Source organism: Apteryx mantelli, chromosome 27, assembly GCF_036417845.1.
Source record: "Apteryx mantelli isolate bAptMan1 chromosome 27, bAptMan1.hap1, whole genome shotgun sequence".
In the NCBI taxonomy this organism is placed as follows: Eukaryota; Metazoa; Chordata; class Aves; order Apterygiformes; family Apterygidae; genus Apteryx; species Apteryx mantelli.
In genome coordinates this window covers 2,758,274-2,902,452 of record NC_090004.1, presented here as the reverse complement: position 1 = coordinate 2,902,452, position 144,179 = coordinate 2,758,274, and the positions used below count along the sequence as shown (strand labels likewise).

The 144,179-nt window shown below is 43.7% G+C and overlaps 2 protein-coding genes across 4 annotated transcripts; both read right to left on the bottom strand.

Annotated features, from left to right (window-relative positions):
* Positions 1–49,953: 49,953 nt before the first annotated feature.
* MATN1 (matrilin 1) lies at positions 49,954–71,928 on the bottom strand. Its single transcript, XM_013955133.2, has 8 exons — positions 71,841–71,928; positions 68,363–68,709; positions 60,058–60,280; positions 57,345–57,470; positions 56,633–57,046; positions 53,910–54,062; positions 51,161–51,241; positions 49,954–50,003 (listed from the first exon to the last, which is right to left on the bottom strand). The coding sequence occupies exons 1-8, from the start codon at positions 71,926–71,928 to the stop codon at positions 49,954–49,956; spliced, it is 1,482 nt and encodes a 493-aa protein (XP_013810587.1).
* Positions 71,929–82,259: 10,331 nt separating this feature from the next.
* LAPTM5 (lysosomal protein transmembrane 5) lies at positions 82,260–107,759 on the bottom strand. Of its 3 annotated transcripts, none has more exons than XM_013955131.2 (8): positions 107,614–107,759; positions 97,760–97,853; positions 89,619–89,695; positions 88,839–88,967; positions 88,171–88,296; positions 87,523–87,618; positions 84,041–84,133; positions 82,260–83,079 (listed from the first exon to the last, which is right to left on the bottom strand). In XM_013955131.2, the coding sequence occupies exons 1-8, from the start codon at positions 107,698–107,700 to the stop codon at positions 83,005–83,007; spliced, it is 777 nt and encodes a 258-aa protein (XP_013810585.1). In that variant the 5' UTR covers positions 107,701–107,759; the 3' UTR covers positions 82,260–83,004. The 3 variants fall into 3 exon arrangements, with proteins under 3 accessions (XP_013810585.1, XP_067167532.1, XP_013810586.1); XM_067311431.1 differs by having other exon boundaries at positions 88,171–88,293; XM_013955132.2 differs by lacking the exon at positions 97,760–97,853.
* Between the last annotated feature and the right edge of the window lie 36,420 nt (positions 107,760–144,179).

Here is a 144,179-nt window from a genome sequence, read left to right as displayed (position 1 = left end):
GTCTGCCGATGTCCTCATCAGCAAAATCCTTATCTCCGTCTCCCTAGGAGGGGAGCCAGACTATCAAATATGGCCTGGGAAGGCTGGAGAAGGCACTGCCCAGAGAGACCGTCTCCATCCCAGCACAAAATAGAGTATATTGGCTTAACCACACTGCCATGATCATGCAGCTGTGACTTATCTGGAGAGCACAGGTCTGTATCTCTTCAATACGAGTATCTTGGTTTGGCTTCTGCACCTCCTCATGTAGACATACCTGGAATGACCATCTCCTAAATTAAATAAAATTTATAAGGATGAGAGTAGAGGTGGAACCGAGATGGATTTCTATTTTTCCAGTCATCAAGAATGGAAATTTTCAACTATAGTTCTTTTTGTTTTAAGTACCTGGCATTTATTATCTGCTAAAAAAAAAAAAAGTAGACTTTTTCATACATTTCTGCTTCTTTCTGATTATCAGTGTGTTGTCAATTCCTTGCTGCAGGCACTGTTTTATCATAATCCTTCCAGAATAAGAAAACTAAAAAAAAAAAAAGAGAGAGAATAACACAATATGAATTCCAATGATCTCTTCTTTTCAATTAATGGCTCAAATAAGCATTTGATTTACATTCATAGAGACACTTGCTGCAGGCTAATTAAAAATAACGTATTGCTGGCAGATCATTTATTGAGGGAAAACAAATTGACAAAAGATAAATTAAGTTGCTACATAATTAACTAAAAAAATACACAACTGAAATAGTAAATTAATACATACATTTATCAATATCTCAACCAGGAGTGAATAACAAAGTTTAAATATCCTTGGAAAAAAGAGCTGCAGAAAGGTAACTAGAAGATGTGTCTGAAAACATTTCAAGTATTCTGTGACTTATATTTGCATGTACTTTGGTGCAAATAAGCCACAGCACTGCAAGATTTCATGTATTTAGTTAGACCTTGAACTTGTCAGTCCAAGGTCTTGTCTGCTGGCCAGTACCAGATGTTTCCAGAAAGGATAGATGAAACAGTGCAAGAGACAGTCTGCGAACAACCTTCCTCCTAGAAATTTGCCTCCTGAATCCTAAGAGTTTTGATTATATAGATCTGAAGAATGAAGGCCTATAGCTATTCCAGAATTTCTTTTAAAAAGTATTTTAAATCCAATCTGTAGTAATTCTAAGTATGGATAAATGGATAAATGTCTGGATAAATGCCCAGACATTTCATTCCATATGCATTTTCATCCTGCTCTCATCACTTTAATATCTGTGGACAATGCTGGTTTGTATCAAGCCATGTGATAAAAATTTGCCATGAGTTCTTTTCGTCTGTTTGATAGCAGTTCTTTAAAATTACCAGAGATTCCAGGAAAATTGGCCAAGAAAAGTCTCAAAGTGCTCAAAATTATGATAAATTTGGCATAACAGACATCGGGTGGAACAATTCTGCTATCTGGAATGTTAATACAAAAAGGTATGGATTACTCAGGCAGGGGGGAGGAGGAGCTGCTGTATGGTGTATCTATGGTGCTTGAAATACATGGGGCTAGAGTTACTGGAATTTTCTGGATAATGAACAGAACAGCGACGGCAACCCCAGGACACAGGTTGGGGAAGATTAGCAAAATATAGGCAGACTCAAACTGCCCAGAAATATATTATAATGTGTTGGCAACAGGGCCTCTATATATTGGTTATACAGGTGGCTCTCCGAGCCCTGATTTTAACCAAGAGGGAGGAACTGGTTGAGAATAGGGAGGTGGAAGGCAATTTGGGTGAGAGTGACCAAGGACTGTTGGAGTTCATGACTCTTCGACGGGATAGCAGAGTATACACACAATGGATTTCAAGACCACAGACATCAATATACCTTGCTAATTGGAAGGTAGGAGCTCACAGGACCCCAGCCTAAGCGAATAAAGTCCAGAAAGGCAGCAGTTCCTTAAAGACATTCTGTTGCAGGTACAAGTGCAAATTATTCTAAAATGAAGAAATGAAGTTAAAAGACACCAGCCTGGCTAAATCAGAAACTATTCAGTGTCCTCAAAGAAAAGAAATACAGAGAGTGAAGACTAAGACAGATTGATAAGGATAATTATAGAAGAAGAGCGCAACCAAATAGGTACAGAAGGTCAAGTCTCTCAGTGAGATACAAGCACCAAGGGGCAGAAAAGGTTGCAAGAAAGTAGCCTGCAGTTACATACCTGAAAAGAGGAAAAGCAAAGAAAGAGTTGATCTGCCTTTCAGTGGGGGAGGAAAGCTACTGACAGATGTTGCCAAAAGGACAAAATTGTTCATCTTCCTTTTTTTTTTTTCCTGCTAGGCTTCACTGAAAAGGTCAAATACAAGCCTGTATCTAATACATTAATACCAGTGACAAGGTCTGGTACTAGTCAATATTTTTGTTATCAATTGGTGACGGAACAGAAATGTCAGGGAACAGCAAGGGTTGGCTGCTAACTATGGGATGGGGAACCCAGCACGACAGCACAGCCGGCAGGGCAAGGGCCTCACCCCTCATTTCCCCAGTGAGGGGAGCAGCACAGGCCTGGGGTGGCAGCTGGGGTCAGCCCAGAGTCCATGGCAACGAGGCAGGTTTGAGGTCAAGCCAGGAAGTCAGTCCGCAGGTTGGGATTCAGATCAATGGAGTCCATGGCTAGGCAAGGCTGTAGCTGAGTTGGAGAACAGTATTCCTATGACACAGCTCAAACAGGGGTTAAAGGCCCACGCCTGAGCTTAAATGGGTCTTATGGGCCAATGGGCAGGGTGTGGGTGGAGGCCCAAGGCTGGTCAGGGCCATTGAGGCCTGTTAGTGCCCTCAAGACCCTGACAAGAAAGAATGGTGATTAAAGTTATTGATGTCACCAAAACCGAAGAGGCTGCAAGCATATGAGAGGACAGGAGTGGAATTAGAAATTATCTTGACAAACTGGAGAAGTCAGCTGAAAAATAGGGTTCAATTTAATAAGGACAAATGAAAAGCTCCAAACTGAGGGTGGGATTCTTCTGCTCTGACCTTGGGGGCTAATGGAGATGCCTTGGTCTCAACTAGTCACCTCCGACTCTTCACATAGTCAATATAGAGAGACAGGTACCCCCAGATGGCTATTCCTCTTATCCTAACATTGACATCAGCAGCAGGTGAGATGAATCAGGCTCCAGAGGTTCTTATTTCTCTTCACCAGCAGCACAAAGACAGGACTGGAAAAGATAGGCTTGAGAGTAATTCTCCAGTAAAGATCAGGAAGTTATAGTTCATCACAAGCTCATATTGAGTCAATAATGTCACACTTGCAAAAAGGCAAACACCACACTGAGATGCATAAGCAGGAGTACAAGCTGTCAGACACACACAGCATCATCCTTTTCACTCTGCTCAGCTCTGATGCAGCCTCAGCTACCATATGTTGCTTGATTTTGAGATCCCAGTTCGAGAACTACGTGGACTGATAGCACAAACTTTAGAGAAAAGCAATGAGATTAATCAGAGGTATAGAAAATGTGACAATGAAGAAAGATGGAAGGAACTGGGTCATTTAGATTAAAAGAGGGAAGCTATGAAACCTCTTGTAGTTAATACTTTTAGGAACATCCGCCAAGAAAAGTTTGGAAAGGGCTGATTCTAGGGCATGAGGATTGCTTAGATGACCTCAAAGGTCTCTTCCTGCCCTACTGTTTGCTTGTTAAATGATAACTATCCACCTAGTTAATTACTTTTATAGCTAATATCACCTTTCTCTGCTACCATTTTATTAGTTTTTTTCTTGTGTCCCCCTGTGATATAACGATATGATTGGTGAAGATGATCTATCCCAGCTGTGTGTACAGCAATCTGATACATGGAGAATTTATTGGCACTGATGTTATGGAGAGGGTTTTGGCTCAGATCTTCAGAATCACAATCCCGAAGGAGTTCAGCACACTGGACGTGTTTAGAGGAGCTGATCGGCACCAGGAGCGCTGAAGACTGTCATTCACAAAAACTAGCTTCAGCCTAATGCTGGGCTTCTTTTATAGTCAGTGGGGAAGAGAGCTGGTGACTTTGAGAGAGTAATTCCAATCAGGAACTCCATTTTGATTACTCTAAATCACTTTGAGAAGAAATCTCTCTTTTCTTTGGCTCTGGGCAGGGGCTCAGATGAGCCTGACTGGATTAATTTCAGTCTGTGGGAGCTCCCACCTCAGTCTCCTATGACCATGCTGAGTGTGATATAGTAGCACCAGGGCCATTGAATCCCAGCACACATCTCTCTGCTCTCCACCAAACAACCCTGTGTAGTCCCTGTGGTTAATATTTGATGAAAGAAGACACTGGTGTTTAATACACAATCTAACTTTTCATGGCTCAGGAAGAAGAAAATAATTTTTAGGAATTAGATTTCTAGATCTGCATGAGGTGGGTATATTAGCATTGATATTTGGATAGGATAGTCTCCCACCTCCTCCCCCAAACAGAACGTGAGCTTTGAATATCATATCAAACCTTCTCTGCTTCATTGAGCTTCTCTTTTATGCTCTGTTGCTTTTCTTTGGCTTTTCAAGGTATGACCATTACTGAAACAGAATAATAACTAGTAGCAGGGATCCCACTTCAATTGCACATTTGTACAAAAGCCATTGCTTAGCTTTTGGCAATTGTGTATAATTTGGAAAAAAGAAAGAGGACGAGAAAAATAATTTGTTCTACTTCAGCAGGCAAATGAGAGGATCCAAATGAGAGTGGCTTTATAACAGCATAAACGCTTACTTGGTAACTACTCACGAAGCTGATTGGGAATGGACTGTCTCAGCAAGGTAGTGCTGTATGCTGACCTCAGTCATTCAGATGGCAAAGCTTTATCGCTGAACGCAGTGGGAATATAAATGATGCTGGATGTAAATACTGCCAGTAGAGCCCCTCTGGGTTAGGAGATCAGCCCTAGAATAATTTGGGTGGGAATTTGAAGAGTTCCATGGGAGTACGAAACAGATTTCAGCTTTCAACTGTAAATGAAAAGAAAATGCAGCGAGTTAGTAAAAATATTGCATACATGAGCACTAGGAGAGAGAGTATGAAAGAGGATAGAGTTCTCTGAGATCCTCTCTAGCATTAAAAAATCATGACAGTAGATAACTTGTCAGCAAAGTGTGGGTCTGAGTTGAGCCTTCCATAGCATCTGTACTGCAAAGGGCAGTTTTGCTGCTTTTTTGTCCCACCCAGGTGTCTGTAATGCCAGTCAACTCCATCACTGCCACCACATGTAATCTGCACCAGGAGACCTTGGCGGTTTCTCTGTTTTAGTTTCTGAGTTTTCTCATGCATTTTTTGCCTGAAAGTGAAACTCACTTTTTAAGTTTACTTCTGCTTTTATCCTTGGAGGTCTTTAGTTCAGATTCAGCTCTTTATCCAAGCCATAAGGATTAACTCAAGTCTAGGTTATTGTAAGGATCTGGAGGGAGATAAGCATTTGAATTTTGCAAAAACCACCCTAAGCTTTACTGAGGTGTTTTAACTAGAAAAGACCTGATTCTGCTACAAGCTTACACCATTTTCTCATCAGAGCAACACCACTATCTTCAGTGGAATTGTCTCTGATGTATATTTGCACATAAGAAGATTAAGCTCCAGTGTGTCTGAGAGATGGAAGCTAGAGCCTGTAGGTGTGTTGTTGCAGAAGCATTTTTTTTTCCCCTCTGTTCCTTCAGTCCCAGCCCTGCCTCTGGTTTTCTGAAATTGGAAACAATATGTTTGTGGGGAAAAAAGGTTTTGATATGTTGGAGAGGAAAAAAGGATTTTCCCATTTTTCAAACTACTTTTTCTACTAAAAATGAAAAAGAAGTTTGGCATAATGAAAGAAAAAATATTATCTTCTTTTTCCAGGACTAAAAATGTTTCAGGAAAATGTCTGTTTTGCTTGAAAAGGTGATTTCTGCCAAAATAGAGAGATTCAATAGAGAATTCAAAATAGAGATTCAACAGAGTCCACTTGCCCCAGATACTGGCTGTAAAACGTTGACTGCCTGTGGCTATCCTTTGGGTCAGCTTCCATCTGTTACCCACGTGCTTGAATTTCTGCCTGGCACTTCCTGCTGGCTACACAAGTCTGAGGGCTTAGAGACAGCAGAAATTAGCTCTGACCTGGCTGAATTTCAGCTCACATCCCTTTTTATATGAATTCCAAACAACTTGAAGGAATCCAGGCTGACTTGGAGGAAAAGAGCAGCGCACATTTGTCTTGACTGATTCTCCTTTTGACCCTGTTTGTGAAGAACCAGGCTGCGGGGCAGTCAGCTCCTTGGGCTTTCTCCTGGGCAGCAGATCAGCTTCCTATTAAAATGTGTATTACTCCCATATTCAACAGAGAGGAAGGTCCAAACTAAGGCCTGCATCAGGAACATGTAGATCACTGGGAAGTCCAAACTAGGTCTGGACATTGCAGCTTTGGTCCATGTCTACTGGCGCCAAATATCACTGGGAATTGATATAATCTTTTTTTCTGTTCTCTGACTGATTATCTGACTGATTCATCGTCCTGGTTGGGCCTTTTTCTCCTGTGGAAAATACAGCTTGTTTTTATCCAGAGCCGTAATTTCTATTTTATTTAGGGTCAGCTCTTTTTTTACTGGATCAAGAACACACAGCATCCAGTTTTGCAGCTGTCCTTATTCCGACACAGCTGTGAAGTTACCCTCGCACTGTCATAGCCATAAGGAAATGTCAATTCTCCTCACTGCTGATGCCTTCAGGTCCTTTCTATTTCCTTGCTGTCTAGCATCCTAGTGCCCTGCCAACATTCAGTCAATCCACTGTCACTCAAAGCCCATATCTATTGTCCAGAGGGACCCATTTCTCAGGTAGAAATGAGTGAATCCAGCCATACCTGCACGACAGGCTGCAACAGTCCCCAGAGGGGACATCAGAGGGCTCCGGCAGCTCTTCCGCCTGCGCTGCTGGGAGGTGACTGGCCCAGCACCCGAGACAAAGGTATCCCGACGAGAACAATGTTGTTGTGCTGGGATGAAGACCTGGCTGTTAATCAGAGGAGCCATTCTGGGACCCAGGTGGACTCTGGGGATGTCAGAAACATGAAAGGAGCAGCCACTGTTCGGTCTTTTTAATATGAGGTGATAAACAGGGGAATCCAGCTCTGGTGTGGGTTGCACAACTGCACGGTCACAACCCTGTCTCAGAACGCACTCATGGTGCTAACGGGAAGTTGCAGCCCTCATAGATGCATCCAATAAATACACACACATTACAGTACCACAAAGCAGAGACTGCTGATGTCTCTCACAGCACAGAAGATGAGGATGGAGTGCAACAAATAGAAAGAGGATATATAATTAATGTGTCTAGACACATACGGAGACTCCACGTTCTCTCTAGGTCCTACATTAGTGCCACCCACTGCCACTGGAAATATGTCTATTATTTGATGAAAAAAAAGAACAGAAATTAACACACTGAGCCCTAAAATCTGACTGTTCTGCTCTTTGGAGCTTGAGTGTGGCACGACTCTACCTCGTACAGGTGAGCAAGCTTGGGGCTATAGTCAAGCATCAAACTTGGAGGGAGCAAGTCTCCACCATGATCTCTTAGCATGGACTTCAGAGGTTAAATGTGATTGACAGTGTACCAGTGAGCAGGGAAGTATTTCCATTGACCCGGCAGTGATGAAAGGATCCACTGGGCCTGGTAGTGGTGACATTTCTTCCCTGCATCTGGAAAATTGTTCTTACAAACTTCATTTGGGAGAAAATAAATAGTGAATATGAACAAAGCATGCATTGTACAGTCAAGATAGCATTTCATTAGCATGATGATTAGATTTGGTCTGAAATCCTGATGAAAGCAGATCTTGATAACAACTAGAAATGAAATCCCTGAAGCACTTTTGTAATGCAAGTATTTGAGGAGACCAGGTAGTTCCAGGCAGTAGAGGCATGACTACGATGAATTTAATAAGCAGTGGGAACTTTGTTTATATCAGATATAGAAGGAACAGCCCAAAGCCAGGCATATTGTGATAGTACATATTTTATTTATTATTGAGTGCTATATCAGAAAGAATTTTCCTCATATCCTCCCTTTGCTCCTCATTTTTAGTTTTTCTCTCATCTGTTCAACTCTCCTTGATGTTTGAGACATTTTTCATCCTTTGTCTTCACTGGACTTTGCCTTTTCACCTCTTTTCCAAAAATTTCTTATGTGGGCATGGTCTCAAGAAATTGAAGGTCTCACAAAGGCTTTGATGCAAGGTTGTTTTAATCTCTTACTCAGCCTCTGTGAAATCCACCCCATAGCAAACCTTTGGGTCTCCAGCAGTACATGAGCCTTGCACTAGATTTCTGTGAGAGACTGAGTTCATCTGTCCCGAAGCTCCATGGAGGTTTCAAAGACTCGTTACATGAGTAAGAATAAGATGATAAGAGTAAAGAGGGCGCTTGGTATAGGAGTGTTCAAGAGTTTCAGATGAACTCAAGGTTCAGCCAGTTCTCCTCAAAATTCCCAGGAGAGAAGATAAAACATTTTGGCTTTCAGGACTGGTGTCTAATTAGAGTCAATTATGAGAGTAAATCAGCTTAGATGCAGCCCTATTAAGAGGCCCACAGAAACGGTGACTACTTCTCTTAGTTTTAGGCATTTCCTTTAGGGAACACAGTCTGATAAGCACATTCCCCAGAGGCAGTGTTTTCAGCCCTGCATGCTGGTCTAAGCATATTTTATCCTGAGACTATGGAAGCCTTTTGAAACTTTGATTTGGAAAAGACATCTCAAATTAATAGCCAGTTTGGTCAGTATCTGGCAACAAGTCACTGAAAATTGAGCACTCTGGAGGGCTGATCTTCTATCTAACTTGGCCAAAGACATTGAGCTGTTATAAATATTTCCACAGTGACTCAGGGGAAAGAAAGGCACCTTGATGAAGCAACCAAAAGTTATACCCAAATCACCCAAGAATCTGTGAGAAAGACTCTATAAAGTTTTTGCATCACAGTAAAATTATCTCCGGATAGGAATCTGCTGTAAAGGTTAACTCAAGGACCATTCTCTTTACTTGTGTACCGAAGAGCTACTGTTCCTAGAAACTACTGTTCATGTCAAGAAATCACTTCTCTAAATTGCATCTGGAAGTGACGTTTGGCTCATTAATAGACAGAGAGTTAAAGCTGACTATGATCGTTCTTGTACTACGTTCTCTGGTTTCTAATATCTTTTAGCACTCTGCTTTGACCATAACTGTTCTGTTCCAGGGGGCAGTAACATAACCCAGCTATTACATCTTGGCATCAGCAAGAAAGGAGCAGAAGACAACAGCTGCATGAAAATGTGCTTTTTGCAATACAGGGGAGGAAAGCTGGCATGACGCTTACTCTGAGTCTTCTCTAAGATTAAAAGTGGGCTTGAATCCAGGTTTAATTTTGTCTAGCTACATGAACATTATGCCTTCTGTCCCTGTTTCTAGCTGCTAGTCTGGCTGTCTGAAATCATCCACATAGATCTTTGGAAGAGTCAAACTTAGAGCATCTGCTGATGGACTGGGCTGCTGCACCACTTGTGCCCAGTCCTGTACAAGCTGGCTATACAAGCAAGACCTTTGGCTTTGCTCAGCACTGATGTTGCCTGAGCTCTTTCCCCGATGACTTTTCCAAAACTCAGGCTAAGACAATCTCTCAGAGCAGGCTTGTGGACTTGCAACATGGGCAATAGGTGAGTGAATTTGTTTTCGAGTGGGTTGGGTTTATACTCAAATGACTGTTAATGAGTCTGATCATCTGCTGGTCTTCATTCAGCCCACTGGCTTTTCACTGCAGGACTGCCAAGTGGCTGCAAGAGCACAGCACCTTTTGCAAACACTTAACTCTGGTTCCCATGCATGAGCCATTCAGGCAAAAGGGGCACTGGGCCTGAAGGCCTTTCCTGTTCCATAAGCTTGACCACAATCCAAGAGGTACTGCATCTGTGTGGGGGGAAAAAAAGGAGGTCCTGGCACTGAGCTGTGGCAATAGAGGGTGGATCATTGCTGTAGGTATGTCCTCAGTGATTAATTTACACAGGTGTAACAAGGCCAGCTCCAAAAGTAGAAGCACTCAGGACTCATGACCTGGAACTTTCCCTACAGGGCAGGTCCCCCTGCCATTGCCTAAAGAGAAGAAGAAGAAAAGCTGAGATTTATTCTTCTTTTGAAAGAGATTATTTTAAATCCACCTCCAACACACAGAGCCTTTTATACTAAAGGCTATAAATAGCAATAATAGCCCAAAGATGTAGGAGACCCAGGTTTGATTCTCTCTCCTTTCTGAAAGGATTAAAACTCACTGTCTCTTAGTGTTAAGAAAACAGCCTGGCTGTTGGATGGATGTGGCAGAGATGGAGGGGCTCTGTCTCTTTTTCCTCCATCGCAAACTGTGATCCTGTCCTGTCGGTTCAGATCCAGCGTGCTCTGAGTACCTTGCCAGACTGATCTCTGATGTATGCCCACTTTCTGGGTGTCAGTGGATGTAGAAGTAACGTAGGTCCCCTCACCTGCTTTGCTCTGCAGAGGCTCAGGACACTGCTAGGCGTGAGCTGAGCCAGAAGTTCAATGGGCTGGAGGAGCCAGAGGGCCAAGGATAAAGGTGCCAGTAGGCTTTAAGGGTCACTGGAGTTAGGCAGCACGAAATCCAGGTTTTCAGCATTGTAGTTCTGCATTTAGGCATCAACACTTCATCTAAGTAAGTCCCATTTAAGCTGCTTAGGTTTTGGGTTTTGATCTGGTGCATGTTCTACATCCTTTCTGCTTGAAGAGCTACCATGGTCCATTAAAGAGTCCCTCTGTTTGTATCTTGTCAGCTTTACTCCACCCCAGGCTTACATCTCATTTCCTGCTTCGATGTGTCAACGCAACGGTGAGGAAATGAAGGTCATTTGTGTATCGCAGTCCTATTCCCAACAGCAGTTGGGCGTAATTGCAAAACATTTGGGAGAGTGTGGTAGAATTAGTAGAAAATATGCTTCAAAAGCTCTGAGCACCCTATCTGAAAAGCCTTGTTTCCATTAGTAAAATATAGATTTGTTATGACATTTTAAGTCTTAGCTGTGATATGTGTAATATTTCCTTGGAACATTTGGCAGCTGGATCACTACTTAATATATCTATTAAATACTATATCTAGATGCAAAAAAACAACCAGTAAAGCTTATTTATTCACCTTTGAAACCTTTGGCAGAGTAAAGTGTACCACTATATATTTTTTTCCCCATTCAAATCTACCAGATATTTGAAATGACAGCAATAAAAGAAAATACTACAGATTTTCTTTCCAGGTCTGCATTTACTGTGGACAAAACAAACACTGTCAAGGTGCATTTATTTATTTATTTATTGATGCTATCTTTCAAATGGACTAAAAGTAAAAATCCAAGTGTTGCCCTGATGTGCTTGTACAATTGCATAAAATATCCAAGAGGGACCAATAATCACTGTCTTCACAGAGGTCTTCTCTGTAATCAGTCTTTGGAAAGAAATGAGCATTTTGCTTTTATTGGCATTTATGGTCATATTTATTGTCCCTCTGCTGGGACAACTGAGGGCTTTCTCGGCTGGAGCACGTGTGTACACACACACATACGTTCCAGCATTGCTCAACTATCAATTCAGGAAAATTGCTTTCAATTCTGAAACTATAACATTTCAAACAAGAGTGGGTGAAATAAAATAGAACATTAAAAGAGCTTTGTGGGTTCAGACAAGTGCACAGCAACCAGGACAGCCAGGAATAAGAATCTTTTTGCTTTCCCCCTTGATGAAGGTTGCAGTCTCCTGGTGACTTGTTTTCTTAACTTTAATATCTTTTGATATTTCTCCAGTTCTGTTATAGCCAGAGCTTAGACACATGAAATAGCTTGTGTATCAGGAGGAGCAAAGGGCAGCTCGACCTTGTCTCTTGTCACTTTTCCATTTGCTCGGCGGGAGACAACACACTGTGTTAAATCACTAAAGTTTATAACGAGATGAATCAAGGTGGAGGCTGGGGAAAGGGTGAGCGATAAAAAGCAAGTATGTACTTTTTGTGATTCCCCTGAATCTCTCCAAATAATAACTGAAGAAATGCATGAACAAGGGAATATTTTGTCAATTTTTTCCACAGCAAAAGTAGAGGAGATTGTGATCTTCTGCAGGTAATGCTGTTAATACAGTACTAGATGAACTAGGCTTACCTCTGATCTGCAGAGCTGAAGAAGCCTGGTTATATTATGATCTGAAATTGCTTCTTACTTATTTTCTCTCCTCCTCTTGTTTGCTTGTGTAATTTCACAAGGTGACTTTGCTGAAAGAAAGTCGGCAGTGCAGGCTCAAGCAGGGCGAAGGAAGGAGAGCGATGGGGCAGTGGGCAGGGAAGGTGCTCCACATGCAGAGCAGTTCGTAGGAATACCTTCCAGTGTGTTCCTCCAAGGAATCAGACAGGCATTAATAACCACTTCAGGGTTGCTATATGCTCAACTCTTTGAGCATCCTGTAAGCACCAAATGGGAGCATGTGATAAACAGAAATTACCATGTATATGGTAATTTTATAAAAAAGGGTACTGGAGAGTGTTTAGGGATGGTGTGATTTGTGAGAGAGGAAAATATTGTTCCCATATTTTTTCCTGTAATGAGCAGTATATAGTTCCATGCAGATCATATCATTATATAATCACTACCTGGGAATTACTTAGTAAAGTACTCTTATAGTTTCTAGTTTGGAAGTCAGTTTAATAACAAGAATGAAGACAAAGTCAATTTTATAATAGGATTGAATGAAGACCAGGACAAACATGCTAAATCTGTGTTATAAAGACTCATTAACAATAAATCCAGAACTACCACTATGATCAGTCAGTCTAACCTTCTGGATAAGATAGACCAGAAGAATTGCCTGAACCAACTCCATTTTTAAACATTGCTTAATAAAAATAAAACTCATCTTCTAAAATTTTTAAGTGATGGAGAATCTCCTGTCAACCTGTCTAAGTTATTCTAGTGGTTAATTAGCATCGCTGCTGAAACTGTCCAGGCTATTGCTAATGTCATTGGATCTCTTATACCTCCATCAGCTAGACCAAAAGCCCCAAGAGCAAATGACTGACTTTTTTGTGACTCTCCAGTCCAGGAGCTGCATGTTATGGTCTCTTCCCTGCAACAGCAGCTCCTGGCTCTGTGCTGAACCCAGAATCACTTTGTTGTGGCTTCTGTATCATGAGTGGGTCACTTATGTCTATTTAGGAATTCCTGCACTAAAGACAAGCTTCAAAAATGTCATGTCCAAAAGGCCCTGCCTTTGCACCCATGAAATCTCTTCTGTGGACAAGTTGGGTCCAAATAATGTTAACTTTGGAATGAGTTCAGAATTTAGACCCATGCTCTGGAAATGGTGGCCAGCTTCACTGCCTAGGTCTTGAAAGTTCTGTGTTTTGGAGGACTTAGAATACACAACCAGATTCTGATTTAATACCCTTTTTAACCAGAAGGGATAAGGGAACTTTTAAAAATCAATTTACTCACTGAATTCCAATCCCATGGGATTCGGATGTAAAAAAAAAAAAAAAACACTTGTGTTTTATTTTATTTTTCACAGGTATCATATTTCATATACTTCTTTGCTCTCCATGAACCAAGCCGACAGACAAATGGCAGTTAAGATTGGAACAGGACTGAACATGCTTCATGTGCAATTCAGCGAGGCACATCAGCTATACAGATTTAATTATGTCTAATCCTTTGCATGCCGGGAGAATAAAAGCCTTGCGCAGACAGAAATTTCTTTTTGTCTCTTTTGTAAATGGTGAATCAAATTGACAAATTCAGCAAGTCACTTTGCTTTCTGTTGTTCACCCACTGAAACCCCTTCCAGTGGGGTATCTTTCCGAAAGGACTGCAGATTTACTTATATTACTAGAGAGACGGTTATAACTCAGGACAGGATGCTGTCACTGCCCCTGCCCAAAGGAAGGTATCTTGTTCCTCACGGGGAGCCTCATCTAAGGCTTTTGCCGCAGGCTGACCCTCAGCAGATGTGAATGTATTTTAAGCAGTAGCTCAAGTACAGGTCACCCAAAGCCATGCTGAGGTGCTACTCTGCTTGCTGACATGGCAAATGTCAGTTTGTTGTCCACAGCGAGGTGGTGAGGCCTGTCAGAGAGAGCGATCGCTGAATCTGAGTCTTTCCATACCTCCAGCAGCCTGGATCTGGATTGGAAAATGGGAGCAAATGCTGAGGAGAGAAGATCCAATTTTCCAGGCTCCTTTTCACCTTCCCATGGAAGAATAGTTCAAATGGACATGGCCTAGCTCAAATGTCAGTGGGTGAATGTGGAAACAGCTGCTCATACACCAACACAGACCTTGACGTGTCAAAGCATGAAGGGAAGGAGCTCCATGCTGTCTTCATGCTCATCATTAAATTGTCTTTGCTTTCCTGAGTGTCCCTCATGCAAATAACTTTTTAAAGGGGTAGAGTTGGGGAGAGCCAGGAATGCTCACTACAAAAACCGTGCGCCTCAGTTACAAGCTCCATTGCCTTTCGCTCCATTTGCAGTCAATGGAGAAAGAGATTTCTGAAAGTCATTCTGAGTTTCAAATGGTGTCTGTTTTTCTCCACTGAGGAACTCTACGGGGAACGTGCAGCCACTGAGCTCCTGACTCAGACGGTAGGTGCTAGTTAGGTGATGTGAATTCCCCACTGTCACAGCCACCACTTTGGTGCTTCAGTCTTGCATCCTGTTAAACCCACAGACAGGGCTTGCTCTCAGGAGTGTTGCTAGAGCACATTCATTATTGTCTGCAAATCACTCGAGGAGGAGACATTAGAGAACTGTAAAGCACTATCGCTGAACACCCACTTACTTACATTTTAAAAGAGGAAAACAGATGCACTTGCAGTCTAAAATTCCATGTATTTTAAACGAAAGAAAATAAAGAGCAAAAGGAAAGTATGCAGGAGAGAGCACGGTATGGGCCAGTCTTTTGAAAAAAGTTGCAGAACTGTGTGAATAAGCTGGCTGCTAAATGCCTAGAAATATGAAGGTTGAGTACACAAATGACAAAAGTTGTAACAGCTTCATGTGTTACATCCCTAAATTATGTGGTGTTTCAGGGCTAGTGAGCACCTTTTCATATGGGAAGAAGCTATTCTTGACAATAATTTGCTTTAGCAGCTTTCCTAGAATCTCATGAATTTGTAAAGCACAAAACAAAAAAAAGCTCTCAAATAGTTTTTTTTTCACTGCAGACACAAAAATGAGGCGACACAAAAATGTATCTATCTCTCTATATTTTTTTCCACATGAGGCCCCTGATTTAATTAGTCGAGTCACCAGAGACTTTGAAAGAAGCTTTCTTCAAAAAGTCTTTTCCAGGCTCCCAGGGATGGAAGTAAAAATAGATTTTAAATTGGTCTTGGGGAACCACTGTTTACTTTAGAGATAGATTGAAAAAAAAAAAACCTACTAATGAACTCTAACAAGGGCCTTGTTCCAAGTCTTTGTCAACACAGGCAATCCCAATTACTCAACTTGCAATCTAACAACACGGGGCAGCACAATCCTAGGGTCGTTCCACCAGTGCCCGTAGAGGGACTCCGCATTCACACCGGTGCAATTAGCACCATGTGGCCTACCACACTAGGACATAATCCAAAGTCTTTTCCCACTGCCTGCAGCGCTAGGAAAAAGGGAGAGCACAGCGTCTTCTCTGGCCTTCCACAGGAGGGAAGGGCTGGGCAGACCTGCAGGCACTGGGCCACGTGGGCGGCTACTGGGGAGGTAAAGCAACTCGCTTTGCCGGTGACAGCTCTGTCCTTGGGGGCAATGGTTTTCCAGATGACGGTGAGCATGTTGCTTTTCTTAGCCTGTTCTGCAGCATATCGCTGCCTTGTGGGGTATATGGATAGACACAGAATCAGAGATATTTTAAATGACGTATTTGGTTTCTTCTCACCTATTCTCAAGGTGGCACCTCTTCCCTGGCTGTGTCAACAGATCCGCTTTAGGGATCATCTCCCCCTGAATCAGGTGGTCGCTGTCTCTGGTGACGCACACAAAGCCTCATGTGAGCACTTTTGCCTGTGCAAGCCTGGTGTGCAGTCAAGGCACTGGCACCCCCGATGAAGGGCTGGAGAGGTGGCAGCAAGGGAGCGGAGAGGCTGAGCGGCCGGGCTCCTCGGGCTTGCAGAGCAGCCCAGGCACAGCCTCCTCGATCGAATTCCCCAGGTGGCTGTTCCCGAGCACAAGCTGGGGCTCAGTTCCACCACGCAGTCACAGATGAGGAATTGCTGCCTCCTCCTGCAAGTCCTCAGCAATTCTGTAGGGAAAAGCTTGCCCGCGCTGAAACCATCAACGAATGGGACCAGTTTGTTGTGCTGCAACTGAGCCCCCGAGCTGCGATGGAGAAGCTTTGCATTTAGCCAGAACCACAAATAAATAAAGACAGTAAAAGAAGACAGAATTTTAAATAAATAAACAGATGCTGAAAACATCTGTAAGACACATGCAGGATTTGAACACTATTGGTAAAAATATTTGTGGGAAAGGAGAAAATAAGTCAATTCTGTCGAAAGAGAGCAGTTAATCTGGGCAGATATGCAGGACTGTCCTAGGCTAGGTGTTCATGTAACGGCAGCTCCCCAGGGACCTGAGTAGGGAATATCCCAGTCACTTCATCCTCTGTTCCCTAGCACAAAGATGATGCCTTGCTTAGGTATCCTGGTACCAAGGTATTTTAGCATCCAGAGAAGTTTAGGGAATATTCTTCTCTTCTGCTCCTAGTGATGAAAAATACCTTCCCATCTATTGCAAAAATGTTCCCATAAAGTAACAGCAGAACTGGAAAGTTCTTGATAAAACCATTAGCTTTATGCTATAGACTGCAGTTGCTCTTTGGGGGCCAGATACAGATCTCAATTATAAGCTGGAATAATTTCCTGGCACCGAGAGGGCTTACACTGGTGTACCACTAACACAAGGCAGAACTTTATCATAAAGCATCATGGCCACATTAACTTTCATAATTTACACTAGTCAAGGGGTCGACTCTCAGTGTTTTAGAGTTGGCCAAGAGAGAAAGAAATGCAATTGAGTAGGGGCTCTGTTTTTGAAACCAATTTCTAGCTAATAAAATTTTTCCCTTCACTTTAAAACACAGTCCTCTCTGGTGCCTGTATCTGATTGAATGAAATATTACTGCGCTGTGTAATATCATTGTCTAGCCCCCTGGGTCATGTAGAATTCATATTACTGCATTTATCACAATATGGGTACAACCTACCTCACTGCACAGCCTGGAGAGCGAATCCCAGAAGCCAGGACGGTGACTGGGAGATGGACTACTCTTTAAAGCTTGTCTTTTAATAAGACATGGGAATTTTGAATTCAGCCCTGGGAAAGCAGTAAGAGTCAAGTGAGATTCATAGCAGTGAAGCTATCTGGCACCACAGAGGAGGCACACTGAAGGTGCTGCACTGCCGCTAGAAAAGGGAAGCAGCTCCCCATGTGACACCCTATTCCTCTGGCGTTGACACCGGATTCTCCGGAGTGTTGTGACGGTGGATTCAGGGAGGCTGGGCAGCATTTACACCAGTGACTTCTGATTCACTCCATACGCAGGGACAAAGTGGGGTGCTGCAGGAGACCTCATCACTGGAGCTGGGTGAAGGGAAAGCAACAGCACGGGGGCTGGCTTGCAATTCTGAATGAACTGGGGCTACAGCAGAGGGTACTTGTGTGGGGAGCATGGTAGCAACCGGACAACACTTTCTGGGAAGCAGAGTTCTGAGAAAGAGGAAACTTGGGCTCTAGGAAGGATGTGAAGGTTACTTTTGAAGGCATGAAAGCCTCCAGTTATGGTGACCACTAACAATTTACTTTCCGTCTGGGGAAAGAGGGATATGGGGCTGAAACTGTGCTGAGGTCCTTTCCCTCCCAGCCCAATTCTCCCAGTAAAGATACCAGACCTAAGTTAAAACTTTAGCCCAGCCTGAATGAAACAACTCATTTCCTGGTGAAATTCGATCCGAGTCAGGATTTCTGATCCTGAAAATGAAAATTTATGAGTAAGGTCAATTTTGACCTTAAAAAATACAGCTACGAAACAAAAAGTCATTTCAAACTGCATAATCCAAATGTTCTATTAAAATAAATGCAGCCTTAGAAAGGGATATGTCAGTATTTTCAGAATTTTCTTCTAAAATGAAATACTGGTGGTATCAACACAATTCTGCATAATATTCCATCTTGATGGAACAGCGTATTTGGACAGAGTTTGGTTGTGTGAGGTTTTGCCTGCTGCCTCTGCTTAGCAGCCATCGTATCTTCATTGAGCCTGTTGAAAATCCAGCCATTCATTTTGAAGCAAAAATGGTAGCTATGGGGTCCTGAAATGCTGATGCCTGGAGGAGAAGGATGTTCTTGGCACCTGTGCTTGACATGGGCTCCTGTGGGTTTGTATAGGGGCCATGCTAACAGGAAACCTGATCTAGGAAAGACTTCCTTCTACACGATTCCCCCAGTCAAACTGTGCTCTCTTTTACGTTGTTTAGAGTGCATCTGAGTTTTGTGGTTCTTTTTAATGTGAAACACCTTTAATGCATTAAATAGTGTTGACATGCAAGTCTTGTCACTTTATGAGGTGGAAAACAGTCACTGTCACCAACAAGTGAATAATAATAGAGATGAAAAATTAGCCATGAAGAGCAAGGCCTATACATTACTGTGCTAATTATAAACATTGGCACATTCATACATCAGAATTAATTTCTAATAGAAAGTAGGCAATGCTCTGTTTCATTCATCACTGCAGTGAGGGATGCGCAAGGCGGGGAAATCATCACGTACCTCTTTTTTTAAAACAGGGAAATAAATAAATAGATAAGTAGGAATCTTCTGCCTTGACTCAAACATCACTCATCATTTAGGGTATTATTTATTAGGATTAAGCTGTGTCTAGGTCTACAAATCCCTGCAGAGGGTAAACTGAGAATAAAAACCTTTTAGCCAGCTTTTATCTATACAACTTTAGTTTCCAAGCACAGAAGTCTGTGCACCTGAAAATCCTTCCTTTGAACAGGCTGGAATGCTGTAGGTGGGGAAATAAGCCTGCTCCGCTCTGCCCAATTGGTGGCCAGGCTAAAAATAATTATTTATCAATAATTATTTATCAGCTTGTACCAGCTTTGACAATTGTTTTCAAGTAAAAGAGAGACAAAGAGAGAAAATAATACATAGAACTTTTAAAAGTCAGTTTCTACACTGCCAACATGAACACTTTGCCTTGGTGTTTTGAAATGATGTTTTACTTTGATATTGGCCTAAATTTAAGTTTTCAAAACATTTAAAGGGATATAGAAACACTCAACCTGAACTGTTTCATTTCAGCTTAAATCCAGTGTATTGTCTGTTCTATAAGGATTGTTCCTGATGCTTTTCTCATTCCATCTAGAAAGTAAGCAATAAAACTGAAATTTCAGATGTGCTCAGGATGGCAATGGTGAGGGGTTTCTCTGGGCTGAGCAGGGGACCGAACACTCAGTTATGCTCGCCGTTCTGATAGATGAAGCTGGGATTCATTGCACCTAATTTTAGCCTTTTAAAAGTCAGGCGCCTAGTTTAAAATGCTTAAGCTACGCCAATAGTGGATGGACGGAAAAAGGCATTTGCAGAGGGTGACTGGTCCATCTTTAGACTTGGTGGAAAGAGGAGTCACCTGTGGAAGTGCCCATTTCTCCCCACGGACTATGCCATGCCTGCCCAAGCGCAGACTCCCGACTCTTAGCTGGTCGCGTCATGGAGTGAGCAACTTGCACGTTCTGCCTCTCTTCCTGGCTGACACCTTAGGTAAGAATTTAGTCATTTATTTCTTTCACAGGTTTCTTCTTTCTTAGTAGTCTGAGAAATGACTGGAGAAGCACTGGCTAAGAGCAAAAGATGGCTGAAGGCCAGGATCTACCTTCCAGTGGAATACTGGGTCTATGTGGAATTACCAGGTTTACAGAGTCTACGGGGCAAAAGGCTGAGTGCAGGTCCCAGCTATCTCAACTCAATCCCCTGGATCAGAAGAATGCTACAATAATAAAAATCAGAAAATCCTCTTAACCCTGAATTTGACATCATTAGCAACTTTTCCAGTGAGTGATAAAGCAAAACAAAAGAAGAGAGAAAGAAGGTTTCTTAATGTGAACCAGTGCAGGCTTCCCTTTAGCTACAGGTAATCAAATAAACAAGCCCCTTAAAGGCAATTATTAGAGCCAACTGGAAATGTTTACTTGCAGATGCTTTTTTGACTAAAACTCAAGTTTCTTATTGTATTTTTTGTTTGAAAGGTGGCTGAGTAGTATGGGAGGAAAAAAAAAAAAAGTCTAAGCTTCAATCAGTCTTTGCCAGAGCTGCAGATCTCTAGGGCAGACGGAAAGACAAAAAAAGAGGTTTGATTTGAAACGGCAATGGTTCTGACTAAAAGCTGTGGAAAACCTGCCTGATCCCTGGCACAGACAAGGCTGAAGTGGTGAAGATATGCTCGGGTGGTAGGAAGAACTGGCTGCAATGGGAGTTCCTGGGGAGCCCAAAGTGAAAGCAATTCCTTGGATGTGTGTGGCAACGATTCATCTCCTAGCTCTAGCAGAAAGGAACCCCCTACAGGAAGATGATACGTCTGCTGTCAGATAAATGCTCTTTCACCTCTGCATATGATTTAAATTAATCACTTTCTCATATATCCTCAGGCAAACCTGTTCCCAACATAGGAATGATGTCCTAGATCGGGGAGGTGGAATAACTGACACCCTTCACTCAAACAGGGATTCAGACCTTGTAAGCAAGCAGTGAAGAAAATGGAAAAGGTAATTACAGGTGAGAACAGACACATTTCCAAAGACAACGTCCCTTGAATGTCTCTGAAGAAAAACCTGGCAAAACTGCTGGTAGAGGGCCACCAGCCTATATTAATCACTTTTTACTGACAGGAGTAAAGTTCTGGCACAGAACAAGCAATAACTCTTTTTTTTCACCTGTAAGTACTAACTCAAGGTATCATTGTGATTTTCAGAGGCACTACAGAACCTGTGGGGTGGGTTTCCACCTCTTCTGGCGCTAATGAAAACAATTTTATTGCCCATAGATGCCAATTAATATGTGGAGGGATATGGTGCATCTGATGATATATTTATAATAACTGGAAAAATATGACAGCTTGGATTCAGAAGAGGAGACATCTAATTGTCTCTTGATGTAATTCTTGCATTCCCCACACTTGCACCCCTTCCCCGACACTATGGGGAGGCTAGTGGAAAACAAATGTCTTTTTTGTTCCTGGGAACAGAAACATGATGGCAGACAACAAAGGAGATTTGTTAAAATCATATAGCTGAATGTAATTTTGCAGTTGGGCTGACTCAGAGCAGAGGGTTGGACCAGGGACCTCCAGGGATCTCTTTCAACCTAAATAATTCAATGATTCTAAACAAAAATGTGCTGCAGGATTTTACTTAAACTCAGCTGTAACCAAAATGGCTCCATCATGGGCTTGGGGCCTTCCTCTCTAAAACAGTTGATTACCTCATATTCAGCAGCCCTTCTCTTTTATCCTTTTTTTTTTTAAATTGTACTTGTTATTTCAAATACTTTGGTATTCCAAAAAATCTATTGTGTAAGGATGAAAAAGAGGCTTTAATGCTCCCCACATGAGGAAAAGCAGCCCTAATTCTGGGGTAATCTGTCCAGTTAGAAAAGATAGAAAACCTCAGACTAAAATCAGCAGATGGACTGCTCACAGGCAGTGAGGTCCAAGCATCCAGAAGGCCCAAGAAGCCCATCACTGGGGAGCTGTGAGATAGTCATGGAAGGCACCAGACCAGCTGAGCAGCAAATTTCTAATGCAAAAAATTGGCAGGCCCTTTCAGACATTTCCTGAGGCAGTATTTTGGACTAGCTCCGGTACTGAAGCCCAGACACAATATTAATCATGGAGTGCCTCTGCTATTATTTAGCAATTTGTCCAAATCTCTTGCTGGGTCAGGGCTTTACAGTGAAGAAGAGGAGGAGTTTGGTCCTCTACCCATGGTAGTAATTATGGTGTGTTGACATGACTAACCACATTGCAGCAAGTGAATCTGAGAAAATATTCCTTTGTGTTGCTCTTTCAGCAAGGACCTTGATATTGTAAATATCTAGGTGAGAACTATCTCATCAATTTAATGTACTGCATGTCTGATCCATCTGCCCTATACAAAGTCTCTGATCCTTGACCCTGATTTCCTTTCATCGGTGCCTGTGCTTACAAGATAGCAGCTATCTCTTTTCAGCATTGGTCTGTTACGCTCCCCGTAAAAGCTTTGCCTGCTTCAAATGCTGAAAGGAGACTGGGAGAAACACTGAAGACTTGCGAACGCTCTCTGTATTCCGCAAGAGCGAGGCAGTCCTTTCCCCAAGCAGCAAGAGGAATGCAGTTCTGGAAACGTCACGTCAGACAGGAGGTTCTCATGATATGAAAAGCCTGAACTTCCACAAAAAAATGCTCATCATTACACGCTTGAGCAGGTCTGGGAAAAAGAGAAAATTCTGCATGAATATTCTGGCAAGTACCAGAAGGGCAAGATTGATGCTGCCTTCACCCTTCCTGGCTTCTCATCACCCGTGTAATTAACACTCACCACCCCCTGATAGATGGGAAATTCAGTGCAAATTTTGAATACTAAACAGGGACGGTGGGTTGGTGCCCCCCCAACTCCAAATTGACCTACTTAAAAGTGTTGCTTGATGGAATATTCTCTGATGACCTGAATAAACAGGAGCTTCTTGACTCTGAGACAGGATAATGAGGTGTGTATCAACACGCTTTATTGATCTGTACTGCCTGGATAACCACAAAGGCCTTGGTAAAAGCCTCAAATCCCCTCTCCCAGCATGCAGTACAATCAAGGTAAAACTCAAAAGGGATTGTCTGCAGACAATATCTTCTTTGTTTGTTCAAAGCCCTAATCGGGAATTTGCAAGAGTGTTTCAAATGAAAGAAAACAGAGTTGTTCAAACTCTCCCATGAGCTCTGCATCTGGAATGGAGCAAGGGGTGCAGAAAGGGCTGTTGATCTTTGTGCAGAACTCTTGTCTTTAGTGCAGGGGTAGAAACTTCAGGAAGAAGAAAGTTCACCAGGTGGAACAGGCTTACTAAATGTGCAGCGGCCCAGCTGGCAGCACAGAGCTGTTGTGCAGGTTCTGGATCTGTGCCACAAAACAGAGGGCTTCAGTGTCCAGCTGCAGCCGATAACACTAGCAGAGAACTTTGGCCAGTTTTCATTTTTTGTTTTTTTTTCCAGCTGGTGTTGCCTGCAAACATTTCAGACCAAAGCTAAGGTCTAAACAGAGATTAAAGTTCAGAAACCCAGAGGTGAGCTGATCTTAGACTATTTCACAGTCAAGGAAATAACTGGGCATCAAAATGATTTGTAGGAAAGAACAACAAATACAATATTTGGAAACTAAGACAAAAGACGACCAGATGAGAAAAAAGCTGTAACACATTAGTAGTGTGGTTGATTAGCCCCTAAAACAAGCAGTAGAGGATTCTCCATCTTTGGCATTTCAAATGAAAATGCAACCATTATCTGGAAGATGTTGGTGAAGCATCTGTCAGGTGTCTCTCATTGGGCCCCAAATGAAGCTATATAAGACATCAGGCTGCTATCAAAGCCTATATAGCCATCACTACTTTGTTTCAATCTGTCTAGGAATTTACAAGGCCTGTGAGCAAGAATATCTGAGCCATTCTGGAGACACAAGAACATATGAATCAACTCACAGCTCTCTGGGCCCAGTTCCTCCTTACGGGATGCTTGTGTGGGGCCCAAACACTTTCTGCAAGCTGTGTCCTAGCGCCATCATGGCTGAAAATGACAAAGCATCAAGATTAAATCAAGCTGTTATTGCTCCTCCAAGACATATTTTTACCCTTGTGTTAGAATTTTTGTGTAGCCACAGCAAACCAAATGAAATGGCTGGCAGATGTGATCTTATCAGGGTTCCAGCATCCTTCATGGAATATGTCCCTTTGTACAAATTACAAAATGCTCCATCTGTGCTAAGTGGATTGAAATGTCAGCCCCACGGTTGGGGTAAGCCTAGCAGAATTTGTGTTTAACAATTTTGCTAGTGTATTCGATTAGTAATTATCCTGTTCTGTTTTTAAATTGTAATTTCACCTTTTTTCTTACTGCTTCAGGATGCAATATTCATGTACTGTTAAATCAAATATTCCATTAACAGCACCAGAGATAAATATTGAATTAATGGAATAATGCAGGTTAATAGTAGATTCATAGAATAATGTTGGAGAATACTGTGTATAAATTAAGCTAACAGCTGAATCACTGACCCTTCCTGTGCTCTGACTGCAGGTGCAGTAAAAATAATAAAAAATGCTAAGCCATCTGAGATTTAAATATTTACTGAGAGTATCTGATAGGTCATGGATGTGGACAGATGCTTAGATCAAGCTAGGACAAGCAGCAAGTACTGAATTTTTCAGACTCTCCTTTCACGTTGAGAAGTAACACAATCCACTGGTTGCTGCCGCTGAATAAATGCTCATTTTCCATCCCAGAATCCTCTGTCTCCTTTGGCCTCTTCCAGCACTGAGACGTTCAGTGTGTAGCTCCTCAGAAAGGCATGTCATTAAGGCTGCATGAACTTCTGCAAACAAGCAGCCAAACAAAAATACAGGCTTTTTAATAAAAAACAAAACAAACAAACAAAAACACACAAGTCCCCTTCAGAAACGACTTGAAGCAGAGACCTGGTAATGCCCAGCACAGCCCTACAATTGCCGACAAGAGCAGAGCTTGTCCTCATTGACTTCAGTGCAGCTGATTCCAATCCACACTAACAGGGCCAGAGCAGATGCAGGTCTGTGGGCTCTGAGCATGACTGACATGCCAGACTGATTTAATTTCCTGCTTGGACCAGCCAGGCCTCTCCAGCCCATGTGCTTTCCGGGGTTAAGTGGCTGGAAAACCATAGCACAGCTTTGACTTGCTGCTTTACTAACTCAACAGCATCAAGAGCACTACAAGGGACCTTCCCCTCTCCCCATGACAAACCAGAGGGCAGGCAGAGTCCGTGACCAAACAAGTAGGTAGGCTAAATGGTCTACCACGAGGAGCTTTTAAACTGTCTCTATAGCTGTGCTCTTCATTTTCTTCTCTAACAAGTCTGCCTAGCCAGTTACTATATTCTTGTGCCTGACTTCATGAATATTTCAAGCATGAATATGTTTCCTGAATATGTTTCTTTTTTGCCTTTTCTTCCAGGAAACGTATGTGTGCAAACTCCCCCTAATTTATGTAAATATGGAGGCAGAAGAGTTTCACTTCATTGTTACAAATTAAAAGTTCTCTGACATTTCTAATTAGCTGGAGAGAAAAGCAACACAACTATAAATACATCACAAAGCCAGCAAGTCTGCTCTAGCATAAACAGCACGCTCCCGTCGCGACACCGTACGGTGAGGCTCTGAGGCGTGCTTATTACAGGAGAGATTAATGGCACGGTGGCCCATTGCTCTGGGAAGCTAATAGAGTATTTGTGGCAGGGAAGGGCTGAAAATTTGGGTGCAAGGGCAAGGAAATTACCAACAGTGCTGAACCCACGCTGGTGTTGCTCAGCTTGTGTGCCCCTGGTCGGCTGCTCTGAGGCTTAAGCTGAAGAAAGGAGCATCTTTAATATATCAGCACGGCAGTGTTCGACAAGGTCCTGACTTCTGCAAGAGAAAGCCAGTGAAATGGCCTTTCCTATGACCTGCAAAGCTGCTGCTGTCAGGGTGAAGCTCACGGTAAGTATCTCTGCCTGAAACACGGATGAGTGAGACAGGGACTGCATGGCAGTGAAGAAGTAAAGGCTACTGGGTAATATCTTTAAATGAGATGAGGATGAGGACTATTGCCTTCCATTCCTGGCTCTGTTCCCATGGGAGCCCATCACCCCTGGTTCATCCCCTCCGTGAAATCCCATGTGGTTTGGCCTTGGGGTGGGCCCTGCAGTGCGCCAGAAAAGGGTAGCAGAATGTAAAGGGCTCCTTTGCCCTATCGAGGGCCATCCCTATTATAGGAACCTGTCCTGAGCATGGAGGAAAGGCACTATGTGTGGTAGCCAGCCCAAAGGATGGCACAGTCTGTGACAACCAAAATCTGAAGAAATTTAGGACCCCCTTGGAATAAAAAGGGTTCAGGAGTCATATTGCTTCTGCGGGGTAGTAGACACTGCAGTTTTCCCCTTGCTGTCTTCTCTGAGTTTCTTCTATGCAGCAACAAGGATGATGGGGAGTCATGAGATTTTGCCATGTCATCTGACTCTGAGAGGCAACAGCTATGGCTGGGGGGCATGGAATAAAGTGGGGCAACAAGGACAGGCCTTCAGGCGAGTGGTCCTGGTGGTAAATCTCATTCTGCGTGATGGTTTTGGCTGCATTCAGACTTTTTGAGGGGGTCATGTGAAAGACCTCTGGTCTGGCTATCCAGCTTGGAGCTCTCTCTGACTTCCTCTAGGCATTGCAATGCTTAGCATGTTCCTTTCCCAGTGTTCCTTCAAATGCGATACCACCCTGCTAATGTTCAAAGTGTCAAGTGCCAGCCTGTGCTGCCTCCCAGGTTGTTTCACAGCAAAGGGCACCCTGGCTTCTGGTGGTGGATGTGTAAAATTCCAGTGACATTATTTCCCATTTTACAAATCCATCAGGCTGCAGACACTGTCGGGTACAATGTGTTCAGACATCCACTGCAAGAAAAACTAATAATAATACGGGTGCTTTTATTGGCTTCACACACCATAGCTTGTACATCTCCTCCCCAGGGCCAGATAAAAGTTTTGTGTTGTTGTTTAAGAAAAAGCCCATTTTGGCACCATAGCTGGCAGAAATATTGAGCGCTTCATTTCCTCCCTTTTTCCTTCCCCCCCCTCCCTCCTCTTGTAATCTTTGATAAAGAAAAAAGTGTTCTCCAAAAAAGGTATGCTAATTAACAATTAATTCTTTTATCTTATAGTGCTGAGACTGTAAGACCTGAAGAAGATGTAGAATAAAATTAGTGGTAATTAGCTTTTTAGAACATTAAATAGACAGTGACATGAACAATGGAGAATTAATGTTATGCATTTATTTTTAACAATATTTATACAGGCATTTTTTGAACAAGGCCCTGTGGCATTAGCTTTTACTAATACAGGCAAAACAGCAATGAGAAATAATTACATTTAGTCTGCATTAAGACAGCACTATGCAAATCAAAGGAATAATGAAGAGAAGCCTGTTAATGGGTTTTTTGTAGACTCTATACTTGAATATAATATTTGGGCCTTATATTTCTCTGAGGAATTTGGAAATTACCACCCTCCATCATTTCAAGCCACAGGCATGTGGCTCTATAGTAAATATCACCGCTATGAATCAGCAGCGTAGGCCAAGGCAAAGATTTCCAAAGCGACTGGTGGGTTTGGCCGCGTTGTTTGTCGCAAAGGAAACTTGCTATCAGGAAATGCAGAACAGCAAAAGGGGGCTCAGCCGTGCGTGCCATTGCGCCCGCCACGACCCAAACCCAGCCGGGCAACAGGAGCGTAACCCAACCTTTGTCTCAAACCGATGCTGAAACACCGGAACGAGATGGCCTGATCTCCAGGAGGGTTAATGCTGTCCCCCTTACGTGAAACATCTGCAGGGAGACCTAAGATCTTCTATTTCAGCACTGACAAAACCATTTTGTCTTACTGAACTTATTTGTTATTGCCACGTAGGTCATGCGGGGCACATGCGGGAGTCTGTCTCGTGGCAGCGCGCTGCCTTCATGTTAACACGCTCGGCGTGTGTTAACGTCCCTCCGAACCATTTCATTAGCAAGCCCTCCGCGCTCGCTCTTCGCTTTCCAGGGTCGTTCGTGCAGATGAAATCTCCCTCGTCCAGGCATTCGTGACTTACAAGCGGGAAGGGACAGAGAAAACCAAAATTTGGTTCCTAATCAGGTAAAACAGCCACAAATAATCCATCTTCCGTTATCGCTCCAATAAACGTAAGGAAAGAAAATGGGAAGAAACGTAAAACCTTGTTTGCGCTACACAATTTTTCTGCTAACAGGGTGTGCTAATTAACAAAGGAGCCTCGGTAGATACGAGCCCTTGAAACACTTTTTAATTAACACTCTCTCCGAAGTACGAACCAGAGGGGAATTATTTAAGCAGCGGGGGAAAGGTCTCGCGCGCGCTCCCTCCGTCCAGCGCGGGCAGCAGGAGGCCTGAGCTCGTTACCGCCGCTGTGCCCTGCCGAGCGCCCATGCGGCGGCTTCCCGGCCCTACCTCAAAGGCGCCCGTTTCAGTTAAAAGAGAAGAGACATCAGTGACAGTCTTTAATCAGGTGTTTAATGCATGGCTGACAGCTACGGTGCTTAATGCAATCAGTCCATCATTATTTCGATGAAGTGACAGCAGGACGTGTATTAATACGGTAACCTTGCTTTCGGAGATCCTCAGGGGAATGTTAAAACCTCCCGTGGAGATTTCGCAGCGCTCTGCTCTGCGCCGGGCTTAAACCGTGGGGTTTCAGTCACTGCGGCTGCAGCGCGGCCGACAGGTGTGTGAGGAGGCCACGAGGCCCCGGGCGGTCAGAGCCGGTTCCGGCCGGCTCTGAAACCGGTGCGAACCGCCCAGGGGGCGCCAAAGGCACAGTGTGTGTGGGGGGGGGGAAGGGCTGCGGCCATGAGGGAGGCGCCTGTGGAGACCCGCCGTGAGGGGAGGGCTGGGGCGCGCTGCCTGCCCTGAGGGAGCGCGGCCGGGGCTCTTCACATCATCAAGAAGTGGCTTTCTCTGCACAGCCAGTACGTGCTCACCAGTGAAAACACCTTGAGGTCCTTCCTCATCCTGGTGAGCAAAATTTTCATGGCAGAGGTGGAAGATTGCCGCTGAATTAAAGGCAGTGGGTGAGTGCTGGAAGGTGCACTGCCTTTCTGTGGCCGAGCATGTGCAGTACTAGTAGCAGCTGACAGGGACGTTCCTGTCACCCGACCTCGGGTCGAGTTACGAAGGAAGCCCCCTTTTTCAGGCATGGGAAGTGGCGGCAAGAAGCACATGAAACCACCTGAGTACAGTAGATAAGGGAAAAATGACAGATGAAACCCAGGCTCCAGGGTCCCCCTCTATGTCCTAGCATTAATAGGCTGCACGTGAGCCCTCCCTCTCTCATTTATTACCACTGTTCTGTGTTCCTGCATAAGACTCATATTTTGGAAGAATCCTCTATCTAAAGATCATCACCTCTTTGGAGACCTCCCAGGCCCCCCCATCCATTCTATATTCTGGCAGGATTAAGGCGATGCCTTCCATGGACTTGTCTAAAGCCAAAGGACACGAGTGCTGGCGTGAGTGAGGGTGGCTAGCGAGTGATATTTCTGCCTTCTGCCACCCTGTGCTCGCAGCAGCCATCCCAGCCGCACTGCTTGCCCTCCTGTCATGGTAGGAACAGCTACCTGCATGTGTCCACACAAGTGCTAGAAACCTGGGGGTTATTTAGGAAGCCTGTGCCTTGTGCCATCACATCTCGGAGGAAGGTGATGTTCAAATTAGTATGGTCAAACTTGCCTTATTTGCAATTTTCACCTTCCGTACCACTTCACATCTAGCCACTCTTACAGAGTGGGATGAAAACAGTGACCTTGTCAAGGCAGTTTTTTGCCCTCTTATATCAAAAGCTGGAGTATTTTCAACAGACAAATTTTTGTACAGACAGGCCTTAATGAGATGCCCGCCACAGCGATTTTGAACGTCTTTCCTAAGTGCTTCATAAGCAGAGCAAAATTGTTGACCCTCTTACAAAGAGGAAGGCATCTGGGGAGAACTGGGAATAAGCTCTGTTCTTGATGTTTGGATGTCATGTGTAGCACAAAGCCTCACTGCTTGTCCACCTCCACCCAGTGATTTTTGCCAAACTGCATTTTGTGCTCCTCAGAGAACCTGTTTTGTACACCTATCTCAAAGAATGACAGGGGACCCATGGGGGAAGAGCAGGTACCCAGGCTGTAGATACTCACCAGGAGACAGCAGGACATAGAGTGCAAATTAGATAACTCCAAGGTTGATATAACCTGTAACAGTGATGGGGCAAATTCCCAAATGCTCCAAAGCACACAGCTCAAATCTGAGAGGATTGACCCCTGAGGCTTTGATCTCTCCCCAGGTACAGAGCATCACCCCTACTGTAGAACTGGCTGCAAGACATGGATCCAAGCACAGCATGTGATAATTCACAACTAACAAGGCTTCCTGGTCTGGGCAGAGGTGCAGTGTGCTTGGCTTGCCACATAATGCAGAGATGCATGATTGCAGCTTCTGGCCAGCGTCTCCTGTTCACACAGAAGAGCAGAAATAAACAGAATATTGTTGAAAACAAAGCCTCAAGTGATGTTGGGAAACATCAGTTGCCTCTTACATAATGTAAACTAGGTCGGCATCCCCAGGATGCTTGCCTGTATGTTTAGGAGCTTTCACAGTATTTGAGAGATTGCAGACAGTATGCTAGGAGGTGTAGCAGTTGCTATGGCTCCCTAATTACCTTCTGTGAGGTTACCATAGAGAAAGGCCCAGAGCTGTCTTTAGAAACAATAGCACTTCTACTTTGTTTACATGGACGCTTCGGTTTTTAAATAAAACTTTTATGTGAGCTAGAAATTGAGCCTTTGGCCCACTGCAGAGCAGGGAGGATTTTCTCACTGCAGAAGAAAAACAAACAAATATTATTTCAACATTTGCTTCTCTAATTCATATTGCACTGAAACCAAGGCATTTCAGGGGGGTTTCGTTGGTTGGCTAGCTAGGGGGTTATTTGTTTTATGCCCCCCGCCCCCCTTGAAATACCAGACAAATTCAAAGGCCTGTGTGGGAAGAGAAAATAACATAACAGTTTGGGTATTCAGCAGGATAAGGAAGACAGTCTTTGCTTCCAGGCTCAATTATAGATATGGAAAAGTTCCACCAGAAGTGTTTGAACAAGTTCACATCCAGAGTAGGTGATAGTTAACAGCAAAGGCATTTTCCTGGACCACAGAAGATACAGTTTCCAGTTTATACATTGAGGAAGTCCTAAGGAGCCCTTAGCCTTTTGACCTCAGTAATAGTTACCAGAAAACAGTCTAGCCCTTGATTATGGGGCAGTCAGGTCCCAGACGCTATTTCTGGCCGAAATGAAAGAGGTATTATAGGTATAAGAAATTTTTGCTGACAGAAAAGATGCATTCCCTCAAAAAGTTCAGGTTTCATCAAACCCACATTTCCAAACAAGAACCCTCTTTGGCAGAACCTTCACAAGAGTTTCCCGATGACTTTGTCCTGCACTGTCCCACTGCTATAGAGCTCTCTGTGAGGGCACTAGAGCTACAGATCTGAGGCAATATAAAAATCTCTTGCAATCATGATGCTGCAGAGGGGTTTTTTTGGTGGAAATAACTTGCATTTACTGACCTAAAAAACCCCTTTGCATTGCACGAGGGATATGAAGAGCTGTAGAAAGTGAAAAAGAGCCAGCTCCCATTAGAGGTTCCTTGGTCAATGGTGGGTTCATTGTGCACGTCATTACAAAGCAGTGGGAAGGGAATTGAACATGTCACTTGGGTCCAGATGGCTGTGCTAGTTTACAAGAGTCATCTCAGGATCACTAAGCACCTCATCTCCATAGCCAGAAGGTGCCTCCCCATATCACTGTACCCTTCCAATCATCAGCATACCTTGGTTCTGAGACTTACCTACCCAAAACCTGTCTATCTAAAAGGGAATCACCAGGTTAAGCTAGCTATCCATTCTCCCTTTACATACAGTGATGGGAGAGCAATTGACACCTCTGTAGGGTCAACTTGCCCACCCCAAGACACCTTCTGAGCACAGTGGGATGAATGACCTTCTGCAAGTATTTAGAAGAAGCCTAAAGGACCATGTAAATGTAGATATTTGCAATGCAGACCTCTCTGATGCAGATCTGGCTGGTAGAGTCAATGCTGTCTGGGGTGTGTTTTATCTCATCCTGAAATAGATGTCTACACTGGTCAGAAGAATTGCTCCTCACAGTGCCTATTTCTTTTCATTGACTTTGAAAGGAGTCTATAGGGTGTACTTCAGCTATAGAGCATTATTTCTCTGACATCTGGAGTAAAGTGAGATGAATCCTGCTTGAACTTAAGTGGTATCTTTAAATTTTTGAATGTCTAAAGTGTCTGTGCATCTTAGTGTTGAGGCAAACACAGAAAATTCACCATTAATCCTCATTAATTGACCTCCGTGATTCCACTGACTGTGAAAACTTTGAGGGATGTAGATGGGTTTCAGCATTTTGAGAAAAGCAAGATCAGGATGACCACAGTGTTAGTAATGAGCGAGAACTGAGAACTGATTCCCACAGGGTATCACCTCCCACAGCTTGATACAAAAGGAAGTTCACAAAACTCTTTGTTGCTGCAATCATATACATTGCTTTTCCCAACACTGTCAGAAAGACAGAAAATGCCATATCCACTTGTTGGCATCAATAATATAGTAGTTTATTAATTCTGCAGCAGAAGAAGTTAATTGGCTGGAGATAAATTATGAATGGAGCAGGAGGCAAGGGAGGTCTGTATTATTCTCACTCACAATAAATGAAGTAGAATGTTATTAATACATAGCAAGATTAAAGCAATTTCCATCTGATTCATGGTTCCTCTTTCTTTAAAGACAAGTGAGGGGGGCAGAACCGCCATTTCTGTCTTCAAGTCCCAAGTTTTTCCTTGAAGTTTGCACTTGCTTTTTGTCCTAACAAAGAGAGGGAAAATGGTCTCTACTATCACCTAAAACTAGCCATAGGTTGTCAGAAAAGAAAGAAATCCACTCCACAATTGTGGCATTGTTTTTCTGAAAGCTTGCAGTAAGTTTTCATCTTAATTGATACGTTTTTCATCAAAGGATAAATAATAACAAGTTAAAATTTCTTGTGTTAGCTTTTTAGATAATCCGAAGGGAGTGGGGGGAGAGAAAAAAAAAAAGCCCTCAAAACAAATCCAGCTGTCCTAAGTACAGCTGGTGGTAAAAGAGTACTGGTGCTGTTTTACGCTGTGCGCTGGCACTGAAATGCTAAATAACCTGCAAACAAGCAACACTTTCAAGGTGCCCTACTAAGAGAGGTCATTAGTCCTTTTCAGAAATAAAAGGAGCAATTGAGTTTGCAGACAAGCTAGAAAAGATGGAAAGCAGAAGACCAGGGAGATCGCGGGGGAACTCAAGAAACAGTCCTAGAGTCCTCTCTGCACTGAAGGAATGCATCATGTGGGGAGGGCCTGGGAAATAAACCTCCCTTCAGTTGGGTCCCTCTGGAGTATAACATGGCAAAGATGCCTGTAGAAGAGACAGATTTCTTTTTTAACATTGGAAAAACGACAAGCTCTTCAGGCTTCCCGGAATAATCCATAGCTTCTGGAGCAGTGGGGCCACAGAGGGACCACCCGCATTAGTTTTCAAGCACAGATTGGTAGGGAGCAGATATGAGGATATCAGGGACTGCCTGAGATTCGGTCAGGTCACTGATCTCCTTTCACCTGAGTTTGATACTAATGCATTAATTTTGTTCTTTGTTTGATAGGTATTATGGATATAGTGCCATGAATTAGGTGGCCCTGATTTAGAAAGTGTTACCCTCTGGTAGCTGCCCCTAGCAATGAAAATCATCTCCAACATGCTGTCTGTCTTTGGATAGGGGAATTTTCCATTCCTGCATAAATAGGGAATGCTGGCTTTCACCCTGAAGACTGTGGATTTGATTTGTACTGTCTATATGTATCCTATATGACTTGCTGCAATGTGCATAATAATGCATAGTAATTTTCCTGGCCACAGAAGAAAAGGTGTACATTGTGTGCGAGTAACAAAGAACCAGCTCTGTCTGTTGTGAACTTTCTCTTATCATTTGCATAAGTAAACATGAGAACAAGGGAAATGTGAGTTATTCCACTCTGATTCAGAAGCATTTTACGCCCAGCTTGGATGAGTGGAAATGGCCTAAAAAAGCATCAGACAACAGAAGATCCAGCAACCTGCCCATCTGTTATGTGAACGTGTACATCAGATTCTCTCCCCATTTACTTTATGTAATGCTTCACCCCAATTTCCTTTTCATAGCTCTGCAATGGTTGGGTGCTCAAAAGCTAGTCATTTTTTCCCCTCAATGATACCAATTGTTCTAATAGAAGCTATTACCTCTCCCTGCAAACCTTGTCTCCATGGAATCCTTAGACCATCATGGTCAAAGCACCACTACCATTTTCCCCTCTTGCACATCCGTCTCATTAACACTCCTCCATCATTCAGATGCGTCACCCCGTTGTCCTTCAGGAGACTTCCAATAGCCCTCATCTGCAGACCTGTCTGCCCCCGCTTTCCACAGGCACATACCTTGTATCCTTTCCTCTCACATTTCTCTCTTCAGTCACCCACGAAAATAGTCAGATGTATGACCTTTTTTATAACACCGCATGAATAGTCCAGTCTCATACCCACAGTCTCTAACTTTCCCTCTAAACAACGCACTGCCTTCCCCAATGGATATCACAAGGTCCCTTGGTGGCGTCACACACGCAAAAGTAAGTGAGCAGGCTGCAGCCTCTAAACCAAGGAGGCAAGGCTGGGAAAATACTCCTCTTGCTTTGCACTTCCTTTAATCTCATACCAGTTAAGAATGTGCTTTTGGACATGAGGTCCAAGGTCCAAAGGGCAGACACAGAGTTTCTACAGTCAAATTCAAGGACTTCCACCCATACTTAGAGGCTTTCAAGAAGAGAAACAAAGCCCACTATCTTACTTTGAGATCTCACTGCATGAGTTTGCTTTATTTTCTTTTAAAACTAGGAATCAGAGCACTCTATGTTTCTCTGCAGAACTACAAATTGAAACTAAAGGGGAGATTGAAAAGGAGCAGCTTGTGCCATATAGCCAGTGACCTTCCCGAAGAACTTTAATGCCTGAAACATCCTAAAATTTGTTTTGTATCAATTCAATATCACCTCAGCACAAGGCAATCTCTTCATCTGGAAAAGGCTGCAAGGTGGAACGTGTTTGTCTAAGCCAGACTGGCAGTGTTGCAGGTAGGATTTTGATTACAGCAGTATAGATACCACTTCTCCTTAATGGGATTGATTAAAAGCTTCAAATGTATTCTCTCTTACATGGGGTCACTTTTATCTAGGGTATGCATTTTTTTTCTGCCAGGTGCAGGTTCATCACTCCTACTGATCCTAATGGAAGCCATGTGTTTTTGCTGGCAACAGGGCCATGGAAAGTTACACAAATCCTTTTACCCTCAAATCAAGCTGGAAATGGCTCCTGTCAGAATAATAGAATGTGCATATCAGAAAGTGCCCCAGTCTAAAGAGGATCTTGCTATAAGGGGGAGGGAATGCTGCGCTGAATAGCCTTGTAGTTCATTAGGATGAGAGACTTATCTCTCTGCATTGCAGTTTGTTACCTGTAGAAGAGGGACAAACCCCCTTTTTCCTGACCCTTTTTTCCTTTTCGCCATTTGTACTCTTCACAACAAGAACCGTCTCTTGCAAGCTATTTGAATCACAGCCAATGCAGATCTCGATCTTCTCAGCATCTCCACCCTTTAAGATCCTAGGACCTACCCTAGGATCTGCACTCTTTAGTTTTGCAGCATGGCATAGGGCTCAGCTACAATTTCTGAGACCTGACAACACCGTTGCAGTCTTTCCTCTGGCTCAGTGCCCTGACCGGAAGCACTGGCAGTCCTTCTGATGACTACATTAACTTTCCAGCATATGTAGGGTGCAAATGTGATTTCCATAGACCTGCATCAGGTGGGTGCAAAGCTCTTTGATGTTCATGAACAAACTAGCTTCCCAGGAGCTGGTGGGTCTCTATAGGAAAGTGCATCAGAAAGATTAACAAAAAGTTGCAGTAGCTGGGCAATGTACTCTTGCTGGTTCTCCCATCCCTGGACCATGGATATTCTGCTCCTGGTGTTAGTTTATTTGGTGCTAGCACAGCAGATCTCTACTGTGTGACCACTTTGCGGTAGAAGTGTGGCCATTATGATACTTGGATCATCTCCCAACTATATAGTTTGTAAGTGTATAAATGACATCCCTGGTAGGCCAAGGAGAAGCCAATGCTGTCCAGCTGAGCCCACTGGGTTGTCAAAGAAGTCTCAAAGAGAGAGAGAAAGAAAGAAAAAAAAAGAAGGAAACATGAAGCATGCCAGCCTGGGAGTAAGCAGCAGCTGGTGCTGGCCAGCACTGACACCAGTGAAATGAGCTGACGGCCCGAGGTCACCTGGGGTGTTGAAAGTGGACACTGCCCCATGTCCCAGACGTCATTTATCCCAATCACTGGGGACTCAGCATTGTCTGCATACTCAGATGACTGCTATAACAGTGGTCCCTGGCTGTGAAACGGCTGTGCTGAGAGGCCGAGCTGCAATCTGGAGGAAACTCACCTCCACTTCGGTGCTGACAAGATTCTGCTGTGTGCTTGTCAGCAGAGTCATTCTGCTGAAAACAGCACAGGAGCCTTGACACCCCCTCCTGCCCTTAGCTTGTGCTCAGGGCTCAGTGGGCCAGCAATGTGCAAAAGTCTGTGCTGAAATTGCTGTTGCTGGAGTCCCAGCACAACTCCCTTTCTGTTATATTGGCTGTGACAGGGATTAGAGCATTTGCAACTGGTTCATACTGGTCCCAAGTGGGCATCTGTAACGGCCATGTTGATTGTCTGCATTCCCAGGAATGACTGGTCCCTGATTTCTGTCACCAGACACCAAGGGGAGGATCATTGGAAACTCAGCTGAGACCCAGCTCCTATAATTTTCCCACACAAAGAAATCCTTAGTGTGGCTTTTATCCCCATTTTATCCATTTCTCTTGCAGTCAACCAAAGGTGGTTTTCCTCCTCTCTCAGGGGACATTAGGAGGTCTTTGATTTCTGACCTTGTCCATGCCTAGATGATTTGCTCTTCCCTTATGTTTCCTGCCAGTTTCCCTCTTTGCAAATCTACTTCTGCCCTAGGCTGCATTCTCCCCTGGAGCATCAGCAAGCAACATTTTGGTGTTGAAAAGCGACAGGTTAGGAATTTGATTAGGATGATTAAACGGATCAGTAGGAATGCTCCTTTTCTTTCCTATACCCTGATTGGTATCACTCTCATGAGCCAGGCATCTTCCATTCGCAGTCAGGTCTGAACCGTATGTGATGGATCACCCCTCCAGGCAGCTAAACAAAGTCCTCCATTAGCTGCCAGAGCCCTGGCAGTGGTGGCACTGTCAAATTGAGTATGTGGTACCTGAGGCTACTCTACCAATAGACTTCACAAACAGCTGGGCAGGCATGCCCTCATGCTTAGATGATGCTCTCCAGAACGGATGGTGGCAGGCAGCACGGATGGGAGGGGGGAATTTGATTAATAAAAGAAGCAATTCTTACTCCCCCGCTCTTCTCTCATTACTGGCATTTGAAAGCCAGGATTCACATTTCTTGTAAGCTATGGTGTTGTGTACAGATGTGAAGCTGTCTCTCGTGGGAGTGCTTCCACCAGCAGAATTCTGATGGGAGGAAATGGGCCTGTGAGACCCAGCACACATTAATTTATCAGAAAGTATCCTCTGCAGATGTGCTTCCCACTCTCCTGCTTCATCAGCACTTATTATTATCAATAGGATTCCTTCCCCTCCCACCCCACGCTAAAAGAGATTGACATTTTTTTCTTGTTTTCCCAGAAGGATGAAACAAATTAGTGAAATGGAAGAAGGAAAAAGTTTCTGTTCTGAGTGGGACTGAGCTCCCTGCAGAGAAGACGAAGGAGGCTTGTGGGTCCCACTAGTTCCACAGAAGCCTGGATACTAACTTCTCTAGGCAACATCTATAGATCACTGTGGTCCATAGGTGTTAACTGTGATGTGCCCTGTGCTGGCTTTCACCCCCAGAATAAAAGTGTAGAGCATTGTTCCCTTAAGAAACTTCTCTTGGCCCTGGTAGGCTTCAGTGCTCCCCTGAAATTTAAGTAGCCTTGTGGACCATTCATTTTTACCAGGGGAAAAGGAGCATTGCAGCCTGTGGTGGGTCTGTCACCATTTTGCTGTGTGGCATTTTTGCCACATGCTTGTGTTTTATCATTCAGGCTGTGAGTTTTTTGGGCATGGCCTCATCCTTTGTCCTGTGAGAGGGTAGCACCGGGTTCAACAACTCCTGAATTTCACTGGCTCTTGAAGAGCTGATCCCACCAATAAAGGAGTTCAGCCTGGTAGAGAGGACCTCAAACCTACAGCTGGGGGACCTTGGGTTTTATATTCAGCTCTACCCATGGATGATGCTGTTGAGCCTCATCACTGCTCGTGCCTCAGTTTTCCCAGATGTGAAAAAGGGTCGCTGCAATGGTGTACTGTGTGAAGCATTTTTGGACCTACTTCAGAGAAGTGCAAAAAGAAAGCTGGTGCCATAGGAGATGGTGCTATCTGAAGCTGCAATGTGATAAATTTAAACTATGAAAGAACTTGGAGAATTGAAGATAATCAGCATTGCGGAGGTCCTGCAGCATGAGACCTTAATTTAGTAGAAATTCATGGTGCTACTCTTTGTAAACAGCTGTCCTTTAGAAGCTGTATGAAACCTTTACCCCTACTGATTTGTGAACAGGCTGAATTGCCAGAAGGTGTAAAAGGCACAGCTCCACTGACTGTAGGGAAACTCGGACCATCACAGAGCTGGGTGGGAAACCAACATCTTCCACACAGAAAATGCCGTGGGTAAACCTTTGGTTAGAAGTGCTGCAAGTGAGGGGTTTTATTTTCTTACATTATGGTTCATTTTTTTAAGTGGGAAGAACATGAAACTTTGAAAAGAAACAAATGAAAACAGTTGGCAGTGTTTCAACACATTGCTTTAAATGATACTGTTTGTTTCTTTTCAACTTAAACTGCGATTCTTGATTCTGGAAGCAAAAATATTTTCCATGTTAATGTTTTGGAGTGTGTTCCTCCCCACCATCTTGCATTTGCTGTATTTTCTTCTGCAAAAAGTCTGTTTCCCATTCCAAAATTCCAGACAATACAAAATGTTACATTAATTTGAAGCCAGAGTTATCTTTTTTCTGGAAAGTTGAACTTCTGTCAGTAGTGTTTAAATATTTTCAAGGAAAAAAATTGCAAAACTTCATTTTCTAAGAGGAAGATCTTGTATGAAAATACTTTGTTGAAGAGACAGGTTCGGTATGTTTTTATTTCACTGCGTCTGTTTTCATGTATGAAACCTTCTGAGCACTGGCTCTCATTTAAATGACCCTTGTTCTTTATTTGATCCGGGGAGGGCTAGTGACAAAATCAGATTTTTTTTTGAGGGAACAATTGACACTGTAGGAGGTTTCTTTGTTCAGCGTGAAAATGAGAATTTGGATGCTTTCCCCCTACCCGGGAGTTCTGGAAAAGCTTTTTGAAAAACAAACAAATCTCAAGTGGTTTCTGTTTGGTTTGTTCAAAATAATACAAAGCCTCTGGTTGCCCTGACTACTGGGGCAGTCCTCATGAAGTCTCTCTCAGTATTTCCAGTTTCAGGGCTGTCTCTGACTTCTGGGAATTCCAGGAGCTTGGACAGAACTGGAGGAGGCCCAGTAGATCTGGAACCACCCAGAAAGTCCTGAGCGGAGTGAAGGGACACTCTCTGCTCCGTTTGAGAGAGTTTAGAAACTCCGGGGGTACTGGCCCCATCGCACTGCTGTGGGTACCACCTTCTCTGCTGAGGAGAGGTTGGTCTGGAAATAGCATCCTGGGGGCTCTCAGCTTCATAGCCGGAGCCTTGGGCTGGGGCCTGACTCCAGTGCAGCCAGCTGAGAGCAGCTCCCTGTGTGAACTCAGGGCAGGAGCTCATTTCACACAGACCACCAGCCAGTACCCATGCATATCTGGGACCCCACTTCAGGTGGCAGGAGTATGCAAGATAGGAAAGCTGGGTTTTCTCTTCCAGTCTGTCTTTGTCCTCATCTAAATCACTTCACTCTTCTTCTCATCCACCTCAGCCCTAGGGACTTAGGTGGCTATTTGTCCCCAAGATCCAAAGGATGATCCCTGGCAAGCGCCAGTCTCACTATGTCATCCCTGTATCTGAGTCAGACACAGCTGGGTGACCCGGAGGTGAATGAGACTGCAGCCATCCCGCAATGCCAAGGAGCTCTCTCCTAACTATAGATATTTTCCTGCTTCTCATGCTGCTTTGGACAAAATAAAACAAAACAAAGAAATGAGCCAAGCTGCTTGATTTTTCAATCTCCATAGATGTCAGAGGCAGCAACGACCACAGAATAAAGATATCCTGTTCAGAGGAAATAAATAAGATGCTGATTGGCAAGCTAAATCCTCCACAGTGTTGCTGCCCGTATGACTGGAATCCCAAATGAGCCAAACTGCAACATGTTTTGTGCTGTTTCCGAACTCCAAATGCATTTTTCAATCTATTTCCTTAAGCCTGCAGGACCTCTGTCTCAAATTCCACTTCCCATTTCCCCACTTGGACAGAAACACTAAATATAAGCTCTCCTTAGCGACAGCACCTTTCATTTCATTTCTCATATGTCTAAGCACATCGGCAGGGTTCACATGTGTTAACAGAGCCACTGTCATGAGATAATGTGCTGCTATTAGAGCATCTTTTTTTTCCTTCTGATGGCCTTAGGCCATTTTCCTGTGATGTGAGAAATGATGTCTTGCAGTTCCCGGACATATCATGGGATCAGCAGTCTCCTGCCACACTGTCACACAGCACAATCCGTTCTGCAATTCTTTTGAGAGACAAAGCAGAAAAACGTCCCTCTGGAATGTTGTGTACTACCACGGCAAACTCAGGTCATTGAAGTGGGAACGGCTGATCCCACGCTGAGCCGAAAGATTGGTGTCCCAAAGCAGGACATTCCACAGAGCAAGTGGGGAGGTCTGCCATGGAATCACCCTCCACCTTTAGATGGCAGCCTGTCTCCAGTGGAGCTGGTGCTGCTAGGTATCTGCACAGCCTGGAGAAATGGAAAACATCAGCCTAAGCAAATAAATGTTGAGGTCAAAGTCTAAGGATTTATCAACTCAGGTTACCGTCTCCACTTGCCCTCCCTTAAGGAAATAAAGCAGCTTAAATGACCTGGAAATACTAAATCTGAGATAAGCAGCCAGGTAAAACAAGACAGAAGCTGGAGAAAAGAGTGCAGACAGCAGGGAATAGTTTACAGCCACTGTAAGGACTCTGTCCACAGCCTGCTTCTGCCAGAGGAACAGCCCAGCTTCCTACATTAAGGTCCTCTGTGGGAGTCAGCCCACCCAAGGGAATAGTGTTCTGACTTCCCCATAGTGGTATGAGACCAGGTCTGGATGTGGCCGTTATGGAAGCAGGGGTCTGCCCTGCAAGACATCCACTGCCTTCTGTGAGATCTTGATCATGCACAACATTAAGGGATTTGAACCAAGAGGCTGCAGCTTTCCAAGACCTCCTGGAGAGTCTGTGAGAGGAGAGAGTCTGTGGTTTGAGACTGAATACCTCCAGGCCATTCCTTGCTGGTGACCCAGGATTTAGGTCAGACGCTGAGATTGCACAGGATGCTGTAATGCCATTAATGTTGTTGCAAGAGCTTCTGTGCAGCATTACAGAGTGATGACAGCTGGAAGAGTAACATCAGGATCTAGGCAGCAATGGCCAAACTCCGGCCTCATAGAATAGAGTCCCAGAAGGGGCCTGGAGGGGAGATGTGAGGACACAGAATCATATAGGTGGGAGGGAGCCTCTGGCTGTTTCTGGTCCAACACTTTCCTCAGAGCAGGGTCAACACAGAGAAGGTTGCTTAAAGCCTTGTCTAGTTGAGTTCTGAATAGCTTCAAGTGCCCCTTTTTGTCTCTGGCCCCCACCCTGCCTCCCACTGGTGAATCTCACAGTGCTGAAAAACTTGCGTTCATCCTTCACTCATGGCCAGTTCATGCTGTTCATTTTGGCTCCCTTCCACCTCATACAGGCTCACTCTCCCTCTGGACATCCCAGTTTCTTGTTTCTGATGTGGCTTCTTCCCTGGCCGTGGGGAATTCACATAGCCTCTGTGCCTTGCTTTCCTTTACCATCACCATCTTGGAGCCACCTGAAAGGCAATCAGACAACCCTGATTGATCTCAGGGTTAATTAATGCTTGCAGTATAAAAAGTGAGATGGAAGCAGTCATTATTGCCAGTTACATCTCAATGCAGCACCATTTCAGGAAGCAGCAAGCACCGTCTCCTTCCAGTGAGCTGTGAGCAACGTTTCCCTCTGAGACCGGGGAGGAGGCTGTGGGACAGGGAAGAGTCCCCTTGACCTGGCAGTGAATGGAGGATGCAGGATGAGAACAAGGCACATCAAGTCAAGGAGTAAACATGGCCTCAGCACAACCTACCTCTAGCTTCGCGTTATCCACATCTGCCATGGATTCCCTGTTTGGTACTGCACACTCTGTAGAGGTGCTTATTTATTTATTTTGCTTCAAAGGTTAAACAAATCAAACATTACTGATTCAGTGCAAATGACAGAAGGCTAAGTGGTGTTATCTTTAATTACTGTCAGTGTCAAGGAGAACAACTAGGAGCTTGGAGGGGGTATAGGTCTGGTTTTGTGGGGTTTTGGCAGGGTTGTCATTTGTATTCAGATGGGGACATCTAGTGACCATGGTGACATATTGCAAGGGTTGAGCATCCTCTGCACTCTCTAATGGGGAGGGAAAGCTCGGTCTGCAACCCACTGCCTGCTTGGGAAGAAACTTTTGCATTGCTAATACTGCTACTCCCCCTCACCTTCACCTGCTGCTATGGTAGGGCATCCTTGAGAGGATGTCCTCAGTGCAGCCCAGCCCTTTAGACCTAATCCCGCTTCCCCCCAAGAGACTGTGGTATCTTGTCTCAGGTCCCCTTGTATCCTCCCATGGTGCAGGGCCAAAGCCAAGTCGCCACAGTGGGTTCCCTACAGTGCTCCATCCTCGGCACACCTCTCTGGTGCTGTCTGAGGCAGGGGACATGCCCTCTTAGCAGAGTCCAGCACAAGCTTTGGGCTCCTTTTGGCACCCAGGGATATACGTGGCGAGAAGGGATGCCTCCGTATGCCAGGGTGTGTGGGAGCCCTGAATACACAGGGTCCCTGTTGTGCAAGGCTCGGCTCAGCATGCCAGCGTGGAACACAAGAAACCAGGGAGATGGTCATGATGCTCCGGGTTCACAGGATGCTGGGCAAAGACTGATCCCCACCTCCAGATCCATCACCTGGTCTGACACACTGTCAGAAAAGCCAGCCGGCTGCTGCTCTGTGTCTCTCCCTCTCCAGAGCTGTTTCTTCATTCAGTGCATGGCCAGGGCTGTGGGTGGGCACCTGGAGCCAGGTTTCCTGCGGGGCAGATGTGCAGCCAACTGCCTGGCCGCACACACGCAGCGTGGGGCCTTTGATCCTGCTTGGCAGAGGGGGCATCTCTGGCCCGCTCCGCCCTAGCTGGTGTCCCAAATGCCCTCTGCTCAGGAGAATTTATTTGAAAAGAACAAGCACAGCTTTTTTGTTTTATTCATGCTCTAAGGCAGACAGGCTCATCTGGGCCAGGAAGCTGCGTGTCTTTCAAAGCAGCTCTCCATTCCCTCTCACATCTGTCATGCTCCCTTTTACACACCCAACTGGCTATATCCTGATTTTCTGTGAATCAGGTTTTCTTTCCAGAATAGGCATGGATTTCTGGAGAAACTGGAGTTTTTAGTAAGAAATGTAGCCTAGTAAGATTCTATAGAGACCCAATATGCCCTCGAAGCCTCCAGTACCTACTGCCCATCTGGAACAGGATTCCAGGTACCCCATCCACTGAACCTGGTCACTTCTAATGGCCAGTGTGGCAAGAGGAGAAGTGTCCCACTCTCCTTTCGACACCCTGGAAAGGGCTCGGGATGGATCCTGCCTCAACCAGATACCCACCAGCCCTTGTACTCCATACCAGTGCAGGGTTGAGGGTGTGGAACATGCCACTCCAGATGTTCAAACAGTTGGAGATACTCAGCCAGGAATGTGAAGGTCCATCTTAAGCAGATGCAGTTTTGTTGTCTTAATGCCAGCCTGATCTCACACTGCACCAAATTCTGATTATGGGCCCCCCCTCCGTCCCCAAGAATCAAAAAGAAACCTGTCTGTTGCTACCTTCTCTCTGTGAGTTTTCTCACTTTGTTCAAATATTATTGGGAGGAAACGACCCCTGGGTTTCAGAAGTTTTCATCTCTGTCCTGTATGCTAAAAAGACTGGGCCTCAATTCCAAATATATTTTCACTTCTAATATTGTATTTCTCTTCCCACATTTATGTCTACTTTAAAGTTTCTTTTCCCCTTACACCTGCTGCTATCAAGATCTCCTACCTATATATATTTGAAATTAATCTTTATTTCCCAAAGTAGCCCTTGCTATGAGCTCCAGCAGTAGTGCCAATAATTACTTTCTTCCTATTAGCTGGTGTGAAACTATGACTAATTTGTGGGTATACTGTTAAAAAACAGATGCGTCGGGTGGTTACATTGAAGTTTGACGGCCTGAAAAGTCAGTAAGTGATTTCCCCTATGGAGCTGATTTATTAATTTTATGCTTGTCTAAATGGTCTAGCAACAGAGTCCTTGAGACTCCAGGGAGTCCTGACACACTATCTAAGTACAACCACTGCTGCTGCACTGGAAATGCCATTTGTGTTCCTCACTGTATGCAAAGGCACCCATACACACGCGTTCATGGTGAGCTCTAGGACAGGATATAGCCACCCCAGCTCACTGCTACTTGCTGCGACCCCTTCTATGGCAGTGAAAAAGAGCTTCGCATAGTATGAACCTGTGGTGGCCTGATCTGTGAAGTTCGGCTCCAAGCACGGGTCAGGCTTTCCACCTTTCTCTCTCCTAAACTTTGGCATTTTCAGCTGAAGAAAGTCACATCAGTCCAGGACAGAGATCTGCGCAGGGTGAAAGCAGAGGCTGGGAGTCAGTTTGTTGTGACTTCAGAAATTTTGGTGTGAGTTTTCCATTGCAGGCTGTACTGAAAGCTGCCCTCTGCCACCTGGAGGCAGGTCCTGGTCATCCAGGGTGGAGAATCTGTGAATATGCTCAATGTAGGAAGCAACGCACTTTCGTTGCTCAGCTGTAATTACCTGTGTGCCTTGACCTTCATCTTGAGGGTGGTCTGGGAGAGCAAGGCCTCTCCCTCCCTACCCATCCGTACAGCACCTTGTACAATGCCTCGAGCGCTTTATGATGCTGCCTGTTCTGTATCGCTGGGGTTCATTTTCTCCGTCCACAGAAGAGGGATAACAATTCGATCTCCACCAAAGAACTCAGCACTACCTGAGGGCAGATAACTGTTCAGCGTTTGTTGTTATCCCTAGTTTAATCTATGCAGTAGATAGATTAGATAATGCAGTAGATGATAGATGCATGATAATGGGAAGCAGGCCACAGAACAATAAAATGCCACAGCAATTGTAAAACTCACAAAAGAGTTCCTGGCATGACTGCTGCTTAAAAAATAAATAAATCCAAATGACTACCTGAAGGATAAAGCGATTTGAAATTTATCACCGGAGCTCTGATCCTTAGCAAGTTCATCATTAAAGGAATTACACGAGGTAACATACATTGGCTTGTTGAAGCCTCTTCCCAAGTTGAACATAAAATGACAAATAATAATTTGCACAACATAAATTTACTAGCACCTTAAACTATCTGTTCACCGAATTACCTCTGAGGACTAGGAGAGGGGAAGTACACTGCTTTTCACAATGAACAGTAAATTTATACCAGCCTGAGACAGGTTTCAGGGTCTGATATTGCTTGGAGAAAAATCATAATAATAACTGGTCTGCTACCTACCCATTCATTGCTGATGATACCAAACTGGGAGGAGTGGCCGATACACCAGAGGGCTGTGCTGCCATTCAGAGAGACCTGGACAGGCTGGAGAGGTGGGCAGAGAGGAACCTCATGAAATTCAACAAAGGGAAGTGCAGGGTCCTGCACCTGGGGAGGAATAACCCCATGCAGCAGTACAGGTTGGGGGTTGACCTGCTGGAAAGCAGCTCTGCTGAGAAGGACCTGGGAGTGCTGGTGGACACCAAGTTAAGTATGAGGCAGCAATGTGCCCTTGTGGCCAAGAAGGCCAATGGTATCCTGGGCTGCATCAGAAAGAGTGTTGCCAGCAGGTCGAGGGAGGTGATTCTCCCCCTCTACTCAGCCCTGGTGAGGCCCCATCTGGAGTACTGCGTCCAGTTCTGGGCTCCCCAGTACAAGAGGGATGTGGCACTACTGGAGCAAGTCCAGCGAAGGGCCACAAAGATGATTAGGGGACTGGAGCATCTCTCTTATGAGGAAAGGCTGAGAGAGCTTGGCCTGTTTAGCTTGGAGAAGAGAAGGCTGAGAGGAGATCTTATCAATGTGTACAAGTATCTGAAGGGAGGGTGTCGAGAGGATGGGGCCAGACTCTTTTCAGTGGTGCCGAGCGACAGGACGCGAGGCAATGGGCACAAACTGAAACACAGACACTTCCATCTTAACATGAGGAAAAACTTTTTCACTGTGAGGGTGACAGAGCACTGGAACAGGTTGCCCCGAGAGGTGGTGGAGTCTCCTTCTCTGGAGATATTCAAAATGCGCCTGGATGCAATCCTGTGCAATATGCTCTAGGTGACCCTGCTTGAGCAGGGGGGTTGGACTAGATGATCTCCAGAGGTCCCTTCCAACCTCAGTGATTCTGTGATTCTGTGATTCTGTGATTAGCAGCAATTATATTGTATTAGTGTTACAAATTGCTTTTGAAAGATATTACCAAACTAGAAGCCCTTAGTTTAATTGAAAGCACTTTTTTCTTTGATCACTAATGGCCCTGTTATAATATCAGTGACCTGCATGAAAAAAATCCCACCTCAGAGGGATCTTGTTGGCAAAAGAGCTCTGCTGAGAGGTGGAGCTTTCCTCCTGCCTTTGGCAGAGGTGGCAACTTTGGTCTCCTGTCCACGACATCACTCACAGCGCCAGGGGGTGGTAAGGAAAAAGTTGCTGAGGTTATTTTCCGGACACAAAAGAAAACATTTTATAAATTGTTTTGCCAAAAGATCTAAATGAACTTGGGATTTGGTGACAATGGGATGAGAGGGACTGGTGATATTTGTGATGTTCAACAGCAAAGAGAGGGAAAAGAAGTTCTATGGCCCCAGAAGTACCATTTTATGACCTCCAGCAAGGAGGATTTCAGTGTAAGCTCATCACTCCACATTTTGGGATATACAAGTGAGTTTTTTCATTGTGTGCAGCATCTTTTGTTTCCAAGATAAGCATGTAATTAACTGAAAGAAAATGCAAAGAGAGACTCATCTAGGAGGTTTCCATCTTGCTGCTATTGGCGGTCCATTAATGAAGTCTAATTACAATGTCAAAAGCCTATGTTCTATCCCAGTGACTAATTGACTTTGGAGATGCAAGAGCTCTTTTGTTGTTTTAAGCCAGAAGAAGCGAGAAGGGAGGAAAAATAATTGTTAATTAGTTTAGTTCTGCTTTATCTGTAACACAAAACAAAATATTAGTTACAGAAGCAATTCTGTGCCTGATAATATATCCTGGCCCTCCTGTCTATGCAGAACTCTGGAAAAGCACTCCTTTCTGCTTATACTTGCAAATTATTTATGGCTTGTTCCTACAATATGTTCCTTACTGTGTGAGCTAGGCCTGATGACACCAACTCACTAGAGTCAGGTTTTTTGTGTCTAAAGATCATGACAGAGAGATATAAGGATTGCTGCTGGATTGTTTGGATGGATGTATGGACAGATAAACTTTTGAAAAGATAATTAGGGAAAGATAGAGGTAGTGATATGCAGTCCATAAACACAGGACCTGCTATGTCTGCATGCAGGGGCAGTTCTCTGGAGCCTCCAGGAGTGCTACTCTGAAACAGGGAACTTGGTGATTTAAGGCATGATGTCCCTTGGTTCCTTCCCAAGGTGGCTTGCAGAGATTTGAAGGAGCAATACTTGGTATCTCAGCCCTTCATGTCCTAGACTTTTGGAGTCACTAGCCACTAGACATGGTCTTACTCTGATCACCCTCCCTAGACATGGCTGGGGATGGGTTCAGTCCCCCAAAACATGAACATCATCCTGACAGTTGTGCCCTAAGGTGTCTATTTCTATTCATTGGCTTGAGAACAAATGTGACATGAGTAGCTCAGGCTTGGAGATCTAAACTTTGTATGATGAAGAGGACATAAATCTTATCCCTAGGACTACAAGGGTTGACAGGGGTTATTCTGGGACTTGGGGTATACAAGACTGGACTGAGAGGACTTGGTTTTGCTATCAAGAACTAACTCTAGTCCTTGAGCTAATGCGTGGAAATGTGTAGACTCACTCCTGTAAGTCCAAGAGTGTAATAAAGGATTTTTGTTGTCAGCTTTTGAGGTAAGTGTCTCAGATACTCGATGGATATGTTTCTTCTCTTGCAATGAAATAAAAGGCTGTGACATGAGATGGAGGCTTTGCTACTCACTACCAAGAGTAGCAAGGGGTGCCATTGTCAGAGTACTGCATCGAAGCATACACAGAGAAATAAATTAAAATTCTCTTTTAAGGTTTTCAGCAAACTTTTATTTTTTATCCCAAAACATCTGCTATGGTGACATTTCTGAATAGGTCAAGTTATTCTGAAATGCTTTTTACATAGTCTCAAGTATAAATATTTTGATACAAAAAAAAAAAAATTAAAATACCCTTTCAAACCCAACCCCTTGTGCTCACATTCAATGGTGCACTGTCGTGCCATGCACAAACATGGCCTCCATGACTACTTCACTCCACTCCTAGCCAGACTACAGCTGTAGGAGACAGGCAGCATTAGAAGCTTCCGGTCCCCACTGCTTTTTTGTCTTGCCAGTGGTGGGGATCCAGGCTGAGAGGAAAAGAAATAGAGTCTAAAAGTGTTTCATGTTGAGATGAGCTTATCAGCTTTGAAGGTGATTAGAGGTGTGGTCTAAGGAAGGAGCTAGTTCGCCTCTGGTCACTACAGTGATGAAGGCACCACTTCCATTGGCAGCAGCTCCATCAGCAGTTCCCTGTGTTTTAGCTGCTGATGCAGTTTTTTACTTTGAGCTGTGGATATGGAGACCAGAGAGCTGAGAAGGAGCGGCACATCTCCTGGGGTTGGTATTAAAAATACTGCCTGCATTATACAGAGCCACAACCACTGGCTCATTGCACATTATCAGAACTTAACCAGGACAGGTCCAACTCAGACAGATGCTGGTTCGCTGAAACATTGTGGGGGCATTTGCTAGCTAGGAGAAATAAGTTTGTTTTCTTCCTGTATTGTACAGTAGCTATGGATAAACCCAACTAGCAGCAGCATCTTATCATATCGTATCTGCAATGCACCCTCAGAGACCATTATATTTCATCTAGTTACTGACAAATGCTTCATGCTTACAATAATAAGCTGATCAGCTGCTTTGACTTTTTACACTCGACATCTGAGTTGATTTTAAGTCACTTTGACTTTTAAATTAAATTATCTCATGCATAGAAACAAAAGATGCAGAATAACACAGCAAGGATTCACAGAACTCATAATCAAGTACATATTAACACACACACACATATATATTAAGCTTTAAATCAAAAACAAATCTTTCCAGGTTTTTGTGTATGCACTCTATATGATGCAACGAACATTAGCATGGTCTGGCTCTCAGTTACATGCAGTGCTCTGCCCATTATACAATCTGTGCTCTACTGTTATACTTCTTCTCTTTTAAACAAATGCAGGTAGACTAGACTCTTTAAAAAAATACAAGCTGGACGTAACGCTGCGGCTGAGTTGCCCTTGGTATAAATGAAGGATTTCTGGTTTTGTTACATTACATAAGGAAGGAGGGAAATAATAGAGTTTGAGGATCTTAGATGATCTTGTTTTCTAAGGCTTCGATCCTTTTTGCCACAGCTTCCAGTGAGCAAGAGTTAAGGGGAAAAAATGACAGTGCACATTAGTGATTCATTGTTTGAGTCCTCCTCTAGCTTACAGCACAGATAATGAATGGAGCTACCTTGCTGGGAGCAGGTAGAGGAGGAATGCTGTCATCATCTACTCTGGCATTTTCAGAATTGTTCAGGTTGATGAACTTTTATTCAAGGTAAAAAATGTTCACACGTACACACATACTCACACACACCTCTAAATTTACTATAAAAGGAAAAGTAAAAAAATGTAGGAATGATAGGAGTGTTTTGCATGGTTGACAGAGAATTCTTGACCTTGAGCAGTATGGGTTGTGTGAAGACTGGAGGAGAGACCTTTTCTTAGAGTTATACCTTATCACAATTTTCTGCTCTTTTCACTAATTGCTTTTCATGATGTGCCTAGGAGCTGCAACCCACTGGGTGAGAACTACTGATTTATTCTGACCTTTTGTATAATATAAGTCATAGATTTTACTCAATTTGAACTAAAGAGAAGAAAATATACTGTGTATCTGACATAGCAAATACAGCAATGCGTGGCTGAATTAGAACATTGCTTCTAAAAGGACCTTCCCTCCTTATTGCCAGTAATGAAGACTCTCCCTAAAATGGGTCAGAATCCCACCCGTGGAGCTTTAATGGCTGACTGAATCAGCTGCATACAAGAACCAGTGGTTTCTTCTGCTCGCAGTCCAATGATAGCTCCTCCTGCTCTCAGCCCCCATGTTCTGGCCTGGTTCACAGGACTGTGGAGCTTACAGAGGTAGCAGCATTATCCCATGCATGAACTGTCCACACACTTCCACACTGTTGTCACATTGACATCAGTTAAGCATCTTCCTAAAAAATGACCTAGGCCTTTCCGCATACAGCTCATTGCTGCCTGACAGTGGTTTGACATATTCTACCTTGGCTCCAATGTTTCCCACCTACTTCTTGTTCTGTGTACCAGATTGGTAGCTGTGCACTCTAGAGCAAGGATCCTTCCATTTATACATCTATTCATAATCCGAGTGTCTTGTCTCCAGCTTTCTGACCACTTATCTAGTCTGCTTCCCCCAGTGGCAGACTTGCCCCTTGCTTCCCCCCAAGAAAGTCCAACTCAACCCACACAGTTCTGAACCAAGATAGCTCCCAAAAGGATATATTTCCATTGCAATGACTTTACGAGGTCTTCTACTTTTGTCTGGAACTTCACAATAGATTTACATTCACATGGATCCTCCTCTGTGGAACAGAGTATCAAGAAAATGAGTTAAGCAGCACACAGAAGGATTAAATCAAAATCACTGTGGCAACTGAAATAAGCAATTCTCATTTTCTTTACTATAAACATGAAGGAGATCAAATTATCATTCTTCCTAACTACCTGACTGATTACTTCTGCCTTAACCTCAGATGACTAGAGAATCTCATGTTTTGTTGCTGTATAGGCCAAGTTCTGTCCAAAAAATGTATTTCCTGGGTTTCCAGTTTTCTGAAAGCCCACTGAGCTCTACTGTTAATGCTTAATGTGTGGCCCCAAAATGTGAAACTGGCCAGATAGGGTGTTTAAAACAATCTGTTTTCCAGTTCTCTTCCCAATAGTGTCATCATGGTGGGCAATACTCTTTGTTTCTCATAAGCAGACAGGTATCAGCCTTTGTGAAAAAAAAAATTTTGGAGGCACTGTTTGCCATCTGAGTGTCAAGGCTTGTTTGATCTGTGCTTCAGTACTTCATTTCTTGAGTAGGCAGAGCAATGTGCCTTCCTCAGTTTGGTAAACTATGTCAGTAATTTAGAAATGTTCTTAAAGAAAAATTGATTTATTCTGAAAAATGAGCAAAAAAGGTAACTGAAATGACTGGGAAAAGAAAGGAGATATTTATAAGACCACACTGAATCAACTCAACAGCCTGGTAAAAGGAAAAAGGAAACAGAAGAGAGAAGGATTGTTTAAAGTAGAGGACATCACTTGCACAAGAACAAAATAGGATTAAACTGGTCATGAGTAAACTGAAGTTGGATATAAAAAGATTTCTAGCCATCTGCCGATAAATGCAAGCTGGCACTGGAAATTAAACACATACAAATATTCAGCTCTCCCCCCACCCCCCCGCCCCACATTCAAATGTTAAGATATTAGGAAAAGTGATTTTTTTTGCAAACAAGTACTTTTTCAGCGTTTCCCCCCCCCCTTGCCTTTTTTTTTGAGTGCTGAAGCCTAAATATATTTGCTTTCTCCAAAGTTCTTTAATTACAATCTGTTGGGGGTATTCATATGGCTCCTATCGTCTTGTTTGTGGATTGATTCCCACTTTTTTAGTATCCGTGGCAAAGAGTCTCCACTCTGCAAGCCTGGCTACCAGACTCTGCAAGGCACAGGACTCAGGAGAGTGATATTCCCACAAAGTTTTCCAGAAGGAAGGGAAGCACCTGTCTTTAGGAATCAGACTGCAGAGAGCAGGGCCTTTGCCTGGCATGATTCAGGATATCTGTAGTGAAGCAAGCACCAAACATGATTTTCCTAAGAGACAAGCTTGGCCCCTAACTTTCCAAGTACTTTTTCTCTCTAACATATGTTCAGGAAGAAAGACAGACAAGCCAGCTACCGCTGACCCATCAATGTTTACATGGGTATCTCTTGGTTTTGGCAGAAGATAATATTAGAAATGGCAAAGAAAGGGAAAAAGGAGATTAACATTTAGGAAGTATTATTTTATCCTGTTGATGCTGTAGAGCATCTCAATACCTCCTGAGCACTCAAGCACTTATCCACCTGCCATGAGAGCAGTGGAGATCTTTGCATCTCATGGGACCATGGGGCATTCAAGAGCAGGTCTGCAGGCCCACGGGAAGTAGAGCTGAGCTTGGCAGAGCTCCCTTGGGAACTGAACCAGCCCAATTATGGCTGCAGGAAGGGTGTCTCACTGGTAACTGGAAGCAAGCATGTTTACTTAGCAGGAGAAAGGAGCCAAAGGACTCCTAAGCACCTGGACTCAACAAGAGGGTGCCAGGTTCCTGCTGCATCTGGCAGTGTAGCTCTCAGAAGTGCTGCAAGGTATGCAATGTGTTAAATGAAGCCTGAGTATTTGGGATTTATACAGTGGTCTGCTTGAGCAAGCAGATCCATTGCAAAAGGCCAGTATATTTCATAGGAGGCATATTCTTCCTTCTAAATAAATACCCCAAATAATGCTGATAGTTCCTATTTCTAATTTTGAGACCCAGTTTATTCACAGGTCAACATTATTGTTTAGCTTTTGTGTTATCTTTACCTCCTCTTATCGTGTCTATGTCCCGCTCAGTCCCCTCTTGACCTTTGCTTTATGAGGCTACCCAAATTGAGGCAACTTAGAATTCATATTGCCCAAATTTAGACACCTAAGGGTCATGTGGAAGATACTAGATGCTTATTTTAAGTTGCAGTCTGCCACCCCTGTGGTGCCTGTCTAGCTGTAGAAGCAGACAGTGGCTTACTAGCTTCAACTCAGATGCCTAATTTTGACTTGATCTTCAGGTTAAGCCAGAGATATCCACCCTTGGCTTCTCTTCTAAGAGCAGCTTTTTCATTCCCCATACACCTTTAGCCACGTTCAGTACCTGTTGTAGCTTTACTGAAGGGGAAGGAAAAAAAGAAAGTGGAGAAGAGTGGAGGGAAAAGGGAGGAGAGGGAAGTTGTGAGAGGGAGAGATGACTGAGATTTGGGGCTGTCTGTGATTTAGGCTACTGCCCAAAAGTCAAGTGTCCCATAATCCTTCCAAGTACTCTGCAAATTCAATACAGTGAGAATGAAGAGCTCTGTATGACGTCCATCTGAAGGAGCTTTTTGACCTTCTGCTTCCGGATCCCAGGCCTTGTTGCCCTCTAAATGCTGTGACTAAATTTTCTCCTCCTCCCAGCCCTCCACTCTTACCAATGCAGATTTTCATTTGCAGCTTCTTTCCGATCTTGCTGATGGTTCTAAAGTCCGCCGTGTAGAAGTAGTGCTCAGCTACGGGTTCTGAAGCTATTTCCCTGAGCTCATCCTCCACTGCGTTGCCAACTCCCACAGCAAACATCCTAAAGCCTGCAAGCAGTGAGAACCTGTCAGTCTGACAGCCATGGACCATCTTGCTGCTATGGCAGCGGACCCTGCTCAGCCCGTAGGTCCTTGCTAACCTTCTGCACCCTCAGCCTCTGCATAGCTCTGCAGATGTTAACTAGGAACCATACAATGTTTTCAGCTACCAATGTAAGAAAAAGCATTGTTTGTTTGGTCAAGATGGGATTTTGGGAACTCCTCTTCTCTTTGCAAACTTGGTTATTATGCTTGGCAGTTCCTTGGCTGCCAGGCCTTCTGGAATAGGTGCTATTAAAATTTCCAGAATACTGAACACACATCCCAAGAATAGACCATATAAGTTAGGAATGTGTTTCCATCACAGAATTCTGGGAGAAAACTGTAGTGTGATATATATGTGACTAGTTTCCAAAGTAAAATTGAGATTTCGAAGTCCCTTTGACTCTAGAAAAACAAACAGACTGAGCTCTGGCTTAACTAGGAATGTACCTGATGACATTAAATGGACTTGATATTTGTACGTTTTCCTTCTTGACTAATCTGAATATCTGGGGGAAAAAAAATCAGCTTTCAGGCTCAAAGCCCTGCTTCAGGTCCCAGATGAATCTGAAATCTTAGCCATGTCTTTAATTATATCAGTGTAGTCAAAAAAAAGAATAATTTTTCTCCTTACAAATTTTGCCACTATTACATCATGCAATGGATAAGAAAGCAAGGTAAAAACTAACCCCCTTCAACATCTACCATTATAGACTGAATTCAGGTCAACCAGTGTTCCAAAATATTTTTGCAGGCAAAGTTTTACTAGAATTGTCCATCTATCATGTCAGGAACAATGTTTTGAAGTTACAGGAAAAAACATAAAGAAAGGACAAATGATCATGACTCCGTGACAGGATCATGCATCCCACTAGTAGGGAAAGAGTTTTAAAAATACTATGAAAGGAAACAGTGGAACTTTTCAAAATACCCTGCAGTCATCGCTAATCAGCTTACCTAGTGGCAAAGTCCCTTGTGCAGTTGAGATCCATGGTTCAGCAAAATTGTAGCTGAATCTCTTTCCAAAATGTGCAAACCATATTATTTGTCAGAAGCAACACGTACTGTGAGTTAACACTTGGGCAGGTACTATGCTTCAATGCTGGGAGATTGATGGGCCATCTCTGGCTTAAACCTTGTTTTCATTGAACTGAACTGGAGCTTTTTTCATTGACTTGAATGGTGATACTAGTTAACCCCTGCTTTGGAATATTTCTCTCTACTTAGCCATGTTGCAGTCCAGCCACTGCTAATGCTTTCTCCTCTTCCCCTTTTTGCCTTGTCTTTCTTCCTCTAGATGTGTCCAATATTTGATTTTTTCTAAGTTCAACTCAACTCATTTTTGGAGTTCAGTTATAAACATTTTTTTATTTATCGTAGTGAAATCACTTATGAGCAGGTATTGGGGGTGTCTGTGTAGGGAGAGGAGGAAGAATTAGGGCCTAAAGTCTTACCATCACAGAAGAATGCATTGTATAGATGAATGTATACATGCTAAACCCTAGACACATCTAGTGGTCAAGACCAAAGATAAAAGGAGACAAAGGATTTAGCAGTTCATGAGCATAGTCCCATGAGCTACATCCTTTTAACAGAGTGATGGCAGGAGACAGGGAACTTGTTCAGCAGGAGGTCAGCAAAGTGGCAGATCTCAAGATATGTAGATTCAAGTTGTTTAAATATATCAATATATCAATATATATCCATCCAGCTGAAGAAGTTTTCTTGTTCAGCTTCTTTCTCCCGTTTTGTGTACAGAAGTGGTCTGTTATTGTAGGGTATTGTAGAGCTGTGTATATTCAGGCTACAGGCAGAGAGGCCAAGTCAGAGATATGCCAATTTGGGCCTCCTGGATGGGCATAAAGTGAATTAAAGGGGGAATAATCCTTGTGCAAGGATGAATTAGTGTGCAAGTGTGCCTGGGATTTGGGCAGGGAGTCGACAGTTATTCCCGTAATCTGTGATTTTGTTTTTTATTGTTGTTTTATTATTTCCTCTTTTTCTTTTCCAGGCCTTAAGGCTGATACAGATAAGCTGTACTTGGCCCTGTGACTCCAGGTATTCTCTGAGGGGCTCTCTGCCAATCGTTTTGCCTCACCGTTAGTCAGGCTGATGCTGGCATGACTTTCATTACCAACATCAGACAGATCCTTGGCTCTCCCTCTAAGTTTCCTGCACATTTGGGGTGAAGTGTGCATGCTAAACCATCGTGCATCCCATAACAAATGTACGAAACTCCACCTCCTCAGCAAAGAGACCCCCAGTGGACTTAGATCAGAGACAGAGGGGAGGCTGTGGGAGTGAAAACCAGCTGTTGGCAAACCAAGGTTTGTCTGAATCCCCAGCAAGAGGTGCTCCGTGTTTTGTATGAGTGTGCAGGGATACCCAGACAATGTCTGGATAAATTCACTCTGTAGCAACCTATATCTATCCTAGATAAGAGAGATCTCCTGGGAATGAGTTCATACCTAGACTGGTACTAGATGCAATGCCTGCTCCAAGGGAGAAACAAGCTACTGAGAATTGAGGAGACCTACCTAGATCTTTGGCTTTCTTAGCAGCATCAGTGATGTAATCTTGTGACCGTCCATCAGTGAAGACTATGCCCACCTTGGGAACCCCAGGCCTAGCTCCATTGATGATGGAAAAGGAACTATCAACGAGGTACTTCAGAGCCTGGCCTGTCATCGTTCCTTTCTCCATGTAGGCCATTTTCTTGACTGCTGCTTTGATGTCCTTCTTGTTCTTGTACTGCCCCAGAGGGAACTCCTGCCTGACAGAACTGGAATACTGAACCAGGCCAACTTGGGCCTGTTTCTCCGACACCTCGAGTGACTCCACAATTTGGTTGATGAACTTCTTCACCAGCTCAAAGTTCTCAGGCCGCACACTCTTGGAGCCATCGATCAGGAAAACAAGGTCCAGTGCAGATCCTGACCCACCATTGCAAGCTGAAGCAAAATATGAGAAAAGGGCAAAAGAAGATAGCAACTACCTGACTTCAGTTAATATGTGGAAGAATATAACCCTAGTGGCATTTTATTGCTAACAAAATAGGTTTTATCAATAAAAAATCAGCACCAATTCACACTCATTTTTTTTCTCACTTTGTCAAAAAAATTCTTGCTAGGTGTATGGTTTCATCTTCAGACTTTTCTGAACAGAACTTATCCACCCTGTCTCAGTGGCTCCCTATCCTACCACTGCAGAACACAGCTCAGCTCAGCACAACTGAAAATCATTACATACCACTGCAGGTCTTTCCATCACTGTTCAGTGTGAAACCCTCTTTACAAGCACATTTGTAGGACCCTGGGATGCTTGTACAGATCTGCTCACAGTCGTGATCTCCAGTGGCACACAGATCAGACACCACTGTAAGAAAAGGTGCAGATTAAAGTCAGAGACCATGCTAAGGCTTCTCAACCCAGAGCCTACAGAGCCCATGACCAAAGTGTGATATTTATGCGCTCTCATCCTATACACTAGAGATGAGTGATATCTAAATCTGCTCCACAGCCGGACAATACAGCAGGAAGTCGTTGTACTTAGGTGATGACTGAGAGGCAAGAAGCAAGGAGAAATTTTCACAAGTCTCCTGACTCAGAGGCACTTCCAGGACTCAAAGTAGTCTCTATGCTGAAGGCAAAACCCACCTTTCTGTTGGGCATATCACAATATACTTCACCCTCCAAAGCTATTGAATGAGAATTGGCTTCCAAACTACCATCTGGGGCTGGCCAGTACCCATTTTTTCCAGCTATGTAGGACAACTATGATTAGCGAGTTCAGTCCCTATGTGCAGCTGCCATTCCCAGACAGGATTCATGTCCAAGCATACTTGGAATTCACTTCAGTTACCCTTGCAAGTACATTTTTCAAATTCACTCTCTGCAAACATTTGTTCCTGCTGATCTTAACCTGTATCTGACTCCTAAGATGCTAAGCAAACAGAAGCTGAATTGCAGCAGTTTGAGCCAGCGGCATTGAGTGACTGACAATGTTGTCAGAGCTATAGCAATGATCATGGAAAACAAACTCGAAAGTAAGCAGATTTGGTTGGAGCAAATTCATTTACAAATACTGGGGAAATCTGTGCAGAAAGCTGAGCGTTTCTGGCTCTATAGAAATGATGGGAAGTGGTGATAAGTCTTCCAAAGTTAAGAGGATTCTGTTCATTATTTCAACTAGGTTGTGTTGTCCTCTTATGCATTTTTTTTACTTCCTTTGGCCTTTCCAACCCACAGCTCTGCATACAGTTGTGCCAAAACTAGAAGATCTTTCCAGCATGTATGTAGCCCATATAATTAGGAATATTACTAGAATTGCAAATGACTGTAACACTGGGCTCTCAGGTTGGGTACTCTGAAGAATACATAAATCTTATGAGTCTAAACAGAAGCTTGATTGTGAAGGCTCTCCCTTCTTCTTGTGTGTTTTTAAGCATTGTGGGAAGCAGCTTGGACAATGCTGCACAGTTCTTCCTGCTGGCGGTAGCCACAAACTGTGCTTCACGATAGCAGGTGGTGTTTGGGTATATCTCCAAGGATGGTTTTGTGCAGCTGCTTGCATAGCACGATAACAGCCCACTTGGCAGTTAATATGGTGTTGTTCTCTGTTAGCTGTAATAATCCTTAGCGCAGTGCTTCCCTTGGATGTATCTCTGAGGGCTTTTACCAAGGGGAGAACTTTGTCGTCTGTATATTACAAATTTGAAAAACAAGGCACAGAAAGGAGGAGGTAATTTTCCTTTTTTTTCTCTCTCTCTCTTTTTGGATGTCACTAATGCCAGAACTTCAAAACACACTATCAGTCCTCTCTGTTTCTGGCTGACTCCTGACTCCAGGGAAGCCAAAACAAAACTCTCACTAATATTCATGGCCTGGATTGCACCTTCTTGAATTTTGTTTCTACTCCCCTTAGTATGTAGCATTTGGTCCCCTCTTTCATGACCTTCTAGTGCAGTGATACCTAATTAAAAGACATGACTCACTTTAGAGTCAAAATTTTCCTCCTTCCTACAGAGAAGAAAATTTTCCTTGATGCAAAGCTGCTCACTCCCAGTATTTTCAGGCTGAAAGTTGAATCATGAAATTTTACACCTCTTGAAGAAATTGGTCTCAGAGAGTTTTGCAGGTCCATCTGTGTATGTGTGTGTGTGTGTGTGTGTGTTTACAATGCCTCACCATAGGCACTGTTGTATCACACCTTTTAAAAGGTGTTGCCACACGTCTGTGTTTTGGCAGGATGGCTGTGTGAACCCCCCCAGGTCTCCCTTGCTGACAATAAAATGGATATTTATAGACCATCTCCTACAATCTTGTGGGTACATTTGAAAGTAATACAGCTTTTTCACTCCATTCACTGTCTTGCGTAGGAGTGAATATATGTTTGTAGAATAGTCAAGCACTTTTTATATATTCTGCATAATGGTATTAGATACAGTACCAACCAGGAGAGTTCCCTGCCTCAAAGAGTGTGCAAAAACAACAGCACGGTCAGGCACAGAGGCTTCAGCCTCTAGCAGGGAAGTGAAACTAGCCCATGCTTAACTGGGAATTCCGAAGACAATGCTGGTGGGGGAAATTAAAAGCCAGGTTCTCAGAACTGCCCAGATGGGTTAAACCATAAGGACAATGAATCTACTTATTTAAAGATCATGTATTCCAGGTTCTTTTTCTATGCCTCAAGAAGTACATGGGTCATGTTTACAAATTCCTCTGTGCAAATGAAGTCTGGAGACTTCTTTAAATGAAAACTGAAATTCCCATGCCTCTCTTGAAAGGTACCTTCAAAGGGCATCCATCTTCTATACCGCTTTGTGCTCCTGCGGACCCAAGTCCTTGGAACAAGGGAGCAGAAGGATGAAGGCTTGTTACGTATAAAATTTCCATGTGAAAAGCTTGCTGGCAGCCACTTGTACCTCTTGGCCAGGAACTCAGCGGTTGTGGCAAGGACTTACCGCAGAAAGCTTCTTGAAACTTGTGGGTCAGCTTCTCTATAACACTATAGCTCTCCACATAGTCCACATGATCATCCAGGGGCTCGCTAGCAATTCGTCGCAGGGTGTGCATGTCCACCCGGCCAACGCCGATGGCAAAGATCTCAACGCCGGCTGCTCTGGCCCGTGCTGGCACATCCTGCACGCTGTCCTGGGGACGTCCATCGGTCACAACAATAGCCACCTACACAGAGGATGCCAGAGACAAGGTATATGCTTGAACTGGTTTTAACATAACTATTGTTTGCAGAACAGCGTGGGTTACTAAATAAGGTTTCACATTTTTGAAAGTAAAGAAAAAGGAAATGTATCCTCTCCTCACCCTCTTCCTGTTCTTCCTCAGATCTCACAAGGTGTTCTTTTTATTTGGGGTTTCTTTTGGAGTTGGAAAGATTAAACTGCCATGTACCTGACTGTTTTAATTAATGGACATTGGGTGAGTCTCGCTCCTAAGGAAACCAGTGTAAAGGTTACAATCTTCATATGCAAACTGATGCTCAAGCCAAACTCTAACCATCTTTATTCCCATGAACCCCTAGCTGACACTAAGGACAACTCTGACTAAGCAGCAGCTGAAGGATTTGGCTCAGTATGGGAATTTCATAGCATCTTTGCCCATCTAAGAATCTCACAGCAGTGTGGAAAAATCATGTGATTAAGGCTTACGCTCCATTTTATAGAAGGAGAAACTGAGGCAGAGAGCGGGGAAGTGACTTGTGCAAGGTTGTACCATGTGTCAGTGCCTGCTGTGATTTCTGATTGCCTGTTCCACAATAAATAACAGAGATGAAATCCTACCCATACTAACATCAGCATTAAAATGACAGCTGATTTCAGTGGGATCTGGATTTCTCTCTGGATTAGGTGGAGCCCTGAACCAGCAGAAATACTCCAGGAGTCCTGGTGCTGTTGCTAGGTTGTCCATTTTCCCCTTTATTCTTCTTCTGATGAGTGACATTTTCACAAAACCATCATTTTTGTTCTTGGGCAATTCATCTGCTCCTGCCACTTTTCCTCCGTTTATTGTGACACCACTATCAACTCCAAAGCAACTAATTGGAACGTAATGCACTACGGAGGAATGTAATCATCAGGAACAGGTGAGCTGCTTAAGCAGAAAAAAAATCCACATCACAGGCAAATACCCTCAGTAATACAGAAAGTAAAGAAATATCAAAAGAGAAAGGTAGAAAATAATCTGTCTAGCAGGAAGAAAAGGTCTGAGTGAGCTATCTGACCACTAAGGCAATATTCACTGCTCTCCTCTATGACATATATACTCTCCACCTCTATGAAGATAAAGACACAAAGACCCACCAGTTGCTCAGTTAGGATAGCGCGATGGCTGTTCCGTGTCCTTGGGAGGGAGAAAAGTTGCCTCCAGGAAGGTCAGGAGTGGGGTTCCCTGCCCCACACTTCCAAGGGGCTTCAGCCATGCCCGGCGAAGCAGTTTGTTCTCCCTCTGCCCACCATCGTTCAGCAGAGAGATGTTTGAATGTTACACTCGTCTGCCCTGGAGCTTTTGCAGTGCTGATGTATTCTGCTGCCTCTTTCAGAGATTTCCATCTATATAAAAGATGGGTGAATCTGGAAGAATGTAGAGCTTTCAATCTGATGAAGGTCTGTAAGTTCAGGTGTTTATCTGCACTTCCTAAGGGCCACAAAATTGAAAATTCCTGAGGGCACCAGAATCCTGTAACGGGTTGCTTCAGGGTGGAGCAGAAGTCTCTCTCTTCTGTTCCTGGCCACAATATGGAAATGAGGCAGGAAGGAGATTCATCTGTGACAGATGTCAGTGCACGCTGTAATGGGGGGGATGGACATGACATTCAGGGCCTGACCTAAAGGCCTGACTCTGGGGTTGTTGCTGGACCTGCAGCCAAGCCGAGGTGAGGAGCTAGTCATGCAATCATGCTTTTTGCCAGGAGAGAGAGCCCTTGACTCAGCTGCTCATCGGCAGCAAACCAGCTCTGCCTTCCTGCGTGCACACAGCAGCTCTGAGATGGGGGCTGCCAATTAGAGCTTATCAAAAGCCAACCTGTCACGAAACAAGATATATTATCAAGTAGCTTTTGTGAGGAACACTACCCTATGAACAGGTTCCTGTCAGTAGCTATGTATCTCTCCAGCAGTGTTTGTCACAGGAGAGAGAGGTGTTGTACGTCCTCCTGGCATTTTCTCTGTCTGAATAAATAAAGTGATGATCTCAATTTAAACGGTTCCTTTGGCTCTTTACATTAGGGATCCATCTTCATGTAGACCCAAGCCATAGCCCAGATCCAGGCCCAGGAGACCTCAGGTAGCAGTATCCACATCTGGATCTGATAGGAAAGATCTTCATAATGGGTCTGTGTGAAAATCTGCTATAGAGCACTCAGCATTTATGTTGCTTTCTGAACTGCTGCTGGAAGTCAGAGAGAACAAATTTTGGAAGCACAGAGTCTGCATTAGGTGTCAGGAGTCAGTCAGTGAGCCCATGGGTAAATTGAACATGACAGGTAGTCAGACCAAGTGTCCAGCCAGCCGGGAAACCTGTCTGTGACAGTGCCGAGGCCCAGATACTTGCAAAAAGAGTTTAAGAAATAGAACAAGTATAAAGTGATTTTTCCCTAGTATATAGATATCTTGATATTAGGAGATATCAGGAGATCCTGGTTTTCCCAGGATCCTGGGTTTCCCAGGATTCTCCCTTTAAACTTTGCCCTGCCTATCAGCCTGAAGCAGGGAGCTACAACATGAGAAAATACATCCTTTTGTTTCAAACCTACTGCCAAATTATTTGCAGTCACAGGATCTAGGTAATTCTCTGAATTATGACTTAATCTCAGTTGAAATACTGAGAGTCCTAGTGTGTGGTAGATGAAACATGGAGCCTTGTTTGGTAAAGAGCAGAAGACAAGACAGGTCGGAAGAAAGTAACAGCCACTACATCCTAGAGAGGCTGACACATGGCCCTGCATCGGAGGGCTTGCATGGGCTCGGCAGGTTGCCATCTGAGAATTAAGAAGGGTGTTCTCATTTGCTTTCTCAAAAGGACAGGTTCTCCAGCTTTGCCCTAAAGAAATTCAGCAACTCAGAAACTTCTGCTTTTCAAGATCAAAACCTTTGCTTATTTTAGCGACTACCTTTCTAACTTGCTGGATCCAGTGTCTCCTTCTTGTCTTATTTCCGTCGTATAGAAATCCCCTATGTTCTCATGACACAATTTGTTCTTGGTTAAGTAAGACACCAGAGTATTCGTGGGCACCCCTAGGTATTCATATTTCAGCAACTGCCACGTGTAGGCAATCCCACAGCTAATGAGGTAGCCATGTCTCATTATTCACTGTATAACTTGAATGTTGTAGCAGTACTGGAAGGGGAATTGAGCAGGAAGTTGAATAAGTCACTGATTTTCTCAACAATTTTGCAATCTGTTTGTTGTCCACCTAAAGAAAGATAAAAGTAGTTGGACACCCCTGCATTTTTTTAATAGACATATAAACAGACTTTGAGCTCCTGCAGAAACAAATAGTGCTTTTCCCTGTCCTGGGGTGACATTTGCTGCTTGAAGCACAGCAAGACCAAATAATCCTGTGATGCTCTGACCAGTGTGCAACATGGTTGAAAATCATAGCACAAATTTTCACAAAGTTCTTTCTGGATTTTTACTGTACAAAGGAGCAAGGACTGTGCCCAGTGTTTCTGGAAGCTTCACCTCTCTTAATTACTGGGTGAGATATTCTTCCTCCCAGGCAGATGATGGGGGTGACCATGAGCAGCATGATGATCACAGAAAGGAATAAGTTTGCTGGACTTCAAGGCATGGTGGAAAAAGTAAAAAAACATAAACAGGGAATCAAGGAATGCAAATGGTCTCTTTGACCAGATCCAAAGTGGAAGGAAAAAGGTGAAAGCCTGTAATGATTTTCTTTTTGTCTTTTTCAATGCCTAAGGTCAATAATGAAGGACATCACCACTGTTCTGCCTTTTGAGATGTCCAGGACATTAAGGTTTCAGGGAATCAAAGCAACTTAAAAGTCCTTTATGTGTCACTGTCCATAGAAACGTCAATTCTTTAGCCATGCTATTGCAGTGAGCTGCTAAATAAATCTGTTTTTTCTCTCTCTTTTTTTTTTTTTAAGTGTTCAGAAACTTAAACTGAAGTCTTGGCTAGTTTAATAACAGAACAAATAAAGTGGCACAGCAGCTCTTATGCCTATTGAGATGAAAGGAAACTGGAAGGAATGCAGGAACATGTTGGGTGAGTTGTTTGGCAGCCCAGCTGAGGAGCAGACAAGAGCAAGAAAACAGTGCACAGGGAAAGGGGTTACTTAAATGGTGTGGAAGACATTAGGTAAATAAAGATCCAGGTATTCTCATAGACAGCTCAGTGAAAATGTCTCTTCAATCTACAGCAATGGTCAACACCGCGTGTAAGATGTCAGGCTGTGTTAAGAAACACACAGATGCTAATACTGAAAATGTTATAATAGTTTTATATAAATCAGGACTGTGTCCCCATCCTGACCTAGACACAATCACCTTGTCTTAAAATAGACATTGGGGACTTAGATAAAGAAAGGAGAAGATATGTAAAAATAGTGAAATGTCTGAAGGGCATTCGGTAGCAGTCCTAGAAGAAAATGTGTCTAAAAAGCTTCCATTATTTATTCCATTGGAAAGGTAAATAGTAAGAAAAAGAGTGAAGGCAACAGAAGATGCCTTCACACAACACAGCTGGAAGTCAGACCCCTCCTTTGAGACCCTTCATAAACCAGGTACCATTCTGGGTGCAGTGACCGGCCGTAGGTTTCCTGTTCCTTGATTTCCTACATCTATTAGGTGAGGATAACACACTCATAGGTTCAAGGACTCTGTGGACTTCACCGGAGCTGTGTCAGCCTTGTCCTCAGTGTGGGAACAGTGACCTGGAGGGCACTGGAATTATTCTTCCAGCAGCGAGCTCCTCAGGCAGAAGATGGCAGATACATGAAGTAGTTTCAGCCCCCTTTGCTGTTCCTTTGCTCACATTGCAAATCTCAAAAAGAACAGAGCAGCTTCAGCCACTTCAGTGCTCCTGAATGTTTTTCTCTACAAAGAACTTCTGAGCAAGCAAGCGTAGAAGGGATGGAGCTTGGGGAAGAGCTCAGTTCCAGAGACATTTTTCTGCCTTAAGTTATTAGGTCTCAAAGGCCACTTAATAGCAAATTAGAAACTGCCTGAGATTCTTGCTACTGTGAAGCCATGCAACAAGTGCCAGCTTTGGGAAAGAAAATTTTGCACGCTGACTGGCAATCCTCATGCACCCATGTCCATCTATAAAGGTGTTCAACAGCATTGATTTGAAGTCTGATGATGTGAGTCACATCTCAGAAGCAAAGGTTATAGTCATTACCCTGGCAAGAGCTGACCATTTCCAAGGAAAGGAGCAGCATCCACCCTTCTGGATCGCTACATTTACTGTTGCACATTGGGCAGTTACTGCCAGTGGTGTAGGAGGCAAGACAAGCCCAAGCAGCTCCCCCTCCTACTTGGCACTTGTCTGACTCTGTGCACTTAAGCAAGACACCTTGACTTATAGGTACTGAGCAATAATTACCAGAGAGAGACAATAAATAATTTTTTTTTTCAAAGCTGTCCTGAGAGTATTGAGAAGCAAATCTCCTTTTTTCTATCAATATTCAACAGCTGAAACATTTCTGGGGTTTTGGCATGCAAATTCTTGGAGTTTCCTTTGTTTGGAAGGCAAAAATATTTTCTTTCTTTTTATGAAACGATTTTTGCATGTCATAGATAACATAGATAGTGTCATCCAGCTGATTTTTTTTTTTCAGTTCGTTGTCTGACTTTGTGCTAAACATTATCAGACAAAAATGAAGAATTCTCATGACTTTTTCCTTCTGGACAGAAAGCCACTGTTTGCGTGGGGCCTTGGATAGTGCTGCTCAGAGGAGACCTGTTGCTTCTGCCCTGGTCATGTTTCCTGAGCGTAGCACACTCGGGCCAAGCTGAGCTGGACTGCCAGCAGGGCAGCAGGAGGGCTCTGCTGCAGAGCTCTCACTTTCCTACTGGCTCCTCAGAACGATTTCATGAGAGGAAACATCTCCCACGCAAGATCTGAAACAGCTCTTCAGTGAAGTCATCGGCAGAGAGATTGGGCAGCCCAGAGCTCTCCTAGAAACGAGTCTCTTCCAAAGCCTGTCTGGGAGCAGGCAGAGTGTATCATTGCCACCTCTCCTGTGGCCCTGCGACATGCATACTGCTGCTGGGGAAATGGGGAAAGGTAAAACACACCTTGGCAGCAACAGGGAGTTATCTGAACCTCCAGAAAATTGCAGATTTGGGCGAAAGGCTGAATCCACACTTAGTCTCTTTGAAGTAGCTCAGTCAAATGAATCAGAACAATTAGTTTTGCCACTAAAGGATTTTAAAACTCTTTACTAAAAAATAATGATAATGACAATTAGAATAGTAATGAGGTCTTGCAATTCTGCAATGATTTCTTTCAATGAACCTCAAAGAATTTGACAAACAGAACAAGTGTTACTGTTTTAGAATAGACACTACTGCAGTTAGGCCTCCAAGTTCCCCTGTCAGAGAGGGGTTATTAGATTTTGCACCAGGCAACTCCTAAGCTTGAAGAGTGATGTGATCATGATAGTAGGTCAGATGAGTTTCTCCCTCTGGAGCATATTGCCAGTGTGATTTAGTGAAAGTTTTTTGGAGTGTAATTTTCTCAAGTTATCAGTCTTGGTTTTCCTCCTATTGACTCAAACCAGATTATGCTAAAATACAGATTTTTTTCCCCTCTGTGAACCCCACAATAAAAGACAATACAAGGATGGATTCATTCACATTTGCAAATAGCTCATAGTTCAGCATGATGAGATAACATACAAGACAGTAGATCATCTTTGTGGATGATGGCCTCAGTTTTCAGGGATATCTTGTGAACTCCCAACTTGCAGAGCCTTCAGATAGCTCATTTCTGGAGTTGGCAGACCTTTACTCGTGCCTATTTTTCACCTTTCAGTATTATTTATAACTTGACATCCCTGGGCATCTTCTTTTCCATACTCGGCTCTGCAAAACTCTGCCTTCCCTATTGCATTACTAGCAGCAGAAGGAAATGGAAAGTGACTGGTGTTCCAAAAATGTTGTAATCAGGAGAAAGATCCCAGACTTCCTCACTCCAACAACCGGGCTCTTCTCCAGCTGGTGGAAAGCCCTAATTGCCTGCATAAAGCCTTTGCTTATTTTTCTGGTCCTGTCTCATAGCAGAGAGCCAGTGGGGCTGGCACGGGGCACAAGGGCCTAGGAAGTGCATTCATGATGTTTAGCTAAAACACATATTGCCAAGAATACACAGTTTCCACATGCTCAGAAGAGAAATTTCCTGACAGCTATCACTGGGCTGAGGTCTGGTTACACTCAGGGCCAAATCCAAAGGGGGTGAATGAGTCATCTGAGAAAAAAAATTTAAACTGAGCTTCCTGGACAGGCAGTCTGGTCCAGGAGCTGTGATGCCCATTGGAATCAGGTGAAGAATCAAGTTATCTTATACCACAACCTGAAATGCCAAATAATCATCAAAGTCTGTGTAGTTGAAGACAATACCCAGAATAGAAAACATAGCCATTAGTCAGCCTCTGAAAAATTGGAAGATTCATGAAGGACACTGAAACAGCACTTTGCTTTATATCTACATGTAAAAGGGGCCATTACAAAGGAAACTTTCAGAAGTTTGCCTCATTTTTTACTGCCGTGGATTCTGAAGCATTTTTATTACAACAGGTTGGGGAAGACGAGTGCTGTTAAGGCTAGTATATTCATGCCTAGTAAACCCAGCTGAAATCAGCACTTCACCGCGGTATGTTGTCGCAGGCATACTGGAAGCGGGGCACCACATCCCAAAGGGCATACGCTGTAAGGACTCCAGATGCAGGAAAGCTGGTGAAGCTGGATTAATTTTACCCAGACGACTCCTGGCCAACTCTTTTACCTTGTGAGTTCTTTTTAAATTCCAAAGGAAAGTTGAGCTTTTGTTTTCAAAGAGAGTTGGGAGTCTATTCAGCCTTTTCACTTTTGACAATTAACCCCCATTTGTTCCCACACAATCAAAGCATTTAACATCTCACTGAGCGTGAGTCAGTATTAACTTGAGCACAGAGCGAGAATCATCTTTCTGCCTTTTCTAATTTTTCCAACCATTCCATGGTGAACCACAAAAAAGAGGGATCTTCAAGTCTTTCCCATGCAGCAAAGAAACATATAATTTTCTTACCTTATTAATATTGGGAGACCTCACCCTGGCCCCTTCTGAGTCACTAAAAGCCCTGTTAATGGCAAACTGGATAGCCAGGCCAGTCATAGTCCCAGTGGAGAGTGGCTCTATCCTCTGGACAGCTTGCAAGAGGCTAGCTTTGGTTTGGTAGGTCTTGAGGGAGAACTCGTTCTTGACTGCACTGGCATAATTGATGACACCCACCCGTGTGGAGTTGGGGCCCACGTCTAGTCCCTCGATCACCCGGGACATGAACACTTTGACTTTCTCAAATTCATGTGGGCGCACACTTCGAGAGCTGTCGATGACGAACACCAAGTCAGTGGGTTTGGTTCTGCACAGGGTGCCTGGAAAGGATAAAGATGGAGGAGAAAGATAAAGGAAAGAGAAGAGCAAAATATTCTGGAGTAAAAATGGGCTTGCAGTTAAGAGCAGGCAGCTGAGGCTAGAGGACCCGCAAGCTCTAATCCTTTCTCCCCCTGTCCCACAGAGGCCCAGCGAGACCACTTTAACCTAAGATTGCTAAATGTTCTCTTTCCTTTCATAGAAAAATGTCTGTAAGAAAAACACAGTTATTCGTGGATAACTTGTACTTATAAAGCAGTGAGCTGATGAGATACCAGCTCTGCACTTGGGGGAGCAGGTTCCCCACTTGTAACCCCAGGCTATTGCTAATGCCTACATGAAACTTAATTCACTTATGGCAGCACGGAAAGAGGAATAAAGCTGTGACCTGGAGCCTATATATGCCATTCTGTATCAAACAAAATCTGAAAAGAAGTTATCACATTTTGGACTTGGATAAGCAAACCACATGGATATTAATTAACAAGCTTGTATCTTTGTTATGCATGACCAGAAGCAGGCATGAAACTCAACAGTTCCGATTCAATCATGAATCAAGATTCACAGATTAAACTAACAGAATATGACCCAGTCTCCTGTTCTTCAGCTAGTGGCACTAATAATGAAACACTATAATACAGCAAAGACCAGCGCTGTTTTAGTTCTGTGAACTGGTGAGAGAGAATACAATAGAGAGATGCAGGACCATGCAAGTCCTAGTTAATCTCTACAACCCCATAGTTAGACATGAATATCCACTGTAAAAATAAATGGTATAAACAGAAATCATTAGCAAAATTTTTTTAGCATTTTCATGCTGTTTTCCATCCTAATTTTCAACTGTGGCAAAACATAAAAAGGACTGATATTTTTTATGATTTTTTAAATGAATTGTCCCATTTCCCCCACTAGATCTATTGCATTCTGTTCTTTTATTTTTTTCTATCATTTAGCCTGTCTCTGTGGGGGTATCAAGTGCTCTGTTAATATTTGACTTCCACATGAAGGAACAATATAGGTTATATCATAAAGGAGATTTCTGCAGACAGATTTTTAAATGTGAGCTTTTTGGCCAACAAATCTGTTCCAAATTATGACATAAATATTATCGCTGGTCCTCAGTGTGAAATCTAATGGAGCTTTCAGTCTTTCAGACACACGAAAATAAATACCCTGTGATATATCCATAAAGAATATAATCAGGTTCGTTTCCTGAGAGACACTAATGCTGAATCTGTTTCTGGCTTCCAGACAAGGTTTCTCTAAATGATACTGTGTGTAGAAGGGAAGCAGACGGTAGTTACTGTGTCAGATGCTCAAGTTTCCACTAAAATGCAGTATAACCTTTTCCCGTAGGGGTAACTTTCTCTTTGCCACCATAATTCATTGCAGGGGAAGGAAAAAACTCAGCTGACAGTCCATCGTATACAACGTTGCAAGCCCTTTTAGCAGGGGTTGGTTATACCCATTTTACAGGTGGGAAATGAAGATATAGAGAAAGGCTGAAGGTCTTGCAATCAGTTCCTCCAGAAATAAAGCACAGATTTGCCTTTGCTACTGCAGCTAATGAATCAAATTTGGTTTTAGTGACAAATCAAGGAAGAAAAGTTAGAATGTTCCCCTAGGAACAGTTGGATCCAATAGAAATTTTGAAGTGTATTTTCCTGTTTCATAGAAGCTCTGTGATTTTGCCCTAAGTAACATTTTTAATCTCTTTTTATAAGACTGCAATATATTTAAGGGAAATGAAGAGGAAAAAAAAGATATAAGATGGGAGCTTTGGGATTTGTCTGCCTAGTCACAGCCACTGCGCACGCATGAGGGTCTGCAGGATGGGCCTTCGTTATCTCTGTGAGTGACATTCAAGCACACTTGCTCTGAGTGACATCTTGACTCGGCATAGTTTAGTTTAAAGCTGAATTATACCAGGACTAAAACCCTCCTCTATTTTCAAAAGTCTCCACACCGGAAGTTATTCAGGAATAGCTGAACTTCATGCAGGCTTTAATATAAAAAAATCTCTTAGGACACTGTTGCCAAATTAATTAAAAGAACAGGAAACCTGCCTAGTGATTCAGGCTTAAAAGATGTTCTAGAAACAGTGATTGTTCACAGTAGAGCTGGGTTGGATGTCCGGGCTGTTTAGTTCCTTTATTCAGTGGTATCTCATGCTTAGCAATTCTGCTGCAAAGATAATTCTCTTCCAAACCACCAAGGAGAAACTGGCCAGTATATCAGAAAACTCTCCTTCATAAGCTGCAGCTAACGTTGTAGTCACTATCACACCTGTTTTACAACTGTCATGATCTGCTCAGATACATATATTATTTATTGTCATAAGATCTTTCAATCATTTTTAAAATCCAGGAGTAAACTTTGCCTCGGCCACCTCCTGCTGCGGTGAGTTTCCCAGGTTGGCTAGAGCCCGTAGCAGCATCCCGCCCACGGCAAAGGACAGACACTTTCTAAGTAGGAGAGCCTCAAACCCTTCTCTTTGGTATCCAGGACTTGCTGACACTAATTACAAACTGAGATTTAGAGATGCTGAAACTAAACTGCGCAACCTCAAAGAGCAGGCAGCTCATCTCCTATCTTCCTACTTTATATCCCACCTGAAAAGACAAATAGAGCTGGATTTTGCTCAAGAACGGGTTAAGTAAAGCCTAGGTAAGGCCCAGCCTCAGGAACCTGGCCCAGACTTTCCTACTCAGTGAGGTTAACCAGAGCTCGGGATGTCCGGCCAACTCCCTCCCTGAGCACCAGCAAAACCAGCCCTCTGCAGAGCTGCGAAGAGGAAGGGAAGTTTCTGAAGACATGGGAGAGGTCCTTTCCTGACTGGGCATCCTCCAGCCAAAACCTGACACTATGCTGTGGGCTAGGGCTGACCTAGTGCCACCTTTGGTTGCTGTGAGTCCATACAGAGCTCTCAGTATTGCTCTAAAGCAATGAAACAGGCAGAAGCAAACAGATCTCCGGGTTTTGCTGCCTTGAAAAAGCACTTGAGAAAACTTCCTTGCTTCCCTGGCAGATGTTGGTTACCTTTCTCACTTCTTCATCTTCTTTGCCATCCCTGCTCGGGCCGGGAGGTGCAGGGCAGCCCCCCATAGTCCCCCGTGCCGAGCTCTCCACTTACCTCGTGGCTGTGGAGGTGCCCCATGAACTCCACAGCTCTGGAGGAGGAGCAGCAAAGAGAGCAGAAAGCCAGAGAAAATCCTGTCCATGGCTGCGGAGGAGCTGGAGGCTGAAAGCGGAGTGGCAAGCGGGAGCCTTGGCCCCCAGGTATTAACCTGCCCTTCCTCGGGGAGGCGCAGGGCCGGCCCCCGACACGTGCGAAGCGCCTGGGGGGCGCCGAAGGGAGAGGGGCAGGCAACGACGCCTGGGAGAAGATGTGGCACAAAGGTGAGGAGAGAGAGGGGGGAAGATTATCGACGGGGAGGGACGTCCAGCGCCGCCGGCCCCCCGGCCCCTCCACAACGGCCTCATTGCTCGGCGAAGGGGACGGGGAGCTATAAAGAGACCAGCGACGGCCTGGTATGTGGGGAATCTGGGGCCCTAACAGTGGGACCAGTGAAGCCAGCCCTGGGGAACTGGGGTTAACCTGTCAATCACCAGCCCCCATCTGCATATCCTGGGCTTTGCCGCCGTAGGTAAACGGTCTGCGGTGCGTCAGGCTCGTGTCCTTCCTGCGGCGGCGAAAGCCGGGAAGGGGGAGGTGGCGGCAGGGGGCAGGAACAGAGTCGCACAAATCAATGTCTCGGTCCACGCGTTTGCCAAGCGCGGGGCTGGAAATCGGCCGCTGGGACCGGGGGGCTTCGCTGCTTTTGCTTAATTTGCGGGCAAATACTCTGGCACAGGAGGAGGCGAGAGGAAGACGAGAGCAAGGCTTGGGGAGACACCAGCAAACGAGTAGGATACAGAGCGAATTTCTTCCTGAGGGAAACAGTTACTTCTCTGTGAGGCTGTGCCGCCGTTGCAGGAGTGCAGGGAAAGGGAAAGAAGAGAGAGAGAGAGAAAGAACTCAGTCACCTAAACCAGATAAATAGACAAAAAACGCAGGAAAGACAGACGGATTATAATTTAGATTTATTTTTTACAGCAGAGCGGTCAGACCTGCACACATGAGGGCGAGACAGCTCCTGCCACAAAAAGCCAATAATCTAAATCAACAAATAAGACTGATGGTGCTGCAAGTGAGCAGAAAGCCAATATCTTCTATGAAGAAGAGCAGCAGGGAGATTTTGGTACTAGAGTAAGATGGACTTAATGATGGTTTCATCACAAAGCAGTGCATCTATTTTCTTTTTTTTCTTTAACTACTCTAATGCTACACTATTGTTGGTTGATTAAAGCCCTCCCGCTGTGACTGATTAGTCTTTGCTCACCTTTCTAACTGCACACCCTTGGAGCGCTCATCCATTTCATCTGCATTATGTTAGTGCAGTACCATGATAAACTACCTTTAATTCAAAGGCCAGTTCCTCTTTCCTTGTTCTGAGTCACTCTTTACTCCAAAAGGGCTTCAACAGAGACCGAGAGCTCCTGTAGAACAAGGCTCTTTGATCAGGGAGAAAAGGACCTGTCCTTAGTGAAGTTGCCGGACTATCTGTAACAATTTTAACATTAAACATGTTCATTAAGGTGTTAAAAGATGAATATGTTCTCGTGCAAAATCAGCATGGATTTGTCCCACTACTATCCTGTCTCTTCCCAGGTGTACACAAACACAACCACAGGCTTTCCCCCATCTCCAGAGCTACTTGGAAATTTTTAACCAGAAGGAGCAAATGCTTCCACTGAGCTTGTTTTGCTCCCATTTCACCTCTTTCTGTCACTGAGGCTCAGACTCACCTTCCCTTTTCCAAACTTGGTGGCATCTTATTTCGTTTACTTCTTACTTCAGAGCCCCCTGGGATTAAAAGGGCTACCATGCAGGACGTGAAAATTGCAGAATCAGTGCAGAAAACACACACAGACATTTGTAGATGCGTATGCACACAGAGAGAGCCCTATATAAAATCTCTCTCTATATGTGTGTGCCTGTGAATGTATGCATAAATATATATGCACATGAACATACATGCATATAAACATGACTGCGTATGTGTGCACATATATATACACATGTATATGTGGACATGTATGTAGACACATAACTCTCCTCCATGCATGCTTTTCATGAATGTGTTTGCATATGTGTGAATTTAAATGAGTGCAAATATGTATAAGTACTATACACAGGTATCTGTCTGCTTAAATGCACACAGGTACATAACGCCCTCCATGTATGTAGCACAGACACACACATACATTTACAATGATTAGGGAACAAAGTGAAATAAAAGTGTAAAATCCTGGAGATTTTACCTCCAGCTCTGTCTACGATGGGGTTTCTCCTGTTACTCTGCCATGCATACAAGGACCTATTGGTGCAGACAGTACTTGCTTGCCATGAATAGGGATCATTCAGAGCCCTCCATAAATGAAGTCTCTATGGCTGTTCTTGCTGAGGAAAATATAAAGTTTCTCTGTGTCATTTTGCTGCTAATTAGCAAAGAAAGATAAATACATTTCAGGTGAATATTTTCGCTAGCGGAGGTTGGGGCACACAAGCAACATTAAAGCTTTGAAAATAAGGCGAGAGGCAAAGGTGTGCTGGATACTATAGGTCTGCATTTATACCTCTGTAAAAGCAGTGTTTATTTTTAAAATATGAAACATAATTTTTCCCCAGGCCTCAGAAAATGAAAACACTGGATTCAATATTTCAAGAGGAAAATATGCATTTACAGCTCTTCCCAAGCCCACTCGCAACATAAACAGACAAACCATTAATGGCTCGTGCTGGCCCCAGAGCAGCCCTGCCATTCTGCAGAGCCACTATTGTGGGCTTCCCGTGTCCCGGAGCAAGGAAGATCTGTCTCTCCCTCCAACACATCAACACATATGTCCCTTTACTAAAGAAGCGCTTGTTTTAAATACCAGACCCATTCCTTCCTCCCACTACTGGAAGTTCAGCAGAAGATCCTGGGCCCATCTTGTTCCCACCAAAGTCAAATGCTTCAGACAGATAGTAAATTCTTGTGCAAAGCCAGAGAGCTTTTCTCCCTAACTATGGTCCTGTTGTGTTATCTGAGCGCACATGGAGAAAAAAGGCTAAGCAAGACAGCACCCAAACACTTTTTGTCATGGCAAAGAAAGTGGGAAGCAAGAGCGAAAGACAAATCTATATGGGTTTTCTAGCCTGGGTTTGCACCCTGGCCTGTGGCTCTCTGCTTCTTGTTCAGATTATGACTCTCTCTGGCCTGTTCTCAGCAGAATGGTGGCAAACATCAGTTTTTTGGAGAAATCTCCAGTGGTTCTCAGCAGAAAGTGATGTCTGCTTGCACAAAGTCCCATTCCATAAAAGCACTCAGCGCTGATGGCTGCAACCTCCCTGCTCCAACCTGCACTGGCAGTGGCAGAGAAGCTGGAGCTGCTGGCGGAGCAGGGCTGTCCTGGGGTCGCCGGTACGGGGCCGCGGTTGCTGGTGTCTGCCATCGGCCAGCGTGGAGGCGATGAGCGTGGCTGCAGTGAGCTTGGCTGCCCCGTCTGGATGTCGCAGCACGGATGAAACACTTAATGACACAGCAGCGTGTGGCTCACCATCAGAGTGCTTAAACTGCTGGGACACTTCAGCTGGAAAATCATAATATTAGAAGTGCTTTGCAGGGCTGGAAAGACTTTGTACTTCCGTAAGTACTGACACAACCTAACTGCGGCCAAGGTTTCTGCCTGAATTGAAATGAATGGCTGTTCAGAGGCAGTTGGGTTTGGCAGAAGACTCCAGCCTGGATCGCCCTCCCCAGCATGACTGATCAGGGAAGTTGGCGTCACCCTCTGCGTCCCGGCAAGGTTTTCCTTCGGTGGCAGGTGCTGCGAAGCTCTGCGTGATGCGCCAGAGTGCTGCAAACGTATTCACGGTTTGTTTGCTGTGCTGAGTTCTCCTTCCGATCCCCTCTTGTTTTCCCAATCACCTTTTCTGATTCCTGAAACCGAGACTGGTAAAGCAGGAGACATCACACCTGCCTGCAGGATGCCTTCATTACTTGCATTCCCAAATTTGCCAGCCCTGGGATGTGCAGGAAAAAGTAAGGCCCAGTTTAAGAATAAGAAATATAAGGAAGCGAGCATAGACTAAAAAGGACTGTGATCAGCTGGGAAAGGTGGTGGCTTTCTCATCTGACATTTTTCGACAACAAGCAAGTCTGATGGTGTAAACTATATAAATGCAGATTCATTCTCTATCACTGTATGCATAACATTTCGCAAGAATGTAGATTAGATGGAAAAAGCCAAAAAAAAATGACATTTTAGTTTGCTTCTATAATGCGGAAATGCTTTGTTTTTATTTGGCATTTTAGTCTTCCAATTTGTTTTGTTCAGGTTTTATTTTAAAACAGTATTTTAGTTTTATATTTACATATTTCCAATAAACATAGCACTATTACATTTAATATCTTAGTATAAATTTCACAGTGTAACAAACCAAAACGATAAAATCAAAATGAATCAGTCACTAAGTCGCTTCCACATAAATGAACCAGAACAATGGGCTGATCTGCTGTGGGAGAAAGGAAATCAGACTTCTGCTTCTCAGGACATTTCCAAACTTTCATTACAGTTTGAACAGAAGGTATTGGATTTTTCTTAAAAAGAAAAAAAAAATCCAAAACAATTAATCAGTTTGTAGTCAGTTATTGCAAATAACACTTTGCAGTCAGGCTTCCCAGTGGGCAGGGGGCAGCTCACTGGTCATATGCAAGGTGCGTTGAAGAGGTGTGTGACTGTTGGCCCAACAACTCAACAACTCCACATCATCTCCTGAGCTGCAGGATTCGCCACCCCTAATGATACGACCAGAAGCCTGGGGACCCCTGAGCCAACGCATGAAAAACCTCCCACCTCCAGCTATTGCAAGAGCAAGTATTTTCTGTCACTCATGCTCCCCACACAGACACATCTGTATAAATGATGTGCGCTTGGCTGAAATATTATTGTTGTTACCAGTGCATTTTTTTTTTTAACTCTTAAATATCAAATGGAAGATCCTCACAAACAAGATATTACTGCTAAACACTGTAGCTTTTGGATCCAAACTCCCTTAAAATTTCAGGCCCATCAGACCTAAACTGTCCACATTGCTGCATGTGTTTCTAGCCCTGGACTATAAATACTTCCTAGGAGGAATCTGGAGGTGCAGCTTGTTGGCCATGGAGACAGCAGAGAAAGGAGAGGACTTGGGAAGGGACAAGCAGCCAAATACTGAGTAGTTTATTGTTGATTTTTATTTCATTCTAAACAAACGTGGTAGTTGTAGTAAACATAGCTTTCTTGCCCTCCAGCCACCAGAAAACTCAGAGGTTTAGTAAAATAGTAATTTTTTTGCCTTTTTTCAGGCTTCCTCTGAGGTTCTCATGTAAGTGTTTCTGAGCTGGATTCACAGCCACCATTTTTCAAATATTTGGAGAAACTGTGATGGACGCTGCCATTTAGTCAAAGCTCCAATTCTCATGTTTTATCCCCGCGGCGTTTCTATTTCACTGCTTGTTACTAGGAGTGGAGGAGTCCCCCTCAGCCTGCGTCTTTATCAGAAAGGATATTTACTGCAACACCACTTTACTGCAGAAGTGATATTTACAGCAGTGGGATCAGTGTAAGGCAAAACAAATGATGTAAAGGGTGAAAGACTGTGGAGAAATGAATTGCTTTAAATACGACCCTTTCGACAACTTAAGATCAAAAGAACTACTGTTTATCCTTTAAGCTGCAAATGGCTGGCAAATATCCTTGTGCTCTTATGCTGTAAACAGTAAATGCTGTTTATGGCTAGTCAATGTTTATGTATTTTATAGGTCACATTTATTTCAGAGGGATCTTTTTTTATTTGCCACATTAACCTTGCCCACATCCCGTCCCGGGAGCTAAGAACGGAGTTGTCTCCTGGGCACTATTCCCGGCTCTCCTGCTGACCACCTGCAAAACTTTGGGTTACTCATAGTCTCCCTCCATGCCTTGACTTCTCCACCCACGCAGTGGCACCAGCAACGCTGGCCTGGCCCAGAAGTCTCTAAAGTTAGCTCTGTCCTAGTAAATTAAACAGTGTCGGAGAGGATCAGTCTTCAGCACAGCTGTGAGAAGACCCCACCAGCCCTCACAAAAACAAGGTTTACAGGGTGACAGGATGGTTATATTTACACTTGCTTTAATGAACCAGCAATATAAGGCTTATCATTTGTAAAGACTAGGGTCACTGTGGGCATCTTTTTTTCTATAAGGTGAATAACATACCAGCTGGATCAAGGCAAACCTTACAAAAGGAGCAGGATAGGAAGATGTAGTAATAAAGAGCATAGGGTCATCCAAGAAGAGGAGCAGCCTTGTAAAATAACTTTCACTAGCAGAAGTGTTACAGAGATCCTATGGGCAGACACGTGGATGGGAGAGATCCTCAGCTAGAGTCCCTGGGGGTGGCTGGACAGATGAATGAGCGCACAGAGAGAAAGCAAAAGATTTTGGCTGGTACACTACCACACTTGTCAACTTTTGTCATTCTGGGCCCAGCACTAGGGACAGCAGTTGCAGTGACTTCATTCTACTAATGTGAGTGAATTATCTTAGTTAATTGTCAGCAGGAAAGCTGAAGTAAAGCCTGTTGTTTTATGATGTTCAATTTATACAATAATAATGGTCATGTCCCAGACTCTATGGTCCGAATCCTGAAAAGTTTGTAGGTGCCATTCAAATCAGCAGGAATCAAGGCAGCAAGAATACTGAGAAGGGCAGCACAGTCCACCTTTGGTGAAGGATTATCTGCAGTGAAGGACTTCTGGAGAAACACCACATATCCATCACCCAGGATTCCCTCAGCTGCTCCAGTGAGCTAGCCAGCAAATGGGTTTACGTCAGCTTGAGGAGATGCCAGGGAATGCTGCCAAGTTGCTGTCTTTGTCCTCTTCAAGAGCTATTTATACTCTCTTTTGGACATCAGAATGCCCTTGGGATAAAAGAGACCTTTCCGTCACAGTGGACACCATGACTTGATCTGCCTGGTTTTGAGCACTACCCTTTCTATTGCATTATATGCTATTTTTGCCAAGTTGCTAGGAGCTCGATCATGTTTCTGGACACCATTTCTAAGTCTGATAGAAGCTGGCACCAGAAAAATGCTTCCATTCCTCCCCAAACTTTACAAATGCACTATTTTCTGCTAGCTTTGGCACTGTTTACCCGCCAAGATGATTTGTAGAATCAGAACTTTCACTGAGTTTCTAAACAGATGATGTTGAAGACTGTCTTGCAAAATTGTGTGGCCTGGATTGCTGGAGCAACCCGTGCTAGTTACCTTCACCAATGAACATTTCCATCCTTTGAACTGTTTTATCTAACACTGGACAAGGAGGCAGTGAGTGATGCATGGGACCACTTCCAGCATGGAGCTTGGGTATGCAGCACTGTCTCGCTGGCATCAGGCCAAGGCTGAGGGAGGGAGCCTGGAGAAGGGCTAGCCTGTGTCAGTAAAATGGACTACTGCAATGGCAGTGAGCACAGCTCCATCTCCCCCCCACCATGAGGACAATCCGCAGGCAGCCTGTAGGGATTTGCTCAGACCTTTAGAGGCCTTTCTTGCAGTCTCGGGTACTGAGCCTAGTTTTGAGAGCAGCTCAAGGTCACGCTCACCCATTCTGCAGTTTCTTTCCCAACTCATGACTGGTTCCATGATATCGCATGAGCTGTTTCTTTTTCCTTTATCCCTCATTTTCCCTTTCTATGAAATGGGGAGACCAGTGAAGTATATGTGACTTTGCTATTGCAAGTGGATTCAGCCTTGGCTCAGGGGATTTATTTATTTTTTTTCATTTTCAGAGCAGATGGAGAGGCAAATCTCCAAACAAAGGCAAAGGCACCAGAAATGCTTAGAGAAGATCAATAAATTAAACAAAGCAGAGGCACTGAAAGCAATGAGAAAGACAAAAAATAGACTCTCAAAGTAAAGCCAAAAGCCATGTTTCCACTCATAACACAATCGTATTTCCAGCCAAGTTTCCCAATTTTCACTTTGTAAAAGGGGAAGTGGGACAGAAAAAAAAAGTATTTACTCCAGATCACACTGGGGAAAAACACAGTCTGTCAGGGAACCTAACTGAGTTTTGGGGCATCTCCACCTCCATGAGATGCTGCTGCTTCTAAACTGGTCATATCCCTCTGTTGAGCTTACGTAGCTCTGTGTCCTATTAATACTGAGTTCATCATCTCAATCCACTATCTGCATCAAAGAATTCCTGCTCATTTCTCCTTTGCATTGGAAACAAAAGTGAGTGTGGAACAACGTTAAACATCTCTGTGTGAATTGGTTCTCAAACCCTAGTGGAGCAATTCAAATCAGTAAATCAGTTTAGAGAAGGAAAAAAGTATAACAGTAGCACATTAAAAGGCTCCTTTTATCAGTCTCAAAACCAGCATTGATAGCGCCACCGTCTGACTTATTAGCAAGCTTGTGACAGCTCATGTTTGGTTTGTGTTGGCCAGATCATCTAACATTTCAGAAAACCAAAACCATTTCCCGTCTAGAACTCAGCCCCTGACCTGGCTGGAAACTCACAATAAATCTATACATTTTATCAGATTTCAGGGCTTTTTGAGCCAGGCTTTCATGAGGAACTATTCTGAGCCCTGGAGAGAAAATATAGAGCGATCGTCTGGCTTGCTAAGACCTGCAAAACATCAGGTTCATTTAGAAGATCAGGTGTGCACCCAAAGGCTTGAATCCTTGTAGACATTGCAACATAAACCCATCTCTGTGAGAGATGTGTTGAACTTATTTTAACAGCTTTAGCTGTATTATCAAAGTCAATTAAACCAAGAGGCTTAGGGAATGTTTAACCCTGCTACAGTAACTAAATAGCCAAGAGCATTATTAATGGGAATTTAATTAGAGGCAGAATTTGAACTATTTAAAGACACAGAAAATGATTTTAAACCCAATTTAGTTGGATTATACAGAGGAACTCTCTTCTTCTAGCTTAGAAACCAAGTGAATTGCCAACATTTCCCTTAATGAGATCTTTGGCAGACCTGCTTACAGACTACCTGTCAATCCTGGCTGGAGGAAGGCAGTCTGGTGAAGATGTCCCAAGGCTGTGACGGTTGTCACACCCCATCTCAGCATCTACTGACTCCAGCGAGGAGTCTTAAGGGAGGGACTGTGCTTTCAACTACTTCCCTAAACTAACAAGCAGAGCAGCTCCATGCAGGTTTGTCCCTCAGAGAGAATCAACCAGGCCCCAGCTCTCCACACGTGGCTTTGAGGACTACAACCAAGGGGAGCAAGTAGCAGATAAGAGATGAGAAGCAGCCAGTCTCAGCAATGATCCTGGGCTGTAGGACTATAACCAAGAGCGCTGGCAGGTGAGGGACAGAGGGTATTGTAACCTATTGATTATTCATACTTTCAAAGGTGAGATTTTCTCTTTTCACCTAAAAAAAGCAAGAGACTGGACTATACCTTGGGGCAAGAAGCCAGGATGAATATTATGGTCCTGGGAGGTTTCCTGGTTTTGGGTTGGTGTCTCACTCACTGGTTCTGCAATTACTGGATTTAGGACCAGAAAGAGATTCTTTTCTGCTTGCTTGTTCCCTTGTTTGGAGAATTGTTGAGGGTTTTGTTCTTTTTCAAGTGATTTTAAGTGTTTTAGAACACTAGGGAGCTTTTGATATATGGTTGGGACATGAAGATGATTTTTTTGGTACATTCTTTCTGACTTCCTGCCTGTTGAGTATCCTTGTCTCCAAAGCTGGGGAGATGAAGCACAGAGTGATCAGTTATAAGATGAGGAAACTAGCTCAAAAGCACCTAGTCAAAGTCAACACCTTCATCACCATATACCTAAATACATATCCAGTGAGAACTAAATACATATCCAGTGAGAAGAGCAGGAAACAGCACTGATGTTTCTTATTTTTCCTTTAGCAAGGTCTTTCCCTGAACTTTTGTCTGTATCTGAGCAGAACAAGGAGCCTAGGATGTGGCTCACTTGTGGATGACGCTGGATTAGTTACTGTTGAGCAAATTATACTTTCATACTGAATGATTTTAACGATCAGCAAACCCTCACACCCAAAAAAGGTGAATGGACGCCAAATTCCACCTCCCTCTCATTTATCATCAGCAACATTATTCACTAGAATCTACCCAGACTGACCTGTGCAATCAGACTCAGTTTTGAATGTGTCACAGAAAGCGTGCCTGGGGCAGAATCTTTATCGCCGGTGACAATGTGCAAGAGGAAGAAACAAGCCAGATTCTCAGATGAAACTGCAGGGTTGGCTGTTAGAAATAGCATGTTTTTCTTTGCAAACAGCATGCATGATCTGATGCCTGTGAGATATCATCAGCTGAAACCTCAAAACATCATTTTTACTAATTGCTTCAAGGGAAAAAAAACAAACTATTGCTTCCTTTTGACATACTTCAGACAGCAAGGACAGCACCATTCAGAAAACAGACAGCAGAGGATTGAAGCCATTAATTTTTTTTTTATTGAAACTCATCTTTCAAGTCACACACTAAAAGCAAAAAAAAAAAATGCAAACGCTCAGGTATAAAATAGCAGAGCAATACTGTGACAATTCCAGCATGTTGTATATTCTGGAGCACACACCATTAATCATTATCGTAAGCAGACAGGTTGAGAGCTGCACTGTAGTTCATTCGGGATCTTCAGCCTTTTGCCGATTCCCTTCCCTTAGGTCTTCATTAGATGTTGGTGGTTAACATAGCATATTTCAGAGTTAGGCTATCTCAGCAAAAAGGTTTTTGCTCGTTCTCCCCCCTCCCCATTCCACTTACTAAATGCCTGATGCTCCCCTCAGCTGCTGAGTTAAAGATATAAAACAGATGAGAACCCATGTCCTGCTGGGATAAAGTGAGCCTGATGAGAGATTCAGGCCAATGCCTGTACTTTCACATTAGCCAAATGTCAGAGGCCAGTGATGGGAACTTTTGTGTTGCCTGGTGTCAAGTTTATCAAAATAGCACTGCAGCTCAGTCATTGGTACCAGCTCAGGTCTGCTAGTGCAGAACGAGGCACCAGCTCCAGCAGTTCACCATCGCTCTTTAGAGGCTCCTACAAGTGAGTTGGATTGTAATAAGCATGATACTGCTATGAAGCAAGGGCTTCTCAGTGAGGCTGAGTATCGGACACAAGGGGTAAGAGGCACCAACAGCAATACATATGTCTTCTCTTCCCTGTGAGTGGAGCCTAGATTGCTACATAGGGAGGTGGAAAGTCCTTGGAAGGCGACTCTACGGCTTCCTCGTATGATGGCAGCGCACCCTAGAAAGAGAAGACCGTTAGACCTGCTCTGGGGATCACAAAAAGGGTTTCACATGGATTTGATCTTAGGCAGGTTTCTCTTCCCAATTCAAAGCAGGGGAAGAGAACTGCATAGGTTGTAAATGGTGGAGGGCAGAAATCCAGAAGAGTTAGAGGCAAACAGCACTTTATAACCACTTTACTACTAGCCCCACCCTCTCCTCCCAAAGCATTGCTGCAACAAATGGACTAAGGCTCTTTAACGTCCAGACTTTAAGCCTTGTTGCCTAAGCAAAGAGGCTAAGCTCTGTAGGAAGTCATTCCTGAGAGCCATCATGCATGCACAGCAGGAGCACACACTGCTGGCAAGACAATGCTCATCGTATTTGCCAAGTTTCAACAAGACAAATGCCTCCACTTAGCGTTCCATATTCTTCCTCTTTACTTCTCATCTGTCTTTACTGTATCTCTTTTTTTGGACAGTCTTCAAAACCCTTGCATTGTCTCCGAGCAGCTGGGTGTTACTATTAAAGAGATCATCAGTAGTCTAGGTAAGGACATTGATATTCATGGGTTAGCAAACCGTTAAGATGAAGGGCAATGCACCAAGCCTCTCAGACATTGATCCAGCAAAAGGTGAAGACAAACTTAATTTTAAGCGTGGGTAGCACTATTAGGCACAGAAACCAAAGTTCAATTGAAATTGAAAGCACATCTCTGGATCAGAGAATAAGAGTGATATACCCTCATTTATCTGATTTGCCTGAAGTCCAAGTTTCAGGTTTCATTTCCTTTGAAAGGTTTTATACAGAAATAAAGTTAGAGAAATATGATTGGAACCTGACTATTAGAGCTTGTTGATGCAAATTTGAAGGGTTGAATTATCTCTCAGACTGCCAAAGAGACAAGAGTAAGGACCATCATGCATCTCCCTAGTGCAAAACATGCCTTTTCATGATGGAAACCTAGAGTCTTTACTCACCTTCTCAGCTGTTTGCGAGTCGACTTTCACCTCCCCTCTCTTGCTGGCTTTAATGTACTTAAAGCAACTCAGGACACATTTGAACATATAGGCCTGAAAAAGAAAGAGAAGTCTGCCATTGCATTGCAAATCAACAAGAGCATTTCCCCTTTTGCCATCAGCCTGCCACTGCTCTACTATCACACTAGAGGTGAAAGCCTTACAGAAGTCTGGGTACCACATGTCATGGCCTCAGACCAGTCTGGACCCTTCACTAGAAAGGTGACAACTCCACCTGTCCGGAGCAGTGTGATAGTGCAAGGAGTCAATAGGACTATTAATAATATTAAATACAAAGCACATGCTTAAGACCTCTGAGAGCTCAATGTCATCAGGAAGGAAAGGGAAGCATGTTTCACTTTCACGTTATTTTTCTGAGCAGGTCACAAAGTCCATGTGTCTCAGAAAAACACCTGGGGCTTAACATCCACCTCCCAGAGACACCAAGGCCTGCTGGTCAACAGGGACTGACCTGAAAGGTCATCTCATTCAAGAAAGTTTTATATTTTCATTAGTTATACTAAAGAAAAAGAAAAACAAAGAAAAAAAAAAAGTCAACCCTTCCTTGCACCTCAGAGTTACAAGATGAAATAGAGAGTTTTTTTGAGAAAAATGGATCGATTGACAGATTGTGGCACAAGAAAATAAGCAAGGTCTGTGAAACATACCATATTAAATAAATATTTTCCCTACTATGTGCAGTGAGGCGAAGTCATGTGCCTCTTATTTTTATTGGCGTAAGACTACACTTTAAAAATGGTTAGCATTTTCAAAAAAACACAGGGAGCTATATGCCCCTAAAACAAGCCATCTAGCTTAGGACTTCCTAGAACAATGAGGATTGTTTGTCTTGACACAAAGCCAAGACAAAGAACAAGAACAAGGAATGAGGTGTTTTTGTTGAAGGAATCCATCTCACATAGACTTCCAAACACAAGGAAGAAAATCCAAACTTGGACAACCTTTAGGGAATATTGTAAAAGCCTTCCCCTTCCAAAAGCCTCTTCACACAGAGAGCAAACATGCAAGACACTGAAGCCATCATTTAAACTGAACCCAAAACTACTCATCTTCTGAAGAAACCCTGGTAAATAAATAATAATAATAATAAAAAACCCCTCCTCCCCTTTCTTAAACAACTTTGATTCCAGAACAGTTTGCTTCAGTGCCAATCCAGTATCTACACTGAAATCAATGAAGGAGTTGGCTTGAATTAAGACTTTTGCAAGCAATAGCAGGTTCAGCTAGAATACATTAGTATGCACAGCTTATACAAAGGAAACCAATGACATTGGATCATGCCAACACTGGGTGACTTAAAACAGCCAGAGCTGCAGTGTAGGATACCCTTCTCCACACCAGACCAAAGGGGAAAAATTTCACTGGCATCCATAATGTCTATTATATGTTGGCAGAAAGTCTGTCCTAGAGATCAGGAGAGAACAAGCATTTGTGCCAACTATTTCAGAAACACATTACATTAGAAACCTGCTCTGACTTCATTTCCCGGAGATGTTTTATTTCTCTTGGTTTCTGCATTCTTATCCACCACGGCAGTGGAGGGGATGTTCATTTATTTATGATACTAAGGTGAGATAAAGATTACCTGTGGGTAGGTACATTGGTGAGGGAGACCTCTCTAATGGTGCTATGTAAGCATTGCATATGTAAGACTCCCTTGGCCTTTTGAACACTTTCCATCTCTAAGGTATGTAGACTTTGACAACTGAAAACATCACCACTGAGGCTCTAGAAGTGAGGCTAAAGACAACCACTGCACTGGTAAGGAACTATGAAGTTGCATGGAGTCCTCCACCTTGCAGTAGGATATGTTCCCTGCATAAGGAGGTTTATATGAGAGAAGAGAGGGAGAGGAGTGATTCAGTCCACTGAGCATTGTTGAAGAAATATTTCCTGCTCAAAGGGTAAGCAAGTCCTTGCAGGTCCCACAGGAAGTCACGGGCAGAGGCATGTAGGAAAGCAGGTGCCCAGACTTCTCCATCTGACAGACCGCCTTCTAGCCAGCTGAATTACACTGTAGAGTGGGATGCATACAACTATTTGGGGGCAGAAGCTGCAAGCTGGAAGGCAAACAGATGGCACCAGATATGCAGAAACAACATATCAATGGAAGGGTAATAAAAGCTTGTGATGGGCCATTAAGCAAGGCAATTTATGGAAAAAGATCCTGGGCTAGTCCAACATGTTTAGATGCCATCCCTGGTGAGGGGGAGACGGTGAATTGAAACTGATGGGCCCTAAATGGGCCAAATGGCCTTTTAAGCTCTAAAATGTTTCATGTTGCCATGTTCTTCATCAAAACTTAATCACTTGGAACCAAGTCTCATAAAAATGGCTTTGTTACACATAGAAAAGGAGTGAAGGGATTGTCACTGAGTTCAAAGGATGGAGTTCTTGGTGACTTGTTGGGAGCGGGGGAGGAGGGGAGTTATGAGGACTTTAGTAGACTAAGGAATACTTGTGCCTGTCCACTTGACTTTTTAGATTATTCTCCCCCCATCCAGTCTCCCCACAAACTCCAACACAAACAGCCACAGTAAGTTAAACAGTCTTGTAGCTTATCCTGTGTAAAATTCCAACTAAGCACTGTTTGCTAGGTCAGTGAGATTTCTGCTGAAGAGCCAGAGTGCTGTGCCAGTTGGGTTTCAGGGTTATCTCCAGAGCTTATTGCCTGCAGTTTATGCAAATATTAAAAGATATGCTGAAGTAATGTCTGCAGTGCAATCAAATAAGCCATTATGCTCCACACCGGCTTGTCCGGCCACTTGGGAAGAGTCTGAATAAAAAAAATGCTTTCCAGCTAATAAGTAGCATTTTTCACTGTGACAGAGTCTACTCAAGTACCTGGAGAGGTCTAGTTTTCCTAGCTGGTCTGAAACCCCTCAATGAAAAACCTGTTCTCCAATCCATTGAAGCAGGAAGAATAGAAGCCCTTTCACAGTGAAGTTTCCTAAGAGGTAAGCAGGATTTAACAGCTCACAGGTTTTAATTAAGTTTCAGGATATCAGTGTGCACAACTCCATTCACATCAGTGCAGGTACAGCAATTTACCCAAGTGGAAGATCTAACCTGCTGCTTAATGATCTAATTTATTATGCCATTGTATGCCAAAACAGTTTCCTGTATTTATTGCCAAACTTCTTATCCTTCTAGAAGTGAATGAGTAGGAATAGACTATGAATATGAAAGAGGGTTTGCTTTTATATATCTCACACCTGCAGAAACATATAAACAGGAACTTGAATATCAAACCTGCCTCAGACACTGCACTGAGACATAGCTGCTATTAAGCACAAGGGAAGACCAGCAAGGCTTTCCAAGGCCCTGGCAGGTTAGAGAGAGAACCACCAATCCTTCCTGTCCCCCAGGTATGTAAGCTGTATTTCAACCTTCATGACTCACCAGACCCTGCAGGCATTTACCTTGAGGAAGAGGACAGCAATGAATGCAATGGTGAAGGTGACCATTATTTTGGCATATTCCTCTGTTGGTAACTTCTCAAGGGTTGGCAAGAAGCCCTGTGAAAAGAGGAGGGGGTCTCAGTCATAAACACTTATTCCCTCTACCAGTGTCACACAGAGCTGTGGATATCACAGCAAGTTTCTTAGCCTGGCTCTCCGGAAGGTGGGAGAGGCCACCTTTCTTTTTCCTTCTCAGAAAAGTCAGATCTCCAGTTGCTCAGGGATATTTTTACTGTTTACACTTCTTTGGGAAAGATTTTCAGAAGAATATTCAAATGAGAATTGAAGAAGTATGACTATTTAGTAAAGATGAAACGCTGATGTGTTTTCTATGTACGCAGGGAGGCTGTATCCAAATCACTCTGCTCTGCAATTTGCATCCTTAAGATTCTTACAAGAAAAACAGGGTGTACTTTTAAGAAACACTTGCATAAGCAAACTGTCAGTCGAGAACACCGTGTTGTTGGGAACATATGGCAAAACCCTCTTTTGTCACCAAACAGAGCAATTCTGGATATACTGTGGAGAAAGCTTGTTTTGTCATAACAACCATTGAAAGACACTTCCGAGTGGTTAACAACATGACACAAATCATCTAGCCTTGCTCACCCCGTTGTCTGAAGCCTTGAGGCTGAGATAGGTTGGGACCTCCATGTACGAACTACAGAGAGTGAGGATACTCAGACAGAAGTCCAGCAGCTGCAGAGCCAAGAAAGGGATCTTCGAGAGTCCCTGCTGCACAGGGGAGAAGAGCAGAGAACAAGGTTTTGCTTAGGGTTACAGGATTGTATCACATCTGTAGAGTTTCCCTATTTACAAAGGGACTGTGTTGTATTCTCATTTACAGCCTAACCTATTTAATTCACTTATGCTAGCCAAAACACCAAGCAAACCGTCTTGTTGAGCTGATTTATATCAGCTCCTCCAAAGGACTCTCTGGGCAGTGCGGTGGCATTCATAGCTTATCTCCAACCCTTCCCAGCAGTGGCACACCCAGAACAACCTCCCCAAAGCCCTGAGAAACAACACAAAATCAACAGGAAGATTCCAAGATGTGGGAAACTAACTTATGTCGCAGCTGTCACTATTTCTCCTTGGGCATCCTATAATCCACCAAGGATTGTATCCTGTCTTCAGCAATAGACAATGTAGGAACTACATAGCCATGAAGAATTGTGACCCCAAATAATAAACCTTAATTCCTAATTATGCATCAATCTCCATCTCATATTGCCCTCCCTCAGAGACCACCACCCCAGAAGTAAGCTGTTACCTACCGTGTGACTAACGGATGACACAGAAATGATTGCTGGAACTTGTATGTAGGAGCTGAACATTGTTAGGAGACTGAGGAGAAAGTCCATGACTTGTAGAGCGAGGAATGGAATCAGGAGACGTTCTCTCTTCTGAGAAAGAGGAAAAACAGTGCCAGTCATTTCTATTCTAAGCAAGATAATGTGAGTAGGTATCAGTACTTGAAAGGACATGTATTAAGGTACTTCAAGAACAAATCCTTTCCTGAAATTTCTGCACCTAATTCCATGTACAGTGACAATTGCTTCAGAGAGTGAAGGGCATCAAAATTCATTCCCCCCCCCCATCCATGGAGTTTCTCTAAGTGACATTGACACTTAATCACAGCAGAGCCGTCATTCAGCTACCCCAGAAGTTCTGCTGCAAGTAAAGCTGGGTTCCCAGACCAAGTCATGGTCATTTTTTATGGTTTACCTCCAGAATCTGATTTGGCAAAAAGCAGGGAAATGAGGCAATGCGACAACATTTCCAAATCAGAACACTTACATTCCTTAACACAAAAAAATAGTTATGACTGAAATATCACCCAGATTTGGTAATTCTGGCAGTTAGCAGCTTTGCAAATGATCTAACAAGCCTGAGACTTCAAACCAGCCACTTTTTCCCTTTTAAAAAGAACTGAGATATTTATCTGCCATTATGATCAGTATTTTCAGTAAGCGTTCTTCTGGTGCCCTCCTCTACTACCTCCTAGCTCAGAGGGGCCCCAGCAAGCAGCTCAATGTTGTTTGTGGAGAACATACCTTCACCACACCAAGAAGGAGGTTGAAGCTGATGACAAAGAGCATGATGATCAACAGGAAACTGGTGATGACATCAGCTAAAAGTAATAGAAATAATTACCACACTACTGAAAGTTAGAGCCTAATATCTTAATTCAGGCACACCTCTAGGGGAGATTTAAAGTGCGATATTCTGATACAGAAAGAACTGTATAGGCGGGAGTGGGAAAGCCATGCAGCTAGAGGATGGGAAATTGCTCTTTTCTCTTTTTATCACCACTTTTTCATCTCTCTTTGAAGTTTGTTTCTTTAGGAGCAGATCACTAGGCTGCACAAGCTGTCAGCTCAGGCAGGTGGGAGCCAAAAACCTTTATTGCCTGGACCAAAATTCTAAATATCCTGAGCTACAGCACGAAGGTAAAATGAAATAGAAGAAAGGAAGAATGATTTTAGGTAATGATTAATAAGTCTGGATTGGAAATTATTTTGGAGACTCAAATACAGATAAGCTAACCAACAGTAAGAGCTGGGGAGAGATCTGCAAGATTCTCAGACAGCATGCGCAAGTTTTAACCACCTACCAGTAGTATGGACCACAGAGTTTCAGGGTGAAACATCTCATCTCCAGTCTCTGTAGATGTAGGATGTGACTTACTAAAAATAAATGTATGTGTGAGGAGAACAGCACGAGACACTTCTTAGGCTGCTAGATAGTTTTTGTCAACTGTTTTGGATTCTGGAAGATGATTTTTTCTATGTGCGTAGCTGCCTACTGACCAGTTCTCAGGAAGCAATTTTCTCTCTTCATATTGCAGCCTGCCCTGACAAGGTCCACTGAAGCCTTCTTTGCACTGTACAGTATACACACTTGGGCTTTATAGTGGTCTAGCTAGTGTGAGGTTTTTCATAATGTTATTTTGCTTCTTGTGGGGGGGAAGGAGATCTCTCCAAAGGCAGAACACTGCGAGGTTCTTCATCCGCCTCCACACAATGTACAGTCTTTCACAGTGTCTCCTCCAACTCACTCTCACCCTTTCATTCTTAGTGCTTTATTTGGGTTTAAATAGCAGCAGCCTGTTTGGGGTCTCTAATTTCCAAATGCCAGAATAAAGGGTTTAAGTTCAGTAGAAAAGATTTACCGGTTTTATCTTTTCTTAACTTCTTTAAAGCAACTGATCCTTCCCAGGACTACAAAATTCTTTTAACCTCAGGAAGATCCGATTATCGGCTAGCATCCTCTCCCCCGCTCCATAGCCCTATTATTCCTTTATTAAATAAATCCAGTGCCTAACTATATTTTTTCTATTACCTCTTTCAGCTCTTCCACTTGCTTTCATAAAGAAATCTAGAAATCGTGCCTTAGCAAGCCTGTTGGATTCATAAAAGATTCCAGCTGCACTGAAAGCCCTCACTGCTCCCCTTTGCCCCTTCTCCTCCACTCCTCCCATGAAGATGCCAATCCATCTTCCTCAGCTTTGCCTTTTTGCCTGACCTTGGTACCACGTAATACCTTGGGTAGGGGGAGAAGGGGGGTGTTTCAGAGTTAGAGCACACACACCAGAGAGTCCTTAATTCACTCACTAGCTTTTCTGTCATTAGAGAAAATCATTGACAAAGGTGTTCAGGCAGAGAAACCTGTCCCTCTGTTACTCAAGCAGATGATGCCAACACTGCTGTTCGCAACAACAAACGGCTTGAGCAAGAGCAGTCTCAGCTGTGCCTTAATTTGGCCAGTTACACTACTTGAGGGAGCAAGCACGAACAGTTGTCCCAAGTCTGAGGAAGAGCTATAGGGGAGAAGGGCAGAGCTACACCCAGGGCTGCCTACGGCATATGGCAGGACATCAGTGACCATTAGATGCAGCAGCTGCAACATATGCAAACTGGCAAGCACTATATCCAGTTTCCACTAAGCAATGTGGGTATGGACAGACACCAGCAAAAGAAAGGACTCTAAAACATGACCAAAAGCAATAAAGAGAAGTATAGATACTGAGAAGCTCTGGAGCCTTTCCAGGGTTGTAAAGCACCTGCCTGCCTGATGGCCGGGCTGAGCCACAGTGGGCAGCAAGGGCAGGCGGCAGCAGCAGCAAGGTGGGGAATTTTGCACCACTCCTTGCTGTGCACATCTTTACTCTGCTAGCAGAGGATGCATCCCCTTTCATTTAAGGCATTCATAAATGAGACAGAGGCATGTATTTTAACTTCACTTCCTTTCTTGTCAAAACCTAGCAATGCACTTGAGTCCCCTCTAAAGATGAGGTTTGTTGATGAGGAACCTTTGTTCTAAAGGCGAGCGCTGACGAGCGCTTCCTTCCCTGGGTCTGAGCAACGTCTTCCCTTCTGGGACTGGAGGCAGGGGGGACCTCTGAGGAGGCTGCAGCCCCCGGAGAAGCAGAAATAGCACAACTCAAACCAGAGAAGCAGCAGCACTGCACAAACTGCTACGCATGGAGGTGTCAGACAGGAAAGATCCAAGGGAGTGATATGAAATGCCCAACAAACACTTAACCTGTATCAGGAAAAGGCGTTGTTAAAGCACAAAACCAGGAAATGCCTTTTGCTTATAGTTTGATAAAAAACAAATTCAGGATTTGTTTACCCCAAAGTAACAAAAACTGAAATACAGAAAAGGAGGAAGAAATCGTGGGAAACTGCACAGAAAGAGAAAACCAAAATCCACAAGCCCCAAATCAGAAGGGAGAGGAGAAAGAGAAAAGATGTTATGGCAGAAGAGACTGCTCACAGCTTTGAAGCTCTTGACAGTCAAAGGAAAAACCTAAGCAACAAGGCAGAAAACCCAACCGACCTCTCAAAAATGGGAAAGTAGAGACAAGGCTGTAATTTGGTGCACAGAGAACCAAAGGGTCTTGAACCCTGAGGTTAGCATGAGGACAGCATAAACTTGAAATGAGGAAAAAAAAGAAGAAAAAAAAAAGCTTAAAGACAGACTCAGCCTTTGTAGAGACAGCCATAAAAAGAGACCCTTTCCTAACAGTCCTAGTCTCATTAAAACCAAAACTACATCAAGTCATTTCACCTGCTTCTACTCCCAGAACCAAAAATCAGAAGATTGCCCCAGAGAGGATTTATCTCTTGAGCACTGTGTTTTCTTAGATTTAAGACAGCTGTGTTTTTTCTGCCTCTTTCCAACTGGTTTCATGCATCAGATCTCTCGGCAGGCTCGCTAATTAATTGGGCAACTGGCCGTTGCTTCTGCAGGCTAATTGCCCACAGAGCCGAGGTGAATTTCCCAAACAGAACCTAGATCAAAAAAAAAAAAAAACAAAAAAAAACCCCAAACAAACAAAAAGTCCCCAAACCTACAGACAAAGGGATAGAAAGAAAAGGCAAAACAAGGAGAGAAAAAAAAAGTAACCTTCTACACACTGTCCGCATCCTATTTGTTCACAGCACAAATATTCGCCCTTTCTTCTGGCAGTGGATCTCTCTGTCCCGGGGAGGTTTTAATACCAATAGACTTGATGTTATTTTAACAAAATGACTTCTCCCTTCTTAAGAACACATCCCCCCCTCCAAGCACACTTTTTTTTTTTTTTTTTTTAACCATATGGGCTAAAGCAATGACCCCCTTAGAGAGCGGTAGCTGCTGGCTCTTACCCCGGTTGTGCAAACCCTCCTTGAGATGGGAATAACAGTGCGTGTCACAAAGAGACTGACTCCACCCAAAACGCTTTGCAAGTGGCAAGAGATCTTCCCAAACCAGTAGCAGAGTAACAGGATCCCTGGCATGTGAGGCACTTAAAACCACAGCAGACAAAGCCCTAGAAAGTGGATTAGCATGACTAATAGGCTCTTTCCATGCCTGTGGTTCAAAGATGTAAGAGAGTAATTCTCTGGTGTTGTTCTCTTTAGTATTTCCCTTCATGCCTACTGGGCCTTTGTGGAATGAACTCTTTTGTCCTAAAACCCCCTCAGAAAAGGACCAAGTTTAGGACTCCTGTACCAGACTTGAGCACCTGTATAATCTCTGACAGGGGTATCACTTGACAGCTTTCTCCTCTGCTCCTACATCTAGGTGCCTATCTCAGGAATATGCTGTCTTCTTCTACTACACCTTATAAAATAGCAGAGTATTCAGAGAAAAACAGGGCTTGTCCTTGTAGAAGATGCACTGGCTCTTTGATGGCTATTACTACAAAACAAGAGGCAACCATCACAAGCTGCAGTGAGATTCCAAATAGAAGGAAAAAAGAAAATCTTACAGTGAGCGATGCAGCCCTAAACAGGCTTCAGAGGGGTTGTGGAATCCCCGTTCTTGGAGATCTGCAAATCTGAACTGGACAAAGCCCTGAGAAAAGTCATCTGACTTTGAGGTCAGCCCTGCTTTGAGCAGGAGGTTGGACTGGAGACTCTGAATTTTGCTCCGGTTTTATGATTAGGCAGTCAGGCAGGAAAGAAACGTCTCTCCTCACAGAGCCTGCTTCGCTCACATATTCCTAGAACACCTGACCTACAGGAATACTTCAATTCCACGGCCACCTCTACGCTGGCGGCAGTACTTTATTGCTGGCAGAGAACATGGAGAGTTCGCACACTCTGAGATGCATCTTCTTCCAGAAGCTTATAGAAATCAATAACAACAACAAACACAGACTTTTTCTTACTCAAACTCTTATAGACTAGCCAAGTCTTCCAGTGATCCCTGGGAATTTCATGAGCAGGAATATATATATATGCTATGAAGTTAGTGTCATTTTCCTTGGAAACGGTGATATAACCAGCATCGGGGCATACAACAGAGCCTCTGCAAAGCTACACTGGACTTAAAACAGGGAGGGGAGAATCTGTGCATTGTGCCAAATGTATATTTTTAATTAACTTCACATTAGGGTTTGTGTCCTGAACGTAGCCCAAAGGGACTGTGAATGATTCCCAATATCTCCCTGAATGCAGAAAAACTTTTCTATTTTATGGCCCAATAAACTGGTTTGGGAAATACAATCAGGGCTTATAAAACTGTGGTTTTATGGTCACATTCACTGATTGTCAAGGATGGATGTTTCTGATTTGGTGTTGCTGATAAGCTGCAGAGAATTGTTTCTGGACAGTTACTTTCAAAGGATGGGCAGGACTGGCAAAAATAAGAAGCCTCACAGTCCCTTTAGGCTTTTCTGCTTTTGATCAGAGAAAGAGGGAGTATTTTCTGCCTGGAATATGGCATGTGCTGTACACCCAGGTCTTCAGGCATAACCTTGCTATTTCTATTGACTGACCAGACAGAAATTGAAACAGTGCACTTTGTCCACAATGAGAGATTTTAATATGATCATTGAGAGAGCTCTGATTCTTTATAATGAAATTGTGTATGTATTTTTTCCTACTGTATCATTTATTGCTGAAATAAAAAGCATCGTCCCATAAACCTTGCCTTGTTTGTATTCTTGGGCCATAACTACCACATTTGCATTATATATTCCGAGTGACATACTTTAGTCTGGCAAGAGCTGCAAATAGAACAGCAGATGCTGAGGGCATCTACAAAACCTCTCCCCAAATTGTTCTCCAGTTCTTCCATCTGGATTTTAGAGTCAAACTGAACTTTTCATACAGCTTAGCTATATTGCTTCCCTGCTAGTTTTTGGAAATAGAAAGGTTTCACTGTGTTTATTCCAAGTATAGTTGGAACCAGAACCAACCAGAAAACCCCAGCAATCGCCTGAGCAGTCCTTTGAAATGCTTGGGAAGAGAAGCCAAGTGGAAGTGCTGGGGATTTCATCATAAAAATATTCCTTTTTGTGTAGGAGGGAGTAAGAGAGGGGGGAGGGGGAAGACCTGTCATTTTGATTGTGTGGGAAGGGGGGTTGTTAAGAACCAGGGCCAATTTCACTCAGAATGGTTCTATTCTTAAAGAAAGCTCTCCAGATTTGCAAAATGCTCATTTTGCTTACAAAATATATAGTGCTGTTTTATGAAAACTAGCTGAAAGTTCTATCTCAATGCTTTGTTGTTTTTTCTCTTCAAAAAATATTTAGATACTTGAAAAAAGTGAGAGTATTGAATATTTTTTCCAAAATAAAGCATGAAAAAAACAATTATCATTTTTATGTAGCTGTGTCTGTGATAAAGTATTTTGATCTGAAAGTATCATGTTCAGTTTTCAGCAGCTCAGACCACTCTGTTCATCAGGATGCACATGCATATTCTAACATTGGGAAAAAATATTTCCAACTGTGCCCATGTCCAAGGTGCACCAAACAAAGCAAACAGGGGAGGGAGGGAGAGGGAAAGGAGGGAGACCTTAAGGTCATGCTTGCATCATATTCTTCAGTTTTTAATCTGTAAAATTAAAAATAGAAATCTATTTTACAAAAGTGGAAAGCAAGATTCTCTGACCTGTGCTGTGATGATACCATCAAGGAAAGCAGGGCTTTGGAGCCAGTTTGGTGTATTGTGTGTTGACCTAAAAAAGCCCTGTGAAAACTCTGCAGCCAGCGTTTTCCAAAGCAGTCACCAGGCAAGTCTATACTAGGTGTTGAACTGAGCCACAGCTGCAAAGGAGCCTGCATTCACCATGGCTCATTGAAACAGCCTCCAAACCCACCCAGATTAGACCACTTCTGAAATAGTGACCTGGGTGAAAGATGTGAACCATAACAGCAAACCCTCACTCAGTGCCCTCTTAGCAAAACTCACCCAAATTTCCATTTCTCATTCACCATTGATGCTTAATCCCTTTTGAAACAGCCGTAATGAATCACAGTGGTGCCTCCTAAAACCCAGCTGGGCTCATTTGAAAAATGTGAACACAGCTGTTAGAAATAGCTTCATCCAGACAGCAAATACCTCTGCTTTAGTGCTTTTCACTGTGTCTGACTGCTATCCTGGGGACAGTGAGTCTGGGATGTGCAGGAGCCTGCTGTACTTAGCTTCCTTTTCCTCTGTGCAGGGGGGTCCTTCTGCACACGCTAGGAGCAGCAAGGAAGGACACACTGGACAAGATGGGAACAACAGGTAAGTCCTTGCTGCTCTAGGTTGTGTTTCTCTTTGGGGACTCTTTGCAGTCACAAACCTCCATGAGGAGAGACAACTCCCAGGGTGTGGGAGTCCAGTTTCTGGTTTTCTGAGCACAGCAGAGAAAGCTTATCTTAACTTGCAATTTCGCACTGAAGAGTGACTAAGAAAATGAAAAAGTACCCTGTATTTGTTGCTTTCAAAAAGTTTCATGCAAAATTAGCCTGGCTAAGTAATGTTTGGTGTTTTTGGAATTTTGTTTTCTTTTAAATGGCTGCCCACAGGAGAAACCTGCCAGGTCTTTGAAAGATAAGCTTGATCTTTCCTAACTAGGAATTCAAGCAACAGTAATAAATGTGATGCATATGACTGTGGGATATGAAACAGCTTGGCTGCCTTTTCCAGACTACCCGATGCTCTGCAAAAAGCACCAAGAGGTGGGCATGGCTGGGGGTGGAGCTCGAAGGGATGAGGGGGGAAGCAGAGGTGGGCTGGTGCAGCTCTCTGAAGTGCCTTTCGCTGTGAGGTAGGAGACTCCTGCAAGGTGTGATGGATGATGTGAAGGGTAAAGGGCACGGCTCAATGGCACAGAGGGCAATGGGTTGGGGGCAACATCAGGTAGCCCACCCACCCGTGGGATGTAGCGCAGATCTGTGACTTTGCACCGCTCCATGACTCAGAGTTCACTGTCCAGACTAGGTCTATGAAGGAGCTCAGTATTTTCCTACAAAATATCTAACATGAGAAGAGGGTCAACAGTGTGTGTAAGTCTTAAGTGAGCTACACAGGGGGAAAAGAAAGAGAAGGGGAAAACAGGATTGTCAGGTTAATGCAAAGAATATTGCAGAGAGCATGGGAGGGCTGGAGGAGTAGTTGAGCACTGAAGAGTTCAGGCTGAGGGCCTGACCCGCACAGCTCTGAAATAAAGAAATACAGCTCCACTGGGCCCTACATCAGTTTCCAAGAAACAAACACAGCCATAGGGTTATTTCTGTAATGACCTAAACCAAAATCCAAATTTCTAGAGCCGAAACTTTTTTTCTCCAGGTCTGAGCTACAGACCTGTCTACTCTGAATATGTTTCCAGTGTTCTATGAAAGAAAAAAGGAAGAGAGACTAGTGCGGGACAGTGGGCTCCCTTTCAATCCCACGGGTCTCCGCTGCTTTCCAGCAACCCAGTGGCCTACCAATTCTGTAGTAATCCTTGTCCAGGTCTTTGCAGTAGCCTTTCCCGCTAGCCACCTCCAGGGAGTGCTCGATCAGGAGCAAAACACTCATAACCTAGGAGAAGAAAAGCAAAAGACACAATTCAGTGGGCTGCAGGACAACTTCCTATCAACAAATTTGTTTCCAGAGAGCTTGCAATGATCATAGTCCCAAGTGCATGATGGTTCTCCAAGTGAGACAGAGTCATTAAAGGTTTAAAATAACCCATCCTTTACACAAACACTGAGGCAAATGTTATGAATTTATTAGTGGTATGGGTTTAGCTGTCATCTTTTCTGCCAACTCCTGAAGGAGGATGGAGGAATTACAAAGTTAACGAGTTTTGTTTCAACATTTTTTATACAGAAAGTTCTGGTTTTACGTTTTGGAATTATATTTTGCTTCAGAATTGAGCTAAATGTAATGATAATATTTTTAAAAGGTAAAAAGTAACACAAAAAGAGTAAAGATCACTCTCTGCAAGTCTTGCTACGCTACTTTGTTGGCAAAAGTGTCATTTTCTTTCTTGTATTTACTTGAGAAAAATCTCCAAGTGTGTTAGGGAGAGGTCCCCTGGGCACCCTGGGCCTGCAGAAGACCTCCTTAAGGCTGGAGGCCTCACAATGTACCACTTCAGATCACAGGTCCAGGGAATTTCCATGCAAGTAAAACCAGGAAATGAGTAGCCACGATGCCAGATAGCCCTGCCACATCCCCCCCAAGGGCAATTCCTCCCTGCCAGCCTGTTGACTACAGACAGCACGTGCCGAGGAGATCAAATGCGTTGCAGGTCAGGACACAGGAAGTCCAAAACCAGAATGGAGCATCAATCACTGTCCACCTAGAGTCGTCAGAGCAAGTACAGCCCCTCAAAAGTAAAGGACTACTCGGATGCCATGTGATGGTCCTTCATCACCTTACTGCTACTTTCAGCACTATATGTAAGAAGGCAATTTCTAAGTCCAGCATGCTGCCCATAGTGTTCATTGCTTTCTTCCTCATTCTCCTTTCTCTGCTGTCCTTCCTCATGGCTGGTATATCTTGCCTTCTTCTGCATTTTTAGACTGTAGCAAGCTGGAGCACAGCACGGTGTGCCAGATCTATACCCACAACTGCACTTTCCAAAAGCAGCATAGACTATATTATTTTATTTTAAAAATGGGCTAGATGGAACTTAACAGCATGAGGAACTGGGGAAGAAGACTGCCACTACATTCCTTGAAGAAGCAGGAAATGTGGACTTGTCACCCCGTAGCTGTATCTCTTACTTTCTAGATGAGCTCTCTGACCACTCTGCTGCTGTGCAAAGAGCTGCCTGCTTCTCTGCCTAAGCTTTAGTCCTGTCCAGGAGGTGGGGAGGAGCAGAGGAACACCTCTCACCTCAGTGCTAAGGAGTTTGAGTCTCCAAGGCCACAGCTTGAGAGCAGAAAGCAGGAATCAAACTGGAGGTAGGGAGATGTAGGGACTGTAATGCCCTTTGCATTTTTCCTGTGAGATATGGGAACCGAGCCTGTAGGACAGGAAATCCAGGAATGTGCAGAAACTCTAGAAACCTGTGCAGACATGAACCTCCATCTTCACCACACCACTAGCAGGTTTGTATCTGCCACCAAGACCAGCGCAAGCTCTGGTACTGTCTGCATAAACCAACTTTTTCACAATATCAATAGCAGCCTTTTGTTTCAACAGTTGCTTAAAGAAGTGACGCAAGCAAGGAGGAACCGGAACTGTTGTGGTCGGTGTTCGTGTTTGCAAATTTTGTGTATGGGAAACGGCACAACAGCAGCAAGCACAAGGGAGATGAGACAAACATAACTATTAACCAAGCAGAAGAAATAATATATTTTGTCTTTTGCCCAGCACAGTGGTTGCAGGTGCCGCACAAGATCTAGACAGAGTTCAGGCTGGTGTAAGGTATAGTCAGAAATGCTTCCTGCCCTAGGGTTGATGTTGCAAAATGGAAAAAACAGAACGAAGAGGCAGGGGAAGAAAGGATTATCATTGCTACTTCAAAAATGGGGAACTGAGGCTGGTAGAGTAGTGGTCATGACGGCCTGTAACAGAGTCAGGAACTGAACTCAAACCCTCCCACTGTCTCTGCGTTAGCTGGGGAAGACCTAGGAGCAATCTTCAAAATCTGGCTTGTCTGCTTTCTGTGCCACAGGCTGCAAGTGCAGTTTCCAGAAGAGCTGGAGCACATCCCCCAGCCTCCCTGGGAGTCCTGTACTAGAGCATATTTCTAGAGTTAGTGCTCCAACAAGCAGCTCTCTTGCTGCAGCGAGGACTGTGTCCCAGCTAAAGCATTAGCCTTCTCTCTGAAGTGCAATTAAAACAATGAGTTTGATGCAGAAGAAAGAACAAGTCTCACATGTTTTCTCCTGGCCTGTCCAATGTCAGACTGTTCAATAGCTCCATGAGGCACTCTGTATGTCTCCCCCCCCACCCCGGCCCCCATTCTGTAAATGAAGTCTGCAATTTGTTTGTGAGGCAGATAGGAAAAGAAGAAATACCTAGGTCTCGTTACATGGGGACACAAGAAAGTTAACATGAGTTCAGTTTAATGTAACAGCATTTAAACTCCCATGGAAGCAATGAACCTTGTCAAGACTGGAGGATGAAATTACAGTGATCTGAAGTTTCTTTACACCTGATGGTCTCCCCAGGGGTGTAAAAGACCTCTTAACTAATTGCAGATGGAGATCACACACTGACTTCATCTGCTTTAACTTGCCAGAGAGGTTTCATATACGTGTTCCTGAAGAGATTTCCCTTCTCTTATTGCTATTGTTGGTCAACCCCCTCATATTTCAGCATGGGAAATATAGGGAGAAATGGCTTTTTCAGGTTGCTGTTAAATGGGAGCCCGAGTGAAACAGATGATCTAATCCCAAAACAATCAATCAGTTTCATTCCTGAACAAGTGAGTGAAAGGAGGGCATCAAGTCCCAAATGCTCCCATCCCCAGATAGGTTTAGAGCCAGAGCAGATCCAGGGTCAGAACTTCGGAATGAAGAAGTCCATCAAATGTCCATCAAATAGGAGAGCAAAAGAGGTCCTGTCTTCCTTGCACTCTCCCTGGCAACTGTTGAAATAAACCACTCAACCTTACAAACTGCAGTGAAATAAGTGCATATCAGATGGAGAACCCAAGCCCAAGTTGGAAGATTAAGGAGATGACTTTTTAAGTGATAGGCACTTTAAACCTTCCATTTAAAAGGGTTTTTTGTGTAGAAAGAATGAGGCACTGAGCTGCAATGAGATAAAATAGACAGTGCTCTCTGGGCTTCACCTTGGCCTTCTAGTACAAGAGCACCAGGAGTCCTCTCCCTCACCTGACTCTGCATTTGACTCCCTGCTGCCCAGCATGTGACAATGTCATTCACCCCTGCAGAGAACAGACATGCAAAGTGATCAGATGACCACAGCTGGCTGCTTGCTTCAAGCTGAGAAGAAAGTGGAGGAAGACTGATGTGGGATCTTCCCAGCACTCCTCACCTCATAAGGCCAGATATTCTCGCTTGAGATTTACCCTTCAGCTCTGGAAGAAACCAAAAGGTTCCCATTTCAGGCAGACTGGAGTACTCAGAGAAGCATCCGGTTCCCTAAGTGCTGTGGCATTAAACAAGAGAGACAAGCTTAAAACAGGAAATTCTACCTCCTGACACTCAGTTCACAGCTCTCTCGGCATGAAGCAATCTCTCAGCCCCCCTGCAGGCCTGGCCCTTCCTATTTTGTCTCCTATACCAGCTCTGTCTTATCTGTTGTCTATTTAGTCCCTTTCCCTCATTTTCTCAAGGTATTGGGGTCACATCTCACCTTGTTGCTGCCTCCTTTTAAAAAGAGTGCTTCAAACTTGGTGGTTAAAATCAGACCCACTGCTGTGGGAACGTAAGATCTGTAGCACCAGGAAATGAAGTGATTTAGCCAGGGTAGCTGTGTAGCACTGAGGCAGAGCCAGAGTCATTAACCCAAGGCAGCTAAATTCAGCAAGAAAGGGGGTGTCTTTCAAGGCAGAAACTTAATAGCATGACTCATGTGGCCTCAGTTCCCTGGGGAATAATTTGGCTGCAGCTGCAGTAGGGTTAAATTGCTGACAGAGGTTGAGTCATGTGCCTTTTTTCTGAAGTCAGTGCAGGTTGACTAGTCTGCGAATAATTTATTTTTATGTGCATGGCCTTGGTGCGATGTCTGCTCCTTTTTTTTCACACCCACCATTTCCGGAGAGAGGAGCTTGAAGCCATAATGGACTGGGGTCAATGGGGACAGAGACATGCTGGTCCAACAGCGCAGTGGAGTGCTGCAAAGGTTTTTAACCGTGGTGTGTGCAGGCAGGTGACACCCAGCAGTTTGAAGGCAAATAGCAATACGTATGAATGCCACACTTCCAGTGCTGCTTTTCTTACTCCAATTGATAAGTGGCTATTGCGGCAGGATAGGGTGAAGTGAGAAGAGAGTATTTTTATCTTCCATTTGGCTTCCTTTTAGAACATTTCATTTTTCCTTCTTGCTGCCTCCTTTTGTCCCTCTTGTTCGTGCTCGCCGCACTGACAGATATGCCGTCCAGAGCTCTCTCCGGGAGGACAAGGAAGCAGCACAGGGTTTGCTGAACATCTTGGCTCAGCCTTGTGCAAGCGCAATGAATCGCAGCTCCAAACAACATGAATCGTGGCCACAGCTGAGGACTGAACCTGAGGAATGTCCCACAGAGGTTAGACTCTGCTCCTTGAGTTAAAGAACTACTGAAGCACAGAAGGGACGGTGGAGGGTTTCCAGAAGGGGAGACAATGGGTGGAGACTGTTAGTGGTTGTTTCGCTGAAGGATTTTGTGGCGCTCATCTCATGCCATGAGAGCAGCTTCCCACAGCTGGGCTGCCAACTGGGCAAATGGACTTGGCCACCATGGGAAGAGCTCAGCTGTGACAGAGGTTAGTCCAAGCTACAAGGATGTTACCTTCCAAGACCTCCTTTGGCTCTAATCAAGGACTAGTAGCAAGTGAATCACAACTTTTCTGCCCATGCTGTGTGCAAAGAAGCAACTCACAGGCCTTGTTCTTGAAGCTAATGCCAAATAACTTGAGCTCTCTTCATGCCTGGGAGGAGAGGACAAACAGAAGGACAAACTCCTCCATGCTTTCTTTACAAGTTATCTGCAAGTCTCTGCCAAGCCTCACAACACCCAGTCAGGCTTTGCTAATCACAGGACTCTGTCTCTCCCTTGTTCCCCTCCCTCTCCTTCCCATTTGCTTGAGCATGCCCAAGATTTATTTCAACAGTCTATGGAGAGATCAGCACGAGACAAATCTAATTTATAGGAGGACAAGACATTGCTACAAAGCCTGAGAGCTTGTGTTTGATAGCATTACTATCACCTAGCATCACTATGATTCATCACTAGGGCCCACAGCAATAATTTATACTGATACAAACCAACAGTATTGATGTAGCAAATCATTCAAGCTGCTGCCAAGTTATAAATTCTTTTCCCTTTCCTCCCCTCTTCCCTGCTGTAGCAACATGATCAAAAGGGTAGAGAAGAGGTAGGGGGGAAAAGTTTACTATACTTTTGTTTTATCTCCTAAAGCAGTGAGACAAGAAAATACTCTTCAAAATTAAACTGCTTTCCATGGGGTTTTGTATAAAAGACACCCACTGTGATGATACAGTAGGTACAGACAGACTGTGGGACCCCCAGGAAATCGCAGAGTTACAGGCTCCGGTACTGCAGTGATGGTCACTGTCAGTAGCTGGCAGCAGCAGGATGGAAGGGCATATCTGGAGCAGGAGAGGGGAGAGAAAGAAAGGGATTGTAGTGTTTTTTTTTGTTGTTGTTGTTTTTTAATAACTACAGAGAAAATACTAATGGAAACATAATGACCTCAGTGTGGATTTGCTGGAGATTAGGAGCTGATCACATCTGCTCATGCAGCCTGCTGTGGGTTGTTCTGGCTTTGGTGAGGGCTCAGACTATCCCTGCCCATTCCCTATATCCTTTACTGGGCCAGCCCAGGGCTTCAGGAGCATCTCTGGCTCCTTAATCTAAACCCAAACTACATGTTAATTCTTAAGACTGCTATGCTATGTGCTTTGCGCACCATGCTTGTGCATGTCTTATGATAATCACTCTTCTGGCTTTGCAAAGTTGCACCACAAATTGTCAGAGGCTGACCCCAAACCTTCCTGACCACTAGCCACATCCAGCAGGACATGGTGATGACTGATTGAACTATGCAAACAAAGCAAGAACTGCTGTTTAGAAACATGGGTCTGCTTCCAAACCAGGCAGTTCAGGCACTGGGGATGACTACCAATGTACACTGAGGGAGGGCAGAGCAAGGACCCAGCTGTGGCTCTATGGTATCTACCCTAAAAGCAGGTTAAAGCTTGGTGAGTCAAAGCACTTCTGGATCACATTGCTAGTGATCAGTCTGGCTGCAGGTAGGACTGAAACTGTGCCCCTGAGGAGCAGAGAGGGTAAAAAAAGCTGGTGGCCTTGGTCACAGCATGAAAGTTTGGTCCTCCTTAAAATATCAGGCAGGGTTAGTATGGCTAAATCCATTCCTGTGAACGTGCTTAAGGCACACGCTGTCAGTGATGGGCAACTGTTTTAAAAATGGGCTTAGAGTCACATTTAGCTGCACAGCATAGACTCATCCTCCATTAAAGAAGATCAATTCATAGTTCCAGCGCTAGACCCCTGATTGCCCACACTGCTTAATAGTTGTCTTGTTCCCTAACTCTAGTTTTAACCACTCCAACTATTTTTCTTCAAGTCCAGTCTGCTCTAGAGGGGGCTGACCCCAAGCAAGGCAGCATGCCTGGTTTCAGGGCCAAGGATCAGTCTTTTGCCTTCTTTTATTTAGCAACAAGGAGAATCTAAGTGTTTTTGCATGCATTTCTATTCTTTTATTTTTACAGGCTAAGCAATAAACTGCAACTAAATATATTACCCATAATTTCTGGTTTGAACTTCTGGTTTGAACCTCCACTGCGAAGAGTCAGGAAAGAGATAACACTCGCAGCAATATGAAAGATCTGGTATGGAACAGTCTCTGTTCATAGAAAGCCCTGTTATGCAGAATTTTTCAACTTGGAAAAGAGATTATTGAAGAGGAAATATAAGCAGAACAGAGCTTGAGATTATTAAACACGATAGCTGTAAACATGGTAATTTACATGTAACCTCAAATGTAGAAAGTCTCTGACATACTGCCTGCCTGAAGGTGGGAGGATGTGTAGGGCAAAGATCTTGGCTATGTGTCCTGCTTCTAATATCTTCTTCTTGAAGTAACCACTGCTGACCACTGTTGGAAATGGGTTAGGAGGCTGCTGGACTTTTGGGCTGGCTCGGTACTTCTGTGTACTTATGACTTCTGCTTTTGCCATCTTGCAAAGAAAAGCAGTTTCTCTTGCCCATCCTGAGTGGACCTTGCAACTCTTCTGCAAATGCTTTCCCATGAGCACTCTGAAGGCTCACTCCAAGGCTCTCTACCTTTTTTTTTTTTTGTTGTTCAAGGTTCACCTGGTATCTTCAACAGACCTACAAAACTTTTTTGAAAGATGTTTAAATAACACATCTTTCACTTGATGTCACTTAAATACCAGAGCGAATTTTTCTCATTAGCAACCAGCACCTAGAGGTTGTGTCTCATTCTCTTCCATCACACAGTGGTGTAAATCAGGAATGCCTGCTGTTGTTAGTGGCATCATAGTGAAACCATTACGAGAAAAAATTGCCTCAATTCAGAGTGTTTGCTGACTTCTGAGAGAGACAAAGGAAGCTTCTCTTCGATTCACTCTCCTAGTTAAGAAGAAATAGCTTCCTCTCTCTCCATGCCTCTGTTTCTCCATTGATAACAGACAGCTCCTGTCCCATGGGGTGCTTGGAGCTCTCTGAAGAAAATGTTTTGTAGTTACCAGGTTCCCTGTTGTGCATTTCCCACCTTTGTGTAGTTCTTTAATTTTGCTAGTTCTTCCTCTGATCTTGGCTACACTTCCTACAAGGTCCCCTTTTAAACAGTTCATGGAGATCCCTCCATGATGGCTATATGTTTAATTGGTTGTCAGAAACTGCTAGTGCGGGGCTGCAAGCTCTCAGTTTTCATATGTTTCAACTTCTCTTTCTTGGGGTCATGAGATTGCACAAGAAATTCAGCAATTTCTTCTTTAAAACAGTGAGAATATAACCTTTGATCTCGCAGTGAGAAGCTGAGAAGCCTGCTAAGGGTGTAATCTAGACACTCAAAAAGCAGGAGAAAGAGGAGATAAAGTTGTGTGATTCTTTCAACCAATCTCATGATGTTTTTGAGGTCTTGACATTATTAAAATTTGGCATTGGAAATGCCACTACAGCATGTAGCTTTCAAGTAACGCCAGGGGAAAGGCATTTGCAGTCATGTTACGTGGAGATGTGTGGGAGACCCAGCTTCCTCTCCTGCTCTGAAATGGCATAAGGCCAGCTCCTGCCCCCAACCACGGAGCTGCAGAGACGTTGCGCTGCACCCAAATGCAGCCATCTGCCCCAACCGCTGTGCTCGCAGCCTCCAGCAACCCACAGTGCTGCTGCCTGTGACGTGTTTATAAAATCTTATCATTCACTGAATGCTTTTCGATCCATTTATCTTAGCCAAAGAAGCAAGTGAACCAATGTCCATGTTTCTTTCATTTCATGAGTCAAATCCACCATCGGTGTATGTGGGAATGGCACGGTGGAAGTCAACATGGTTACACCAACTCAAACATGACAGACCCCAATTTTGGGTTGACAGCTGACACGACCTGACAGCTTTTGACGTGCTGCAGAGCCTGGGGGCAGTGGGGAGGGAGGAGGAGGAGGAGGAGGCTACAGCGCAGTCAGGATTCGAGCAGGCGGTGAGGGCACGCGTGGTTTGCTCCTGTTGCCCCAGGAAAGCTGGCTGGCGCGGTGGGGGGAGCATGGTTTGACCTTCCTTCGCCTGGCACTGCTGCCGTGGATGCAGTGCCCAGCAGGTACCTGCTAGTCACAGCTGTCCCCTCCCTACGCTTCTCCTGCCCAAGGAGCGGTAGAGAGTCCCCATTACCTGCCACCAGCCTTTAAGCTCCCAACCCATGACTGTGTGCAATGGGTGCTACAGAAGGGATTATTTTAAGTGCCTCTGCTGTGCAAGAAGTCACATCCTCAGTACGACTTAAAGCCACCTGAAAGCACCTCTGTGCAACCAAATGTGGGAAGAAGAAATATCACTCCAGGCTCCGTGTCCTTCGCTTGCTGCCATCTGCAACAGCCCCCGAGAGCAGTTTTGCCAGCTGCCTGGCAGCTGTAGAAAGCCACGTATCAAAACAAAAACCAAAACAGTGCATATAGTGTCCAACTGGCTGTAGAGAGATTAATGTGGCAGCTTTGCCCACCCACCCTTTACCTTCCTGGGGCCCAAATTCCTCCATCCAGAGTCTCATAATTTCAGCGCTCCCACAGTGTCCGTTGCCAGTCGCTGCCCAGTTTCTAACCAACGGGCTGAACGCCTGGCCAAGCCACACAGCCCTGCACTGGTAAGAGCTCCTGCATTAAGCTGCAGGGGGAAAAACAGGAAGCAGAGCGAATTTCCATGAGCTCCAAATAGTAGAGCCAGGGAAAAAATAGTTAAAAAGCCTCCTAGGACAATAAATTTCTTCCTGCCCCCCCACCTTTTCTCTCACCCATCCCTCTTAAATCATTGGTCTTTCTTTTTTGGGAACACAGAAAGGTCAACCGTCAGGAAACCTTTTGATCTGCAATGATAACACCTTCTGCAAAGCTTACACCTCTGCCTCTCTCTTCTTTTCTCCCTCTCCCTCTCCCCCTTTCCGTTGTGCAACTTACCATGTGGAAGATTCCTAGAGCGACTGTTGCTGTCTTGATGTTGAAGCAGCAACATTTTGGGGGCTCAGTGGTCGTTTGGGCAGTCATTTTTGGATTCCCGTGCACAGCTATGAGTTAATGCGGTTGAATTTGCAACAACCACTCTACTGAAAAGCAAACCGAGCAGTGCAGTTCAACTTCCTTCCTGGTCTGCAAATGTGTTAAGTCATCTACAAAGTCACATGAGGTCTTTGATTTCTCAATATTAAAGAAAGCAAAATTGTGTTGCTTTTTTAAGAGATCTTTAACTGCTTGCGCTTCTCAAATCACAAATGTAAGCACAAGTGCTGCTTCATGCAGGTGGTATCCAGTGAGCGAGGTGCACAGGGAGAGAAGGGCTATGACGCAGGATGCAGCTTTGTCCTATAAAATCATCAGAAATCAAAGCAGGGGACTAAGAATTTCACCTTAAACTTGACCCACTGTTTTTGCAGTGAGGCATCCAAATTCTTCAATTTGAAGCAGCTCGTTCCTTGCCAGCTAGCTCACTATTGCTCCTTGGCGCAGATGCATGAGAAACACTGGTCTGTGGGCCCAGAAGCAGAGCAGGACTCTGAGGGTCAGGGACCTTGGCTGACGGGACATCTGCAGATCTGCTCCCTGTTTGTGGGACAGCTGATGTGTTTTATATTAGTCAGCCCCTGGATAAGAAAAGAAAAGTGACGAACAGAAACCAAGGATCACTGCAAAGTGACTTAGCCACAGCGAAGCATGTCAGACTGTCTACCCCATCTGAACTCATCAAACTGTGATCTTGGCTACCTATTTATTACCAATCTCATTAAATCTCATATTCTTTCCTCCCTTTTCCCCACCCTCTGGGACAGAAAGGCTGTGGTTTAGATCTGAGGAGCAGACTGATTTGAGTTTCTGGCTTCCCAGGAAAGGGCTCTTGTGCAAAGGGAGGGTGGCAGTTCTCCAGCAGCTCTGAGTGTAAACGCAGGTAAATGTAACAAGAGAGTTGGGCATGCTCTAAACAAGCTCTCGGGGAGCTTGGGTGCAAGGATGCCTTGTTTCAGCAACCCAAACACACTCACTTGGTTTATTGTTTCATTCTCCTGGGAGCCTTTGCCTCACAATTGTAGCGTCAGGGCCTTACACAGCTTAGACAGAGAGTTTTCTTGATTGCTCTTACGAACTTAAATGCACAAATTCCACCTCAAAGCCATGAAATGAAGATTCTGTAGGCCACCTAATCTGTTGAACGTACTGCACCTCCAAGTATGTTACGGGAGGTGTACTGGAAACCTTCAGGCTGTATAAATGGGTGTTCCCAAATGGTATGGATGTTCCACAGAGCCATGTTTTTAGAGAAAGACAGTGGCTTTGGATAGTGTTGATGTGAAATATGAGGAGCTGAATGTCCCTGGAGACACTGCATCTGAGGCAGAGTATAAATTTATAACTTAAACCAGCTGGTCCATAAAAGCTTGCCTATCCCTTTGTGTCCAGCTTCCCCCTCCAGACCCCGGGACCTCTGCAGCACAAAAGATATTTCAGGGCAGGACAGGGTCAGTGCAGTTGGGCCCTGTTGCACATTCCCATGGTTTTCTTTGGACTCTCACCAAATTCAGCAGTTTATTACTGAAGTCCCAGGTTTTGGAGTCATGTGGTTCTCTCTCTGTCTGTCTCTTTCTCTCTCTCTCTCTCTCTCTCTTTTTTTTCTTAGCACACTTCTGAGTTTCTCCGCCTTGCAGTTGTGGGAAATTGTTTGCAAACATGAACTAAGTGCAGCTGAACGGAAGAAGGCAAGGGAAAGGTCTCTTTGTGCTGTTTGGTGATTACACTGCTTTTAAGTCAATCTCATAACAGGGTGGGGGCAGGAGATGGCCTCATGCTCTTAAAACTCTCGACGGCGGTACAGATCCTGCGCTGCGGTTGGCAGAGGGCTGAAAGCATCCTTGGGGTACCCCTGGTGACCGGCTCTGAGTCGGGGCCTCATGCTGCGGTGGAGCGACTTGGGCTCTCTGCCACCCTGCTGGTTCAAGAGAAACGCTCAAAGCTTCTGTCCCTCACCGCTCTCGCTTCCCCATGGGCAGTAGCACAGCCCTAACCTGGTGAGATCCCTGGTGCGTCAGGAGCTATCTCGGTGTGGGCTGCTAGGAGGGCTGCAGACAGCACGGGAAACCTGTAATAAAGGTAGGACAGAGCCTATTGCAATTACAGTCCCATATATGCTGTTCTCCTGGCTCCCCGGCAGGTGAGTTGCCCACATTGGGCCACAGCCATGCTTTTCTGAGTCAGGAGTGCAAGAAATCCGGCAGGGCCTTGTGAAAGGATCTTTCCTTGCAGGTGTGATTGCAGCCACAGGGTGTCTCTGCCAGGCTGAACGATCCTGGCAAGGGAGCTGCATCCCGTCGGAGACAATACCTAACACCCGGCTTATCTGGTTCACATCTCATCCCTGTTCGCTTCCATAAATATCCGTGGCGTATGCACTTTGGTTCCCATATATACTATAACAACAGCTGCCTTTCTTTTTCCACGCAGCTTTCCATCCGGCGGTCTCAGCAGGCTCTGCAAAGGTGGGCAGGCCACACTATCCCTTTTCTACAGGTGGGAGACTGAGGTACGCAGACATGCCTCTGTTTAAGGCCTCGCAGCTGGCCAGAGGAGAACTGGGAAGGTAATCCATGCCTCCTGATTCCCAGGCTATTCAATTCAGGAGTAAAGACTTCATTGCAAGGAAAACATGAAATTTATAGACTCTGAAATTATAGTGTTGGCAAAAGATGGCAACACTGGGACAGGTTATGTTTCTGCAATCAATGCCAGACCTGCCTAGTTTCTGAACAGCTCCAGATTTCGAGGATACATTTTTTTATACAGAGAAAATTAAAAGTATGTTCGGTCTCACTCCTTCCTGGTATGAGTTTTTACAGATTCTCCCTCTTTTTCCATCAGGATGAAAAATCAAGTAACTTCTACAGAGCATAGCTGTAGGTATCCTGTTACAAGAGGCCTCCTGCAGCTTCCTTCCTTCAAATGCAAAGGTGAATTCACAGCAGCAGCCGAGAAGTCTCCTTCCAGTTAGACTTTCGTCATTTACAGAGGTAAAGATTTTATCATGCTTTATCACCGTTCTGAAGGGTTTGGGCTGAAGCACCCAGGATGGCATCTCCTGCTTGTTGAAAAGCCAGGTCGTCTTGTCAGTCCTTCTTTCAATATAAAGAGAAATATTTCCAAAGCTCTTTAACCGCTGAGGGGATTTCTCTGCCTTTGCTTCAAGTACAATTGCTGAGGTTTTGTTTCTTTGCTTGCTTTTTTTAACAAAACAAAACAAACCCCAGCCACCGCTGGAGACTTGTGATCTCTGCCCTGTTGGTGGGTGTTTAGTAACTTTGAGAAACTCAGTGCGCCACTGGTCTTGTCTGTTGTTTTGATTTCCCTCATTTTAGGTGGGATGAGGGTCTGTCCAAGGGTCAGGACCTTGCTGTCTGATCCCAGCTCTGCCCTGACCTTCCCACTGCCTAGGACAGGAGATATTTCTGCTGTTTCCCCCCTCAGCTGCTGTCTGCTTGGGTTAATGCTCCTCGCAGCAGGACGGTGCCTCGCTGGCTGCCTCTGCCTTGGAGCTCTCACCCTGATAAGAGCCTCTGCGAGACCTTGCGAAATTCACAGCTCTGTGCAAACTTTGTCTTTCCAAGGTCACTGCTGCAGCTGAAGGCAACCCCAAATGGCCACCATCCCTCCAGGGCTCCAGAGACGTTCAACACTGAGGCAGTAGAGAGCACGATGCCACTAACCTAAGTCTTGTCCAAAAGGTTACAGCAAGAAAGCCCCCTACTAGTGATAAAGTTTATACCGGCAAAATGAACTCTTTAAACAGCACAACTTCTGCCTCCCTAATCAACATAACCTGGAACAGCAAAATATCTCTTCTGCAGGTATAAACTGCATTTCTGGAGATGGGGAGAGGCAGGTTTACTGGGATAGTCTGTCTGCCAGGAGCATTTCTTTTTCTTTTTTTTTTTTTTTCCCTTTCCAGATACAATGGGGTAATGTTATGAATTCATACTTGTAGACAAACGTACATACATACATACATACATATATGTTTTATTCCAAGAAGTATCATGAATACAGACTTTACTCTGGTGTTTCAAAGCTCTAACTTTCCAGCCTCCCATGAAACCATCAGATAAAGAGATGAAGGAATGAGAGATAAATGGTGAACAGTTGCTATATGTTTCAATGGACCTCACACTAGGTTTTGTCTGAATCCTACCACTTTTGAGTTAATTTTACAATACATCGCTTATGACCAATAACTGGTAATTTTCTGGTGTCACTTTTGGTTGTCTCCGTTCTGACGTGTGCCCTTCTGGCTGAAAATGAAGTTGCTTTAGCAGGTTTCACCTAACCCCAAACTCACAGGTCGACACCTCTAGAAATCACTGGTTGCTCACTGACCCCCATGTGGCTGAGGGACAGAAACAAGAAAAGGCTTGCCTTGGGTCCCTTGGCACATCATGGTAAAGGACTGGAATAGCCTCTAGCTATTGGACAAAAACCATACTCCAGTTGCAAAGATTTACTGGTGGATCCATAGCAGATCACGAAATTGAAATCTTTTCACACTCCGGGCTCAGCCGGAGACAAGGACCAAAGTCAGGGCAAGCGTCACTAGCGCTGGAGCGATCACGGCTCTGGGGCCAGCTAGAGCCAAGTCAAACCGCAATAATATCTGGAGCACCTCTGGGGGAATAGGGCTAAAAATAATATTTGGGTTTAAAAATTGATCTGTTTAAACTTCTTTCATTTACAAATCAGTTGCAAATACAGGCTTTGCTTTACCTCCTCCACCTGAAATATATTTTCTTTGGGGGTTGCCTCCCCTCAGAGGCAGTTTGCGGGCCTAGCTGAATGAAGGTGCAGGAGGATCAAGTATTTCCTGCTAATATGAAAAGCTGGTTCATAATTTGAACCTGACTTTCCTTGAAAAGTGTACTTTCCCTTTGCAATCCCCCTGTCCTTTTAGAGGCAGACAGAGGCTTGCTTGTGTATTTGAGCATACCATACCCAAACTTAGCTCACAACGTGTAAAAACAAATAGCAAGTGTGGCCCAGGCTGGGCGATTGGCTTCAAATAGTACTGCACTGCCTAAATGCCACTGCGTATTTGGCCTATAACGTTATCCTGAGTGGCCCCTTTCAGTGGTCTGCATACCAGGCCCTTCAGACACCAGACTGTTGCTGAAAGATCAGCGTTGCAGGAAGTTGGTCTACTCTAAGGAACACTGCCCTAGTTTTTTCCTGGAGTTATGGATCTATATTTTATATGCTTTTCAGAGCCTTGCCCCTGACTCCTTCCTGGAAGCAATTCCAGGTGGCATGTCTCCTTTGAGGGGTCTCAGGTCTTCAGCATCCCCCTCCGCAGCCCTAAGCTAAGGGCTTTACGCTTGACCGACAACCTGCTGCAGTCAAGAAGCCTCTCCCGTCAAGCCATCTTCTTCACAGAAGGCACACTGCAGCACGAGGAACGGCTGAGCCCAGTGAGCCACGTGCCTGTCCATTTACCCTTGCAGCAGCCTAGAGCAGCTCCTCTGGGTTCGGCTGTGTTGCTTCTCATTCAAAGCGGAATCAAACCAGAATGTAGGACAGCCACCGTGAATAAATCAGAGCTGCCAGATTGCCTAGATTACTCAGAAGAGTATTAATAAAGCCTTACATTCCCTGTCTAAATTTTTATGCCTAATTCGTAGATAGTTTCAGGCGTGCATTGCTCTATATAAGGATAATGGCTAAAGAAGCGAGAACCCTGGAAGCAAGAGGTCAGGCTAGAAAGACAAAGCTTTTAGTCTAAAAAGCCTGTGCTGGCTTTACAGATGAGGAAACAAAGTACAAGGCAATTAAGAGGCTTTTCCCAGAGAAACAGCCAGCCTACAACAGAGCTGATTGGACATAAGCTTCCCGAACACAAACCTCTAACACACTCCTTGTAACTGTCTCCTAATTTCCATGCCACCCTAATCCTCTTTAGTTCCTGGGACTGCCCCAGCGAGTGGGAAATGTTTCTTCTGTCCTTCCTAATTGGCTTGCTCCAAAGCATTGCTTAATGTATTTGCACTTTAGGAGAAGTCAAACAACAATGTGAGAGCCTTAGCAAGAGAAGCACTACGTGCCAGCAGAGCAATAAATCTCACGCAGAGGCTGGCATTAGGTCTGCTGCCACAAATTCCTTTTGCAAACCAGTTGGGCTCAGGCATCATTTGCTGCCAGGAAAGAAAAGGAGGGATTGGTTAAGTGGCTGGCAAATGGCTTCTGCTTTTACAGCTTCCTCAAAGAACAAAATGCATTTCTCTTTCAGATCTATTTGCAAAAGGAGGCTTGCGAAAATGCAGCTAGCAAAGGATACAAAAGAAACTAGAAGAACTGCAGCTGCTGAATGTACACTTCCTCCCTGCCTGATCACAGACGAAAGCACTGCGGGGGCCGGGAGAGCAGTTAGGGCCTTCTCCAGAAGTCAAGGGTGACTAAAATTTGCACGTGTTTGTGAGCTGTCAACTACAATCAGAGCTCTGGGTCACCCAGTCCTAGCTTGGATTAAATTGACAAAGAGCGAAGGGTGCTCGCAGGGAAAAGTACTCTCCGAACAGCGAGTATTGCCAGCTCGTCCTCTATTGACATCTCTCCCCACATCCGCCCTCGTCCGCTCAGCCGTGTAGCACTGCAGAGTGGGGTGTTTCCTGCTCTCTAGGGTCAACTATTTGGGTTCCTCTGTTCCCTGTAGTGCCTCCTGTCTCATAGCAGTGGTTTAGTGGCAAAAAGGTGAAATCTTATGTTCAGAAATCATCAAAAAGAAACATGTGAATTTTATCAACACAGCTGAAAAAATTGCTTTCAGGCATGCTTTGATCAAAACTGAAAAGCAATGCCTCAGAGGATGGTAACTCCATCCTATTTGTTCTTCCTACACCTTGCTGAGCAGACTGTAAGTTACTGTCAGAGATATTTGGGGAACTGGTATTCGTCTAACTGAGCACAGTGGAGACCTGGCCCATGGCTGGGCTTATTGCAGTAGCAACAGCTGGATTTCATCATACTCCCAGCCTCGTTCCCCAGAGGTCTGCGAGCCGTGCCGACCTGCTGCCGTCCCCTCTTCTTCGGGGTTCAGAGCAGCAACACTCGCTTCAGCCAAACTTCCCCTCGGGTTTCCAACCCGTGCCTGCTTCGTGAAAACCTTCGCTGAGCCCAGCGACAAAGATTTTAAATCTGACAAGTTTTTAGCCCTGATGCTACTATTCAGTGGAAGATATTTGCAAGTGCCAGATATTATTAGTTTCAGAGTAAGAACAGTGGGAACCCCTCACCATAGTCCTGTGTAGCCAGAAGCTCTCTGAAGGCTCAGAAGAAAAAAAAAGATCATTTCACTTATTCTGAGTGACAAAAGCAATCTATCCATTAATGTGACTTTCCTCCATCACTTCATTATGCTTTATGTCCATGCTGATGTGTGTTTTGCCGTTTGTTACTTTTTTATTGCTATTATGTGACATGCTTTATTCATTGCAAAAGGATTTATATCTGTCCTGTTACCTGCTTTATCCTTTCATTATATTTTATATCAGTTTTGCTATGCTTGATGTCCATACAGCCTCCCTTTAGGTATACCTTGCTATATTTTATACATTGCTTTACATGCCTTCTGCTTTACTCGGATATAAAAAATAATAATCCTGGAGTATATTTAAGTGCTCACGGAGGTAAAAGACTATTGTTTTGATTCAGCTGGATAGAGGAAACTGCTGTGTTAGCTTTTACTCCCAAAGCTACCTGAGAACACAACCATCCTTAGATTTTAAATAAGGCAGCAGTTTCATCTTAATAGTTATCCAGCAAGGATAAATTAATGAATCATTATTTCTATTTAATTGTTACTTATACAAATTATTAATGAAGAGATCCCTCCCACCTTGACATAGCCAGATGAAATTAAATATGAGATTCAGCTCCAGATTAAGGCGCCTAAATTTAGTTTCTCCATGTGTGCCAGGTGTCTAAATTCCCAGTACAGTGGGTGAAGATCTGGCCCGATGGTAGAAGCTGGAGGCTCTTTGGCTCAGCTCGGAACAGATACCCTCAGCTGACCAGCTGGATCACACTCTGAGCTCTAAGGGCTATATATTGGCCACAACTCCATTGCTTCTCCTAAGAGCTTCCACAGACAGCACACGTAGAGATATCCTCATGGAAGCCGCCAAACGTTGCTCCTTACTCTGGAGCTAAATCCCACCTCAGGTGTCCAGTCTGTGTTAAACAAGATGATTCCCTCTCCTGAATTTAGGAGCCTAGATGAGCAACTTGGACTGAATACCTCACTGTTAGATAGCTGATGTTGACAGAGAGAAGTCTCTTCTGAAAAGGCTGCTGGAGCTTTCATCGTCGATGACCCAGAATGACTCCAAAACCGGAACAAAAAGGAAGGCTCCAGGCTCCAACAGTTATCGTATTGGCACATGTATGTGCGAATGTCCACCAGACACCAAGTCCCAGAGCACTGCAGGCGCTGGTACATACCTGACCTCTCCCAGCACACTGGCCACTCTGGGATCAGATCAGGCCATGAGAGAGGCACGCTCCACAAGAGCAGTTCACATCCAGAGCCAAATTCACCTCATTTGAGGGCAAAGGAGAGTCTTGTTCCACAGTTCAGTCCTGGACCCTTCCCGCTGCAAACCGCAGGAGGTTTGCCCAGTTAGTGGGCTGCTGCTTGCCACAACAGGAAAACAACACATTTCTGGAACTTAGTCACCATATTAAAATCTAATCTATTTTGCATTTTCCATCCCTAGGTTTGCTCAGAACCTGTTCTTGTTGCTCACCGTAAGCATCATCAATTACCTCCCATTAACGATATTTTTGTCCCTAGGCCTGATTTGCTCAGGAAACGAACAAACAAGCAAACAATGGATTACTTAGCTGCAAAAGGGAACAAGTCTGCCTGCTGTTACATTTGCAAACCCCAAAAGATTTATTAGGAGACACCAAAAAAGGTGAGTGTTTTCTGCACAAAGCTTGGCAGAACACACTGTATGAGTAACTGAGTGACCTTTCAAATATTTACCCATACATAGGAGCCTGCATGGAGGTTGCTTTTGCTCCTTCACCCACTCTCAAGCTTTCCACCCAAAAATGATGAATTCAGTTGCAGCAGATAGAGAAATGTGGAATATGTTTTTTTAACAAACCAGCCACGGCCAAGAACAATAGCCGAGAAACAGAGGAAAACACAGACAATTTGCACAGGAGAGTGAAGGCTCCTGAGCACCGTGAACATCAGCTGAAGTCTAAACTGAGTCCAGGCACACAGAGAGCTTTTAGGTGTCAGTCACCCCGATGCGGGGGTTGTGAGGAGGAAGGGAAAACGTGGACCATAAGGCTCCCGTTGGCCTGGTTGGAAAGAAGCATTCAGTGTGTTAAACACAGGCAACTTAGTAAAATTTACCTGCTCGTGCTTCCAGTTCGAAGGACTCTTGCATACATTAGAATATGCCCCACTGAAAGTCAGCAGAAAGTCTGTCAAGGGAAACTCTACTGGCTGGCAGGAAAGCACATTGCTAAGGGTGTCGGCAGGAGAGAAGGAATGAGCCTGGGTTGGGAGCAGTCAGCGCTGGCTGGGACTCTGGTGCTGTGCTACCACTGTCCATGGCATAGGCGGCCTGTCCCTGAAATCGCCCTGCAAAAAGCAGGATGGGGAGGAAGGGCACCTGGTGGTTACCGAAGCACTGCAAACCCCAGCTCTGTTTGGCTTTGTCACCACTTCAAGGGATTTCCCGATTTTGATCCCTCAGATCACTTTCTTGGATAAACATGTTGATTAAAATTAAATCGCCTCTCAACTGAGTAACCTCACAGGAAATAATTGCGGCATTCTTGGCGTTTGGTATTGTTTCTACTATTTAGCCGTAAGACGGAGTCCCTGCTTGGCAGGAAAGCAGAGTAAACCATTCCTTCCCCACGAGCATAAATGGAGGTGAGAAGCACCTGGTTTTCTCTGAGACCAGCCTCAGGCTACCCTGCGTCCTCGCTCCTGAGATAAAAGGGAACAACGTGAGGATGCAGCCGCAGCAAGGTGGCTGATGGAGGACGGTGGATGCCACCGGATGGTGGGAGCAGACTCCCCGGGGCGCCGGGCTGCACTCAGAGCACTGTGCACAGCAAAATGTAGGATTTCCTTTCGCTGCCTCAGACAGCAGCAGAAAAATCCGCTCAGAGGCCACAGCATGCTCAAAACAAAATACACCATCAGTTATTTGACCCAGTCAGTGCTTTGTCTCTCTTTTGGACGTGCACGCGCATGTAGATGTAAACCGAGAATCAGACAAAAAAAGCACTCTTCTAGCTGATGGCAAGCAGGGGAGAAAGGGATGCGTCATGTCGAGCTGCTCAGATGCCCTGTGACAGAGGAGCTGCCTAATCCTGTTTGGTGCCAGTTACGGATCTGCAGGCCTGAAAGCCTGAGCCTTTCCCGTGTCCCAGGGCACCGGACATACGGGAGGGCACAGGCTGCTGGTGTCGGGGTGGACCCCTTTAATACCAAAGGCAGGGAGGCCCTACATACCCTGAAGACCCAGGTGCCTAAATGCAATCTCAGGGGAGAGTGACCACACCACCGGTTCAGCGGAACAAGTCTCGTTCCACTTCGGCTATTATTATTAATTCATTTCAAAGCACTTCAGACTGCTACAGAGGGAAAGCAGTTGTCCTAATTATAATGCTAATTACACTGTGCTAGTTATGCTGCAACGCTAGGAGATTTAGCAGCACTACAACTAAGAGTGTGTGTACGTGGCTCAGTTAGGTTACCCTGTGCAAAGCGCTTTAAGAGATGGAGAGATATCAGTGAGGAGGAGTGTGGTGGGAGGATTTAGTTACAAGGCATGGAGCTGGGCAGAGAAGGGGGAGATCCCGCCAATCACTGTGTTAGCACTATCAGCGCTCTCATCTCCCAGGAAATAGAAATAAAAGCAATGGGGTGGCTATTGTGCAGTTCCCAGAAGCAACACCTTCCTGTTTTTCTCAGAATGGGCCAAGCAAAGGCATTTCTCGGAGGGCAAGATGCCCCTGCTCTGCCTCACCTGGCCTCGGGCATTCCTGGCTTGGGATCCCGCTATTCCCAGACCGTAATGAGCCTTGCAGACTGCCCTCAGAGGGGTCTCCAGCAGCACATCACGAGGCACCTTGTTGGGGTACCCAGGAAAGTGCAGCTTCTGGATGATTTCTCGAGCAAAACATGTTTCAGCTAGGTAAATTTTTCTTTAGCCTGGAAAATCTGCTCAAAGCCCGGAGAGACAGTGGCATGTGTTGGACAGGACAGGGCTGGGAGCCAGCATGCCTGGCTTCATATCTCTGCTGTGGCCCTGGCCGCAGAGGTGTCCTTGAGCAAGGTAATGCTTTCCTCCGTCCCCTTCTGCCTCCTCTTCGGAGAACATAAGCTCCAGAGCAGTTGTGTCTCCAGTGCAGCAGTGGCCTCTTGATGTCACCGTAATACAACTGATCAGTCAGTTGGCTCAAATGGCTTTGGATCAGGCCATTTCAAGGCACTAGAGAAAAATTTTTCCAGTGTTTTTCACCCATTCCTGAAAGGAAGCATCAATCTTACAGGGTTGCAAATGGTCTTTTCTTGTGACTATCCTCAGTACCATTGATCTTAAAATATTGCTGCAGCTTGTGTGCATAGATTTCAAAACATTCATCTTTTCTGCCAAAATGAAAACAATCCATTTTCCCCATATATGGCCAATTTAACTGTCTCTGTAGAGACAGACCCTCTTGTGCAGGTGCTTTATCTGTAGCTTTAGCATAGGAAAAGGACTTTGTGTCATGGCTAGAGAAAATTGAAGTCTAAACCAAACTTTTGAACCCCAAAACTTTGGTGAGGATCACCTGAAAACTTCAACAAATGTATTACAATTTTGTGGAGTTTTTCCAAAAACCTTCCACCGCATTTTGTTTTGCCATTTTCAGAATGAAACATTTCACATTCTCAGGTTAAAACAACATTTGTCCTCGAAACATGTTTCAGTGTTATTATATGAAAAAAAAAATGTTGCAATCAGAACAAAATGTTTCACTTGATCAGATTTTGACATTCTCATTTTTCAGGACACCACATTTTTTGAATACTTTCTTTTCAGTTGATTTTTTTTTCTTTTTCCTTCCAAATTTCAGAACAGCCTAAGGACCAAAAATGTGTTTATTCACAGATGTACTGTAATTAGCTAGAGCTTCTCTGTGTCTCTTAAGAATCCAATCAATGATTACTCGAGTGAAATACAGAGGCCTTGCTGGAATTTAAGTAGGGTAGAGTCCTTAAGCTGATTTTCTGCATAGAGATTAATTTCATCCTGGTTAGAAACAAACGGAACAGATCCTGCTGTCTCTGTCCCCTTGTGTCTGTCCTTATTAAGGGTCTAAGCTTAAAATTCTTAGTCAGACCAGGCTCCCACTGAGTTAATGAAGTCTTTGAATGGGATTTTGAATTGGTTTTGCATAGAGTGGTTCCAGCTCTGTTTTGCACAGAGAGCTCATCTTTGTTCTCCTCGTTATATGAAGGCAGATGATCCTCACCTTGAATTACACCCATCAGTCGTCTTGTAACACTTGCATCAAAGTCCCACTACAAAATCCTTCAAGGAAACTCAGTTTTAGTGCAATGGCTGAAATTGCCACCTACCCCGGCATGGAGAATGCTGACTCTGCTAACTGGGTTCCACATCATTAGAAAGAAAATGTCGATCCTGGGACTCATTTCAGGGAGCAAAGTGCTTTTCTGCCTGCAAAACTATTAATTCAGATGATATTATCTGACCCAGCAGTTGAGTAATTTTCAATGTAGTTTATTCATAAAAGTAAAATTACTCCAACATGCAAGTCTTTCAGGAGAGCCAATAATTCTGTGGGACTGCTTGTGAGCATTCAGCTACCATGTCAGCAGCTTTATTCATAACACTTAGATGTGTTCACCTAAAATAGGAATGTGACGATAGAAGAAAATAGAATTTGGTGGTGAGTCTTGAGACAGTTCCCAATCAGACAAACTCCATCTGAAGCCAGGCAAAGTGGACATGTCAGCTTAGATTCTCGTCTAAGCTAGACAAGAGATGCAAGAATAAAAATACAAGTGATACTTTAGTGAAACAAACCACATGTTTATAAAAAAAAAAGAAACCATAATTATCACAAGGAACTTTGTCACCCTAAGTGAAATGAATAATAATTTTTAAACTTTGATTAAAAAAAATCTTAAAATGTACAAAGGAAATTTCTGTAAAAGTTTCTCAATATAACTGTTGAACTATAGAGTTGATTGGGTATTTTTGAAGATTTCAATAAAGAAAAAGGAGAAAAATAGCTGAAAATATTTAGCAATTACTGCATCATTCTTCTCAAGCAGTACAGACTAGGAACAGAACAAAATACACAGCAACCACTTTCCTCTCTTTTCTGCACTCCAAGAAAAATGATCTAAGCAGAGTTTTATATAGCCCAGTAGGAGAAAAGAGCAGAGATTCCATTAAATTCTCTGACGACTTCATCTATTTTTTATGGATACAGTTTGGATGGCCTAGTGATAGCTCTCAATAGGAAGCTTCTATGACACACACACACAGATACAACTTTTACATATTAATTTGCTGTTCCCACAGATTTTAAAGTACTATGTGGGTTGCAGCTACATATGTTTGATAGTAGCGATAGAGGAACCCTATCAGCTGGGAGTTTCTTTTGATCCTGGTAACTATCCAGAGTATTTCATTTACTTCCAAGCTGTCTTTTATGTCATTGAAATACAGCCCAGGAGCCTCAGAAGAATAATGTTCTGGTAATATGGGCTGTTTTAGGTTCCCTTTGGGCCTGAGGAGAGGTCTGGATCTAACCAACACTTATGATCAGAATCCAACCCTTATGGCTGAGCCCTTCCCTGCTGGATATGTAGAGTGCTATGAAAAGAAAAGTTTAGAAAACTTTTCTTTAAATTTTGGATAAAAATATATTATGGAGGAAAAGCTGCTTTCCTCTAAACTGGCTGTGTCATGTCTAAATGGGGTCTTTCCTCCCATGGTTTGGACTATTGGACTTCAGATCAGAGAAAACTCCCTGAAATGATTCTCCTGCTGCCATCTATGTGTCTGACTTAATATATGTTGGAATAATGAGTCAGGAGCCCTGGTCAAAGGATTTTCTTGTCTACATGGATCAACCCTCTGAGATATGAGCCCACCACACTGTTTTCTCCATTGACATTAGTTATTTAGCGCAATACTCTGGATGCTTATTCAGCCTATGAGCACAGCGAACATCTGCTAAATGCACATATCATCCTTACAAGTGTGTTACTGTCTGTGAATTAGGGAGTGGACTGTCTGGTCCAGTGGTTGGGGCCACGGAGCCAAATTCCACTCCCATTTTTCCCACTGTGAATCAGCAGCGACTCCACCAGCTTCAGCAAGGCCGGTAGGTGTAATGTGCAGTTTTCCTCAAAGGAAATCCTTATTTACACCTGGATGAGTCAGAGGAGCATCTGCTCGCCGAGCTCCACTTCTTGCCAAGTCAAAGAGTCGGTGTGCGAGTGCGGGGAATCCCTGACCTCTTCGCACTCAAGGAGCCCACCCATCTACGAACTGCTCTCCAAAACCCCAAAAGAGGACACTCCTGGAAAGCCCCACTGACACCTCAGAATGAGGATTATAAAACCACAGGATATATATTCAGTGAGAAGCTTTGGCCTCATCCAGGGCAGTGGTTTCCCACCATCACAGGCCTCTGAGCAACAGCTCCTAGCAAGGAAGACGCTGTAGCCTTAGCTCTCCTTGCTGCTTTACCTTGCTCACTGCAGACAGCCATGAGTTAGGGCTCCAACGCTGATCTGAAGGGTGCATCTTAGGGATCAGATTCGGCTTACTTTTTATTGATGGAGATGCAGGGTATCTCTGTTGAATTCAGTATTGTGAATGTGGAGCAACCCCACTTAATTTGATGATGTAAATCCTCTACTAAGGGTGGTTATACTCTAGTTTTCTGCCAGAATAATGGCAAACTCAATATGAATGAAAGGAAAAATCATCTATATTCCTGGCCAACTTTTCTCTCCCAGCTCCTTCCCAGAACAATTTTATATCTATAATGTTCTTTCACAGCTGTGGGGAATAACAGAGAAACCTATTCTAAGGTAACAATGATATTGGCTGCACACTGCTATATTTTAAAATGAAGAAATTAAAGACTGGCATTCATTCTAGAATAATATAAAGAAATGACCTGAACTTTCTCCAAAACTAAATTAGCCTGCTAAAAAGTTTGGAAATAAATGTAACTCATTTGCCCATGAAAATAAAAATGAAAGAGCATTTATTTCTAGTCAGACTTCTTGGTTGCAGGTAGAATTCTAAAAAGCAAAGTCAAAATAAAACAACAAAGAATAATTTACATGGCAAATCCCTGATATTTTTCGGAATTGCTGTTGCTCCCATCTCCTCACTCCATAGATGTACTGGGGAAAAGGTGCAGTGAAAGCATGTTTACTGTGTAGCTAAGTTTTGATGCTCTAGAAGATCTGTCATTAGATGGAATTAATTATACCTACAGGCTGGTCTTTGCCTTTTCCAACTAGCTCTCAAAAAAATCAGGCATTTATTCCTAACAATCATTGAACCTTCGTGTAGAGACACAGAAGAGACAGAGATGCTTCTAGGAGGCAATTTGTCCCAGCAGTAGCGGGGTGATTTCTTACCAGTCGTAGAGTAGATGTCCTAGATTAGATTTCACATCAGATGAAAAAAGACCGATTCTTAGCAAAAGAAAAGTTTCCTTAGTTTCTTTAGTTATTCATTTCCCCTTTATGTTGCGTCTTTATTATTATGTTCCAACTATATCTAGGAACAGAAATATCGAAGGCAAGATTAAATGCTTTAGGGAGAGTTCCTAAATAGGTTCCCCACCCAGGGGGTATTGGCTCAAGTTGCACTATATAGCTGGGTATTTGGAATGCTTTTCCAAAAGAAAATACTGCCTTTTCTAGTTTGCCTGTTGCCACTTATTAGCGCTGATGTGTAACCTTGAAAAGATTCAGCCATTGTAACTGACAGCCTGCAAATGAGATTCAGGCCTTTTGATTGTGCAAAGCTGGAAATCTCATCACAACAGCTAGTTTGGACTTGAATTCTCAGACGACACGTTGTGCAGGAGAACTAAACAAAAGCAGACGCGATAAGCCAGGTTCTTTGTTTAGGAAGCTGGGATGTGGGTGTGTTTTTTTATTATTATTCTGACAACATTTTTTTTTGAGTGAAGAAATGAGACTTCGAGGTGCGTGGTTCAATTCTGGAGTGTAACCCATTCCGTTGTTGGCTGGTAGAAAATGCAGGCAAGCTAAGTACTAATTTCTCTCAACAGTCACAAGAAAATTATTAGATCTGTTAAAATAAATGCAATAAAGAAGGAACAGACAGGGCGTAGGCTCAGTACCTACTGTTCTTAGAAGCAAGTAAGTATTCTAACAGAGCAAAATCTCTATTAATTTCTGTCACAGGCTGATTTGACAGGAAGAGGACCATAACAGTTGTCAGTGACCTTATCTTGGGAGAACAACTTTCAGAGTACACCCCTCAAATATGCCCTTTCGTCTCCTAAAACTTTCCCAATTTCCATACTAATTTATTACCTATGCGGTCCTGCATCCCATAAGATACACTTAGTGAGACCTCATTCTGCTGGTTACGATTACATTCATATCACTTTGACCTTGACAGCAGCATTAAGACCACCTAATGCATCATTTTCAGAATTCACAAATATACAAAAAATGCTTGGTTCATCACAGCCTCCCTTCACTAATGTCTCGTAAGGACACTTGATGCTAAAATAGCATTTTATCTCCTCTCTGCACACTCTAAATTTACTAGTTAGTACAAGACAAGGTTAATTGCTTTCATTACTCCACCATATTCATTTTCTTATGTTAAAGTAAGCATTATATACTTATTTCTATTTTACGTATACTTTCACATCAGTTAAAGAATTTAGCAAATGGTTTTGTTAGGTCAGTTAAGACTTTCCTTGTTTCAGATAGTCTTCTTAAAAGACTTAATCTAAACAAATACGTTATTATAGACAGTGCCATGATTGCATGAGCTACACTGGGATTTAGGGAGTTTCTTTATAGTGATATTGAGCAGTGGGAGATGGATAAGGCAGTCTGAGACAGGAAAAGCACAGGCTCTTTTCTGTATGTTTTACAGTGTGGCAGAAACCTGGCTGCTTTCAAGGCACCGGATTTTTGCTGGTGATAATTTAGCTCTCCAACTCCAGCTGTGCCAGACACACCTCATTTTCATAAGCATTTACATCAGGGTACAGAGAAGTTTGGAAAGACTGACTACAGAATTCATATGGCCGGATAAAAAGTGTCTGGCATCAAATCGTCGTTGCATTCACAGCAGACATAACCATATAGATCCAGCACAGCTTCACATTGCTGAGTGTATGAAGCCATCCTGCTGTCACTGATGGAGTCACATCACATTTACACCACTGCTACTAGAGGCAGAGTCTGCCTCACAAAATCCAGGCCACGGAGGAGAGGTGCAGAGCTCTAACTCAAAGGTTTCTCTAGCTGTGAAGTTAACAAGACAGCCCGCAGCACGGCCGATCGTTCCTCACCTTCTGTTCCCTGTCATCTCTCAATCTGTCTTCATCTCTCCCTCTCTTTTACTCATTTTCACAACTCCAACAAGCAAACAGTGAGAACCTCTGTCATTTATGCATGACGGTGCCAATTTCTAGCTCAGAAGTTGAAACAGCAACGCAACTGGACGTGGTGCAGTTCATACCAAACACGCGGGACATGGTGAACCCAGCAGCACGAGCCAAAGCAAATGCTCCCTCCGAACCATGCAGGTGAAGCAGCCTGCTGAGCTACCTGGCAGCATGGAGCAGGGCTCTGCTGAGACAGGAGGGGACTTTTTGGCCGGTAATTCACATTCTCAACAACTTGTAACATTTCTGTGGGCTTCCAGAGAGCTCTGGTATCCCTTCCCCAATCTCGTATCATAGCATATTGCCTTTCACAAGGCTACTGCAGAGTTTGAATGTCCCATTCAATAAATGTTTCCAAGCTAATTGCACTAGACTAAAGCCTCAAGTGGATTTAGGAATTACAAACTGCAGGAATGCTGCATTCAGTCATGTGCCAGCGGCCTGCAATAGTAAGTACTGCAAAGAAACTCCCTGCACCAAGCTGCTTACTATATCAGTAATGGATCCAAAATGTCCAGCAAACAATGAAGAAGTGCCCTGAACAGTAGGTGTTGTTTCTGACTTGGCACATTTATTCCCTTGGAGGGACTCTCTGCGTTCCCAGGATGAGGAGAATGAGGGTTTTAGTATAGATGAACAGCAGGGTATTTGAGGTGCTGATTTCCATTAACTCTAAACACACCTCCTGCTTGGAGGTAGCGCCAAGAGACTGACCGTTTTATGTTTATGTCAGGCCATGAAGACTAGCCGTTGTCTGTATTAGAAAGCTGCCATCTGTGAGTGAGCAGAGATGTTCTTCTTTTAAGATCTAGGAAATTTAGAACTTAACTTTCCAGAAAAAGTCATCTCATACTCTTGATTTCTCATTTTCTCTACTCTTCCCCCACCGACCATTCTCAAAAATCAGTTTAGTGCAGTAAGGCTCTCAGCCATGCTGCTGACCTGCTCGCGACTGTCCTGGTAACCTGTCGTGTAGTTCTTCACAGCCTCCCTCCACCCCTTGTGCATTTGCAGAAGACTGACACGATCTCCACAAGTCATTGGGGAGAAAAGCAGAGAATGGCTTAGCTTTTCGCAGCCATGACACATGGAGTGAAACCATACTGGCCTCCCAGTACCTTCCCAAGATCGTTCTCAGAGGCAATGCAATGGTGAGCTTGGTACCCGTGAGGGCCCATGTCCTGCAATCTATTAACCACTGTCTTCCACTCAGGGATAAGTCAAATATGAAAAATTACTTTAAATATGGATACACTGATCTCCTTCTGGTATTTTGGCAGAAAAATTATTTTAAAAGTCTAAACTATAACATGAAAAAAATGATTAGCATGTAATTTTTTACCTTGACAGGAGCAGATTTTCAAGGCCATTACACCTTCTGTGAAGATCGTGTTTTCAAAATATTCAGCAAACATTGGGATTTTCTTCCAATTTTGGGTAGAGATCCTCAGGAACTGTGGTCTCAGCACAGAGTACCATTGGCAATTGAAAACTTAGACAAAAGCAGAAGGAATTCATATAAGTTTATCAGATTTACCTAAATCATTTTTTTCATGTGTAAATGAAGTAAGGGATTGGGGCAGGTCATGCACATTTCTGTCTAGGCCAAAATTATACATATATGACCAAGAATTTGATCAAATGTAGTACAAAGCTGTTCGAAGTCTGACCTGGATGTCCCCAGAGAACTGGTCAGGATTTGTGTATTTATTTGCCCCAAGTGGAATATTTAGAAGAAAACAGAGGAAAATCCATGGAAATATATTGTTTGCAGAAAGAAAGAAGCCCTGATATTTTTGGCCAAGATCTAAATACTGGGCTTTGAAAATGCCAGCACTGCTCTGTTGCATACTTCATGTTTTCATTGTCTTTACTGGGCTTGTGCTTGGACTACACTTCCCGCAATGCCTCGCAATCTTTTTTCCTAAAAGATAGGAGGCCATACATCTTGGAAGCTGCATCTAGATGATTCAAGGAGAATGCAAATTCAGCTGAAGAATCCAGGTTGGCTTTGGTTTTTTTTTTGGATGAAAAAAATCAAGGCTTTCCCAGGAAAGCAGAGGATCTCCAAGAAAAAAAAAAAAATATATATATATATTCAATTGGAAACCTACTTTCCCTTGAAAAACAGTTGTGATGGATCATTCGCAACAAGCTCTAGCTGAGAGCCAGGTAATGCAAAAGGTAATGTTTCTTGAACTTCTCATGACATTTTCCACTCTGTTTCTCCCAGAATGCTCCTCCTTTTCTCCTATTCTTCAATCAACTAATTCCCACTGTTGGTTTTGATATTAATAAATGTGCACAATTATTGTGGTAAAACTGCCTGAAACTTAAATGTTGTTAACATCTGAACACATAACCAATGGGTCAAAGCAGAGGCTGTCTCTAGGCCTTGGGAATACTGTCTGCATTTGAGCATCCCAGTAACGACAGACTGGCTTTTGGTGTTCAACTGTTAAGTTCAGCGATCAGTTTGTTTTTCTCTGTAAATGCAAGTATCTTATAACAATCTCTGTGAATGCAGTGTGTCTGTCACACTCAGCCTACAGTCCTCCTCTTTGACTGTAACTGTGAAAAACAAGATCTGTTTCATACCAGGCGGAATGCTGGTGCACACATTTGTGGAATGCCATAAATCCCACCGCACACCTTTTCAAAAAACATCTATTTTTTTTCGAGATGCTCCCATGGGCTCGGTAACATAGACCCCGGTGTTGTGTTGGGGAGTGTTCTGAGAATTCACAGCAGACTCCCTGGCGAATTCTTCCTCCTCAAAAAATGATTCCAATTCCCTTACCCCATCCGCTTAAATAAAGACACCCTTATATGGCATGTTTGTGTGCTGACTTTCAAGGCTTTTCATTCATTTTTTTTCCTTGCCTGCAAGAGGAATGACTGGATGTTTCTTCTCCAGCAGGGGAAGGGGAGAAAAAAATTTTGAGGATGGGAGCAATTCAGAAAATTCTGCTGGTTAGAGGTTGTGATTTATTCCGACTTTGCCCCATAGAGAAGATCACCCTTAACCAGAAGCACACTGGGGACTTTTGCCCTGCACCTAATGGTCTTCCTCAAAGCCTGATTGATGTCTTAGGTCCCTGGATGGGTGAGGGGAGTCTGGTTCCTCTACATCTCCATTTCCACTTTTAGGCCTCTTTGCAGGGATCTTTCCCAGGCACAAAACTTCCATGAAGTGATGAAGGGAGCTGGGCAATGGATGCTGAATAGGGTTTTTTTTCTTCGCTCCAAATTTCTGTTCAAAAGCATCCCAGACTCTGTTACTGCTGTAGTAGTCTGTTACTACTGTAGTGCCAGTGGTCAGGAAACCTTCAATTCCGGCTAACAGGCATTTTCCCAAAGAAGTCTTCCCTGGGAAATGCCAGCTCCTCTTTTCTCCCATCCTGATTTCCCCATGTATAATAGCTAATCTCTGCATGTTAGCACCAGACATCCTTTGGCCTATGGTTATGCATTTAGAGACCAGAGAATTTTTGTGTGTTTCTCTCCTTTGCTGTGTAACTTCTAAAGCCTCTACTATATTCCTATTCAAGATGTTCTTTGAAAGTGTTATCCTAAATACATACAAATGTGTGTGTGTATTCCTACCACAGCTCACAGCAACCATGGCAACTTCCCTATTGGAAAAAATAATACCCATTAAACATGTTCTAAATAACTGTGGCAAGAAGGGGGATTGGTCCAGACTCCCATTTCCCCCCTCAGGGACTAGATTTCATACCCCACTGAAACTCACACTGGAAAATGTGTTTGGTGGTTTTGGCAGGATCCCAGGCAGCTGTTTGTGCATCCCACCATGCCATCATGCCGGTTTATCTATGATGGTGAGAGGTCCAGCATGTGGGAGCTGCGAGGGGTGACGGCAGGTCAGAATGGGTGCACGCCGCATGAGTCTGTCGCACTCACGCCTGTCCCTGCCTTTGAATCACCCCGTTGCAGGAACGCATCTTCGGTGGCTTTTCCGCCCACAGAATGGAACAGAATGGGACTCTTCTGCAAAAATTCCTCGCTTGCACCATCAGAACTAGTAAAAACCTCCTAATTCCCAAATGAGATCAGCTCTAAAGCTCTCATTTATAAAATAACCAAAGACCTTATTTTTTCACCAAGTCAAATGACAAGTGCTTTAAAAAAAAATCAATTAAATGAAAGGTTAAAACTAGTCACACATTTTAGGTTATTATCCCATCCAAAATGACTCATTACACTTAGATTTTGTCAGAATGAAGCATACTGTTCAACCCCAAACAAAAGATTTTATATCAATTCCCAGCTATTTTACATTTTAATTTGTTTGGAAATTGATAAAGAATTTTTTTAAGGGACAAAACAGGTTTTCACAAAAAAAATTGTTACCCAGCTTCTCCTAGGAATGGAGAACTCTGATTGTTTTCATTGCAAACTGTGAGCATTGAGCAGTTTTTAAAATCTGGTTCTTAAATTCAAGGGTCTTGAATTCTTTTTTCACAAAAAATCCTTTATTCTCCTGCTTTCTTTTATGCTGCTCAGCAGAATCCAGGTGAGTCACAACCTGAGGGTCTGACTTCGACATTATTTTCAATTCACTATCTTGATTTATGGCAGCATAAAAGAGAGCAGAATTTCATCTTATAACTCCACTTTTCTTTTTGTGTGAAAGGAACTGAAAGAAGAAGCATTAAAGGCTAGTGTTTTTAAATAAGTCACTTCATATATATTCATACAATTTGCACTTTGAAAAGCTGCTGTGCCTGGATATAGATTTCATGACTATTCAGTAGGTTCTAATCACTTAAACATTCACATCCTTTCATGAGGATGTGTATTTGTTTAAAAGCAAATGAACCAGTATTAAAAATATCCAAAGAAGCTATCACTCTCCAGATTAGGGACTCTATGCCATCAACAGGGGCAGCGCGTAGCACAAGAGAGCTTTCGTCTGCTCCCAAACCCAAACTGCAACTGCTCTAAAAATAGCAACTCAATAATGCTGCCTCTGTCCAGGCCTTCACGCTGTGATTATTCCTGTAGTGGCTGACTAGAGAGTGCACAAAACCTATTATTGAATAAAGGTCTGGTGGGTTGAATTCAAAAATATTCCCGTCTACAAGTCCTACGCTCCCAAATCTGCCGATTGCTAGAAGTAAAACAGGAATAAACGTCTCTGTAAGCTGTGAAATGAATCCTGAATAGACAAAAGCCTAAGATCTTGATTTGCAGCCGGCTGAAATGAGTGCATTTCTGGCGGCCCGATCTACTCCATGCTGAAAATGGCTGGAAGCAGAGCATGTGCTGCGTCTGCCCCGTCTCAAATCTACACAGCTCTCAATGTCAGCCATGAATCCCTCTGCAGCAGTGCCCCAGACACACTATCGTGCCAGCCACATTTTGGTATGGGATCCTGTGTTCATGAGGGGGGAAGCTCCAGTGGTGTGAAGGCAGTGACTGCAGGCTAGCTGGCCATGTGGAAACCCACCCTCCAGAAGCAGCACAGACACAGCCAGTGATGGTGCCAGTGGTCCCAGTCATAGTGCTGGTTTGAGATCCTTGAAGATTGTCATGAACATACACAGTCTCTGCAGCGTTTGGGTTCAGGTATCAAACTGGTCCACACTTGGTCCTGCAGGCTCCAAGCGCTGTGCCTACTATGGGTTGATTGAGTTGTTCACAGATAGCTCTCTAGTGGCACAGCCTACACGTCATGTCTTAGGGAATCAAATTTGGCCTCCAATTGTTGCTCCAGAAAGGCCAGGTCTCCCAGAGGTCCTGAACTGTAACTGTCAGTTCCATCAGATGTCTTTAATGATCTAGAGCATTGGAATTGGTAGCAGATAGCTCTTTGTCAGCAACTGAACCAAGTCCTGGACCTTCACCAATTATAGAAAGACCTTAGATTTGTAGGTTATGTGTAGACACCTAAACTTTGTTGTCTTAATCTGGAGCTGAATTTCAAGATGTCTGTGAGTTACATGTAAAGGTCTGAGCTGATCACTGTTGTGATGTGGAACAGATACCTCCTGGCAACTGATCCCACCTATAACAAAGCAGAGTTTTGGAAGAGATGAGTCACCTTTCAGGTGCTATCTGTTCTTCAGCATCCAGAGGATGGATTCCCTCCCAATCTTTTTGGGTGACTACCAACCATTCACTGCCTCTGAATCAGACACTGCTGGAGAGTAGAGCCAACTCTCATCTTATGTCTGCAAAGCACCTAGAAAAATGGCCTCTCTTTGAATACCAAATAGCAAACTGCGGAACACCATGCTTGGAAACAAGCTTCTTCTCCAGACAAATGCCTCTTAATGACACACACCTTCTTGAGTACAGGTTATTAAATGTAGTAGGGAACATTAAAATATGAAACAGGTGGACACTGATAATACCAGTGTGGCCATCAGCTGCATATGGAGGCTTTCTCTGCCTGGGTTCTACCTTCAAAGTTTCTTTGCCAGAAGTCGGGCTGAAGCAGCACGTTTCAAATGTGTAACACAAGGCAACCAAACTTTTGGCCTGGTAAGAAGAGGGTTTCAACATAAGAGAACATCTCTCTCATCATGTGTCACAGTTCTATATTCCTTAAACATCATTCTGTATGTATCAATATTTATTTTGTGATGTTTTTCTGTGGTTGAGGAGGGTGGAAGGAAGAGAGTAGAAATGCATCAAACACAACAAATAATGTTTGAGCTAGCAAGGGGCTAGCCAAGTCTTGACTGCATGATAGAGGCTTGGGATTCCTTTGCATATTTATAGGTTCAGAAGCTCAAGCAGTTGAGATGGGGACAAAAAACAGATGTCCAGCTCCCTTTTCTAAGAAAGCCACCTATGATGTCTTTGGCAAATGTCTCACAGAAGAAAAACAAAAACAGAAACTATGAAGGCAGATAGTCTACTTTTGTAACTCCTTGATAAAGTTGCGTTCTGCTGTTTTACTTCATCAGAGAGACGATCTGTAGAGCTTTCAAACTGTAGGGGATGAAATGTGTTCTATCCATGCATGAGAAGGTCAACAACAAGGCTGTAAAAACATGCACACATGAGACAGGTTTAGATCTGTAAAACTAACCAGGCTGGACCTGTGAATTAACATGTCTTTGTGTGGGATATAATGACATTGGACAAAATGTGGCACAACTGATGACAGTACACTTGGGAGGGTTATGAAATAAAAGACGAAAGAATGTTAAGAAAGAATGAGAAGATACACAGATTAATTCTCTGAAGGCAGAGTACCAAATATGTTGTAAGATGCTAGCATTGGGAAGGCTCCAGAATGAAATTAATACACTAAAAGCAAGTGAGTATAGAGAACAGGGACAGCGAATGGCAGGGAGATTGCTTCAGAGGTGCCAAGAAATTACTCACATGCAAATCCATTAAAGGTTTTCTGAAGAAATTCATGGTTTCTGTACAAATTTAAACCTGAAATGAGACAGAATAAAAATATCTCTGAGCTTCATGAGCCCTTTGGTTAGCCTGAGGCTACATTTGGAAGAGGAGGAAGGTGGGCTTTGACTAGAAACCATGGGTTTGGATGGAGTTTGGTTTACTTTCAAGACCTGCCTGAATCAAATGCTCACTGCAAAATTTGGTGGGATGCCCTAAACAAGGGCATGTAAAGAACTGGAGACAACTGAAAGTTCACTCACAAGCCACCATCAGCTCTCTCTCTGAGAGGTCTCTAATGGGATCTCAGGTTCCTCTTACACCTGTGTAAACTCAGAGAACCAAAGTTATTTCTGATTTATAGTGTCAGAGGGAGGAGTTCTGGGCTGAGAGTCATCTCCCACAACACTGATCGCTCAAATGTTAGTCCTATAAGCCTGAGCTCATTGCTTGAGCTCATGGCTGAAAGCTCCTTTTGGGGCCAAGAGAAAGAAACAGGAACCTTCAGGGGCCAGTTCATCCAACACACCTTAAGTGCCTGTTTCAGGATAAGAGAAATAATGCATTGTGGCATAGATTTATCGCTATTAATAGAGAGAGTATGACTAGTGCAGACTTATATATCTTCTAAACATGTAAGCCAGGGAGATATTTCACCTCTTTCCCACTAATATCTCTGAGGACTAAGGAACGGGAAGCTTTACTCCATCTCTCTTGGCATTTTCCCTTCATCATATGATAATAGACACCTTCTCTCTGATACTTCATTCAGATGATATCAAGGTCAGTAGAAACATTAAGGAGTTGTACAAGTCCATGAGTCTAGTTATCATCATTTTAGCCTTAGGGAAAGCTTAGCTCAGGACTGGTTAGGTGACATACTAACAGACCAAAAGAAATCTGAACTGTGCCTGATCCACAGTGCTATCTGTTTTCAGATCTCCCACACCGTGTTGTTGTAGGTCCTTAGTGACAGAAGTTTCCCATGCACAGAAGAGAAGGGACTCTAAAGAGGAAAACTGTGATAATTTTTTAAAGGAAAGAAATCTGTGAGAGAGATCTTGCCAAAACAGCTGGTCAAGAGATGAGACTGTTGAGACTTTAGGATTTAAAAAGACCAGATGGTTAAATCTCCAAAGTCCAAGTGAAGTGTCAAAGGAACTAAGGGAGCTGCTAGAATTAGAAATACAGTATATCAAAAACTTTCCTTGAAAATGGAAAATTAACAGTGGACAGAAGTGATGTGTACACTACACCTGCCAAAGAAAAATGCTATAGGGAACAGCAGAGCAAAACTACAGGCCTGTAAAGTTTGACATTGCCAAAGGGAAAGATTCTAGGGAACAAGAATGAAGGACTGATGAGAGGAAAAAAAAAAGAAAAAAAAAGTAAATTTTGATTTAATTAAAGGGAACAGGCCTGGATTCACAAAAGGGAGAACATGTATAGCAAGCCAGGTGAAGCATTTTTGGCAGAGGGATCCATGGAGATAGTTTAATGAAGTTTTAGGAGAGCAATGCAGTAAAAGCAAACTTGCAAGGTCACCAAGTTATTGGAGCTGGGTGTGAGAAACAGGACTGATGAAGAACAGTTGTCTGGTATAGTGCTTTGGAGGAATCTGGGAACCTGAAGGGAACATTTAGGCACTTGTCATTTGGATTCATCTTTTTTTTTCATGGGTTTTTAATACTTTTTGAAGCTACTTATGAAAGAGGTTCAAGATGCGGGACAATTAGGCAATGCTCTCAATTGGGCAACATGCTGGATAAAAGTTTATCCTGATAACATGCAGATGTAAAGTCCTACCAGATCAGAAGTATGAGGTGATATGAACAATATGATCTTTGTACTCATTTTGTACTGAACTAGCTGGCATTGCCTGAGCTTCATCAGGTTCTCAGTCTTGGAAAGAACACAGAAAAGGTGGACATACGTTTGTAATGTTACTCCATCTATGGACAGAGGCAAAGACATAATGAAGACAGTTTTCATAAAATTTCTGCATCTCTTATTTTCCCTGTCACCTATACCTGGCTTTTGATCAGTAATCCCAACATCTGTGTTATCTCCATCCCCTTCTCCAATATCTTTGGTTCTGCTGTCAACAACTATGTCCAGCCTTTCTCCTTTATTGCATTTTCTGATTCTGGTTACAAGCAGCCCCCATTCACTCATATGGAGATTTAAGATCTGCAGATGTTGTTTTCAAGAGCTCCTTCCTCAAAAGTGTCCAGGATGTTCTCTCCTTCCAGTGTCTGGAATCTTAAATTTAGATGATGTCTTCTGGAGAGCTGCTAAGCTGATTTTCTCCTGTTCTTCCTAGCGCTCGTTTGCTTCACCTGTGCCTCACTGGAATCTGAAACTGAGTTGCAGCAATTGAGATGGTGGTTCCTGAAACAGGAGTGGTCCAGCAAGGGAAATTCTCCATCTCCTCTTTCCATGGTCTATGCTGCAGGAGGGATTTATTTCTGAATGAAGATCCAGTCCCCACTCCTCACATGGGAAAACACTTCAAAGAGGATCTACTCATGAGTATGTGGTCTGGTTGTATGTGTAAATAGGAGCCTTTGCACTCATAGGTTTGGTTTTACTAGGCGAGAGCACAGGTGATAAGGAAGGTTTAGCCATGCTGACTTCTGAAGAGCTGAGCCAACTTCTGAAGAGCTGGTCAAGCCTCTTCCATTGATCTTGAGCTCAGCTGACACCCTCCTCACAGTCCCTCATATCCAAACTTAGCATGTTTGCCACACGCAGCTCTGGTTCCACATCTAGACATTTGACATGTGAGATCCCAGGATGGGGGAAAGGCTGTGGTCACATTCAGAGCAACCTGCATGGGAAACCTCCCCATTGCTGTGGGCCCCCCCCCCCATCCCTGCTTATGTGACTTGTCGTGCTTGCCATGTGCATGCAACACTCATGCTGGGAAAAACTCTTGAGAGATGCACTAGAGACAGAGCATCAACACACCTGATTGGTGCTACAGTATGCAGGTTGACAGGCAGAGTTAGACATTTCACCCAACAATGTCTGATTTGCTTACTTAAATTATGTTTTACAGGTGTGTGAGGTGAAAGCCCTGGCTGCAGACTCTCCTAATGTATTTTGAATGACTGATGGGACTTCAAGTGATGAGGATTTGAAATCAGTTCTTGGCCTTTCCATGTATTCTCGCAGCTTTTATTACTACTGCATCTCTAGCTGAAAATTCATCTTGCATCCCCAGAACACAACAAAGGTTTAAAAAAATGAGCATTAACTCTGTGTGTGCATAGATATATAACTGACTGAACAACAAATATTTGCCAGGAGTCTGTTTGTTGGCTAAACATGGTCAGGAATGAGACAGATTGTCCTCAACTGACTCAAGGGTTTGCTTTTGCCTTGCTTTTTACTTCTGATCTCACTCACTCTGGCTTATAGCAAGATTTATTCCACTGATGTCAACACCACTGCTCAAAACAAGACTTTGTGCAAGCAAAAAGTTAGGCTCACACAGCATTATTCAGATTTTATTTGTGCTGGAGCCATCCCACTGACTTTCACAGCCCCATTTACAGCAGTCCTTTACAGGAGGTTCATGTACTTTCTGGCAAGAAAGTGTCTGTTATTATTACATGCTCTACCATCTTCTATGAAGCAAAGCAGAGAGTTTCTATAATAAAATCTGTTTCAGTAATTCATGCAACGGGGACTCAGAAATGTTTTAAATATGATGTATTCTAAATGTATTTTTCAGTCAACATTTCTTCTGTGCTGTTCATGAGCCCACAAAGAACCATGGTCACAAAGGGATCTTTCTGTACTTCAGAAAGACTTCAGGGTTTGTTAGGTCCTTTGGAATAAATTATGGGTGGCGTGTAACACCTAGTATTTTTTGCCTTCAAAACCAGTAGGATTTATATATATATGTATATATGTATGTATGTATGTATACACACACACACACATATACACACACACACAAATATATATATATATATATGTATGTATATATGGAATCATGTTCCCTTACAGGATACAGCCTTATTATAATAGAGATAGAAATAGTCTGAAAAGATCTGCCCACTTTAAATTATTTTCTTCTTTTCCTTTCTCTCCTGAACATTAAATATAAAAAGGATAATATGGAATCAGTGAACATGCTACAGATAGCTAGATACTAAGGTAAAAAAGTAGAGCAAAATAGAAAGAGAGATAAAAATGTAAATAGTTATTACAGAAAAAGCCTTAAGTATTAGACAAGAACTAAAGAATGATCCTCAAATGAAAGACATGATCAAGTTGTAAATCAGATATAGCTTTAATATATCAACTTTTTGATTAAGTGTGCCAAATTGATTGATTTTGGTGCCAGACACAGCAACGTCCTATTACTGGAGTGGAGACTAGTGGATACTATAATGATAGAGTAATCATATCATCTTTACTGGCTCCAGGCTGATACATGGACTGAACCGGAACTCCAAGTCTGGTGTTCCAGGATCTGGCTTTGGTCTCCAGCCCATCGCTCCCCATATCAGATGCTTTTATTCTCCACCTTTGAAAGGGATGACAAGCACGGACTCGAGTTGGCTCACATCTGTAAAGAAAAAGGATAGGATGTCTGCTATTTGTAACATCTGCAGAGCTCCTAGGCAAGGTCCTTAAGGTAGGCTCCTGATGTGTCTGACTAAACCCATGCAATGGGCAACCCCAGTGTCATCTGTGAGCACATGGCTCCTTGCAGTCAGCATACTCTTAAATCACCTAGGATACCCCTCCATTAAATAACTCTGCATCTGTTCTCAGACTAAAGGCTAGCGAACTGCCGCTCTCTACCAGGCTGGACTGATCACTTCTCGTGGGGTTTGCATTGCACAGCACAGGAAGAACAACATCAGGCATTTCACTAAACACCTTGGTCAGTAAATGTGTTTATCAGTGCTGTGTTAGCTCAGCGGTTTCAGCTTGCTTAAAATAAATTAACATGGATTAACTGCTATAAAGCAAAAGGGACTTGAGTTTGTTTTCCAGCTCTGTGAGCCTTAAGAAGTGCCTTTGCTCATTTTCATTTCCCTGCAAACTGTGCCTTACTGCCAGCTATTTATTTATTTATTTATTTAGTGCCAGTTCAAAGAGATGGGGGCATGTTCCTACATTTCAGAGAATTCCCAAAGACACTAAAGCCTTCAACTCAGATGCTCCTGGCCATGCACAAAACTTGGTCTGCTAGGTCCACGGACAGCATGTCTCTGAAGACCATTCAATACCTGCAAGACATACAAGTAATATGGCACCCATCTAAGCTCTAATACTTGACCTGCAGAGAGAAAAGTTTGCTGAATGACACACTTGACCTGGCAAAACTACAACAGCTGCATTCTCTGCGGAAGACACTAGAAATGATAGACAGCTTTGAAAGTGCTTTTTAACCCATTTTGCAACCAGATATATCTGAGAGACTTCTTTCTCCCTTTACCATGTCATGTCCCTGTAAGCTAAAGCATAGCCAACTTATTTTACATATCCTGAATATTGCTAATGAAGACTATTACCCTAGCCTTTTTCTGAATTTTTTTTAGGTTTAGAATTTTTGCTTTCAGACTATATACATATCAGAGAACAAATAAATTATATCCTCCCACTTTACCCTGAATTCAGAGATGTTCTTATGGAGCGCTAATAGCTGTGTTTTTTCGCCTTTAAAATGTCTGGCCATCCAGTACAGTGAAACAAGAAATCAAAGACTGTAATCAAAATTAAATCAATTATTCCTGAGATTATGGGATGGTTGTCCTAAAAGTAACATCTAAATCAGTGCAATAATGTACTCTTTTTTCTCAGCTTTGTCTTCTTGCATTAGCGTTTAACTTTTTGGCTTAGAAATATCTATGTTTTAACACTCCATATACAGTAAACATGAAGTGACACTAAGTCTCACATCTAGGCTCGTTTTATTAGGGAGAAAGACTGTGCGTAAACTGGAAATATATGGCAATGACAGAAGTTGTACATCATCTGCAGTCAAGAAAATGTAGTAGATGAGAACAATACAAGACAAAGTTCCTGGGATCATTCATTTGTCAGGGACTTTCTGGGTTATGCAATAAAAGTGACTCAAATTAGCTGTACTGAATATAGGGTTGGTAGATTTGAAAATATATTGGCATGAATCTCCTTCCAGAGAGGCCCTTCCATCAATAATAAATGACTAAATGACTGGATGAGACTAGAAGCCTGATGTCAAAAATCTAACATTAAGGAAAAGCATCTACCCAGAGTATCCAAACCGGGGCAGAAGATGCTACTCCACTGCTGTGCAACAGGCCTCCTCTTGTCTTACAGGACCTTAGTCTCAATAACATTGAGTTGCTTTAACAAAGCTAAAGCGAAGGGGCTCTGTGTGCCTGAGCATCAGCTTGCACAGTGCTGAAGCCTTTTGAGATCAAATGGAAAACTTCCACTGAGTTCACTGAAAGGATCTTGTCGAGGCTCCTTATCTGCCTCAAGGCAAACTCTGCCCACTGGGCTTAAACTTTCTTCAGAAGAGAGCACAGCTGAGTTTGCACTGAGACGATGAAGGAGCAATGACACAGCCACTTCCACCAGCTCATCTACAGAGGCAGTGATCTCCAGAAGAGAGACTTTCACCAACATCTATCATAGCAGGAGCATCTTAAACAGCTGCAGCTGTTCCTATACCTGTTGTCTGACCACAGATGTAGTCTTCCAGGGTTAAGCAACTCCCTGCTCCAATAAGGTCATTAAGCATGCCATGTTTGTTCCTGGCTACGCTTTGCAATCAAAAAATATTTTATGCCATACCATGCAAACCCAAAGCAACTAGAAAATGAACCCTAAAGTCTCCCAGACCTGTAAGCATTGTAATGACCTGGGATTCCTGTCCCTTTTCCTCAGAGTGAGCACAGCTTGGAAGTCATCCTTTTGCAAGCACCTGAGAGATAGGGCTGTGTTTTCCTGTAAGACTTTACCCTCAAACACCAAAGGTTTGATGCATCATGGCCATAAGTACAGACTGTTTGCTGGCTCAGACTTGGGGAGCAGCTGCCACTCTATATCAACAGCCTCTCTGGGTGCACGCAAAGGAAAACAACAGGCCTGCTCCCCGCAGTTTGCTTGCACATTCACAGGCATTTGGAGCAGAATGAATGAATCCTCAGAGAGGGGCCATTTGTTTTTTCCTTCATGGGACTGCTGCCTCTAACACTAAAGGCTGTGGGGATCCCAGTGGGTCACATCTGAGTTCACTGAGGGATTTGTGGGAAGAGAAAAATGTCCTAGAAATGCTAACCTTGGTCCATGAACACATATCTCTTGGGGATATGGTCTCCTTACGTGCAAGAGGAAGATGTTTTTGAAAACTAACCCGCAGTCACACAAAGGGGAATTTGTATCAGTCACTGTGTATGCTTGGAAGGGGCATTTGGACATCTTGTTGCCATAATAAACCTGTTTACAGAAAGAATTTACACCTTCTCACACCTGCCTGCCTGTGAGAGGAACACATTCTTGTTGGTTTGTCCACAGCTCCATGTGTTATATAATGTCACAGGGAGTCTTCCAACCCTGATTTTCTTTGAATCTGTGATGCTATGAGCCCTAAGGCCTCACAGAATTGTCTAGCATTGCAGAGGGAAAGGCCATGATCACATTGTCGGCACACACCAAAGCCCCCTTTACATCAGGGACAGCTCAAGCACATCCATATTGCTGCCCAAGATGGATTCATAAGATCCATGGAGAAGGTATACAAGAACTGACCATTTAGTGCTTAACCTAATATGAGCACCAGAGGCCATCTAATCAAGGTAGCAGAAGGCAAGTTCAAATCAAAGAAAAGGAGATGTTTCTTCACATGGAAGAACATTGTTACACGGAATTGAGTTGTGAAACTCCTGTCCCTGGGGTGCCATGAGTTTACAGGGGAAGAATGGGCAAGTTCAGAAAAGAGAAATCCACAGAAGGTTATTAAATGCATAGAAACTACATTTCACTAAGAAAGCCTCTCAGCTGAAAACAGCTGGACATTGGAAAATATCACATTTGTCCTGCTTTTCCATAGGAAGCCAGTTTTGGCCACGGTCAGAGACATGGCTGAATAGATATACTTGTTCTTCGACTGGGGTGGGCTGATTTGTGGCTGGGGTGGGGGGCAAAGAACCTTATGAGTGTGTGAGCATATAAACTGTATATCAGCTCAAACAGAAGGTCAATTTGTATCCTCATCCACAGACATGCACACGAGGATGAAGCCTTTCACTAGGGCATAACACCTCCTACACAGCTTTCTTACAGCAAAGGTCATGTTACCAAAACAGCATGTCCCTGAACCAAATAGTATAAAGTCTTATATGTGGGACCAATTGAAAGGCGCTTGGAATTTGCTCCAGCAGAAAAAAGGACTGCAACACAAGACCTCATGTAATTATCCTCCTCTAGCTTGCAGGGCTGAGAAGACAGTATATTCTCTCCTACAGCTGATTCAATGATTGTTCAGCACATATAGCACATCCATTTAAGATGAGAGGAAGAGAGCAACTGGGAGAACTACCCCGAGGTCCTCTTTGTGGCTGTACAAAAACGTTCTTACTTAATTACATGACAATATATGTTATGGTATAGAGAGGCCACAGACTTAACTATTTCTCACCTGGAGCTGCTCTGTGCTCCTGGAGATACCCATTTTTTGGCCAAATCAAGTCCTTCCCCAATTAAAATGGCTTTGGAGTCTTAATGAACTAAAGGTATGAACTCTTATAGCTCAAGGACTGGGCCAGAGGAAGGGTCTGAAATTCATATGGTGAACTTGTGACTACACGCAAGGCCCTCATCGCAGATGAAATTTGTCCTGGTTACCACAGAAGAATAACTTCAACGCACAGGTGGAGCCCTTTCCTTGCACTATCCTCAGATATAGCTTTTTGCTACATTTCCCTCTAATGCACTTGACTGGAAAGAAAGAACACAACGTATAAAATGCGAGATATTTTAAGCGCTCCGCTGTGTTTTGCTTCTGTACTCAGAAGAAGCGGTAATCAAGAGCATGAGCAACTTGATGGTTTCTTTTCCCATGAGCTTACATGAGTATTTTTGTAACTGTTTTGATCTGCTTCAGCTCAGGCCCTCTTCCTCATGCTACACAGTTTTGAACTAAATGCTGAAAAAAACCGAGCAGCCTGTGTGAAGCTGGCAACCAGGGCTAAGCCATGAAGTTCATCTCTAGACTGAGACTTCCTCCATATTCAGGCGTGCAGACAGTGAGGCTCTTGGAAGAGCAAGCTTTGAAGGTCACACCCACACACAAACATGGGAAGGTGGAGGGCTGCTAAAGATTAATTTCTTAAGATGTCAAGAAGTACCTGAAGTAGCATTTTTTCTTTCTTTTTTTTTCTTTTTTTTCTTTTTTTTTGGTGAAGAACCCGATCTACATCAGCACCATTTCAGATTCACTTGAGATTTCTGGATTTTAGAATTTTTAAGTTTCAGGTTGCCTCCTCTGTCTATGCAACAGTCTCAGCAGTGGTTAAATTTAGATGATTATACTGAAAATAGCAATACAGCTCAGGTTTGGAAACCTTCTCAGACTTTTCAGTGCAGTTTCAGAGCTGACACAGTCCAATCCCTTCCTAATTAGCCCTGATAGCAGAAAGGGCTCTACAGCATCCAGCTATCTCAGAGTGATTTTGAAATTATGAGGGTGCCTGATTTTGCTTTGAAGCCGGGGGAGTATAGCTGATGGAAAGGTAGAGACATGGAATGAGGCTACAAACACTTATTATCTGTAAAATGAGCCAATAATGAAAAGATAAGTGCGAAATGTTGGCAGAAGCCCAAGTTACCAAAATGGTACTGGAAAAGGAGTAAAAGTCATAATGAGATCAGAGAGACTCATACCGTGATCCCAAAGGATCCCATTCAGAAATATTAACCATAGGATTCATGCCACCTTATCCAACCTGTCTGAAAGTTTAATGCTCACTGTAAGGCAGGTATCATCCTGGACACGCAAAACCCAAATGCCCCTTTAAAAGCTTTTGGCCTAACTCACTAAAAACTACTATTCCCATTGTCATCACTGTAAGCCCAGGATTAATGCAATGATTTCAGATTTCTACACCAGAACCACAGAGGAGAATGTATGTTGTGATTTTTACAAGCTACTTAGTAGCTTTTCTGTATGTATTAAAACAAACAAACAAACAAACAAACAAACCCAACTCAGTAAAAAGACCTGGAAGAGAAATGGCAGACATTACACGTAACAGCACTAGAAGAAAACCCGTTTTCAGTGAAGCCTGTATGGTAAGCCTGTTGCAAAACTCCTGGCTCTTCTCCCAGCACTTTTTTCTTCCCACCTCTGGATTGAATTATACTTCTTTGGGTAGGTCATATCACTCATGCCAGGGTCAGCTCAGATCAAGAATTTTTCACCTCAGCTCACCCTGTGAGTGGCTGAAGTGTTTGGCAACCTGTGCGCTTGGAGCAGCGGGATAAGAACCGCTCCCCCAGCACAAAGTATCTTGAAGCATTTGCAAAGCAAGGCAATGTTCAATGGAGAAAGTTTCCTCACGCTTGCAGAAAACATGCAGCTGTCTTGTGACCATATGGTTTCCTGTTCATATATCTATGAAGAAGGTCCTGATATAGATAGATCAACAGATCTCACTTTTGCTTCTTCCTGAAAGTTTTCTGAGGTAGTGCCTTAGCAACCTGATTTGCAACAGTTTGTGATCCAGCCCCACAGTTGACCTGAATGTCTTCTGTGCCTGGGGGCTGTAAGGCCCAAATAAGGGAGGTGATGAAGCAGAAGAGCAAGCCATGAAGCCCACATGCAGTCAGCAGGGATGTCTGAAATCACAGACAAGGTGGATGTTCTGGAAGCGAGTGGCAGACAGCATGGATCAAGCAGGCTGAGGCTATGGAGAGTGGCTTCCAGTCTCAAGACTACCGTGAGATAGCACTCTGAGATATTCTGAGGTGACACTGAGACATCCCAAAAGACAAATGCATTTCCTATATCTGACGGCATCCTTTTGCATGTCTTAGAGTGAGGCACAATGGGTAAAAATCATCTCCAAACGAAAGATCCTAAATGTACGTGTCCGTGTGCCAGCGTCTGAATTGCACAGAGTCAATGAAGATCTAATGTATTATTAACCAGAGTTGTCTGGGGCCATCTAAGATGCCCAGACATCTGCCTGGGGTTGTCAAATATGACACAGGGCCTACAGGGGACCTCCATTTCTGTGCTATGGCAGTGGGATGGCCCTAGGCTGTCTCTTACAGCACTAGACACCGTGTGGACCACTGAACTGGACCTGGCATCCAAGATGGCATTAATGTCAGTAAGGCTTGGTTGAATTGCCTAAGGTGAGGCACTA

Excerpts from the sequence above, each read along its gene's own strand:
- MATN1 (XM_013955133.2), bottom strand. The coding sequence starts at position 71,928 with ATGGACAGGATTTTCTCTGGCTTTCTGCTCTCTTTGCTGCTCCTCCTC. Across the intron at positions 57,471-60,057 it reads GTTTCAAGAAGCTTTCTGCG|TGGTGTCTGATCTGTGTGCC; the intron begins GTAAGTCCTTGC and ends CTTTTCTTACAG. Across the intron at positions 51,242-53,909 it reads GCAAATGAAAATCTGCATTG|AGGAGGATCCATGTGAATGT; the intron begins GTAAGAGTGGAG and ends TCTGTTCCACAG.
- LAPTM5 (XM_013955131.2), bottom strand. The coding sequence starts at position 107,700 with ATGACTGCCCAAACGACCACTGAGCCCCCAAAATGTTGCTGCTTCAAC. Across the intron at positions 89,696-97,759 it reads CAAGGATTACTACAGAATTG|CTGATGTCATCACCAGTTTC; the intron begins GTAGGCCACTGG and ends TATTACTTTTAG. Across the intron at positions 83,080-84,040 it reads ACTCGCAAACAGCTGAGAAG|GGTGCGCTGCCATCATACGA; the intron begins GTGAGTAAAGAC and ends TTCTCTTTCTAG.